The following is a 144,179-nucleotide window of genomic DNA, read 5'->3' as shown; positions in this document are numbered from 1 at the left end:
CATGCTCTCGCCCCAGGCTGGGGGTTAAATATATATCTTATCTTTGCTTCACAGCCAGTTTAGGCCTTTTCATCACCTGACCGACCTTGTGCTATTTGAGCTTGTTCTCCTTCTGCTAAACTTCCGAACCGCAAAAAAGTGTTAACACCTGTCGCTTGCTTCTGATTCCTGGAAAACTGACAGGATGTTACAATAGATGAGGTCTCATAATGGCACTGAGAGATACGCAGTAGTGGAAATACACACACACACACACACACACACACACATACGCATATAATAAAGAGAAACATGACCGCAGTAGTGGATGTGATACATACTGAGAGTGTGTGCGGTGTTTAGTACAGTGTGCGTTGAGGGTCTTTTTTGTTCTACAGACTGAGTCAAAAAGAATGTGAAACCACAAAACAGGGTCTGTAAAGACCACTCGAGGTTCGTCTCTGATCTGGTTTTCCATGAGAGGAAATCTGAACGTTTAGTTACTGTAAAGCTTTGACAAGTGTGAGAAAAAGTATAAAAAAAAGATGTTACTCAGATGAATGTGTGTTCACGACTCTGTGTGGTTGTATGCGTCTTACGATAATGCAAGTGGAAACATTGTGTTGCTGATTAGCTAATGTAGATGACAGTAATTGTTTATCTAGCTCACCATGAATTACCAGACTGAAAAAAAATAGGTGTAGAAACTATTTTCTCTGTAGAAATTACTAGTACATGTCACAAACGATGGCAAAGAATCAGCAAGTGACCTATTTATGAAACATGACATTTTGGTTCCACTTTATTTCGATAGTCCACTTTAGACATTCTACTAACTATAAGTAACTTTTCAACTACATGTCAACTATGTCTCATTAGAGTATTAGTAGAGTGTAATAGACTGTCAGTAGGGTTCGGGTTAGGAGAATAAGTTGATTTGTAGTTGCCAAGTTACTCATAGTCCGTAGAATATCTGTTGGGAGACCAACAAAATAAAGTCATAATCCTCTAATCACTGATAGTTGACGTGTAGCTGCAAAGTTACATATGTCTAAAGTGGACTTTCAAAATAAAGTGTTACCGACATTTTGAACTATAAAAAACACTGAAATAGTATTTTCTTACTTTCTAAACATACTCCAATTATCTTTGTTTTACAACTGTAGACCTTTAGGATTTTTTTTTTTTTTTTACTATTGTCTAACACAAACCCCATTGTAACCAAGTGCACTGTAAAATAACGGTAATCGACTGGCAGCGGTGGTTGCCACCAATGTACTGTTAATTTACAGCCCTTTACCGTTAATTTACAGCTCTTCTTTTTACAGTATGTAACCGTAAAAATACCATGGAATCAGGGACATGCAGTCAGGGTAGGCAGTTCCTCATCAAAGGAAATGTTGACATTACATTCATTAATTCCAAGAGCTTTATTAATTCACCACATTTTTAACACCGCATTTATTTTGTTCTAAATAAATGTTTGTAACAAAAAAAAATCAGGAATACACATTTAATATACTCCTTTTGCCATTGTTTGTTTCAAAAAACCATTGTTTCATGCAGGAAATTCAAGGCCATGGCCATTGAGGCAGAGGTTAGCAGTGCCTCTTTGGTCCACTCAAGGAGGGAAATCCATCAGCCGGAAACTGAAGCCTCGCGGGAGCCGCCATTGTGGCAGAACTTCATCTGTTAGCATTCCATTGACTCCCATTCATTTTGGCGTCACTTTGACAGCGAAAAACTTTACATCTGAGGCGTCCAAAGACTTAATTTGTCCATTATTTATTTCTAAAGAAACACGACAATGTATAAAATGCTCCACTGCCTTGTATCTTATGTTATGGCCCCATAGAAACAGTTTTTGTAAAAAAAAAAAAAAAAAAGGCTAACGATTGCGTCATAACGAAGTGACTCTCCATCGCACAGTACAGAAATTACCATATAGACAGGAGGAGAAGCTTGCGCACAACGTGGAGGAATAAAGTCTGATAAAGTCGAGGGAGAAGCCCATAGAGGGCCCTATCTTGCACCCGGCGCAAATAACTTCATACACAAACGCATGTGTCATTCCTATTTTGCACTTGAGCAAAACGGGATTTTCCCCTCCACAGATGCACGTCAGTAAACTAGGAACTGAACTTGCGCTCCCTGGGCGGATCGGCGCAAAAAGAAAAATCGGCGTTTCCAGAAAAAAATTGCGCCACTGAGCAGAAAAAACCTGGTCTAAAGTCAGTGGCGCGTTGCGCGTTGTTCATAATGCTATTTTAAGTGCGCATGCTTGGTCATAATGCAGCGGGTGCACAGCGCGCATACACTGAATCTCTCATCAACACAGATGGAGCAGTTTTTATTTTTGCAAATCATACATTATAACAAGGAAAAATATTAACACATTAGGGAAATCATTGTGCTTTACATGAAGATGAAAAAACCGAATTACCCATTTTTTAAGGCTAATTGTAGTACTGAAGGATCAGACCTGTTTGCCCAATAGTGGCAAGAAACATACGTATATAATGTTTAACCGACGCTGATGTGCGAGGGTTTCTCCCATCCCCATACAACGTCACCTCTCTGTCTTTCACTGTCCTGACGAGAGCGTCGGTCTCATCGGCTGTGAACGCTCCTGGTGCGCGCCTGGTAAACCCGCCGTTATAATAACAATCCATCATGCAACATGCGCACTTGCTCTTAAAGGGTATGTTGGATGGTGCTCTGATTGGTTTATTTCACGTTACGCCCAAACCACACCTATGAATAATGAAGCTACTTCAGACCAACCTCTTTTAGATTTGCGCCAGGCGCAAGAGGCATTTTTCCCGCCGGGAAAATAGCAACAGACCCGCCCACAAAGTTACTTGCGCCATGCGCTTTGACACTTGCGTTTCAGATCGTTAAAACAGGGCCCATAGAGTCATAAAGTTGATCCTGCTGCCAGCCCATGGACAGCTAATACTCACTCTCTCCGTCTCTGTGAGATTCAGAAGGAAATTATTCAGATTTCACTCGGTATAGCTACTAGAAGACACACAGGTTGCTCCCGTGAGAGGCTCAGTTTGAGCTTGCGCAACACGCCTGGCTATCAGCTTTTAACGGACTTCAATTATCTCGGTTGAAATCAATGGGTTTGCTGTGTCCATTTCTTTTACTGTCTATGATAGCATTTACGTAGATTTGCGCATGCGCAGTCAGTTAAATGACTAAATAAATGACTCTTGCGCCCGACACAAGTTTAAAAGGGGTTGGTCTGGAGTAGCTTCATTATTCATAGGTGTGGTTTGGCCATAACGGAAATAAACCAATAAGAGCGTCATATCACATTCCCTTTAAGAGCATGATGAACGAGGTGCGCTTGTTTCATGGCACAATACGGCACATTTACCAGACGCGCTTCACAATCGGTTCACAGCCGAGGAGATCGATGTTCTCGTCAAAAGAAAGAGAAGTGAAACGTGTAACTTTATGCTTATTTTTTCCCATCGTCATGGACACAACAATGATTTCCCTCGTGTTTAAATATTTTTCCTAATTATAATGTATCATTTGCAAAAAGTCAAATAGATGAGAGAATCATCTACAGTGTATGCGCGTTGTTCACACTCTGTATTATGGCCAAGCATGAGCGCATCTGAATGCACGCGCAACTGACTTTAGACCAGGTTTTTTCTGGTCAGTGGCGCAATTGTTTTCGCCGAAACACCCCTCCTTTTTGCGCCGAAACACCCAGGGAGCGCAAGTTCAATCCCTAGTTTACCGACGTGCGTCTGTGGAGGGAAAAGTCTGCTTTGCGCGGGTGCAAAATAGGAATGACACATGCGTCAGTGTACAAAGTCATTTGCACCGGGTGCAAGATAGAGCCCTAAGGCTATTTGTAAACTGTGTAGACCACGTCAAGGGTTAAAGGCTCATTCACTGTCAAATCAACCAAATTTCAGAAGCTCACATTTTTCCATTATTATTGACATTTCAATATCTCTTGCTATTGGAAAAGTAATATATATGGCACTCAGACAGGTCAATTCTATGCAATTGTGTTGATAGAAACAAAACAAAAAAACAAGATGCATTGCTAGTTTAAACATAATTTGTTGTTCAGATATTCCTCAGATATTAAAAAAAATGATCAGCTGTATTCAAAGTGATCCACGTTTGGTTTTCAACCACTAAAAAAGTGTACAAATGACCAATTTATTCATGGAACCGCATTAAGATCTCCATATCTCTGGGATTGAAACATATAGGGCCTTTTAAAACATCAATCTAAGAGGATATTAAGATATCTTTAATACATCTTGAGCATGTAAAGCGGAAGTGCTTTTTGCAGTTTTTGAACTTCAGCGTTGGCATATAATAGAACAAAAAAAAGTCAACAGCTTTAACTAATCGACCTACCGATCTCTGACTAAAAATAAAATACTGTTGCTGCCATCTTTCTAAAGCCATTTTTACTCCTCTGTAATTTGACCAAATCTCTGGTGAAATATAGTCATGAATTACTCAGTAAATATACATTCATGACATTTAATACTTTCTTCGGTAACACTTTAGAGTATGGTTCCTTCGTTGATGAGTAACTACACAAGAACTAATGAGTAACACAATATTAACAATCTAGTAACTATTATTAACTAACAAGAAACTCTGATTAACGAACTAGTAAGTAATAGCGCACAGACGAAAGTGGTAGTTCACTATTAAGTAATCAGTAACTACTATTTTTTTTTAATACTTCCCAGAGAACTACTGAAAAATGTATTAACAATCTAGTAACTACTATTAACTAAAAGAAACTCTTATTAACGAATTAGTAAGTAATAGCTCACAGATGAAAGTGTTACTAGATACTTCTGTGGGAATTACTAATTATTTGGATTCGTATTATAAAGTGAAGATCATTGGAACTAACTAGTAATTACTCAAGTGTTACTAAAGACATTTTCTAAAAGTTACTAAAGTTCACCAAAAATCTCAAACGGTTGCACAAATCATGATAGATCATGTAGTAACACTTGAGTAATTACTAGTTAATTCCAATGATCTTCACTTTATATTACGAATCCAAATAATTAGTAATTCCCACAGAAGTATCTAGTAACACTTTCATCTGTGAGCTATTACTTACTAATTCGTTAATAAGAGTTTCTTTTAGTGAATAGTAGTTACTAGATTATTAATCAACTTTTTCAGTAGTTCTCTGGGAAGTATTAAAAAAATAGTAGTTATTGATTACTTAATAGTGAACTACCACTTTCGTCTGTGCGCTATTACTTACTAGTTCGTTAATCAGAGTTTCTTGTTAGTTAATAATAGTTACAAGATTTTTAACATTGTGTTACTCATTAGTTCTTGTGTAGTTATTCATTAACGAAGGAACCGTATTCTAAAGTGTTAGCCTTTCTTCTTTATTTATGTATTTCTTTCACACAAAGAAGCATGAACCAGGGACCCTTTTATAGCCAGGGACCTCAGGTTGAGTTGACACAGAATAATGCTAGATTTTTTATCAGGCCGAACAAACATCTAACCTTTGGGGTCTAGATGAGGTGTGAGTTTCTGTAGACACTGGGAGAGCTGTGAAAGGCGGCGTGCGATCTTGCCCACCTCTGTGGCGTAAAGATAGCATGCATCATGTACATAACTTCTGAGAAAGAGGAAGTGCCTGGCTGTTGACACAGCAGCTGAAGTGTGAGAACCACGGCTTGTTACCTGGAACTTGCATTTCAGCACAGCAATCGTGTTGCTTAATTCTTTAATTGAGAAAGCAGCAAGAAATGACATCAAACCGCTCATCTTCTGCTGATTGTGAAACATTGTTAAAACCCAGCATCTGATTTACTAATTTACTAATTTTCTTTTTGATGTTGGTGTTATTTTATTCAAAATGTATTAATGACTTAAATCTGGATTGTTTATATTCTAATTGTGCAATTGTGAAAATCCAGAAAATGCTGGTTGTGAAATAACGATTGTGAAAAACTGATCATGTTAAAACACAACACCATCAGATCACCTTTTTTATATGTTCATCTTCCTGTTATAACTCACATACAGCAGCCAAACAAAATCTAAAGTTAATGATTTAAGGGTCAAGAGCCCAACTAAAGCAAACACTGATCTCCATAATGGTGACTTAAAATGACAGTTTTTTTCCTTCAGAGATTCTGCTTGTTATCATCAGGTGTCTTCAATAATGCTCAATCATCACTCAAGTATTCACTTAATTATCTCATTAACTTTAACACTGCTTCAGTGTTTATATGAGTCCAACTCAAAGTGTTAATTTAACACTGGAGGTTTTGCTGTGGACACACAAACACACACATAGTCCATAGAAAAACATGGACAATGTTCAGAGTCACTGGCAAGAGTTGAAAAGTACAGCTTTCTGTCTTTCCAGTAAGTCTCTTATAACTTTTATCAGTTCTATTGCACTGTAGATTGATCAATGACACTCTGGTGTGACACAATATCTTCACACGCAATGGAAGCCAGCATCTTACTCTTTTTTGTAATATTGGCCAACGTTCAGCGTATTCCACTGTTACGAGAGAGCATCTCGGCACAATGCCTTTACTGTGTTGTGTTTCTGGCAGTGTGACAAATCTTTTTTAATGTGTAAACCAACTAAAGCACAGTGATCCACTGCGTTGGCATCCTCCACTGTTTTGTGACGAAATGGTCCTATTTATATGACAGGCTGAGGAGGTACTTCACCGCTGGCAAAATGGGCTTTAGATAAAACACGGTTGATTATACAGTTGAAAACGGGCTACCCGATTAGAGAAAACAGAGCAAAAAAAAAGGATGTTGTCTTCCCTTTTTCTAAATAGCCATGTGCCCTGGCTTTTAATTAAACACCATTTTTTCTGGTAAAGCAAGTTTAGTTGATGTGGCCCGTTACATTTTTTTTTTCTGCATATGGGCCCAGGGCTGTTTTGTTAAACGCCTCAGCGAGTCAAATATCGCCTTACTTTAGTAGGAAATACTTCTTAGTAAACTTTTAGTCACAATGGTGTTGACTTGCATTGTTCCCATTTCAAGAATTCCAAGAGTAAACGTTACGAGGTAGTGAGTTTACTTTGGGTTTCCAGTGTCATGTGCATTGTAAAGCAAACAAATAATTTTAAATACAGAGATAACGACACAGCAGAACATCTGAAATTTGATTTCAAATTATTATTATTTTTTTTTTTAGGCCAAAATACAGTCCCTCCAGGATTTCACAATTTTTTTGTGTGATTTTTGCGATCAAAATGAATTTTGTGGTGGTAATTTCCAAAAATTTGGAAATTACAATATACAACATTTACCATAATAGTATTCGGTCCTTCCAGAAAAACGTTTTTTTGTGATTGTTGTGGGCAAAAATTGATTGATTACGCATCCCGTTTTCTTTAAAAATGCGATGGAATATGCGGGATATTTATGCAATTTTATGCGATGAATTTACAGGAATTTGCAAAAATTGAGGGAACTTGCAAAAATTGCGGTTTGATGAAAAAGAGAAAAAAAGTGATTCCCCCAACATCCTGTTCTCACTAGGCTAATGTAAGAGTCATTTCTTATTACTTCCTTTGATAAGCAAGCATACTACATCATAGAAAGTGCTGGGAATATTAAATAGTAAATAAGGTGTGGCCCCTTTAAGAGCTGCGCACTCCCTGTTGAACTCTCTGCAGTGTTATATGTACGCCTCGAAAACCCCATGTGTGCGGTTAATTTCTGTTTGATGCTACTTGTTTTATCTTATGTTGTTTATTAAGTAACGATGTGACGGTAGAACATGTGACAGACAGTTATACGATTTCGATTTGTGAGATCAATCACCTCCGTGAGTATGTCTGGCGTCGCGTAATTGCATCACTTCATAACGTTCCCATGGAAACAGGGCGAAATGGCTGCTCTTGTGTGAAGCAAACGCAGCATTTTTCAACTTTCTGCGAAGATACATGTGACTTTTTTGCAACGAAAATGCGAGGATTATGAAATTATGCAAACCCTGCATATTTTGCACGGAAATCGGCAATTTATGCGGCGAAAGTGCGGCGTATTTGAAAAAATGCGGCCCCCGCATAAATATGCGGACTTTGGCTGATTTTGCATTGAATTCAGCGATCGCATAATCCCGTTTTTCTGGAGGTACTGAAAATAGGTGGAAAACGGAAAGAAACCACGATTATCTCAGTTCCCAACAAAATTGATCTTTGGAAATGACTTGGAATATGTAACACAAGTTATATGGGCTATTACAACCCGATCTCACAGGAATTCGTACAAATTTTACGAGGTGGCTAATTCGTACGACCTCACTTGTACGAATTAGTACGATTTTGCTAAATCGTACATATTTTACGAATTAGCCAATTCGTATGAATTCGTACGAATGACCTACCCCTGACCCCGCCCCTAAACATAACCGTCACGTGGGTTTAGACAAATCGTACAAATTCGTACGAGTGAGGTCGTATGAATTAGTACGAATTAGCCACTTTTGAATCACTCGTATGAATTCGTACGAATTGGTCGTGAGATTATGTGGTACTGTAAACTGTTGTGATATGGAAAGATTAGGGTTTGTGATGACATGAGGGCGAGTAAATAATCCTGTGCTTCTTTGTACGTGTCATGTCACGGACTTCAGGTTGAGTTTCAACATAATTTCTTTGGAAACGTATTTCTTTAAAGTTTCCTCTTTTCTTTGTGGGCTCTATGGCAACAGCAACGGTACAATAATATCATATTTATTTCAGGTGGGCAGCTTGTTTCCATGGATTCACCAAGGGCTGTGTTTGTGCTGGGCTTTGTGCTGCGAGGTTTCCATTGACGTAAGAGTCTCTGGCTGTAATCTGGAGTGGTCACCATGGTTGCAGTGGTTTTCTCTCTCTCTCTCTCTCTGGGAGTTGTTCCAAACAACCGCTTGTCTTTTCCAGTTGAAACGAGCATGCACATTGCTTTCTCTCTCTTTCTCTTGCCCGTTTTTTTGGGATCAGTGATATTGTAGGTACTTGTTTTGGAGAAAACTTACTTAGACTTAGGCTTTGGCACTGGAGACAGTCTTGAATGCAAATATGAATGCATATCCTCTTTTGTTTTATTGTGTTCCAGCAAACCGTGCTGTAGGTAAAAAGAGAGCAGAACGGTGAATGACGGAGGTCCGGTGTGATTCATGCTGTGACCTGTTATGATAAGTGCCACTGAAGATCACGGAGAGACGGCTTTCTCCATCGTTCTCCCGCTTAATCTCAGACAGACCTTTATCTCACACTGCAAAAATGCAGGAGGCATTATGATGTTGTCATTTCTTCTTTGCTCTTCAGTGTTTGGACTGTGCTGAGAGATTGGTTGTGTTTCATCAGATTTATATGGAAAAACGTTTTTGGTTCCACTTGATTTCAATAGTCCACTTTAGACATTCTAACTGTATGAAACTTTGCAACTACACGTCAATTAACTCTTATTAGAGTATCAGTAGAGTAGGCTGTTAGGTTAGGGTTAGGTGTTAGGGTTCGGTTTAGGAGAATAAGTTGACTAGTAGTTGCCAAGTTACTTATAGCCCGTAGAATATCTGTTGGGGGACCAACAAAATAAAAGTGTTAGCAGATTTAAATGAGTAGTTCACTTTAAAAAAAAAAAAACCTTTGCTGATAATTTACTCACCACCATGTCATCCAAGATGTCCATGTCTTTCTTTCTTCAGTCGAAAATGTTTGATGAAAACATTCCAGGATTTTTATCCATATAATGGACTTCATTGGGAAACGAACGATTCAAGGTCCAAAAGACAGTTTCAGTGCAAACTGTTCAAAGGGCTTTAAACGATTCCAGACGATGAATAAGGGTCTTATCAAGCGAAACGATTAAAGAATGTTTAAGTTTTATAAGCTCAAATGGTCGCTTTGCTCTGTTCTGTGATGCGCGTTCGTGACTCTCCTGTTCGAACTCGTTTATCAAAATGAACAAATCTTTTTTCGTGTCATTTGGTTAATTCAACGAACGAAATGATTGAATTGACTCGGAAAAAGATTCGTTCATTTTAATGAAGGAGTTTGAACAAAGCAAGCATTTGAGCTTATAAAACTGAAACTTTTGTTTTTTAAATGAGCGATCGTTTCGCTTGATAAGACCCTTATTCATCGCCTGGTGTCGTTTAAAGCCCTTTGCACAGTTTGCAGTTTTCACTGAAAGTCTCATTTGAACCTTGAACCGTTTGGTTCCCATTGAAGTCCATTATATGGAGAAAAATCCTGGAATGTTTTCATCAAAAAACCTTTATTTCTTTTCGACTGAAGAAAGAAAGACATGGACATCTTGGATGACATGGGGGTGAGTAAATTATCAGCAAAAGTTGTTTTAAAAGTGAACTACTCCTTTAAGAAGACAGTCTACTAATATTTAGTTACTTGTTAGTTAGTTGACATGTACAGTATTTGACTTATGACCTATCACTTATAATCGAGGGAGCGAGGGTCTGTCCATTTAAACTTCCCTCGCCCACTTAAGTGGTACGCACTTGAAAATGGCGGCAGGGATTCCCCTGAGGGGAAGTGCTTAGGGAAGTTCGCAAGTGTGTGTCTAAAAGTGGACTGGACGCAGCGCTGTTTGCCACAGTGGAGTATCGAAATAAAGTGTTACCAAGTTTTTCATTTTGGGAAAATGATGGGTTTTTTTTTTAAACATCTGTATATTGCATTACATTGCGTTATGATTAAAACATTGTTAATATATTTGAATAAAGGGAGAAGATAGATTAACATTAACATTTGGGTAAGTACTAGAGGGGAAGTTATTATGTGTGAAACTTACAAGACTAATATGCTCTTTTTATATGTCTTTACATGTTCAGCTGTTTTGTTTTACTTTATATTGGTCGGATTTGAAGCACAACCTTCCATGGGGCAAAATCAAATATTAATGCTTATTTCGAGGAAAAGCTAAAAGGCTGTTTAATTATTCCATGTTTTTATTGAGCTGTGTTGATAGAGCCACCTGAAATGACATAATAGTTCTCATACTATACACCCTTTACATGAGAAACATCACCGCTGAATGATCATACAAAGAAAAGATATTCAATAAAGCTTTAAACTTTGAGAATTGCAATGAATCACCTTTTAACTCTTTTAACTTTCCTTTTCTACTTTCTTTGCTTTGCTTTAAGCACTTTTACAGTAATAAGAAACTGTCCAGGGATGAAAATGAAACAAAGGACATACAAATTTTTGACCTTTTCTTTGTTTCGTTTGGTTTTGGCATTCATTGTAGAGTCACACGTGAGCATTTAGCCTTTTCTGTGTAACTATAGGGCATGGAAACACCAATCCATTCAAACTAAATCATCTATTTATTCATCGTGACATTTTAAATTGGTTCCCTTTCTGTTCAATGAAACTCATAGCTAATCATATGACAATACATGTTATGTCAACAGAGATGTGGGAGGACCAAAGGGCATTTGGAAAAATTAAAAATGTCATCGTTGTAAATGCCAAATTAATGAAGCAACTGGTATTTTAAAGAAAGACAGAACAATCACACATTTCAAAGATCACTAGTTTAGAAATGCTAAAAAAAAAAATTTGATTTAGAGGTCAAAGTGAAGAAAGTATTGAGACAGCACTTTATTTCAATAGTCACTCGACTAACTATAAGTAACTTTGCAACTACACGTTAACTTATTCTACTAACCCCAACCTGACAGTCTCCTAACAGTCTACTAAGTCTACTAACATTTTCAACTAAAAACGTTTTGGTGGCCTAAAAACAGGTTTCAAAGTGCAAGTTTTTGAAAACGACATGTTTATTATCTCCATCTAAACTACAAAAACGTGAATTTGTGAAAATGGTGATGCCATGTGCGTACGTGTTATGTGTTCAGTCTATAGGCACGTAGTGTTTCTTTACAAAGTGACATTGCCACCTACTGGGTGGGAACTCCGCATGCATATGGTGAAGCAAAAGTGTGTGAAATTCGATGTAGTATGTACTCCAGGCGGCTAGGTGGCGATGTAAACCACAGTCCGTGCGCCTGAATACAACCTTCCCTGTCTAGCAGACTTTTGCGTTTTTACCCTTTACGCGACAGTGGAGCATTTTTAAGATTTCCACTCTAGAGGGTGGTTTCACTTTTTGCGTTTTTAAGCCTCAAAAACGCTGTCGTCGTGTAAACGAAAGGCAAATCCGATATTTTTTTTTATTACATTTTCACCCGTGAGTGTTCTCATGTAAACAGGGCCTAAAACTAACCATAACACAGTCACTATGTTTACAAGGACAGCAGTAATCCAACAAATTCTGAAGCCATGCCCTCTTGTTTGCCGTCAAACGAAACCGTAGACCACAGTTGTGTGTGTATAGTCCCTTTCACACAGTGTGTTTATCCCGGGAAATTGTTGGGAAATTGCCAGAACTTCTGTGTGAACACAAACACGACCCGGGATTGATGCCGGGTTGGGGACCAAGAAACATTGCCTTGTTCAGTCCCGGAACGCGCGCTGTGTGAACAAAAGCCGTAACCAATGCCGTGTCGTAATGAAGATGGGATTGTTCGCCAGCTAGGGAAATGCTACATAATGCGCTAGTTGATTGGGTCAGAGAAAAAAATGCACAAGTGTGGTTTCTCGAGAGAAATCGCAGCTTAGAAGCAAACTTAAGACGCCGCTGAGACATTATGTCACATTCAGTGTTGGGAAAGTTCACTTTCTACGTGAACTAGTTCAAAGTTCAGTTCACACATTTTAAAATGAAGTAGTTCAGTTCCAGTCCGTTCTCATCCCAAGGCGTCATATAGGACGCTTTTGCCAAAGCATATACATCCAACCCACATGGCACTCTTTAGCGTCAATATGAGACGCAGTTATATATGGGGCAGAAGGCGCCTCCTAGTGGTCTAACCCTAATTCTACCCCAGACCTAAACCTACCCATAACCGAAGCGTGTTATATTGACGCTAAAGCAGGGGTGCCCAATCCTGCTCCTGCCGATCAACTGTCCTGCACAGTTTATCTCAAACCCTAATCAAACACACCTGAATAGAGCCAATTAAGGTCTTTAGGATCACATTCAGGTGTGTTTGATTAGGGTTGGAGATGAACTGTGCAGGACAGTCAATCGCCAGGAGCAGGATTGGGCACCCCTGGGCTAAAGGGTGCCATGTGCGTTGGATGTCTACGCTTTGGCAAAAGCGTCGTATATGACGCCTTGGTATGAGAATTAGAGATTATTAGAATTAGATTATTATTATTTTTTTTTTAAACTGGACATGATAGTCACAAATTTTGTCATGCTTATTTGAGTTAAGAGAACTGATGGGGACGTTCTTTTAATTGTTATTCAAGCGATGTATGTCTCGTGACCAACTCAACGTGTGTTGCCAACAGGGACGGTGTAGAGTGCCCTCTGGTGGACAAACTATACAACTCCAACACTCATGACATGGTTCAAGCGTGTTTCGTCCATTTTTATTTTATTTTTGAAATATTCATTTATCGGCCATTATAACTGCCGATACCGATAGTTTGGAAAATACCTAATATCGGCCGATAATATCGGTCTGCCGATATATTGGTCTGGCTCTAATGAGAATGCTATGTCAGGTTTATAATTCATACTTAAAAAAATGAACTAGTTCATTAATAGTTCTTTTTTTCCATATGTTGTGAGCTTTTTTCTTTTCTTTTTTTGCCACTGCCCATTTACAACCACAGACAACAATTATTTTATCGACAGGAAAAGTTTGCACAGAAATGTACGATTTTTCCCATCCTCACCGACCTCGTCATAAAATCCGTTTAAATGATCATCCGACGCCTAGCTCGCTGCTTTGTCGACGGTGGCCGCGTTACGACACTGGTGCCTTGTGTTGCCAGATTGGGTGTTTTTTCGCTACATATTAAGGCCTGTTTAATGTTTGTTTTCACCTGGTTTTCACCTGGAAGGCTCTATAGAAATCTGGCATCCTATTGTACGAAGCTAAACTGAGAGAGTGTGCGTTCACAGACACCAGAATGAACGCGTTCACAGTAACGTTCATCAGGCAGTAATACAGTACGTTCAGTTCACATTCGCCCAAAATATGAACGCGTTCAGGCACAACACTGGTCACATTGAGTCACATGTCTTTACATGATTTTTGCGGGTTGTGTGTGAACGCACTCTCCGATTCCGGAAAATCACAAACAGTGTGAATGAACCAAAATCGAACAAAACCGGGTCACTTTATCCGTATATTTTCCGTAATATCCAACACTATCTCACGACCAATTCGTACGAATTCGACGCATGATTAAAAAGTGTCTAATTCGTACGACCTCACTCGTACTAATTCGTACGATTTGTCTAAACCCACGTGATGGTTAAGTTTAGGGGCGGGGTAAGGGGTAGGTCATTCGTACGAATTCATAGTAATTGGCCAATTCGTAAAATATGTACGATTTAGCAAAATCGTATTAATTCGTACGAGTGAGGTCGTATGAATTGTTACGAATTAGCCACTTTTTAATCATCCGTCGAATTCGTACGACTTGGTCGTGAGATCGGGTTGTAATATCTGTGTGAAAGGCGCTTATGTGTCCTGTCGCAAAACACGGCGAAAACTCCAACACGGCATTAGTGTGATCAAGGTGTGTACGTCTTACATGTGTTCATTCAATTTGTGTTTATTTCGAGTATGAATTTAGCTGGATTAAGGTAATCAGAAATCACTATTTACATAGTACTTTCTTAATCAGAGTATTGTTTTAATACGCTTTATATCAGAATATTGTTGTCCATGTAAACATACTGACTGTCTTATGCTGAATCCGTACTAGCATACTTACTATTTCTGTCATGGAAATATATTGTAAACATAGTAAAAGTAGTATACTAGTATGCGGTTCCCAATTCAGCAACAGTTACTATCTTTATTAATATAAATTACTATATAATTACAAAAATGTGTTGTGTAATGAGGTAATACATTTGTTTTCATGGTTAAAACTCAAATGCCATGTAAATGCTCACCTCAGCAGTCGTGAGGTGTGGTTCACTCATTACGTAATAGCAACGCATGACATACTTCTAAAATGGCACTGAATGTCCTCACTGCTAATTCTGTATTTCTCTGAAACACCAATCCAAACCAGCTGATGCGGTTGTCTGCCCGAAGCTATCATTATCGCTTCTGGCATTAAAAATAGAAATATGCGCTCAGAAGAGTGAGAACTCTATTGTCACAGTTCCACTGGAGCGCCCGGGGATTCCTGCGAGCTCTTTATCTCTGTTCCACATCAAAACAGCAGAACTCCAGAGAAAAACTAGATCGCCTCAGGGCTTCTGACTGGTCCGTCTGGTATTTTTTACCCTCGTTCCCCCTGAATTCGTCTGAATCAGGGAACACTCTGCTCAGGCTTTAGAGCGAAAACACCTTTTAAATGTTTTAGATACAAAGTGGTAACATATGTTATTTTAAGTTGTATGGAAACTTGAAACACAAACCACCTATTGAAATGTAACATGCTAATCCACCTGTTCTGAAGTATAAATAGTTTTTCCATAGTTATGCAAATTGTTCCTCATTTAGGATAAGAATACGCATGACATCATCTGCTTTTCGCTGTTTCCATGAACTCTGTTGCTCTGCAATTTTAGCATGCTGTTGTGAGAAGGATGTCGCAGTGCTCGTTTTAACTTTATATTGAGCAATGCTGACAGATATGCACAGGGCTGTAATGTTAGTAATCAAGATTAGTAACATCCTGTATGAGAGCATTTTAGCCATTTCAGAGAAGTGCTCTTTGAGAAAGATTAGCTTACTCGGAGGAATGCAATACTCATGCTTAACTGCTCATGCTTATAAGGTGAGCGAAAGAAAATCTTTGGCATGTAACTTGTCCCAAATAGTGCTGAGGATTGTGATTCTTACCATTTTGCCTATTGCTTCGAAAATCTCAACAGACTGGAGGAGCGACCCAAGTCATGTAGAGACATAAAGCTCATGGACTCTTTTGAAATGTGACAGTATAAGGGCCAATCCCAATTCTACCCCTTACCCCTTCACTTTCCCCTAGCCCTACCCCTTCGCCTTCCCCTTGACCCTTGAAACAGAGTGGCAATGCGTAGGGGTGAAAATATTCCCCTAAGAAATGGGACAGCACTACGCCTCCGTTAAACGTCATTATAAGTCGTCGCTAGCGCCTACGTCACAGGAGATGCGTCGATGTTTATCACAACTTCCAAGATGCCGTCGACAGGTGCAGTTATCTCAGTCGCGTGGGTTACAGCTATTTTCTTGCATTTATCTTGTGAAGTTCGCAGGAAACAACGGAGACGACGAAAATATGTTGCGGGACTATCGTTAGCAAACTACAGTAATTTTAGCGTTTTTTTTTTTCAAACGTTTCTGTGAAGAAACTGACCGTAAATATGAACACAATATTGAATGTAACATAAAGCAAATCATTATTTGTCGTTACAATACTTATTAAAGCCACAAATACTTAAATTTATGGGTCTCCTTTTTTGCTTGGGCAGCCATTTTGCGTCTGTAGCCGTGACACTTCTCATACCCCTTCGTTTGAAGTGTGCTCCCGAAAAATCTTCGTTTGAAGGGCTATCTGGCCCTTTCCCCTAGCCCTCCCCCTCCAACCAAAAGAGAATTGGGACAGCCCTACCCCTTCACGTGGACGCGCAAAACGAAGGTGGAAGGGGAAAGTGAAGGGGTAAGGGGTCTTCTATTAAATACTGAAAACTTTTTGTGCGTCAATTCAATGTTGTCATTAGAAGATCTTAACCAAAATTTATGCGGCTCTTGATAGAAATCAATGTTGATTTCCATCAAGAGGTGCATCAATTTTTGGTCAAGATCTTGTATTGACAATGCAAGAGTCCAAGTCTCCTTCAGCACATCCCAAACACTTTCAATGAATTGAAGATCTGGACTCAGAGGAGCCGATTCATGTCTGAAAATGATTCTTCAACCATTCTTTCACAATCTGAGCCTGATGAATCTGGACATTGTCGTCTTGGAATATGATCATGATGACATGGTTGTTTAAGAAATGAAAAGCTACACACTCCATCAATTAGGATTAGAAAACTGTTGCCTAACATGACATTATAATCACTACAAAAAGGATCCAGTCATAGACTCTTAAGCATTTGCCTAAATCCAAACAGGGACTTTTTTGTCCGGGAAGTGTGTAAGAATAGTTCACCCAAAATGTAATATTTCCTGATCCTATATGTATATGAATTTATTTCCTCAGCCGAATGGAAATTTTGGTTTTGGAGGAAAACTTTCCAGGATTTTTCTCCATCTAATGCAAATGAATGTTGCTCAACGTAGATCATTTTTAACAGTTCGAAATCCATTTTTTGGTGGCTTCAAAGGGCTCCACACAACCAGAGCTGGCGCATTTTTAAGCGAAACGATCAGACTCTTTCAGAATTATTATTATTTATTTTTTTTACTTTTAATCAACAGATGCTCACCTTTGTCCAGCTCTCTGAATCGTGTTTACAAGATGGTTGGGTTCACGACCTCTCGCGTGACATTTACACCAAGAACTGTTTACAAATGAGGAGAAGGAGTGCTGCCCGAAAACAAATATTCATTGCTGGAAATAAGTGTTTGTTTCAGTTCATTGTTAGAAATGGCCCGTTTGTGTGTGTATCCTGGATGTATAATCCTCTAGTAAACAATGGGATGATTCATCCGTGACCTTCCCAACCATAGATACACATACCATAGATATAGATAAGCGGCTGTTTCTATGAGCCGCTATAAGTTAGCCGTCAGCCATATTGGAACAGTCAAAGCTGGTACGTCAACCCTCAAGAGCGTCTGAAACCGTAGTTGTGCCCATGTATGAATATCTATATTTGCAATAGACTTCAGCAGATGATTTAGTTTATCATTAACACAAAACAAGATGGAGTTAGCAAACAAATATAAACAAGTTACTACATATAACAAGTTAACAAGTTAATACATGTAAAAAACACAACCCAACACATTCTAACCTGTGAAAGGTTATCCCACTTCTTCAGAAATTTAAATATTTACAGTGTCTAAAACCAAAAATGCTGTGGCATCTTGGAAAAAGCATAGCATTTTACTGTGAGTGATGACAGCGTCTGATATGTTGACTGTTCCAAGATGGCGAACGCGTCGTTGTGTCTGGAACACTTGAGTGCAACATCTATATGTCACGTGTGAGTTTGTGAAGTCATTTTCTTTATCAAGAAAAGTTTATCTTGAAGACACCTGATGTTAACAAGCAGAATCACTAATGGAGAAAATCTAATTTTAAGTCGCCATTATGATGATAAGTGTTTGCTTTAGTTGGGCTCTTGACCCTTAAATTATTAACTTTAGATTTTGTTTGGCTGTTATATTTGAGTTGTAACTCCCACATGAACAAAGAGAATGGTGTTCAGGTGGTGATGGTTATGTTTAGCCGTAATCATCATTTTACTTGAATCACTAAACATCATTCACATTTAGCAGATGCGTTTAACTAAAGTGACTTACAACAGAGGATAATAATTTAGATAATTAGGTTTACCGTGTTGATTACAGCAGCCTGGGGGTTCTATACCATACAAGTTGTAGCATTTTCTACAAAATCCTAAATACTATTAATATTTCTGTTCAAAAGATTTAGATTTTTTTATTAAGTCACATCAAGGTTCGACCTGTGAATCTCAACAATGGTGACAACAATAAACCATGTTGCAGTCCATTCTGTGTGCCACCAATCAAAACTCATTCATGGCTCCCATCATGCCATGCAGTATGAATAAATTATGATCTGAACTGTCCTTTTCCTAATTAAATATTTCTTTTGTCACCAATATAAGTCAGAGATTATGCTCTAAATTAGTTTTGTGATTCAGGTAAAGTTATGATTATGTCAAAACAACCAACAACTTGAGATCACCTTTTCTCTTTGTTCATCTGGCAGTTATAACTCAGTTACAACATTCAAACAAAATCTAAAGTAAAAAAAGAAAGGGTCAAGGGCCCAACTAAAGCACACACTGATTACCATAATGGTGACTTAAAATGGTGATTTTCTCCTTCAGTGATTCTGCTTGTTAACATCAGGTGTCTTCAATAATGCTCAATCATCACTCAATTAATCACTTAATTATCTCATTAACTTTTATCACTGGAGTTTTTGCTGTGTTCCTTTAAGGAGAGCATTCTGGGAACCAAAATAAAACTACCCGCTGGAAACATTATTAAAACTTTGTGGTAATGTTCCCAGAACGTTTTTAGAATAAAACATTTGTAGCTGGGCTTTTCAAGGCCCTCCAGTGAGTCTTTAAGAATTTGGATGCACCTCTAGTTTTATTATTCTGTAGTATAACACTTTACAATACGGGTGCGGTAATATGCATTAATTCATGCTTAACTAATGCACAGATAATACTGAGTTAAAGTATAACTCATGAATAACTAAACCATTAATTAATAATTACTGCATCAGCAACTAATAAAGAGTCTATATTATTAATGGATTAAGTATTACATGAATTGCTATTAATTCAATGTGGCATTGTGTATTAATTCCTTAATAACATATTTTATTAACTAACAGTGTAAATTAATGTGTTAATTACCTCAATCAGTCAAAGCTATGCACTTCAACTTCCAGTTGTCAGCTTTAATTAATCATTAGCTAATGATTTGCAAAGGTATCATTATGTTATGACTTTACTTGTTGGGGCACATCATCATTAACTAGTCATTTAGTAATTGTAGTAATTTGCACATGAATTTGCTCTAACAATGAAGTAATTAATCATGTATTAATGCATATTAGTGTACCTGTCATATTATCTGGAAGTTGAAATACAAGGCTTTGGCTCATTCTGGTAATTAACATATTAATTGACACTATCAGTTACAAAAATTTAGTTATTATGGAATTAATCCACAATTACATATTTAATTAATAACAATTCATGTATGAACTAATACATTAACCTTACATACTCTTAATTATTTCCTAATGTGGTAATCATTAATGAATAGCTTAAATAATCATTAGTTACACATTAATTCAGTATTATCTGTGCATTAGTTAAGCATGAATTAATGCTTATTAGTGCACACGTATTGTAAAGTGTTACCGCTTTATTTTAATAAAAAGTTGGAATTGTTTGGTACCCTGGAAACGCATTAAAAAGAAAGTCTTAAAATGTCATTGCGTCACTGAGAGTGTTATATACCCTGGGTGGGTGTTATATAATTCAGCAACATGTCCTCACATGGCTAAAGTAGACATAGTCCTAGCGTGATTATGTATATGAAGGTGTGTTTACATACTGCACTTGTAAGAGTGAGACATGACGTGACTCACTCGTATCCACTGTTTATCACAGAAACATGCCAAACAAGCATTAATGAGATTTCTTGGATTATGAGTTCATCTGGAACAGTGTGTTTTAATCTCTACACGTACAGACAGAGCACAAGCCTTTCGAAATATTGACGCCAACCCTCGCACAGCCACTTCTCTGCACGGAGATTACATCATTTCCCTTTCGTCATACGGAAAAGCGCAGCGCCACAGCTGCAAATGAGAAAAAAACAAAACAAAAAAAAAACAATGAGGTGCTTGTAAGGGGACGTCCCTCTGATCGCGGTCTTCTCATTTTACTACAGCCCTTCATGTCGTCAGCATCGGTTATCGCCCGAGGTGTCCATAAAGGTGCCGCTTTATTTTCATAGAGTTCTGAGATAAGTTTTCTGGGAAGTTGTAAAGTTGGGTTGGAAGTTGATAACAAAAAAATAATAATTCATGAGAATATGAAAAGAGGGTTGCACTTTATTTCACCTACTCAAGTAATATTAATGCACTTTTGTTACAGTCAGAGTTTGGTTTAGGGTTATAGTTATCATTACAGTAATGTGTCACTACGTCACCTTAAAAGGAAGTGTTACGGAAAATGCTGCACTACTACAACAAGCTCAGTAGTTTTTGGTAAATTCTTTAATATTTGACTTCAGTGTTGTTGATTAATCATTTTATCCTCATACTTCCACTTAGCTGGGGAGAAATTCAACTTTGATATTTTAGTCTGATTAGATTTAGTGTCATATGTACTTCCTTGAATGGGTTCTCTTTAAATCCACAACTTCCTTAATTCCTAAGAAAAGAGCCCTGTCAAGCCAGCATACGTTGAGCTCAGGAAAGACAATAGCAGGGTGGCAACACGGCTTGTGAAAGAGAAATGAGACATGAGGCATGAGACGTCGTGAAGGGTTTACGACAGCTCGCTGTTTTGTGTGATTACAAAAGAAGTTCTGTGGAATCACATGATCAATTAAGCGGGCTACTAGAGAATTTCACATTTGATTACGAGTACACTGGAAAGTCTGGCAGCTGGCATTGAACTGAAAAATAATCACCTCATGAAAGGATCTTTTGTGTTTTTTTTTTCTTATCACAGCAACTGAAAATAAAAACCGTTTGTAGTGCTATCTAACTAATCCTTTGATCCTCGGTGTTAAACCTCTGTTCCAAACTCATTTTGCTCTTTTAGAGAGAGAGGCGTGCTCTAATTTTCCTAAGTCGACAATAAAATGGGAAAATTGTATTATAGACTTCCACTGAAAGAGGAAACTGATCCACATGTAGATATGAGAAAAGAGCCCTGAGGGCGAAACAACTCAACGAGAACATCGTAGCAACATGTTGCCAAAATTAGTGCTTTTAGAGACTTTTCACATCCTGTAAGAGTGCTGGTCATTATATCATTCTCGTTCACTCATCTGACAGAAAATATCTAAATGAGAACAACTGTATTGGCTATATATTGTATTAAAATACAGTAAGCACGGATTAAAGGAGTAGTTCACTTTTAGAAAAACCTTTGCTGATAATTTCCTCACCCCCATGTCATCCAAGATGTCCATGTCTTTCTTTCTTCAGTCGAAAAGAAATTAAGGTTTTTGATGAAAACATTCCAGGATTTTTCTCCATATAATGGACTTCATTGGCAACCAAATGGTTCAAGGTCCAAAAGACAGTTTCAGTGCAAACTGTTCAAAGGGCTTTAAACGATTCCAGACGATGAATAAGGGTCTTATCAAGCGAAACGATCGCTATTTAATAAATAAATAACAAAGTTTAAGTTTTATAAACTCAAATGCTCGCCTTGCTCTGTTCTGTGATGCGCGTTCGTGACTCTCATTCGAACACGTTCATCAAAATGAACAAATCTTTCGTTCGTTTCGAGTCAATTTGTTCGTTTTGTTCGTTGAATGAACCAAATGACACGGAAAAAGATTTGTTCATTTTGATGAACGAGTTTGAATGGGAGAGTCACGAACGCGCATCATTAAAGCCCTTTGAACAGTTTGTAGTTTGCACTGAAACTGTCTTTTGGACCTTGAACCGTTTGGTTCCCAATGAAGTCCATTATATGGAGAAAAATCCTGGAATGTTTTCATCAAAAACCTTAATTTCTTTTCGGCTGAAGAAAGAAAGACATGGACATCTTGGATGACATGGGGGTGAGTAAATTATCAGCAAAAGTTTTTTTTAAAACTGAACTACCCCTTTAAAGGGATACTCCACTTTTTTTGGGAAATAGGCTCATTTTATCACTTCCCCAGAGTTAAACAGTTGGGTTTTACCGTTTTCGAATGTATTCAGACGATTTTCAGATATTTAGAAGAATATCAGTAACCAGACAGTTTCTGGTCTCATTGACTTCCATAGTATATTTTTTTCCTACTATGGAAGTCAATGAGACCAGAAACTGTCTGGTTACTGATATTCTCCTAAATATCTGAACATCGGCTGAATGGATTCAAAAACGGTAAAACTCAACTGTTTAACTCTGGGGAGTTGTAAAATGAGCCTATTTCCATAAAAAGTGGAGTATCCCTTTAAGAGACAGATGTAAAGATCCAAAAAGGTGATGCCTTACTTCATCTAGTGACATTTGGGCCGTATTTACACTGCAGGTCTTGATGTCCAATTCCAATTTGTTGACCATATTAATTTTTTTTTATTTGGACAATCCAGCTTACGTCTTTTATTTTATTTTTTTTTTAAACTGACCCATATCCCATATCTACATTAACACTATGCACTTGCCGAAATAACCCAAGGTACAGTAGACGTACTGACCCAGAAAAGCTTAGGCCAAAAAGGAAGTAAAACAGTGTAATTTGTATTGGACGCAGACAAAATGATAATACAAGCTTTTGCTTTCCTCGGGATCTCTAAAGGTCAGCAAAACATTGATGTCAAACAGGAGAGCAGCCTGAGTTTTGAATAGGGTCATGTGATCGCGGTTGGTGTTGACGTCATTCGCCACCTTCGCTTTTTCAATGACGTACGACTCGCATTGAATTGTTGTTTGCATATTGTGACATGATAGGTGCAAATGCATATATCTGATTCATATCAGATTTACTTCCACAAATGAACGAGGCCTTAAACCGATCTGAGAATATCGGATTCCATGTGCTTTTTTTTCTGCTTACAAGTTCATGGGTCATATCCGATCTGTGCCACGTGGGAGGAAAACAATCAAAATTGGGTCACTTGAGCCATTGGGTACATGCAGCCATAGAGACTTTCTGAGCAAGCTTTAGCTAATTTCCATTGAAAATAAATGCTTAGAAACAGCATAGCTGTTCCCTGGAAACCACCCGTAACCCCTTGACATCAGTTGCAAGTACTTGCAACGCTTTCTCCCAATAATGTAAAACTTTCAGTTTCAAATCTGAAATCAAGGTCACCGGGAGGGTGGACCATGACTTGACAAGTACTCATTTTGTAGTTTGTTCATTCTTGTCTTTCATGGTATTTCTTTTTTATTTTACTATCAATGAGGGTGCAGTAAACACACTGTCGACAGCACAATAAGCAGTATTGGGAGTAACGCATTACAAGTAACACAAGTTACGTAATCAGATTACTTTTTTTTAAGTAACTAGTAAAGTAACGCATTACTTTTAAACAGAGCTGATTACTTACAAACTGTAATCGGTTACAAATTACATGACAAAAATTGTAGTTAGTAACGTAATCCGTTACAATACACATTTAAGGCAATATAATCTGACTACTTTTGGATTACTTTTAGATTACTTTTGACCTAATTTGTTTATTACATTGATCTGAGTATAATAATCGTTTACCATATTGATATAAAAATACAAAGAGAAAAAAAATATAATCCTTTCTTTGTCATCAACAACATGAAGTGCATTCAATATTAAATTACGTCAAGGTTTCCAGACTGGAGTTCGTGATGCACTGCAGAGGAATTTTGAGTTTAATGAAAAGCTATCAGGTAATTAAATCATATTTTAAATTTAAAATAAATAATTAAAATAAATAAAAAGATAATTTATTTATTTGTTTGCCTGCATGTCTTGTGACCTTTAAATTTAATTAATTTTCATTTTATTATTATTATTATTATTATTAACTGAATTTTATGATTGACCTAACTTACAAATTAAAATCTATGGGGAGTTTTCAAGTAAATATATGAAGTTTCAGCTGACATAAAAAGTTCCTTGCATTGCAAGGACCGAAGCGCCCTCGCCCTCAAAGTACTTGGACGTGGCTGTGGTTACAAGAGGTAAAAAACTATATAAATACTTTTCGTTTTCTCACACAAACCGCTCGTTTCGTGTCTTAGGCCATCAACGTGTACTTACATTTACGAGTGATTAAATCATGTTTAATTTGGACTTCTCTGTGCATGCTCTTTGAGGTGGACCCCCTATTTATGGCATTATATGACTGACAGACAACAACGGTTTGACCTAAAAATATCAAAATTTAAAATATTGTGGAAACAAATACACCTACATCTTGGATGCCCTTGAGATAAGCTAAAACACATCAAAAATAAAATTTCAAACTCAACTATCCCTTTAAAGTTACTTTTTCAAATAAATGTAGCAAGTTTAAAAAATAGAACTTTTAATCGTGTTATTAAAAATAAAACAAAGACGCCCAACCAAGGTGAGAAAATGGAACGCAAAAGTAATCTATCACTACTTTATAAAAGTCACTTTCCCCAACACTGCACATTTACAGCTGAGAGAACGTGCCCACAAACAGCTGACTATCAGTGAGTTCTGGTAAAGGTCTGATCTGCACATGCGTGTCTGGTTGCCTTTGTGTGGCTGCTATGAAACTGTTTCCTGGGTACAGCTCTCATGTGTTGCGAGACAGGCGTGTATTTTTCTCGTTTTACTGTAAACGTCAGTATAGCAGGAAGAAGAAAAAGGCAAAGGGTACTGAATACAAAACGTACGAAAGCACCTCACCTCTCTGTGGTGGCTTTTTTTTTCTCTTTCAACTATTAGTCAAGATTTGAAATTTTGTCTGATAATTCCATGACCTTAAAGCATTTGGTTTGTGTTTTATTGCAAAAGGGGATAATTTAGCACAGCATGAAACCAAAACACAAGTTTGTGTTTGAACATGAATGAATCACCGTATGCAGTTTTCAATGAAAAGGTGTGTACTGTATGTCAGCGTAAAGCACTTCATCAAGGTCTGAACTCTGATACCAATGGATTCATATTTATTCTAATGTATTGATTGTCGCATGCACATTGTCTTACTCACACAAATACAAGAGGTCTCTATCACACTCGCATTCTCAGACGAATCCTCACACACACTCCCCAGCTGTCTGAGTACACTATAAGCACATTGCGTGACTACAAATCTGACTGGTTTCCCAGCAGACTTCAAGTGCAAAAGAGTTCGAAACAGTCACACCTCTTCCCTTTCGTCACAATCTGTACCGAGTAAAGACTCAGAGATAAAGAGATCAGCTGTTACTACACACACACACTAGTCAAAGATGTGGACACTTGACTGAATTAGTTATTCTTATTATAAAGGTTTTGATCAAAAGGCTTCGGCTTGCATGCTTGAAATTAGTTTTCAAAACAAATATAAATGGGCTGTAAGCTAGATTTTAATACAAGTTTCATTTTGCTATAGAATACACTTTTAGAAAAAATGGTTCTATTTAGAACCAGAAATGGTTCCATCCCCCGCTTCATATATGGAACTCCAAAATGGTTCTATATAGAACCTTTTTTTTTGGTAAAAGGTTCTATTGGCCAAGTATGGAAGCACAGGGTTCAATATAGAACCCAGAGAAACCCTTTTTTTAAGAGTGTATAGAACCTTTTAGGGGTTCCAAATACGTAGCGCTAATAGAACCTTTTAAGGTTCTATATAGAACCTTTTCTTCTACGAGTGTTAGTAATAATAAAGGAACGAGTAGGTGTTTTCAAGCTATTGACTGTTCACACCTTATTGGGCTTAAAATGTGGATAGAATTATGTACTTTATACAAAAAGAAAATAAGGTTGAATAAGTTACTTATAGTCAGTAGAGTGTCTGAAGTGGACAATCGAACTTAAGTGTAACTCGGAAATAAAATGGGTAACACTTCATTTTAGTATCTTTGTTGCATGTACTTACAAATTATGCACACACACAACTAACACTACTAAACCAAACCCATGTACTAAGTAAATATTACTCAGTACTTAAATGTTTGGTTACAGTGTAAGAAAGGTACCTTAAAATAAAGTGTAACCATAAAATGTTATCATTTGTAATTCCATTTTAATGGCTATATAACTGCTTATCTCTCCTCACATATTATATCTACTGACTTGTCCAAGGTTGCTCCTTTAAATACTGAGTAAAGTATTACTGGAACGGCCTTGTTGGGGAGAGCGAGGGGAGGATCATTCCCGCTCGCTTAAGTGAGTATCTCTGAATCAACTTTAACCCTTCCAGCTGCGGGAATCTGAATCACAGGCGCCGGCAGCTCTGATTCATCAACGTTTGAGAAATGAAAAAGCCAAGACATGGAATTCATTTGTACAAAAATACTGCTTTTTAATAAATTATTGAAATGTTCTTTGTCATATAAATATAAATACGTAACATCAAGAGATGTCTTTACAAAAGATAACCGATCTTCATATATGTAAACAGTGTCTTGTATGACAAGGTGAAACTCATGTAATGTTAATACATTCAATAACAAGCAGTGCCGTTTAAACTGCTCCCGGCACTGACACAAACACACGTCGACTCTACAAAACACAGACATTTTGTTTCAAAGTGTCGCTCTTTCAAGTACAAGTTATGTTTTTATACATGTTCAGTCCTGGTGTGTTTTAATCCGAACTGCTTTGACTCTTTTGTTCCCGGCCAGAAGTCGTTTCTCAACAGCTTGTGCCTCAGTGCTGTTACTCACTTCTTCCCTTTTCCCTTGAAATGCACAAATATTTACTTGGAAGAAGGCGGTGGCGGCTGGTTTCGGTTAAATGGCTTGCAGTCTCCCTGCAGATTCGGGGCAGTGCAGAGGCAGAGATTGGTCTGGCAATGGTACAAGCGAAGGGACAGTACAAATGTCCATTCACTGGCAAGAACGAGGCTTTGCGATCAGTCACGTTAGTACCCACCAACTCCATGTACTCATGGACAGTTCAATACTTCTTTGGCCCATCAAGCCTTAGAGAACCTTTGGGGCTTTGACTAGCCTCATCGCTCCCCGTTTCTTCCTTCGACGTAGCTCACAGATCAGTGCATCTCCATCGGCTAGCAGTTGTTTAAATGGGAGCATCATACTCTTGTAGGAAGTCTTTAAGCTGTTGGGGCAGCTGCTCTTTCTTGTCAGAAACGTCTATATGTCCGTTCACGGTCTTCCTGCAGAGGTGTTGCAAGGAGGACATTATGCAAGGTAGGGGTCTTAAAAGTTCCAGAGGGATTTTCTCCCCCCCAGTGTAGATGTAGTAGGCGCTCCTTGAGTTCCCAATGGACAGGGCGCTTCTGGGCGAGGGCATGTAGTGATGGACGAGCTTCAGCACGCAGTCGAAGCGAGGCACGGACTGCACGCTCTTGGAGTCCGTCTGCAGGAAAAAGGACTTGCTGTCGCACTGAACCCGCAAGTTCTTGGTGCCCGACTCGGTCTTAACGCTAAGCGTGAAGAAGTGCCGGTTGTCCGAACTGTCCCTGACCAGAAAGGTCCCGCTAGTCTCCGAGCTCAACAGGTGGTTGGCCTCTTTTCCGCTGATGGACCCCCAGTAGAAGCCGCTCTCCTGGAGCATTCGGATGGCGTGTTGCACCATCTGGTATTGCAGCCTTGAGCTGAAGGTTTTGTAACGGTGAGTCGGCAGCCGCATGCTTGCGTCAAAAAGGCTGCTGCTCATTGCGGAGTCAAACTTGCTGTGGGTTACCATGGCGTGCTGGAAGCAGGAGCCTGTGGAGAAAGACTTCGATGAGTACCACAGGAAACACACGTTCAATGAGACAATGGGGTAGGGGTTTGAAGCCAGTTTTCGAACAAAGACATTTTAACTGTTCTATCACTGCAGATTGAAGTACATGAGGAAAAGATACCCAACTTAGTCAAGTACATTATTATTGGTTGACAAAATGTAAAAATAATTAGCTAATAGGCTCTTACTCCGTATATTGGCTGAACATAAGTGTCGGTAAAACTTTATTTTGCAGTGTATTTGTTACATACTGTAGTAATAACTATAAATTGTGTATAATTACGTGCAACTAACTCTAAACCTAACCCTATAGTAAGTACATGCAGTTAATTATTATTACTATGTATTTTAGTCTGTAAGACGAACACCTTAAAATAAAGGTTTACACTTTACACTATAAGTATTCATTCAAGTACTGAGTAATATTACAAACTACATGTATAGGGTTTAGTTTATGGTTTTTTGAATGTAATAATGCACAACTTATTGTTATTAGCCTACATGCAACATAGCAATCACAAGATAAAATGAAGTGCGACAAATAAAGTGCAATTGTGTATTGTATGTAGGTATTAAGGAGTAAGAAGTATTAAGTTAAGCCAATAAAAAGATGGAGCTGGCACTCTGATTAGTTTACCAAGAATATATTCTGAAAACCTCTCTTACCTTTGAGTCTCTTTAGATAGATGAGAACTGTAATATCCACAGTAGTAGGCTACTAGTCTCCTCAACTCGTGTCTTGTTAAGAGAAGTTAGTGTTTCTCTTCGCTGGTCGTGCTGAACTTCTGTGTTATTTGTAGTGCCTCCTCGTCGTCATGTTCTAGTTTGGCTCCGCCCAGGGTTCTTCCAGTAAGGGTAGGTTGTCAGTAATACTATTCCTGGTACTTCACATGCTCTCCCCTCCCCCTCTCTCTCCCTCTCTCTCTTTCTCTCCTCGTCCAGATCTGCCGTCTTACTGTAAACGTATCCCTGACACAACACCTCCCCATTGTTGATGTACAGAGACCGTTTCCTAGTAACAGTGATATTTCGAATTTCGAATTCTACACGAGTCCTTGGGCACAATTCCCGCCATGTGTGCATTCTCGCGTGTTAAAGAATCTGTTTATATCATATAGTAGTTTACAAAGTGTATGGTATTTACCACATTTGAGAACAACAACATACTAACACGACTCGTGAGCTCTCTCTCTGACACACAAATACGATAATCTGACTGATCATCTGTCCACAAGAGGACGCTAATGTTGTCGGCTTGATTTTCTAATAAAAGATAAACATATAGCACAAAGCATACGTTTTATTTTATCTAGAAACGTTAATTAGCTACTTATAATAAAATTGTGCAAAGCATGTATTTTAAACAATGCAGGCATAGCCTAATAATCATGTTTGTAGCCTACATAAAGATGTATTTACATGATACATAGGCTTTCTGAAAGACTATGAAATACATTTTAAAAATACAATAAATAAACCTTATTATAGGTAATGACACAAAATACAATTAAAAAATCAGGAAATTCCAATTTCTGAGGGAAAAAAAATCAATTGTAGCCTAGCCTACTTTTCATTCAAATTTATGGTAACACTTAAAAATAAGGTTCATTACTTAAGATTAATTAACTAACATGAACTAACATTGGGCAATACATTTGTTACTGTATTTATTGTTAGTTAATAATACAGATGTTTATTGTTTGTTCATTCACAGTGCATTAACTAATGTTAACAAATATGACATTTGATTTTACTAATGTATTAGTACATGTTAAAATTACTATTAATAAGGTTAATAAATGCTTTAGAAGTATTGTTCATTCCTAGTTCATGTTAGGTTAACTAAGACAGTTAACTAATGTTAAATAACAAACTGTCTTGTAAAGTTTTACCAAATCTATTTGAACACTTTCCAAACCAAGATATAAGTACTCATTATTTAAAAAAAAAAAAAAAAAAAAAAAAAACAAATCATCAAATAAGTCACCTTGACTAATCTGGTTTCACATAAACAATACAGTCAACAGCATGGGAGCGATGAAGCTCATTTACTGAGAATGCTGAACCTCCTCAGGCAGAAACACAAGCTAAAATTACCATGAAAATATGGGCAGTCTGGCCGAGAAAAAGGAACAGAAAGACACGCGTCTTATTAGAAACTGGACAAAATATAGCATAGTTTATAAGAGTGTGTGTAGGCTACGGGTCGGTTTTCCATTCGTCCTCACAGGGAAAACTGCACTGGACTTTCCAGAGCGTTTTCAAGTACAGTTTTTCATAGAAAGGAATTAAAACACGACTGATGTCACAGTTCTTATTTAAAGTGAATTAATACAACAGAAAAACAGTATCAGTATCATCATCGTTATCATCTTCAGCGATCAAGAAGATTTCCTGGTGTCAGTTTTCCTGCTAACACAGAACCAGACTTATGCGGGAACAGTACGGTAATAAGAAGTCAGTGCACTTGCCAGATAGCATTTGCTCAGAGCAAATATGTAATGTTGATAATTGGTATATGAGATCCAGGAAGGGTTTTATGATATTTAAACAAAGCTAGTTTACCAGAGGACCGCTTATCAAGCTTATCTCGTAAAAGCACTCGGACTATTGCAGAGTAAAGGAGGGATGTGGGTCAGGGAAGATAAGAGTTGAGTAAAAGGTTGGATTTTTGCCGGATTGGACAAGATGACGTTACTGTAAGACATTTCACAGTTTTAGTGAAGAAATGAGTTGGTGGTAATTCGCGTGAATGCAGAAATGTCCTCGAAATGTCCAGTATTTTCTGTTCTGCTTCCAGCTCTCATTCTCTCTGACATTGTAAAGGGAAGGTGATATCATTTATTACACATATTACACAAATAGCACGTTCACATAAAAATAGCCATTTTCCAAGAAACACATACAGTAAGTGCATATATACAGGAAGAAAAAGGTGATTCAAGGAAGTATTTCCACGTATATCACACTTTGGTAAAGCTTTATTATTTTATGTATTTGTATTATTTCCGGATGTATTTGTTGTTTTGATTAATATGCTAATATGTTTGAAATGAAACTTTGCAGTTGGTTATGGCAAAACAAATATTTCGAACACATACATTTGATTACCACAATTATTTACTTCAGTTGCAAATAAGAAGAGAAAACAAATTATACTGTAAAAAATAAATCCGTAATTTTTACGGAGAAAAAAAACGGCAGCTGTGGTTGCCAGAACTTCACCGTTAAAAATACGGTAGGAACGTTAATGGTTTTACAGACTTAACTTAAAATTTACAGCAATAAATCGTGTCTTATTTTCTGATGAAATGTTGATTTAGCAACCTTTTGATAAATTGATATCTGTTTTGTACCATTGTAATACACTGACAACCAACAATCATCACAGCAATGATGAGAATTACATGAGCGATCAAAGCTCATCAAAAGTAGACTTCCATTAGAAGATTAATACTTATATAAAGAAGCTGCACAGTATCATTCACACAAACATTAATTACCATCAAGGTAACGCACATGAAATTTAAAAAAAATGCAAAAATAAAAAAAATTAACTTAATTAAATGTAACGTAAAACCCTAATCTACATATTTGATTAGAAAAAAAAAATAAACAAAAAAAAACTACTAGTAACCATAGTTATTTCAATAAAAATACATAAAATGTGAAGTGTAACACAGAGAATTGTGGGAATGTCAATTTACGTTTTTTTCACTGTAAATTATACAATGAGTTGTTCTTTTTCACTTTCAAAAACTGTAAATTTAACGGTATTTTACGGTAAAATCGTATCACAGTTATTAACCGTATATAGTACGGAAAGTTTCTGTTAAGCAATTAACAGTTTTGCACTGTAGCATTTTTACAGCGTCTTTTACCGTTAAAATCATGATTATTTTTTACAATGTATGCCGTTTTAACCGTTAAAAAGTGGAATTGATTATTTTATCCAACATATTGGAAACATATTACTCATACTATTATCCAAAGTGTAAATGACTGAATTTGTGTTTCATTTAAGAAAATCATGCAATTAACATTTTATTCATTCACAGTGTGCAGGAAAACTTAATAATTTGAATATGGAAGGATTGCTGTTTTTGCAGATCCATAATTATATGACATCATTTACAGTTTAGTATGTCATTTTAATCAAATAAAGTCGCTTATTTCCTTGTTTCAGTGTAGAACTGCTCTCTGCATGCAAATTAAAATCTACAGCAAACGTTGTTTCCTCAACGCATTGGGAACACTTCTCTATCGATGATATTATTAGAATCCAGATAGGTCAAATATTTTGCAAGCGAACTTGATAAGCATGTTGGCTTGTGTGTGATACGATCTGAGGTTTCCTGTGCCATCTGTGTTTCATCATGATTCATGTGCGGGGAAAACCTGGTAGTGAGATCGTGAGCCGCTTATTAAAAGAAACCTGTCGGATTCACTGAAGCCATGTGATGTCTGCTGATACTACAATGCTTTCAGACAAGGTATTGTTGTGTTAAACAAACATACAGACAAAAAAAGCTTGTGGCAGGAGCTCATTGGCATAATGGGATGGAAAAGAAAACACGCCTACATGAGAAGCTCCTAATTTTACTAATTATTTGTACATGATAATGCTTGTCTTTACAGTAAGGAAGTGTCCTGACAGCATGTTGGGAATCAGTTTTCCTCATTTCCTTTTGGAAAATAGGAAACCGTTTAAAGTTACTGTAAAGAAAGAACCGTAAAAAGAAAATATTTGTTTAGCAAATGATTTCCACCCCCCCCCCCCCCTCCCCGAATATATATCAGCAATATAACATTAATAATTTACTATCAATGGAATGTCAACATTGTATTCCTATCAAGTTGAAATCACCTGTGTGTGTGTGTATGTTCCTGCTAAATTGTGGGAACAAAATACCCGTATAATACCAGCTGGGGACATTTTTTTTGGACAATTTTCTGTGAGGGAAAATAAATCCTGTTTGTTTACATGAACTGAGCGAACAAAATAATGAAGTCATTTTCCAACCTGTAAGACAGGCTCAATCCCGACTGGCACACTTCGCTCACAGAGTCTGAAGTTTTCCACTAATGATCTCATTGAGGGAACAGTGATCTTGAGGCTAACCCGAACCCTTCAGGAGTCCTGACCAGGCAGAGTGGACCTGCTGTGGGCGAGTGTCTTCAACCCTCTGGAGAGTTCAGCTCACTCCTGATCCAGCACAGATCCAACTCTTCAGGATCAAGTCAGTTTCAGTTATACAGCGCTTTTACCAATATAGCTTGTTTCAAAGTGGCTTTACCGTGACAATAGGAGATTACGGTAACAGAGATTGTTTGGCTTTACAGCAGCTGTAGAATAAAGCTATTGTCCAGCTAAAGTTAGTTTTGATTGATTCATTTCCGTTGCAAAGATCATTCGTTAATGGGTTGCTTACGCAACACCGCTCTAACAGAAAACTTTTAATGTGTTTTTGAAGCAGGTTGGAAAGATTGCAGGGTAGCAGGTCTCGGGGGCAGGACAGAAGATCAGGGGCCTCATTCAGAAAATGTCGAATTGACCGTTCGCAAAGACCCGCCCTCCTTAGTTACGATAAGGAGTCGATATGTCCATCAAGCTACACCGCTCTCAAACGCCACACCATGTTCTCATAACACAGTCTCATCCCAAGAAGTCATATAACTGACGTCTTGGGATGTGTTTTGACCATACGTCAACATCCGCCTTTTTAGGGCCCCCTTAAACGTCGGTTACATGATGATCCCGGGCCGTCATACAACTGACGCTTTACCTTTAATGTCGGTTAGGTGACGGTCTGGGGTAGGGTTAGGATCCAATAACGTCATATAACCGACGTTTAAGGGTACCCTAAAAAGGCGGATGTTGACGTATGGTCACAAAACGTCCCAAGACATCGGTTATATGACGTCTTGGGATGAGACTGCGCTGGTTCTCACGCAGTTAAAAATACATCGCGGAGCAGAGAGTACACTGACAACACACTGACAGACAGGACAGATCAGGGGTGCGTTTCCCGAAAGCATCGTTAGCCAACTATGGTCGTAAGTTCCGTCGTTATCAGTATAGTTCAACGAGTCGGTGTTTCCCGAAACCATCATTCCAACGAACATTCGCAAACAGCATTGCAAAGTTGTGGGTTTGAACGACAGATCTCAACCTGTGGTTAGAGGCATCGTTTCTATATTGCAGCACATTTATCTTGAGCAAAATACGCAAGCTGGCATTCAGTACAACCGGTGCCTTTTATTTAGAATACATACAAATGTAATTTACGTTAATGTAATTTACGCACATGTAATTAACTAAATTAATTTAGTTTTTCAAAAGATTTAAAGTACCATGCTTGAAGTACGCATGTGTGAACGTGCTCTATCCTGTAAGAACGAGCCAAATATTAAGGCTATGTTTACACGGAAACGATTCTGAAGAGAAAACGCAAAAGTGGCGTTGCGTCATCTTTTTTTAAGACGAGCGTTTTTTGTGGGAAATCTGCGTGCAAATGGAGACGCAAAAGTGTATGAAATTCAATGTACTGTAGTATGCACTTCAGGCGGCTAGGAGTGCATACTACAACAACACCAAGTCCACGCGCCTGCGAACAACCTTCACTGTCAAGCAGACTTTTGCGTTTTTACCGTTTACACGGGAACACTCCGGTGGAGCGTTTTTAAGATTTCCACTCTGGAGGGTGGTTTCACTTTTTTACGTATTTGAGCCACAAACACGCCGTCGCCGTGTAAACGAAAGGCACATCCGATAAAATGTTTTTACGTTTTCACCCGCGAGCGTTCTCGTGTAAACAGGGCCTGAGTCTGATAATAAAGCAAAATAACTGAGAACAATTAGAAATAGCCGTCAGATGACTTGTCTATAATTTATATACAAACATTTTAGTGTTAATTGGATCTCAAACAGTTTCATTAAAAGTAGTTATTACTCCACCACGTGCGAAACCAACGTGGTTGAACGATACTTTGCGACAGTGGGTTTCGGGAAACAGTCGCGACTAGCTAGTGAGCTACATTATTGTACAGGAAGCACACCCCAGGTTACTAGTCAGTTACTTTTGATATTAAACAAAGTCTCAACTTTTAAATGTGGTAATTTAAAAAAAATTTTTTTTAACAATAAATACCGTTTTGTGGCCCTTTAATGTGTTTTGACAGATCACTGTAGAGCATCAGTTAAAGCTACTCGTGATCCGATCATCTCTTCCTTCTAGTTCATTTATAGCATCAAATAAACATGAATATTACATCAGAAGGAATGTTGTTTTATCCGCGGAAAGGCGTCAGTACACGTTCACGTTCTCAAGTTCAAATCCTCCCATGTTAATCTACTATCTCTCCTGACTCCTTTGTCGTACAAAATGGCGGATGGCGAAGTATGATTGGTCAGATCACCTGTCAATCAAGCTCCCTGCGAAGGGTCAATTGAAACCGTCCTACTTTTGATCTTACCATCCAGCCCGTTGTCATCCCAAGGCGTCCTATACTGACGCTTTTGACAATACGTACATCCAACGCACATGGCACCCTTTAGCGTCAATATAAGACGCAGATATATGGGCCAGAAGGCGCCCCCTAGTGGTCTAACCCTAACCCTACTCCAGACCTAAATCTACCCATAATCGAAGTGTGTTATATTGAGGCTAAAGGGTGCCATGTCCGTTGGATGTATACGCATTGTCAAAAGCGTCACTATATGACTATAAGCGTCACTATAGTGTGTAGGTTTGCTCAGACACTAACACTGTTGAGCTCTTTTCCACATCAAAAACTGGTTTTATAAAAATGAACATTGATGTGGAGTTTAGCAATCTCTATGTAATCTCTAGCGTTGTGAACTCTGTTCAAATCAGTGTGTTCGCGTGTTAAAACGTGCTTAATAAGGTCCCTATAGGTTAGTGCACTATACAGATGTGTGAAAGTCAAGTCAAGTCAACTGTGTTTATTTATAAAGCGCTTTATACAATAGAGTTTCAAAGCCGCTTTACAGAGATAATGCCATCCAGGTGTTGTTAAGCTGTTCAGTGTGAAGTCGTTCTGTGTTGATTCAGACTTTCTGCTGTAAAGATGAAGGACGAAGAATGCAAAGGCCATAATTTGGATTGTGTGATTTAGGACAGAGCACGTCACCTAGAAAGAATCTGTAGTGTTTAAACATCTGAAAACTGAAGACGTATTTCGGATTTCCTCTTCCTTACGAAAACAGTAGAGTCCTTGCTGTAAACATGTTTGCACAATACAATGTGACAGAGACAGATGGAGAGATATAAATAAAGCGCAGAAGAAACTACGAGCATTCAACGTCATTGTTCTGTCGTTAATTAAGTCGTGAAATAAGCAAGAAGGCGATTAAAGCGGATGTAATACATGCGTCACATGTAAGAATGTCTCTATGGACTGAAATATCACGCAATGTGAGATCACAATATAAGGGACAAGCTGTAAATAAATTATATTTAATTGCACAAAATAACTAATTTTACATTGACTTCGGCCCTTATTCACATTCTTGCACATTTTTCCCTCACGTTGCGATAAAGTTTGCAGTGGCTTCATATATTAATTAAAAACATTAAAAAAGTACACCGAATGCACATTTCTTTGTTCTTCATTTTTTAGAACTAAAGTTTAAGATATGTTCGTGTAAAATAAACACGACTCCCCACTTCGTGAGTACGAACTTCCCAGGACGACTTGAACACACCAAATCATGCAGATGAGATTTGCTACATAGTTAGCTTATTAACATGCTAATGCTAAACAATCAATTGTGAGACTTAAGACTTATGGGCAAAATTTTCATATGCGTTTTTTCGTATTTGTGATTCGGTGGCTCGGAATTGTCAAAACACCATTTAACTGCGTATCTACTAATTGCGTATCTACACCATTTAACTGCGTAGCTGCTTGCTACGGATGCGGAAATGCAGGAAATCAAACCCGATCCGATTTCTTTTTCTTTTTTACCACGGACGAAAGTTTCGAAGGCAGTGTGCAAGCGTGATTGACATAATGTGGTCGTGTACATTTTTTAACGTGCAAAAATTTTCTACGCGAATTTCGAAATCGGTGTGCAAGGGCCTTTAGGATACATTTACACGACAACAATGTGCTTAAAACGGAGAAGTGTTTCCTTTGAGTTTTCCGCGACACCATCGACACCATCGTCAAAACGATCCCGATTCACACGGATCCGCGAAAAGGCTAAAAGCGCTGTATTCTGCTCCAGGCCAGTAGATGATGATGAAACACTACAGTTAAACACGTAATACGCATGATGTCATCGTCTTCAGAGATTCGCGTTTTTTTTGTTTACACAGAGACCGTTGTCAAAACTTTGCATTTTCAGGCGCCCAAAATGCCGTTGTCGTGTAAACGAATGGCCAAAACGCATACAATTTTTCACGTTTTTATGTGGAAACGGTGTGGCGTGACAGGCCCTTGGGGAGCAGTATTAGGTTTCGGCAGATGCCCTGGTGGTCTGAGACTCTCAGAGGTGCGACTGTTCCCTGCTGGACTCTGAACTACTTCTCATCCCATGGTTTCTGTTTGCACTTCCTCCAGCATGCTTCTCTTCTCAGCCAGTGAGAGTTAACAGTACTACAGTGTTCAACAAAAAGGAATCTGATTGTTACCCCGCTCACTCTTACTGCCCTGCCTGGCCCTTTTATTTTCTGAAGATATTTTTAGCCCAAATACCAGAGAACTGAAGCAGGCTGAGGCCTGCTATCTCGGGACACTTCCCTGTTCCCTTCACATGAAAGAGTTTTCCGGCTGGAAACACGCCAAGTCTCTCAGTTGTGAAAAACAGAACAATCTGTTCCAGCGATACCAGCTCTGCTTGGCCTTTTCTCTTGGTCACCTTTGTTGGAGTTGAGAGAAAGTATTTACTTTTACAGTCCTAAAAGAAGCATTCAATTCTCATTTTGCCACTTTTTTTTTTTTGCTAAATAAAGGGGACTTGACTTTTAATCAGTTTTTATTTTATTTTTTATTTTACAATATTAACAAAAACTCATACCTTTATTCAGAGACAGAAGTAAGTATAGGTAGGTTAATTGTCCCTCAATATAATAGAGGAATTTCACTTGTGTTTCAGGCCTTACAGGTGTGCACTCTAAAAAATGCTGGGTTGTTTTAACCCAATTTTGGGTAAAAAATGGACAAAACCAAACTTTGGGTTAAAAATGTCATTTAAAATGTTAACCCAATTACTGGGTTTGTCAAAAATTGATCAAAATTTCGGTTGAAATCCGACTTCAGACCTTCTTCCGTGCGTGACGTCTGAGGCTGAGACTATGTGATAACTGCAAAGATACTGTATCCCTGTATCTCTCAATAAAACATTTGTTTACATATTTTTACCATGTTTACAGGATTTAAAGTTTGATCATAGAATGAGGATCTGAGATATATCAATATCAAATAGCTCTCAGTAAACCTGGAAAAGTTGTGCATGATGCAACTAAAACAATTTTATCTATTACTTGTAAACAAAAGCAGCAACAACAACAAAACATCTTTCTGGACCATTAGCCTACTATTGTATTTAATCCACAAAATATCCACACGTGTTTCTTCACATATTTTTACTGCTGAATGATCTCAACTGTTTTTATTGGTTTTATAAGTCGTTACTTAGATGTTCAAGTATAGCCTATATTTTGGATTCATTGGGCTTTAATGGCTCCACGCTAACTTCCGATTATAGGTTTATGTTGCTCAAAACTAGGGCTGCAACAACTAATCGATAAAATCGATTATAATCGATTATGAAAATCGTTGTCAACGAATGTCATTATCGATTAGTTGGTCTGATTACGTCACGGGGATTGTTTACATGCTACATGCGCTTCTTACATGCGCTTCATGAGGCACACACGCAGTCTCTCTCCCTCGCCGGTCTGTGCGCAACACGGACGGTTTGGAGCACATTATCTTCTGTCTCGCATGCGCACTCTTGATTCCGTGAGTTTGAACAAATTTGCGGGCATCAGGAAACCGCTATCAATATGCAGCATACACGAAAATCATTCACCTTTCGGCAAATTCGCCGTTTTGAAACCAAAATAGGTGACCTACGTTAATCGTGTATACTTTATGAAGCCATACTGTAGTATAATGTGAGATAGAAATGTATATTTAAGTCATTAAATTCAAGTTAACGTAAGCTTTTCCCTCCACTGCGGCTGTCAGTCATTCTCTATTCGGTGTTCAAACAGCTCGTCGCGTTACAACAGTTAACATGATGAAACTCTTTCCAAGATGATTCAATGTTATTATTATAATTGAGCCGTAGATAAAGGTCTATGGTTTCGTAATATAATGACTATCTTGCTAGACTTTTATTGCTGTAACTTAATCACTTTCTACTGAGTGTCTAGAGAACACTAGAGTAGACTCGGCGCACTATAATTGTTCTTCACGTGCACAGTAGCCTAACTGAAATTTAAAACTGCTAAAAGAAAAGGCTTAATAAACTATTGCAAAGATACTGTATAATACACAGTCAATTTTACGATGTTTTTCATGAATGTATAACAACAATACAAAGAGCAGTGTGTAACGTTTTACCAGAGTTAGTGCTACACTTATTGTCTCTTATTTTTTCCCCACTAAGGAATGTTTTTTTCACTGAATGTTCAGATTTTATAAAATTATTGTGCACTTGTGATTTTTCTAGGCTAAGTTTTTCTGAGTTATCCACTAATCTAGTTTACAATAGCATTTTTGTCATAGGTTATGGTCATATATATTTTTTTTATTTGTTGTTTTTCTATATAATGAAGTTGTCTGTATTAAGAAGATTGTTTAACACACAAAAGAGTGTGGTTTTTAGGGTTTTAGGGTTTTATTTAGTTATAATAAACAAAAAAAAGAAATAAAATTTTTATCCGAATAATCGATTAATCGAAAAAATAATCGTCCGATTAATCGATTATCAAAATAATCGTTAGTTGCAGCCCTACTCAAAACAGAGCAATAATTCTTGCCATGAAGTCATTTCTCATTATAAACATGAAGTAGGTGCATTAAGGATGCAATAAAGATATCAACTTTTACATTTAACTCCAAAAAGTATTTTTGCTGATACCATTAAAAAGAAATATGCAGTGCACACACAAATAACATATACATATCAAATACTTTATTACATTGTATTAGATGTTTTTCAAGTTATGTGAGTTCCTGCCATGTGGTGAGTTAGCATGAGCAGCATTGAGATGAATGTTAATGCTAACGGCTAACGGCTAACGCTCTCGCCAGGTATCGTAAACCTCCTCACAGCGAACTTTTATGTCCTGGGTTTCCAAGAAACTCTGGCTGTGGCTGCCTGCATCTTTATTGTTATTCACACAATGCATCCAGTGTATAATGACACACGATCTTTCTTGTGAGTTCAGCCTACTATCTCTACAGTCTCTCTCTCTCTCTCTCTGGTATGATCGGCTGTTCCTGAATCAGGCAGGAGTGTGTGTGTGAGAGTGTGTGAGAGCGCGAGGCAGGGAGGAGCTCTCTATTCTGGGAAACGGGCTGTTTAACTGGCAGTCTGTGAGTTTACACATGGATCTGTTTAGGAGAGGGGACGAGGAATCCCGCAAGCTCACAGATATCTGTCTTCACTCTAAACTCACGCTAGTGTAGCTAAGTGACTGCCCGGTGTTTCCAGTATGCTGGCACACGTGTAATAATGTGTGCTGGATGCAGCCCAGTTTCCCATCCAGGACAAGGAAACCCTCACACTGAGTTCGGGCACTGATGATGCATATTTAAGTGAGCTGGATATACCGCATGTACTTGTTTTACACCACCCTCCATTAGTGCTGCTTGTTCAATATGCTAACTTTACTGTAAAGTCTCATTTATTAATTAACGCAGGCTATATAAATATTAGCCTATACAATGTGTGTAGTGTGTGTATTTATCCATTGTAAAACTTTTTGTTGATATTATAGACATAAAAATTGCACGTATGTTAAAAATAATGATATGCAATAATTATGCATACAGTTTTTTCTTTTTCTGTGTTGTTTTCGTAAACATGCATGGTCGGTAGGCTACATATATTTAAAAAAAAAAATCATATTAACTTGGTTTAGTATACAAATATTGAGTTCTGTTCCCGAAACAGGTACAATGAACTCACCGATGAACTCACAAGATCATTATACACTGGATGCATTGTGGGAACAGTCCTGTTCCCGATACGGTTCGTACTTTACAGTAATTACACTAATAAGGTAATAACCAGTTACTGAACCTATTTACCCATTTAGTTACCTTAAATGTTACCCTGCACTTTCTAAGGTAAGTGCACAATGTAAAATATAGTGCAACCCGTGTGCATTTTAATTGTTATATGAATATACACTCACCGGCCACTTTATCAGGTACCCCATGCTAGTAACGGGTTGGACCCCCTTTTGCCTTCAGAACTGCCTCAATTCTTCGTGGCATAGATTCAACAAGGTGCTGGAAGCATTCCTCAGGGAGTTTGGTCCATATTGACATGATGGCATCACACAGTTGCCGCAGATTTGTCGGCTGCACATCCATGATGCGAATCTCCCGTTCCACCACATCCCAAAGATGCTCTATTGGATTGAGATCTGGTGACTGTGGAGGCCATTTGAGTACAGCGAACTCATTGTCATGTTCAAGAAACCAGTCTGAGATGATTCCAGCTTTATGACATGGCGCATTATCCTGCTGAAAGTAGCCATCAGAAGTTGGGTACATTGTGGTCATAAAGGGATGGACATGGTCAGCAACAATACTCAGGTAGGCTGTGGCGTTGCAGCGATGCTCAATTGGTACCAAGGGGCCCAAAGAGTGCCAAGAAAATATTCCCCACACCATGACACCACCACCACCAGCCTGAACCGTTGATACAAGGCAGGATGGATCCATGCTTTCATGTTGTAGACGCCAAATTCTGACCCTACCATCCGAATGTCGCAGCAGAAATCGAGACTCATCAGACCAGGCAACGTTTTTCCAATCTTCTATTGTCCAATTTCGATGAGCTTGTGCAAATTGTAGCCTCAGTTTCCTGTTCTTAGCTGAAAGGAGTGGCACCCGGTGTGGTCTTCTGCTGCTGTAGCCCATCTGCCTCAAAGTTCGACGTACTGTGCGTTCAGAGATGCTCTTCTGCCCACCTTGGTTGTAACGGGTGGTTATTTGAGTCACTGTTGCCCTTCTATCAGCTCGAACCAGTCTGGCCATTCTCCTCTGACCTCTGGCATCAACAAGGCATTTCCGCCCACAGAACTGCCGCTCACTGGATGTTTTTTTCTTTTTCGGACCATTCTCTGTAAACCCTAGAGATGGTTGTGCGTGAAAATCCCAGTAGATTAGCAGTTTCTGAAATACTCAGACCAGCCCTTCTGGCACCAACAATCATGCCACGTTCAAAGTCACTCAAATCACCTTTCTTCCCCATACTGATGCTCGGTTTGAACTGCAGGAGATTGTCTTGACCATGTCTACATGCCTAAATGCACTGAGTTGCCGCCATGTGATTGGCTGCTTAGAAATTAAGTGTTAACGAGCAGTTGGACAGGTGTACCTAATAAAGTGGCCGGTGAGTGAATCTTCATAATATTACCAGAGAATAGGTAAGACATACAGCAGTCACTATGGAATATGTTTCTGAATGGGATTAGTCATTAAATCCTCAGTAAACACTGATGATGACAGCTTGAATTTATTTCCTGAGCTTTTAATCCATGAAATTCAAGTCATTTCTATTTGGAAGTGACCATAAGTGATTGTCAGAGGGTCAGATGTTTCTTTATGCTAGTCTGACCTGTCAGGATGCTGCAAACCTGATCATAGACAGCGATTACATATAGTAAGCTACCACTGACAGAGTGATCATCCAATCACAGCCCAGTGAAGGCCCTGTAACCTATCATGTGACTCTTTACCTGAGGCTCAGGTTCAGCTCAGTGAGAACACAATGTTCTGAAGGGAAGCAAGAGCTGAATTAAGAAACACATACTACTCATACTCCATGATTTGTTTTCCCGCAGAGTTTAGTAGTATGTGGTTTCAAATTCAGCAAATGATCTCATGGGAAGCAAAAGAAAAGTATTAGCCTACTGTTAACTATTTCTGCCATAGAAAATATGGCATAAGAATAGTAAGTTTCTGAATTCAGCAACTGCCTTCCTTTGAAGCTTAAAAAAAGTCATTATTGTGTACATTAATAGAACTCCCCTTTCATACGACTAGTGTTTTTTTTAAGAATGAACTTTTGCCTTAACATAATATGAGATGATGTCCAATGATCCAGTTTCACAACAGAAAAACGAGCCAGTGTCCCAGCACATCTAGGCTATTGTTCACTTGTCCGGTTTGATAAAAGGCCCTTGGCTGAAGACACAGTGTTCTCATGTGTTCACGCTTCCCAAAACTAGGCGTAAAATTACCAAAACAAATAGCATTCCTTCTGGTTTCATTGCATTGCCATGTTGTGCTTTCTCTCGTTTCTGGAAAATGTCAGATTTCAACAAAGCACATCAAACACCCCACTGTTCCTCGAGTGTGTTATCAGGAAAGCTGACAGAGAGTGTGTCTGTGTGTGTTTACAATAAGTGTGTCATGAGGAAATATCTCAGTTGGCTGACTGACCGTTGAGAGTATTGATAAGAAGAAGTCCATAAAAGTCTTTAAATATATATGACAGTTTTCTGTAAACTGAGTCACAACTGCTTTGAGCCCAGGAAGTAAGAGAAGACAAGGAAATATATAGCTCTTCCCAAACAACATTTCCCCCCATAACAGTAAATCTTTCATAATGTTATGCAACTAACAACATGTCCTAACAATAAGGTTAGGAAAAGGGTTTGGTTAATGGTTAATCAACATTACTCAGTACTTACCCAGATAGCAAACTGACATTGAATCAACGTGGAAATATGACATCGAAACAACGTTGATCTGCCATTGTTTTGCTCATCGAATTAACGTTGAACCAACGTCAGACGCGTCATTCTTTCAAAACTAACGGAAAATCAACTTGAAATCAACGCGTTGTTTCAACGTTATGAAAGCAAACCAATTTTCGATTTTCATTTAGCTTTGAAGAATGCCGCGTCTGACGTTGGTTCAACGTTAATTCGATGAGCAAAATCAACGTTGTTTCAATGTCATGAGAGACGTCGTTTCCACGTTGATTCAATAATACATGTAAAATAACACTGTAACAATTAAATCTTAAAATAGTCTAACCCTTCATCGTTGATGCAATGTGTAACAAGGACACTTTGTTACCAAATAAAGTGTAACAAAAACTCGCTGAATCCCCTAATCCAGTGGTTCTCAAAGTGGGGTCCGCGGACCCCTGGGGGTCCGCGAGCTAAAGCCAGGGGGTCCGCGAAATAATTTACAACCTAACGTTTTTTTCCATGCTATGAGTCATGTTTTCTTTATCATCTGAAAACATGCTGTTTATTCCTAAGTAACTTATATAAAGCATTTAACATAAAACAATACAAAGTAGACACTTAAAGTTTTCTATAGATAGATAATCTATGTCTTTGCGTCAAGTAGATTCGCTGCTGTTGATTTTGCGGGACGTGCGCCAGAAAGGAGACAGAGAGACGGCATGAACCCGCATCCGGTTCTTTTCTGTATTTTTAAAAGGCATGACATTTTGTAGTCATTTATAATGTAGCCTATACACAAATAAAAAATGGACACTTTACCGTTTCGGATGATGCACTCTTGTCTTATCTATGACCATAAATAAGAGTATTCCTGTTTCCACTGCTGAGGAAAAATTCCCATGTAATTGCGCGCCGGCGTCTCGCGTGCGCGCACAATAGTCAGTTCTAGCACTGCTACTGTAGATTTGACATTAGAAGTCTGATCATTATCAAAATAAAAGTGCATAGTGACAGGGCCGTACCCACAACTAAGGTTGCAAGGATGCACATCGCGATGATACTGACCTTCTCGTCTGAGGTGCTTCAGCAGACTAACAACGATAGCTCGTCAATGTCAAAATGTTTGAGTCGGAGTGAACTCAAAGTTCCCCGCACGACGTTTCAGTCAACGGTCATAAAGTGCGAGATAAGATGTAGGCCTTAATTAACATAAACTAAACAGCTGTTTTAGATAAAAGTTTTAAAAAACGACTGAAACAATCAGTTTGCAAAAGTATTAATCAAGCTCAACTTTAAAAAAGGAAAAAGCAGGTCAATAGAAACATACTGTGCCCATGAGATTAACATTATGGATTCATATATTTAACATATACTGTATGTTTTTTTTAGCTAATTACAGTAGCTCAAATTAACAACGCACGCACCTATTAAACATAATGCCATTATCATTGTATTTATAGGCTTATGGGCTTTATTTGTGTGCAGAATAGGCCTAATTATTGAAACATTTCTCTTTTAAGGCCATTCCTGATTGGAATATGTGATTGTGTTTCGTGACATCTTGACAAAAAAAAAAAAATGTATGCCACTGACTGACATGCTTCTACTAAATCTATAGTTATCCAATTGTGGGGCCTTAAAACACCTTAAAATGCACATGTGTAGATCAAGAACATCAAAAATTCCTAAGTGAGGGATCCTAACTAAGTGATTCCTAGCAAGATCACTTTCGTTACCTCAGTAGGCTATTTAGAAATTCCTGCATAGTACCCTGGGTGGAGACCATTCATTTTGTGCAAAAATATTTCATTTGCCGCTCACACATTAACTTTGTGCTCAATAACTGTTATAAATATGAGGGGGGTCCTTGGAATTTTTTTTCCCCTGAAAGGGGTCCCTGGCACCAAAATGTTTGAGAACCCCTGCCCTAATCTCTCCTTCTGAGACGGAACAGTAGCACAGATGTGTCATAATGCCGCCCCCTGCTGGTATTCATCATCCACTGCGTATGAATTGCGTTCATGTTTTCATTGAGCACCAGCGTGTGTGACTGAATCAGATGAAGACAAAAAAGGAAAACACAACCACATCTGCTATAATATCTTTATTTCAGCATGATCTGGCTACCACTACAATGGTATCGACCTCCAGAAAATCAAAAAAGAAAGAAAATGGCACTCGACTAGTACAATACTGCTACACACAGTACACATTTATAAAATGGAAACCAATATTCTCTATACACTAAAGTATGTACATCTTTGATAAATTAAACCAATACTGCTTAGATTGAATATTTAGCGTGTAGAATAATTGCTAGACTGATAAAGAAGGGGTGACTGGAGAAACGCGAGCAGGCACTGGAGCATCCCGAGGACTTTCAGCTGTTGTTAGGCACAGAAGCGTTTTATTGGAGACCTCATGGAAAATACAAACATTCCCATCTGTTGATTACCGTCCCGTCTGTCTGAGAGGTAGTACCATTGCGTGACATCCTTGTAATGACGATATCCCAGAATCCTTAGCTGGCCACCATTCATCCGTTCTGCTTATGTCTGTGAACGCTGCCAATATACAAGTCAGCTTCACACAACACACACGCTATACGCTGGCGTCTGCCAAAAAAAACCGAGCAAACGCCCGTGGAGCCGTTTTCTGTTGCAAATAATAGACGTGTCTTTTTTTGTACAATTAAATACACAAATAAACCTCTGAGGACTAAGCCGCTTTTGTGCACGATACAAAATGTAAAAATACACTTATTTCCTGTACATTTCATAGCACAAAGGAAATCTTCCTTTTTCTGGCGCACGAAGCAACTTTCGTTTGGTTTTCCACATTCTGTCAGACCTGCTGATTTCAGATAATGCAAGTGCGCGCCTGTGCAAAGAGACGAGAGGGATAGAGAGAGAGAGAGAGAGAGAAACAGAAAGAGCGTATTTTGGTTAAGCATGAGGAAAAATGTTCTCTTTGGGGGTTTCAAGGAAGCATTAGAGTTAAAAATCCCATTGACTTCCTTCTAACACACATGCACACACCCGCACACACACACACACACGCTTGAACTGAGCAAGAAGACGTTTAAAAAGAGTGGCGCAGGTCTTGGTGAAGTTGGGGTTGTGTTCGACTCTTCACAGCTCAACTGTCTCCAGTAGTCCTGAATGTGTAACACCTGAGCGTCTCTAGTGTCTCTTCACAGAGGACACCTTCTTCTTCCTCGCTGCCAGCATCTCGTAGAAAGGGTCTCTGCTGATGGCCGCTCTGGAGAGGAAGAGGACGATTATTATGAAAAACTGCTCAATTATGCTTTTTCCACATGTTCTCTTTCATGCAGTGTGTAATACAGCTGTTTGTGCAAGGTTTTAAAGTTCAAATTGTACGGCAAATAAAAATAGCGTCCTAAAAGAAAGAATCTATTCTGAACTGCTGAAAAGAGTCATCAGTAACTCCAGTCTTACTTACTGCATTGGCTTATGAGAAATTAGCATAAAGACAGTCTACGTTCTTCGTTGGATGCTGGTGAACAACATCTGCTTTAATTGTCAAAGACTGCATTTGTAGCTGAGGCCTGAATGACTTTGGTTCACACCAGGCCAATCACAACAGACTGATCCATCTGACCAATCAGAGCAGAGCAGAGTAGACCAATCCCAACAGACTGGGCCATCTGACCAATCAGAGTAGACCAATCACAACAGACTGGGTCATCTGACAAATCAGAGCAGAGTAGACCAATCCCAACAGACTGGGTCATCTGACCAATCAGAGCAGAGCAGAGTAGACCAATCCCAACAGACTGGGCCATCTGACCAATCAGAGTAGACCAATCACAACAGACTGGGTCATCTGACCAATCAGAGCAGAGTAGACCAATCACAACAGACTGGGTCATTTGACCAATCACAGCAGACCAATCCCAACAGACTGGGCCATTTGACCAATCAGAGCAGAGTAGACCAATCACAACAGACTGGGTCATCTGACAAATCAGAGCAGAGCAGACCAATCCCAACAGACTGGGTCATCTGACCAATCAGAGCAGAGTAGACCAATCCCAACAGACTGGGTCATCTGACCAATCAGAGCAGAGCAGAGTAGACCAATCCCAACAGACTGGGCCATCTGACCAATCAGAGTAGACCAATCACAACAGACTGGGTCATCTGACCAATCGGAGCAGAGTAGACCAATCACAACAGACTGGGTCATTTGACCAATCAGAGCAGAGTAGACCAATCCCAACAGACTGGGCATCTGACCAATCAGAGTAGACCAATCACAACAGACTGGGTCATCTGACCAATCAGAGCAGAGTAGACCAATCACAACAGACTGGGTCATTTGACCAATCACAGCAGACCAATCCCAACAGACTGGGCCATTTGACCAATCAGAGCAGAGTAGACCAATCACAACAGACTGGGTCATCTGACAAATCAGAGCAGAGCAGACCAATCCCAACAGACTGGGTCATCTGACCAATCAGAGCAGAGTAGACCAATCCCAACAGACTGGGTCATCTGACCAATCAGAGCAGAGCAGAGTAGACCAATCCCAACAGACTGGGCCATCTGACCAATCAGAGTAGACCAATCACAACAGACTGGGTCATCTGACCAATCAGAGCAGAGTAGACCAATCACAACAGACTGGGTCATTTGACCAATCAGAGCAGAGTAGACCAATCCCAACAGACTGGGTCATCTGACCAATCAGAGCAGAGTAGACCAATCACAACAGACTGGGTCATTTGACCAATCACAACAGACCAATCCCAACAGACTGGGCCATTTGACCAATCAGAGCAGAGTAGACCAATCACAACAGACTGGGTCATCTGACAAATCAGAGCAGAGCAGACCAATCCCAACAGACTGGGTCATCTGACCAATCAGAGCAGAGTAGACCAATCCCAACAGACTGGGTCATCTGACCAATCAGAGCAGAGCAGAGTAGACCAATCCCAACAGACTGGGCCATCTGACCAATCAGAGTAGACCAATCACAACAGACTGGGTCATCTGACCAATCAGAGCAGAGTAGACCAATCACAACAGACTGGGTCATCTGACCAATCAGAGCAGAGTAGACCAATCACAACAGACTGGGTCATTTGACCAATCAGAGCAGAGTGGACCAATCACAACAGACTGGGCATCTGACCAATCAGAGGAGAGTACTATCAATCATTACAAGTAAACCTCTTGTAGGAGACCTCCAAAACAAAATTAGGAACCTTGAAAATACATAATAAAAGGTTGGAGTTTAAAAGACACTTACTGTAAAATCCAATATTGTTATTGATTTAACTTCACTAACAGATTCAAACTAAACTGCTCTGTATTGTATGAAGCGCTATAGAAATAAATATGTCTTGAAATAAGGCATAATGTACAGTTCAACTCAGGAATAACGTACCGTCAGATGGTCATAGTTACAAAATAAACGTACTAGCACAGCCATGTAGGAAATCACTTGAATGGTACGCTGCTCAAATTATACAGTTCTGTGTCAATATGTGCCTCCACAATGTTGCAACTGACCAATCAGAAACAAGAGAGAGACTCCAGTGGAAACAGGGATATTTAACCATTATACGGACCCGACCCAAAATAACTGTCTGCATGTAGAGCTCACTATCACTGTTCAGACGAGCGACACTCACTTGATGCTGTTCATCCACTCGTCCTTCTCCTCGGTGGTGGGAGCAGAGATGCGGTAGAACGTGTGATTGCCCTCCACCACGCGTCCGTCCGCCTCCGTCTTGCACGCCTTGATCACCTGGTCCTTATTATCCGGGATGAAGAGCTCAAAGCAGTTCTGAGAAGCAAACACAAGCGGGCCGTCACATATCTGACCACAAGATGGAGACACTAGCTGAAGTGTAGAAGAGTGAGTAACACTTTACTTGAAGGGGTGTGCATAAGACAGGACACATTTTTCATGAGGGGTTATAAATGTTTATGAGAACTGTCATTTAAGGAGTAGTTCACTTTTAGAAAAACTTTTGATTAGAATTTACTCACCCCCATGTCATCCAAGATGTCCATGTCATTAAAAGAAATTAAGGTTTCTGATGAAAACATTCCAGGATTTTTCTCCATATAATGGACTTCATTGGGAACCAAACGGTTCAAGGTCCAAAAGACAGTTTCAGTGCAAACTACAAACTGTTCAAAGGGCTTTAAACGATTCCAGACGATGAAAAAGGGTCTTATCAAGTGAAACGATCGCTCATTTAATAAATAAATTACAAAGTTTAAGTTTTATAAGCTCAAATGCTCGCCTTGCTCTGTTCTGTGATGCGCGTTCGTGACTCTCCTGTTCGAACTCGTTCATCAAAATGAACAAATCTTTTTCTGAGTCAATTCGTTCATTTTGTTTGTTGAATGAACCAAACGACTCGGAAAAAGATTCGTTCATTTTGATAAACGAGTTCGAACAGGAGAGTCACAAACGCGCATCACAGAACAGAGCAAGACGAGCATTTGAGCTTATAAAACTTTTTATTTTTGAAATGAGCGATCGTTTCGCTTGATAAGACCCTTATTCATCATCTGGAATCGTTTAAAGCCCTTTTAACACTTTGCAGTTTGCACTGAAACTGTCTTTTGGACCTTGAACCGTTTGGTTCCCAATGAAGTCCATTATATGGAATGTTTTCATCAAAAACCTTAATTTCTTTTCGACTGAAGAAAGAAAGACATGGAGATCTTGGCTGACATGGGGGTGAGTAAATTATCAGCTCAAGTTTTTTTTAAAAGTGAACTACTCCTTTAAGTGTCATTCACTCAGTTGTGACATTTTTAATGCAAATATAGATATGTAGATATGAATAGATGTGTTTGTTATGACACCTTGACAAACCAATACATCATAACCTGTCAGTGTCTTTGTCATGATAACTTGACAACACAACCTGTCATAAACATGACATAGCAGACTAATTATCAAACTTAAGAAACCACCTTTATTGGTTAACATTACATTAAACTGTCATGTGGTTGGTTTTGACAATGTCAAAACCAACCACCTGTGTTAGAATCCAGCAAAATCCATTACTTTTTACAATGTCTGGACACCTTTGTGACCCTATTCCCAATATTATATGATTTGGGACGCACTATAGTATTGGGATGCAGCCAAAGTGCTGAATTCTCTCAAGGTAACGGATCATAATGTAAACATAGGGAGCGCTTCTGCATGTTTCCTCCACACACCGGATCAGAGGAAACATGAACTGTCTCCAGATAATCAGGAAAAGAGTCGGAGTTTACCGGTTTCTTGTCCTCCACTTCACGGATGCTGAGGTTTTCCAGAGGGATGATGCCTCTTGGTTCCTTATCCTACATGAAGAGAGACACTCTAGTTTATGTTTAGCATAATATATTAGACCAGCATGTTTCTGGATACATTAAGAAGTATGATCATTTTTGTTTCAAACACAGATCACAATTCTGAATAGACAACTGAACAAAATAACACGTCATTTTCTAGAGGTTCTGATAAAATGTTAATCGCTGCAATCAATTTCAAAACGATTAATTGGTTTGATTAAAAGATTATTCAATGTCTTATAAAAACGTGACTGGATGAACTGTAGTTTTAAAACAAATCTTTTGAATGAATGATTCAATGGTGAACACATTGTTTCAACGATCACTCGTCGCCACCAACTTGTGTAAAATTATAATCGATATAATCTTATTTTAATGCGTTATGTTACTTTCAAAAGGCGATTTGATCTATTTTGATCACTACTGTAGACATCAGCGTTTATAACCGAACTATAACTTTTACCCCAGTACTACTGTGATAATATTAATATTTGTAGAACAGAAATACTGATACTATGTGTTATTAAAGAGTGTTTATGAAGCGGTGTCATATCTATACAGGTTAGACAGGAGCATCACTGTCATTTAGGACTAAGATCACGTGGGTGTTAGAATTTGAATCGAGATCGTGATCTTTTAACAATTAATCATGCAGCTCTAATATGTCTAATATATATGTGTATGTATATATATAAATATATATATATTTATATTTATATATATATATATATATATATATATATATATATATTTATATATATATATTTATATATATATATATACTAATGTACACGCACTGCCATTGAAAAGTTTTGGGATCATTACAATTGTTAATGTTTTTAAAAAAAAAATCTCTTCTGCCATCCAAGGCTACATTTATTTGATAAAAAATAAATAAATAAATAATAATAATAATAATAATGCTGAAAATTCAGCTTTGATTACAGGAAATTACACTTCACTATATATTCACATAGAAAACCGCTGTTTTAAATTGTAATAATATTTAACAATATTACTGTTTTTACTGTATTTTTAATCAAATAAATACAGCCTTGGTCAGCAGAAGAGACTAAATAAATATAATTTATATATACAAATATATAATAATATTATTATTATAAAAAAATCATTATATATATATATATATATATATATATAATAATTTTTTTTTTTCTGAAGACTATATATATATATATATATATATACACACACACACACACACATATATATATATATATACATTCATATATATATATATACACACACACACACACGCACAAAATCTTCTTTATATATATATATATATATATTTATATTTATATTTATATATATATATATATATATATATATATATATTTGGGCTGTCAGTTAAGCGTGTTATTACCGGCGTTAACGCAAAACCCATTTTAACGTGATTAATTTTTTTATTGCGAGATTAAGGGTCTTTTTGGCCTAGCAAACTTTGTCGTTTTTTTGTGATTGGTCGTTTTTTTCCACTTTTGCAACAGGATGCGGGCGCGGCGTTGCGTTATGAAACCCATTAATTTCAATAGCTAAACCGTACACCGCGGTCTAAATTCGAAATAGTTCAAATTTTGCCGCTGTGACGATTACCAGCGTGGCCTATAGAAACTTTTTGGCATCCGAAAACTGGCGTAGCGCCGCGCATTCCGCGTCCTGTCTGAAAGCACCGAAACTAGCTAAACCGCAAACACACTTTTTGTGAGCCGGCCAAATAGTAGATTAACGTTACATTTTGAGTGGATGGCGAGCGCGAGACGCCGAAATGGATGTCAATAAGATTCTGAATTTAAAGTTAATCTTTTTAAAAAGTTGCCAAATTATTTTTTTCTTTGTCATTGTGAACTGAGCTATCATTGATGGCCAAGCACACACAAAGCTGACGCGAAGTTGTCAATGTTGTTTTCAATAAAAAAAAAAAACATTTGCACAAAGCAAGCCGATCCACTTTTTCATGTTGATAAGAGCATTATAATTAGAAAAAAATAACGGGACAAAAAGAAATCAAGAGACATTTAGAATAGATAAAAATGTGCATTTAATTGCGATTAATCGCGAGTTAACTATGTCATCAATGCGATTAATCGCGATTAAATATTTGAATCGTTTGACAGCACTAATATATATTAGGGCTGTTGGAACGAATTCCGAAATTCGAATATAATTCGAATATTAAAAAAAATCAATACTATTCGAATGCTTAAGTTACTATTCGAATGTTGCTTTTATATATATTTAAAAATAAATATATACTTCCGAAGTGACCAGGTGTAAACGGCCCCTTAGATCGCTTTCTTATTAACAAGAGGAGAGCGCGGGACTAGCTTTCGCGTGGCACATTCGCAAGGTCTCGTTCACTCCCTCTCTGCCATACACGCGCCGCGTGCTATGTATGTTATGCACGGATTCCGGGAGATTTTAACTAATTTGCGACTCCCAGAACTTCCGACGCGATATGACGATCACATCACCTCAGATCTGAGCCCCTATTCATCAAGCCAACGCGCCGCAATCTATCGCAAATCAAAGTAAAAGTAAGTCGCAGACGCTTAACACTACCATCTTCATTAAAGTAAAGGAATGAAATGATCTTACCAGGGCTGTTGCCGTTCTCCCTTATTGCTGTCTTTTCTGATTTTGAAATTAGCCGATGATCAACAAAATGCAGCTCAAATCTGTTGCTTTCGGTGACGTGCACTTCATTAAATCTGTTTATAGTGCGGGAATTGAAGATCGGATTTATATCCGTTTTGCAAAAACACATTTATGTGACCAGGTGTAAATGGAATCGTTTTGATAAATCAGAGCTATCCGATCTGAGAAAACGCATGAAGTGGCCAAAATGTTTATTGTAGTAATGTTAGATGTCCCTCTAGTGGGCCGAAAGTGTAACAACAACCACAGGCTATAGTGGCATTGACGATCCATAGGAATGTGTAAATGTCGTAAATATTAATAATAGGATCAATTTGAGCATTTAATATTCGAATAAATAAGGAATGGAATTCGAATAGTATTATAGAGGAAGATTGACAGCCCTAATATATATATATAATGTATATATATATATAAATCCCGTACAGCAGCATGCCATGTGTTGTCAGTACTTACAGTAGTGTACTCAAAGTAGTAAAGGCAGTTATCAGTGAGGATGAACCACCGCCTCTTCCAGGTTTTGACACGTCCTCCTGAGGAGCAACAGAGGAGCGTTAGTCTCCCGCACACGAGCGTCAGACGAGCAGCTGAAGAGTTGAGCGGCAGAGGAGCAGACAGACAGACGGACAGACAGACGGATGAACAGACATGAGCTCTTCTACAGCCACTCCACGTCGGTGAGCATTCCTTACCAGCAGCACACCATGCTCACACCAGTCCAGCAGTGACCCTCCACAACGATCACACACACCTGACCTCTGCTGGGAAACCTGAGGTCGCAGTGGCACAAGTGTACAACTATTGGACACTATAGTGCAACCAAATACACTTATCTAAGTGTGTGTCAGGGCAGTTGAGGCATAACATGCCCATAGGCATTTGTTTAATATTTAATATGAAACTTCAGTCACATTTTGCACATTTAAATTTCAGCAAAAAATATTCAAAATATTATTCTGAAGGATCATGTGACCGGCTGCTGAAAATTCAGCGTTGGCATTACAGGAATTAACTACATTTTAAAAGATATTAAAATAGAAAATACACCATTTTAAATTATAATAACATTTTATTATTTTGATTAAATAAATACAGCCTTCTTTCAAAAACATAAAAAGTTGATTATTTTAAAAGTTTATATTTATAGAAGTTATATTATATTTTGAGAAATCAGCAGTAAAGAAAATGATCTGTGCCTATTTAATGATGTGTTTCCAAGTAAGATATTTGAGCTCAAAACTGATGACCGGGACAGGCCTAATGTTATTAAAGTGATTAAAGGCATTGTCCACCCCCCTAAATCTTTCCTGATCCCGATCCTCCTGCACTGTATTCGAGTCCGGACACACGGACACGCATCTGAGTCTCTGAGCAAGCTGATTGGCTGAGACTGTGGAGGAGGGAGCGAGGACTGTCACGGATACAGGGCCTTCAGTCACATCTCTCACCGCACAACAGAAAATCACACATGTTTGGATTTTAACTGTGTTTATATTATAATCACACTTTACATTAGGGTGCAATTCTAACTATTAATCACAACTTTTGCCTCAATAACTCCCAATTACTGCTTATTAATAGTTAGTAATGTAGTTAAGTTCAGGTTTTGGGTGATTGAGGGATGTAGAATATGATCATGCAGGATAAGTGCTTTATAAGTACTAATACACAGCCAATATCCTAGTAAATATGCAACTAGTTAATAGGGAGAATTGGACCCTAAACTAAAGTGTGACTGGATTTATTACATGATTGCTGACGTAAATTAAACACTTTAGATTTGGTTTCAGCCTTTGTGATGTCAGTCTGATCCATCATTTGAAACCCACCCTCACCCAGCATCATAGTGGTGAGTCCGATCTGACAACACACACACACTTTCCTTAGCGCTGCAGTCCAGCATCACACACACACTTTACGTAGAGCATGACGAGTAGCGGTCTTTGGTCCAGGTGCAGTTTTCTGACTCAGTCTAAACGGATCAAACACATCTCGAAATGTTCACTCGTCCAGCCATTCAACCAATAGCAGTGTAACGACTGAACGCCATCTTCAAAGCGAGAGTTCACAGAGAAATGAAAACCCTGTCATCATTTTTCCCCGAGTACGAGTAAACTCAAAAGAAGAAGTTTTGAAGAAAGTCCGAGCTGCTCGTTTCCATATAAGTTGCGGTGGGCGATATGAGCACAAACCTGTGTAACGATATTATTTTATTTCACTATAACAATAAAATAAATAAAGATACAGTTATTGTGCCTGAAATAAGCTTGTGTCATCAAAACTTTAGACACAATTGAAATAGCATAATTATCGACAATTAATACTAAAACTAGTCTAATGTGAGTGAACACAAGTAAACAATGGTCAGTAAGAAAATATTAACAGAGCAGCTACACAGCAAAAACTCCACTGTTAATTAACTCTCCTGGGAGTTTATTTGGCTCCAGACTCAGGAGTGTTAAAGTGTTAAACTATTAACGTTAGATTTAGTTTGGATGTTGTAATTGAGTAGTAACTGCCAGATGAACTAAGAGAAAAGGTGATTAAGTGGTGTTGGTTATGGTTTGACTTAATCATCGTTTGACCAGAATCACAAAACTCATTTAGAGCATTAAGTTTACCTTGTTGATTACAGCAACACTATAATTCTATAGCAAACATTTTTCAGCACTTTCAATATAATCAAAAATATTATGTAAAATTAGTTCTGATCAAAAGAGTTTGAAAATTATTTTATTTAGACTCACTGACATCAATAATCAGCCTGTGAATCTCAACAATGGTGACAATAATAAAGCATGTTGATGTGCATTATGGGCTCCACCAATCAAAACTCATTCATAGCTCCCATCATGCATTGCAGTATGAATAAATTATGATCTGAATTGTCTTAGTAATTTTCTTTTCCAAATTGAATATTCTGTTTGTCACCATTGTTGAGATTCATACACTGATTCTTGATGTCTGTGAGTGTCTAAAAGAAAGATTTTTTTATCAGAACAAAGAAAGAATTTGAATTGTATCAAAAATTATGGTTCTTACATTGTAGAATCACTGTGAGGCTGTAATCAACAATATACATTTAAGTCAGATATTAAACTCTAAATTAGTTCAGTGATTCAGGTCAACTGATGATTTTGTTAAAACATAACCAACACCATCAGATCATCGTTTTTCTTTATTCATCTGGCAGTTATAACACTGTTACAACAGCCAGACAAAATCTAAAGTATAAAATGTAAGGGTTAACTGCCCAACCGAAGCAAACACTGATCTCCATAATGGTGACTTTAAATTGTGATTTTCCACCTTCAGTGATTCTACTTGTTGACATCAGGAGTCTTCAATGTTGGTCAATCATCACTCAATTATTCACTTAATTATCTCATTAACTTTAACACTGCTTCAGTGTTAATTTAACGCTCTTGAGTGTGGAGTCATATAAACTCCCAGGAGAGTTCATTTAACACTGGAGTTTTTGCTGTATAATTACGAAAAAAGAAAAAAAGATAGAGTTAAATAAATAGTGTTTGAAGTTTTTCAGGTCTACAAATCAAATGTAAAAAAAAAGAAAAAGTATTTTCTGTATGAATTAAAGCTAAAAATCATTCAGTCAAGAACAGTGGGTGATTTTCTCTTTGTATTATTATTTTGTGTTTAATTAACATAGACAGGCATGAGGTTTATTAGGCGGCTGTCACTTTAAGACCGAATGCACAGATCTAATGAATTGACACAGTATATATGTTTATGTTTATTCAAGAAATAACTGACTGTGTTTACAAGGACACTCGCCAAGATGGGCATTTTGTGTGTGTGTGTGTGTATCTGGCCGTTCAAGAACGATAAGACGCACACGAGCTGACAAGTGCCAAACTGAGCTCTCTGTCAAGGCTGATGGTTTAAAATCGCTTGAATATTTAAACCGGCGAGACTTAAAACCTTCAGGACGGCACATTAATCTGAATAAGGCCAGACGCTGTTCATCGGGAGAAAGTCGTATGAGTATGCTGAGGAAACAATGACAGGTTTTTCGTTTTTAGGTGAACTATCCTTCAATCTTATGCGTTTAAATTTCTCCAGTTGCTGTTTTCATTGGTGTTTGTAGGGCTCCGTTCAGACTGAGAGGAAGCAGAAAACACTGCAGCTCCCAAAGTGGAAATGACATAGAGAGAGAGAGACAGAGAGAGACAGAGAGAGAGAGAGAGAGAGAGAGAGAGAGAGAGAGAGAGAGAGAGAGAGAGAGAGAGAGAGAGAGAGCATTTCGAACACCACAGCAAACAGAGAGAGGTGCTGTTCAATACACTGGCCACAAAAATCAAACCCCAAGCACCCGCCACCATACAGAGACAGGGCGGCACGTGGACGAGTCGCTGATTCGATGGATAAAACGAGCCGTCAGACAAACAAATGAAGGAACATGTAAAAACTAGAGTAAACTCATGGAAATGATGACCCTACAGTGGCTGACAACAGAAACAGGGGACAGGAAGCAAGGCTTGATCACCAAAAGCACCTGAGAGCGGAGAGATGAGCGATTGTTTGGGAAGAACAGGTGTACATACCTCCTGAGGGAAAGACAACAGCCAAAATCATGGGAACAAACAAACAAATGAGGAAGAAAAGGAAACAAAAATAATTAAATTAAATCGGAAATCATCCTCCCCCACACACGCGCTTGCCTCTCTGATCAAAAGAAAAGTACTGTGGATCACAGAGGAACGCCGTTCCCAAAAATAAAACAGGGAATCAAAGTACAAGTGGAATCAGCAGACATTCAATTCACAATTACACTTTCCCTGTCCGTTTCTGCGGAGGTGAAGAAGCTATAATAATAATAATAAGCATGTAGTACATCAATAAATAATCTACTCAGTTATGATCCTTATTCAGTAAATCCTGAGAACTGCTGCTCTATATCGCGTTCATAAGACTACTTGAACAATCTCAATAAAGGTTATTCCAGCGATAAGGCTTTCCTCGTGATAACAATCAGTGTAGCAGATGCTAATCTTCAACCGATTATTACACGAACGAATCAAAATCATTCAAATAACTATGGCTGTGAAACGATTAATCGCGATGAATCGCATCCAAAATAAATATTTGTTACACGAACGAATCAGAATCATTCAAATAACTATGGCTGTGAAACGATTAATCGCGATTAATCGCATCCAAAATAAATATTGGTTACACGAACGAATCAGAATCATTCAAATAGTAGTGTGTATAATTATTTTGTATATATAAATACACACATATGCATGTATATATTTAAGAAAAATGTGTTAATATATCAAATATTTATATTTATGTATAATTTTAATTTTGTATATATATATATATATATATATATATATATATATATATATATAAAGTATACATGCAAATATTTCTTAAATATATACATGCATGTGTGTGTATTTATATACAAAATAATTATACACACTACACACACACATATTATGTAAACACAAACATTTATTTTGGATGCGATTAATCGTGATTAATCGTTTCACAGCCCTATAAATAACTACACTAAAACATGCTGGGTTGTTTTAACCCAAATCTGGGTGAATATGGACAAACCCAGATGTTGGGTTAAAAATGTAATTTAAACATTTAACCCAATGGCTGGGTTTGTCCATATTTGACCCAAAGATGGGTTAAAACAGCCCAGCATGTTTTAGAGTGTAGTATGTGTACGGTTGCTAAGCAACGCACCAACTTGGCACATGAACATAGAAAGATTGTGGCATTTTATGAGCATCATAATTCAAGACGTTAAAATATATACTCGTTAGCAGCGTAACCATAAACATTAAAGGGGTAGTTCACTTTTAGAAAAAACTTTTGCTGATAATTTACTCACCCCCATGTCATCCAAGATGTCCATGTCTTTCTTTCTTCAGTCGAAAAGAAATTAAGGTTTTTGATGAAAACATTCCAGGATTTTCTCCATATAATGGACTTTAATGGGAACCAAACGGTTCAAGGTCCAAAAGATTAATAAAGCGAAACGATCGCTCATTTAATAAATAAACAACAAAATTTAAGTTTTATAAGCTCAAATGCTCGTCTTGCTCTGTTCTGTGTGACTCTCCTGTTCGAACTCGTTCATCAAAATGAACGAATCTTTTCCCGAGTCATTTGGTTCATTCAACGAACAAAACGAACAAACTGACTCGGAAAAAGATTTGTTCATTTTGATAAACGAGTTCGAACAGGACAGTCACGAACACGCATCACAGAACAGAGCAAGGCGAGCATTTGAGCTTATAAAACTTGAGCGATCGTTTCGCTTGATAAGACCCTTATTCATCGTCTGGAATCGTTTAAAGCCCTTTGAACAGTTTGTAGTTTACACTGAAACTGTCTTTTAGACCTTGAACCGTTTGGTTCCCATTGAAATCCATTATATGGAGAAAAATCCTGGAATGTTTTCATCAAAAACCTTAATTTCTTTTCGACTGAAGAAAAGAAAGACACGGACATCTTGGATGACATGGGGGTGAGTAAATTATCAGCAAAAGTTTTTTTAAAAGTGAACTACTCCTTTAAGTATTATACAGAAATTCCTGAAACCTGTTTGTGACAATATTGCAGATTACAAAGGGGAACTGGAGTATTACGAACAAGTTTAGGAATAGACTTATAATGCTTCATCTCAGAGTGCAGTTTCTCCTTGAGAAATTGATTCCCAGCATCCAACTGTGAACTCGTGCGGCTGAATCACTGCGATCATGACGTATTACCTTCATATGATGGTAGAAGAGACACTGATCCATCAAGAGTGCAGATGTGCGACTGTATAATGTGTGAGGATCATCAGACGAGCTTATAGAAGTGTACAGTGTGTGTGTGACGGCCTTACATCTCACTCGTGTGTTTGTACCGGACACTTGTTACTCAGACGTACTCATGTAGTCCCACTCACCCAGTTTGAGCAGCCAGCCCTCTCTGTCCGGGTTGAAGAAAGTGTGTGTCAAGTCGTTGCCGTCATCCTCTGGGATTTTGAAGGGCTCGTTCTTGATGCTGTCATACAGGTTCTGTAGGAGTCAAAAGCATGACTATGAACGAACACACACACTCCACCTACAAAACGGCCTCGAATATCCTTACAAAGAGAGACACAAAACTATATAGTGCCTGCACTAGCTGGATAATATCATCTAGTCTAGAACGCGGTTTCCCACTTCCTGCCCATATATACACACACACACAGTCAAATTAATATGTTAATGTCACTATAGAAACATTCATCATTCACACAATTTATTGGACTATTCCTAAACAAAGTAATCAACGCTCTATTCTGAACATGTTTCATTTCGTGCTCATTCATTCACCATTTATTACTCTGTATTTTAGTAATTTAATCACGTAATGTATTTTCATACATTGAAAATGGTGGGCGAACAAAAACAGATGAGAGAAAGACAAATTAGAAAAAGTAGACCAACAATCCCTTTGAGCGTCAGACTGTTTTTCTTAAAGGTGTGTGTAACGCTTTACAACAGACATTTCTTGGTTTTTGGTTACATTATCAATTACATTATCCAATATTCCTTTAGCTAAATTGTGAGTTCAGACAAAAAACAAACATTTGACTAAATTAAATCTAAACGATTTTCCACAAGTGTCAATAATGTAAACTCTGAGCAGAGTGTTAAATGAACACTGAAGCAGTGTCAAAGTTAATGAGATAAAACCGCACGTATCATATTTGATACACGAGTTTCTAAGACATATATTGAATCGGTGAGAGCAATACTTTCTTTTAAAACCTGTTGTATCTATTTTGATACGTGTATTCTGCCATCTTGTGGAATTTCACTGTACTGCAGGCAGGTACTTTTAGCTTTTCAAAATGGCGGCTGCGATTGGATCAAGCCAGACGTTTTCGGCAGGAAAATAAAGGCTAATTTCAAGTTGATAAGTTAAAAAATAATATTGGATTGCGCCTGATATAATTAATTTAACACTTTCTGAATTGAAATAATGCATAATTACTTAATAATTTAATCGTGTATCGAATTTGATACTGCAGGTATTAATGGTGCTTTATGTCTAAACAGTAATGTCAAATTGTAGTAATGTTATCTACTTTATGACTACCACAAAGTAAAATAAAAGGACTGGAAAAAATATCTATGTAAAAAAAAAAAAAAAAAAGAGAGAGAGAAAAACTACCTAAAATGTTCTATGTTTTCAAACTGTTAAAGGCATAATAGATTTTTTGTATCTAAAATCTACACTGTTGTAAGCAAAACGTTCCCAAGAAGCCTGATGTATCAAATGTGATACAAAAAATATATCAAACACAATTTTATTTTTTTTGATTCAAGGCTTAATAAACATCTAATTTCCAAAAATATATAATTTTCTGCCATTTCTTTAATGTGTCAGGCTTTAAAGTGTTAAGTGAATAATTGAGTGATGATTGAGCATTATTGAAGACGCCTGATGTTAACAAGCAGAATCTCTGAAGGTGAAAAACGTAATTTTTAAGTCACCATTATGGTGATCAGTATTTGGTTTAGTTGGGCTCTTGACCCTTAAATCATTAACTTATAACAGCCTCTGCAGACTTAAGAGGAGACCCACCCTGAGCAGGTCCTCCGGCAGGTCTCCGCCCTCATTGATGCCTCTGTTCATGGAGATGAAGCGCTCCACTGGGGGCTTGTCCTTCACGTTTGGGTTGTGAAGGCTGGTGTTCAACATGATGATGGCGAATGACAAAATGTAGCATGTGTCTGCAAAAAAAACAAGCGTTACAACTAGGGATGAGCGAGTACAGCATTATCTGTATCTGTATCTGTATCTGTTAACCATATGAATTATCTGTATCTGTATCTGTACTCGGACTGGGCGGGGCCTAAACCCGGAAGTGGGTCGGGTAGTCTTGAAATGGGCGGGGCTTTAACCGGTATGTTATTTTAAGCATGCAATTGATATGGGTTGATCTGAAATTGCTATATTTTTTGCTGATAAGAAATAAAACTATTTACATGACAGCATCAGCATTGAGCTTCAGATGAACAAACGAACTACAGAACAAGTTTTGCAACAATGAATACAACACAAGTGGCTGCAATTATGAAGTAAAATGTAATGAACAAGAGTTTTCATCTCAACTACGGCTGGGTGATATGGACCAAAAGTCATATCCCGATATATTTAGGCTGAATTTCGATATACAAAATATATCCCGATATTTTTTCTGCAAAGTGAGAGCAAATGTTCAGTCAAAGCCAAATATGACATGTCACAAGTAGTTTTATTGAAACTTGAACATTTGCCAAACCAAATGAATAAATAATAATCAGGTTTCTTCACCTTAGGGCTGCATGATTAGCTATGACAAACATCTTCATTGCAGATTATTCCCTTGGAATTGTAATTGTGATTTATTAATTGGTTTATTTATTTTGTTAATACAACGTTGGTATGAGCCATTACAGTCATTTAAAAAAATATAAAAAATAACACAAAGAAAAATAGGGGCATTAAGGGGTTAATATAGAAACGACAGTTACTATGGTGAATAGTGAATACACAATACTAACAAGAACTGTTTATGAAACATGGAAACTGCTCTGGTGAATAGAATGAAAATCATAACTGCATTGCTTTTATTTCGTGTAATTTACAACGTAACAGTGTTGCATGCTCGTATAGTTTCTTTTGCACTTTATATACAGAGGCGGTCCAGCGCGCGCCGCCGCATTTGCGCGTGCAATTGAGTGTGCAATTGAGTGTGCGTTAAGACTAACGTTACAGTATAACGGGTGACAGGACAGAAAGTCCGTTTTGCTGAGGTGAAAGACTTTATTTCATAACATAACATGCTTTAATCAAGCACGCAAAGTGGAAAAGGAGTGGCTGTGGCGCGGGGAGCAGTGCAGAGAGCTCAGCACTCAGCAGCTTGCTTGGAAGGATCACAACGCAAACCTGAATAGCCTATATCGATATGCAATATGGTTTAATTACATATCACATTTAAAAATATATATATTCTTTATATTGACATATCGCTCAGCCTTAATCTCAACATAACTTTTTTTTTATTTATTTTTTTTTTATCCGAGCACAGATATTGACTCGTATTACTCGTATAATATTCGTACTCGACAAAAGTGCTTTATCCGTACCGGATACTCGTTTCAGCCGAGTATCCGGCTCAACTCTAGTTACAACCATCCACGCTGACATTGCTTCTGATTCAGCCTTTTCAGAGGCACACTGGCTACTTAAAAAAAGTCACGCTCATAACTCGATTTAATGTTAATGAGGACGACTGTAAAGATCTACAGCAAAAAGGCCAGTAAGAACTTAAAGAGTTGTGCGTGTGTGTGGGATTTTTTACACACTCCTAGCATTACACAATACAAGTTGATGCCATTAGCCAGGAAACTTTTATTTAACTATATTTACATGTGTTTTAAATCTCAGCTACTGGTAAATGGCATTTATTTTAAGATAAATGCATTGTTTGAGTGCGTCTAATTCGATATTTCCAGCTCTCAATTTGTGAGAATTGCTAGGGAAAGCAGTATTGGTGGAACACTGCTCATGTTTCTTGGATATATTATAAATGCAGGTTTAAAGGTGCAAGAATGACAGCTAGTGGTCGAAATAGGTACTGCAGTCGGATAAAAATATTGGAGATCGTCGTACTTTTGTTCCTCATGGTACGTTCACACCGGACGCGAATAGCACGTCAGGCGCATGCGTTACGCATGTAAAAAATTCCTGCGGCGCGGAAGACGCGAATACGGCTCGTTCGCGTGAATTTAGCGTCTGGCGCGTTAAGCACGAATGATTAAGTTAGTGGACACAAATACGGCGACGATGATCCCCACAACGCTGCTCTAGCTCTCCAGAGCAAATCCAGTGCGGTAAATCTCTCGATGAATGCTCGATTACCATAAACAAAGATGGCCGTCAACGGATTTCGATTCTGACGTGCGTAAATTTCGCTTCAAACTTTTTATTTTACCTGGGTCAGTTTCACTTTTGACACGCGAATTAACACAAAGTGGTCAAGCGTCAAACTAGGCGCGTCAGGCGCGAATTTGACGCGCTATTCGCACCCGGTGTGAACGCACAGTCAGACGGGACGGCGCTCATACGGGTCGCCAGTTTGAACACACGCAACAGGAACGAGTGCAACGGAAAATGGAAATCGGCAGGGCTCAGTATCACAGACCAAAACTAGCAAACATCCCAGCCTGGAAACGAACTTCACAGTAAAAGAACCGGAGAATCCAGTATGTGAACTTAGAATGTTTCCTAAATTTATCTAAACATATTAAGGTATTTTTAAGATTTAGTAAAGTGCCATACCACACCTTTAAACAGCGAACACAGACTACCGTGTACCGTAGACCCACCTGTGGACTGAAAGACTCCCGGGTTGCATTGGCAGTAGCGCTGGGCAAACGCCTCCATCATTCGGTCAATCTTCTGTGCCTCGCCAGGAAGCCTGAAACTCCAGAGGAACTGCCTGTGCAGAGACCAACATCAATGATATCAGTGAGACGGACATTTCAAATCACAGCTGAACATTGTGGAAAATGTATTAAACCATGTACATATTATTTACAGTTATAAACACAACTTTTACCTGAGAGCCTGAACCAGGTTCAAATCAGTGAACTCGTGCAGCTCCACAAAAGCATGAAGGACCTGGAGATTCAACTCATCCCTGTTGAACAATGTGGAAATGAGAGCAAGTGGTAAGTATTATTCAGACGACACTTTCATCCAGAGCATCTTAATGCCCGTTCACACCGAGAATGAGAACTACAACGATAATTATAATAGCATTCACACCAATGGACGAGGACGTTCTGTTTATTATAAGCGCAAGCTGAAGTTTTGGTGACTGTCGCTTTAAATGCTCGAGCCCTAGCAAGATGGATTCTGATTGGCTGTCAATGTGTTATTGTTCATCTGCTGGGGGGAAATCAATCTAAAGTGGTTCCAATGATATAGTTTCTCTGTCCCATTATGTGGTGTGGATGATCTATAGATTATTTATCTTCATCATTATCGCTAATGCTATCAATGGGCCTTTGTTGGAGTAACAGAAGTTTAAAGGGACAGTTCACTCAAAAAATGCTGCCATCAATTACTCAAGTCGTTCCAAACCCACAAGACTTTAGTGCATCATTTATTCACCATACTGATCTGCTCTATTTATATATGTATATATCTGTGTGTGTACAAATGCACAAGTTTTACATTAAACCACTCGATTAAGTTTTGAAAATGAAAAGTTTTAAAAGTTTTTTCAAAAATTAAAAGTTTTGGTAAAATTAACAGAAAGCTCTCGTATTTCATTAAAAATATCATCATTTGGGTTTTGAAGATAGGTTCGGAACGACATGAGGGTAACTACATTTTTTAGTGAACTGTCCCTTTAAGGAACAAATAACAAATAAATATTTGTCATTTTTTAACCACACTCATGTCATTGTATGGCTTTCTCTCGTCCAAGGAACACAAAAGGAGACATTTTTCATAATTACTGCACTTTTGCATGCAATAATGATAAGCAAATGTGTCACTAACGTGGTCTTTTGTCTATAGGTGCGTCCCAATTCGCATACTTATGCACTATTCTATGATGTTTAGGGTTGGGTATCGTTTGAATTTGAACGATTCTGATTCCGATTCCGATTTCTTGTTTCGATTCCGGTTCCTAACGATTCTCGATTCCGATTCTTTTAAGAGGCAGGGTCAAAAAAGTTTAGCTAACCTTGCTAACCAACGGCCTTTCTGAAGGAAATAATCCTTTCTGAAGGAAATACTCCTTCTGTAAAAATACTCCTTTTGTCACAAATTTGGCATTTTGCCGAAAATTCGTTATTTTTAGAAAAGTGAAGCCACACTTTGGACCGCCGACGTAAGGTACTCATGTTCGACTCGCGCGGTTATGCCAACACTTCCGGTAGACGCTTCTTCCTTGGTGTTGTTCAGCGGTTTCTTCTTCCGCTCGGCGGACTGTGAACATCGAAACTAGGAATCGAAATTTTAACTTTTGAACGATTCCGGGAAAAACGAAAAGTTAGTCCCGGTTCCAATCGATACTCGATTCTCGAAACCCAACCCTAATGATGTTGTTAGTATAAATAGTGTGAGAGCACTTTAGATATTCGGATGATGCACTAAATTAACAGAAAAAGCGAAGTGTGGAATATCGGACACTTCATGGACTCGACTTTAAGTACGTAGCGGAGGGGGAGGGGCATCAGACTCCAATGTTGAGTGACAATATAACCTTATAAAGTGAACACTACACAGATGAGTACATAGTGCAAACGTGTGTCATTTGGGACGCAGCTTAAGACTCGAGACAAAGTGGGTGTGAGATCATTCAGCACTGCATTATTATTATTCAAAAGCATGACATTTACTCTCAGCAAGCGGAGGATGTGATATCCCACATGGGGAATGAGGGCGATCTCGTCCTCTCTACACCCTTTCCCGGTGATCTGGTGACGGTCCACTCATGGGACACAGCACTGCAGACCCCCTCCCTAACAGACACAATCTGATCTGCTGTCATAGAAAGCTCTGCTCTGTCTCCTGAGCGTTTCAGCAGCCACACCCAGACCGAGGAGGAACAGAAAACAAGGAGGCGGAGGCAACCAAACCCAGGATGAGGTCGAGAGAAAGAGAGAAAAGAAGGAATTCTTGTGTAGACGCAACCATGTCACTACGTGTTGACCAGAATAACAAGCCTGAATTTCAGTCCTGTTTGAGTCAGCATTTCTTAAATATGAAGAGTCTAATGAGCTTGGAGTCCGGATAAAAGGGCAATCAGGGATTTACAGAACAACCCACATTATCCTGTCTCTCCGCAAATTACAGTGGGAAGATGACACTGGTTTCCAGGAATTAACCAGAAGGGCCAGTTGACAGATATTAGGTGGATTTAATGGTGTAGAAGGGATCTAATGCTGCTTTCATCCTCTGAAGTCACATTTTTACATGATATGCATTTCGGTGATTCCAACATAAATGGCCAATTTTTAATATTGTATTGATTCAGATTTTAATTAGCTAATATTTAGGATAGCAATGCAAATATACTGACAAATGAACTTCCCTTGGGAGACCCTTGGGTTTTAAAAGTACAGTTACACTAACCAATGAAAATCCAGTCATTTCAATAGAAATCTTTAAAAAGTTGGAATTTCCCGTAATGGCATTTCTCCACACATATTTCACATCCTGTTTGTGTTTTTCATGCAAACTTCTCTCGTTGACCAACAGAAAGGTGCTTGGTTTGAAAGTGACTTTGGTGTAAGTAGTGTTTTGTGCGTCACTCATCTATTGAAAGTAGATGATAGACCTTTTTATCCGTGATATTCACTGAAATTTCACTAATGTGACCACGCCTAGAACCAAAAGCACTTTGATATCCCTAAAACCTGAAACAATGTGCATGAATTTATCAAATTATGAAATATTTCACTTATTCCTGCAATACAACAATCACTATTTCTACTAGAGCCAAACCGATATATCGGTATCGGCAGTTATAATGGCCGAAAAATCTATATTTCAAAAATAAAATAAAAACGGACGAAACACGCTTTAATCATCTCTCCTTGGCATGTTATATTGAAAATGTATGTTTTACAATTTTCAGTATGACGTTTTCTATTGGTAAATTATGGCTCATCATAGACTAGCTAACCACAAAGCTAGCTAATGCCACTATCATCAGTTGGAAGACCGCTAACGTTAACATTAATGAGCTTGGAAACCACAATGAACTTTTTCTGCCTAAATAAAGTAATGATTACTGTATTTATAACTAGTTACAGTCCCTGCATTGTAAAATGTAAGTTAGACTTGTGAGGAGTGAACATTTAGACATAGAGAAAAAGTATCAAACGTAAGTGATGATTGAAAAGGGTTTGATGTAGCTTGATGGAAAGAATTTAAAAAGTGCAGGTAAAGGGATAAGCAAGCTGACATTGTAATTATAAGGTAGCTTATAAGGCAATGTACGGACTAATTATAATTTTATTTATCAGAACTTTAATATATTTTGATGTTCCTCTGTTCTGTTGTGACAATAAAAGAAACAAGTTTATTTTTAAAATGCTTTATCATACTATTTTAGTTAAAACTCATAAATAACTACGTTAGGGCAATCTGTAAATGTTTTGTTGCGCGTTTCTGAAAAAAATCCAAATAAATAAAATATCGGCCGATATATCGGATTTTAAAACCCAAAAATATTTGTATCGGTCTTCAAAATCCTTTATCGGTCGGGCTCTAATTTCTACTGTTTTCTGTCCGTTCATTTTCTATTTTAAAGGCTTGTGAACCCCATCACTGATAGTGGCGCCACTAAATCACCAAATGTTTATAACGGCCCATTATCTGGCCCAACCACACACACCTCTCTCCGAGGTAGTCTCCTATTGCCGTCTTGTTAAGACCTTCCCCCTTGTAGAGGAACCGTGCGATGTCTTCACTGGTGTTCTTCAGAAGGTCGTTTTCAATGAGGAACTGGATCCCCTGCAAACACACACGGTCAAGGTGTTCAGCCTCCAAGACGAATCACAAAAATCAAATTAATTCAGCTTTAATAGACCGCTTAATCACCTTTTTGGGGTCCATGTTGAATTTCTTACGCCCCATTGCCACTTGTTTGTTCCTTTGCATGTTTTTCCTGCAGGGACAATGATCAGTAGTTTATAAATTGAACTCGTGACATCACAAACAAAAGATGTCACAAGGTTTATTTAATTAACTTCATAATCTTGTGGAAACCACATGGGATTGGGAATCACAATTTGGTTCTCATTTTGAACAACACTTATTAAAAAGCACTGGCAGTGTTTGCTCAGCAAGATCTCTGAAACTTCCCAACTGTGACTTACATTTACTTGAATAGTTTAACAGATTCCACTAAAATAGGATGAGTTGACATTCAAGAAGATGGTGTAGCTATGATGCGAAGGCAGACTTGACCTCACGCATGACTCACTGAGTGACACATCAGTGTAATTGAAGTGTGAATGAGTAAGTGTGTGACGGGACGTCCACTCACCTCTCCTCGGTGGAGCCCAGGTTCTCAATCTCACTGGTCACTTCGGCTATCTCATCCTTCAGACGCTGTGGTGACAGGGCATGAGAGGGTTCAAATAATAACGCCACACCATCGTGGGCAATACAGATGAGAAATTAAACACACACACACACACGTGTCTGTGAGTGAAACAGTAAACCAAACAAGAAACATGGTGTCCTAAAATGGAATTTTCCATCAGCAAGGACTTTTAAGCAAATCTGTAAATAGAGCAAAGTAGATCCGGCTACTTTTACGCGTGTGGGAGTGTCAAAAAGAGAGAAAGTTTGAGCTACTTAATCTCGAACCTCCAGGAATCACCCGTTTAAAAAGAAAGAAACGCTGAACAGAGGAGAGTCTGCTGCGAAAAAAAGATCGACAGAGCTCGTAATAAAACAAGAACCAACATAAGCTTGGCTTTTCAGAGATGGCGAGAGTAGCGCGGACGCAAGGAAGTGCAATGTTAGGGCCCTATGAAATCTGTTTCACAAATACAGTTTTTTCCATTTAAATTCCATTTAAATTTTAACACAAATTGTGTGTGTGTGTGAGTGACAGAGCGGGGAAAGGAAATACAACTGAAATAATACGCTGCAAGTGTTAAAGAAATGAACGAAATGCAATATGTGGCGGCGAATTAGTCTGTGTGGGAAACACTGACCCCTAAAATCCACTGGATCTATCAACGGCGCGGAATGTCAGCGTCGCGGATGCCGGAGCTATTTGCGGCCATTATAGTCAATCCTCTTAAGTCCACCAGCTGCGAACGCAGCGCGTCTCAGAAGCGTCTCTTCGCTCCGCAGAGAATAGGTAGCAGGTCTATTTTCGCTTTTTAAACAAATTTGTAATTTTTAAAATAATTTTCTATTTCAAACAGCACAGAGCACATCCGGGCAGGAAGTCAGACACAGAACGGCATAGAGGATCAGAGACTTCCTTAGATTTCCACGACGCATGCGCGAGAATTGCGATCTGCTTACACCAGCTTACACTACTTCAGATCGCAATTCTCGCGCATGCGTCGTGGAAATCTAAGGAAGTCTCGTTTCTGGCCTACAAGGAAGAAAAGAAATAGTCGAATAAACTCGTTATTTTTGTTTGTTTTTTCGCACAAAAAGTATTCGCGTCGCTTGATAAACATATAGTTGAGCCACGGTAGTCACTTGGGATATTTAAACATTTTCTTCATTGACTTTCTGGGCCGTCAAGAGACAGTCCCTTAGGAGCCAATGTGGTAGTTATACAGCTCTCAAATTTAATCAAAAATATCTTCATTTGTGTTCCGAAGACGAACTAAGGTCTTACGGGGTTGGTACAGCATGGGGGTGAGTAATTAATGACTTAATTTTCATTTTTGGGTGAACTAACCCTTTAACCTTTTGCCGACGAAACCAGAGCCGTGGAGAGCCGCTTCGCTAGCTTTCATTGTTTTGATTTCGTCATTGGAGCTGAAATGACAGGGTGGGGGGGTTGGGGAGGGGTCGTGTCGCCCAGATTTGCTTCCCCCGATCTGTATTTTCACCAGACATACGTTCTTCTCCCACACAAAAACAGAATTTCAAACCAAATATATAAAATTCCATGAAATTCCGTGTTAATTTGCCAATTCCACAATTCCGTCCATAATTCCGTGATCGCGGAAATCATAGGGTCTTTGATGGGTTTAGCTAAAGTAAATCTTCAGCTAGTCAGTTTGAGATCCATCTAAACTGGTTATATCTTTTAAACCTAGTAGTGGATGAAGTCCTTTCAGGCAAGTCATGCCACTCGGCCGCCATCTTGGCAACGCCTCCGGGCAGCTATTTCGGACTTAACAAGACCAGGCTCCTATCTAAATGAATGGGCAGAGAGTCAGAACTGCACTTTCACTGGTCACTGAGACATAAAAACTGCATGTATAGACACAGCAGTAAAATATGATAAAAATCGCTGAAAAAGTTTGATGACTTTGCACTAAAATGAGGTTTAAAACGCCGTTTTCCCACAGGTTATACTTTTACTGTGCATGCGCAAGGGTTCTCTCGCTCTCTCTCTCGCGCGCTGCACGGTTTGAAATGCGCACTCTTGCTCGCTCGCTCTAGATTCCGGGAGATTTGAACTAATTTGCGGGCATAAGCGAGCCTCTATCAATCTGCGGGAGACACCCGGAACTTCTGAGAGACTTGGTATGTCTGATATTTACACAACTGCATATCTAAACTGCCGCCTTTTCAAACAGTAACGTATTTAAACGTTTCCCGGCTTGACCGTTAAAAGCAGACGATTGGCTGTCCAGTGGGAGGGGCGGGGCATTTACATACAACCGCCATCTTTGGTGTTACGGGTTTTCCCTATACATTTGTATTAAGGATTGAGGAAGTGGCATGTCTCTATATAAATTGTCTCTGGAAAGAAGCAAGAGAGAGTAAGTTGGCCCTCTCTGCATGCGTCCTGTCCCACCCCACGAGGCCTGACATTAACGGCTCAAATCTAATTCCAGCGGATGAATCGTTTGCTCTAGACTGCTCTGCTTGATACATGACATTACAGGAGGACAACTGGAGAATGGCCCCGAAGTAAAGACTACAGACATCAAAATTGGATTATTTGACCATGTCTTTGGAAAGATTAATGGTTTTAGGACACAGGCCTGTCTCTTCTGCCAAGAGTTGATGATGGTGCTGAAATCCGCTCTCAAGTGTTTGTCAAGCTCAAGTTATTTTTCCTGTTTGTAAATCACTAGCAAAGAAAAGCCTGTTTTTGTTTTCCCAAAACCAGAGAAACCCCACATTCCTCAGACGTTTGTCCTCCCAAAGGAAAACTGCCTCAAGAACAGAACCACTTTTGTCAGAAGACCTCAAGATGTAGAAATTCGGTTTGCAAAGGGGAGGGAAGTTGTCTTAGTTTTGTTAACAATATAAACGGAGTGTGCTAGGAAACTATAGTCCCATGGATATTGTGAGTAAGTATATAGTATAGTGGAGGTGTTGTAGTAGTAAATCTGAAAGTGATCAGTGTGTGGCTCATGTATGAGAGTCCTTTTCTAAACATTTCCACCCTGTTCCTGTCCGCTTGAGTCATTTCCTATGTGTTCATACTTCACACTTATTTGAATTACAAGTCAAATTCTTATTCCACAAATACTGTCAGATTCCTGAAGTTACTATTCACCCTAAACAATGGTGGGTTGTTTTAACCCAAATTTGGGTCAAATATGGACCAACCCAAATGTTGGGTTTAAAATTTCATTTAACCCAACTTCAACTGTAATTTTTTTAATTACATTGTAGCCCTCAAACCGTATTCACTTTAAAGCCCTTAATCCTGTAATTGTGGACAAATGTGGGCACAGAGGACTCAGGTGTGATGCTAATTTTTATTTATTATAAATGCTACATCACTGTCTTCGATAAAGTTTTGTCTATCCATTTATGGTGATTTTTTTTATTTTGAGGGTATTTTTGAATTTATTTACTTCAAAAAGTACCATATTTTCTATGTAAATTATGCTTATTTTTATGTTTTCTTTTTTCTTTTTTTAACTACATTAAAATATCATTCCAATAAGTTCTTAGAGCTAAAACCTAAAGATGAAGTGACTTTTCTGTCACCTGGCGTCTTATTTTGGCTTATTTTAGAATGCTCAAAATTACAGTTTTTCCCATTCATTTCTATGGGTGCCCATTTTTGACCCAAATACAAGATTAAGGAGTTTTTTTTCACCCACTTAACATTGTAGAATTGAGTCAAAAAAATAGTGTGTGTTCAGGAGGCAAACTTAGGAAAAGTAGCCAAGTCTTGTACCGCTCAGATCAAGGGAAGTATTTTTTAAAAATAAATCAAAACTATTTGTCCAGAATACGGTTTTAGGGTTAACCCAACATTTGGGTTTGTCCATATTTGACCCAAATTTGGGTTTAAACAACCCAGCATTTTTAGAGTGCTATTTCAGAATAAAACATTTTCACATCTTATAGCAGCTGTGGGATAAGATAAAATAATAATATAAACTAATTATTTATTTTATTATTATTTTATATATTTCTTTGTTACTGGATATTTGTTTTATCTACAAATGTGCTTTGCACAAAGTGATTAAATACACAGATTAAATATAGACTTAATACTTGTTTGTTTGGAAATTTGAAAGTAAAGCACTTAAACTTAACTATCATTAATATTAACAACAGAAAATACTCCACTCTTATTAAATGTGCCATTGTTCTTTAATAGCATCACCCCGAACTGGACCGACAGCTTCAGTGATTATAAAATGAATGTAAAATGAGATAAAATTAGTAAATAAGTCACAAATTGACAAAAAAAGTTTTTGTTTTTCTTGAGACTCATTACCTTCTAACAGTGAGTGGAAATGGTGCTCTGCCGCCATATACTGGTCATAGTGGTAATTTCATGTTTTTCTTTTTCAAAATAAAAGTGTTTCATAGCCATGAAAAACTTAAAACTTTAAGTTTTATGAATCAATCACACTACAAAATAATATTAAAATTGGATCATATTTTGAGCTTTGAAGTGTTGGGAAAAAAATGGTAAACCACTTGAAAGTGCTTACATTTCACTCTTTAAAGGTTGTACGAACCCTGAGATTATGTAAAAAAAAAAACCATTCTGCCACAATACCGTGGATCCAGTTAGCATCGCTACATTGCTGGATGATGAATGTTGATGATTTGTGGATTGAAAAGCCTTGTTCACTCATCACACAATGTCTCTTCAGGTCTCCACATCAGTGCCGTTTCATCGGATATCTATGGTTTACAACATAATTGTGCCGAATTTAAATGTTTCCCACTAGATCTCGATGTTATTTATTCTTCGGTGAATTCAAACAGTGTGTAGTTACGGTTGGCCCGCAAGTGAACCTGTTCTAAGCTTGTGCTGCTCTCTCTAATATTGATCCAAACTGATAAACTGTCAGTGCTGTTTATCTCAAACAAGAAGGTTTCCATTTATTTTCTTGCACCAATTCGACCTCTAACAAAATTTAGTCGCACCGGCGGGAAAAAAAGGTAGTGAAATGCTCAATTTGGTCGAAGTCTGGAGCCCTGAACTGTAGATTATTAAATGAATAAGCCAGTCATATCCATGCGTGAAATTGTGATAATATTCAGAAGTCAGTCACGCCTTATATTAGAAGTTAAGAGTTGAAGTTCATTACCTGAATGTCGTCCAGCAGCTCCTGCTTTCGACGGCGGATGTTTTCCAGTTCCTTCTGCTCCTCAGGCGTAAGGTCGTCAGGCACTGAGAATGAAATTAAAAAAAGTTTGTTTTTTATAGCCAGTGACCTAGGCTTACATTGGTCTGATAATATTTTAGTGATGATATAAGAGATGAAATGAAGACAGAATAGTGAACGAAAAGACTGTGAACAGAATCGATAGGACACAATATTACCCAGCAGCATCTTTACAAGCACACAAGCATCAATACCCAACAAATGACTGAAAAGAAACAACCAGGCCAGTTTTCCTTGACACAAATATAGTGAAGCACAATGACATCGGATGATAAAACTACTCCAAATGTGCAAGAGACACCAAGCACGGTGGCACAAGGAAATAAAGAGATTTGAAATACTTGCAGATGTCCTCAAACTGATCCAAAAGATAAAGCACAAATCAATCAAAACCCTTTCGAGTCGCGGTAGACCGACCAACCAGCCTGAACGACGCCTCCAGCATCACACAAATGGGCTTTAGTGCTCTCTAGACAGACGCCTCAATCACAGGCACAAACTTTTATTCACCATGTGACTGTGAGATCTCACTCACAGCATCCTCCAGTAACCATGGCAACCCATCACTGTTTCAAACCCCATCTGTGAGGGTGCCGGGAACAAACGGTCATCACCTCACAGCACAGAATCCCTATGAAAGATGTACACATGCACGCCAAATCAAAGTGAGATTGAATTTTCCTATTGTAACATTCAAAACTCAGTTTTATTAAAGGAGTAGTTCACTTTAAAAAAAAAAAAAAAAAAAAAAAAACTTTTGCTGATAATTTACTCACCCCCATGTCATCCAAGATGTCCATGTCTTTCTTTCTTCAGTCGAAAAGAAATTAAGGTTTTTGATGAAAACATTCCAGTATTTTCTCCATATAATGGACTTCATTGGGAACCAAACGGTTCAAGGTCCAAAAGACAGTTTCAGTGCAGCTTCAAAGGGCTTTAAACGATTCCAGACGATGAATAAGGGTCTCATCTAAGACCTTTCGAGTCATGACTCGAAAAAAGATTTGTTCATTTCGATGAACGAGTTTGAACAGGAGAGTCACGAACGCTCCTCACAGAACAGAGAAAGGCGACCATTTGAGCTTATAAAACTTAAACTTTTTTATTTATCTTTGAAATGAGTGATCGTTTCGTTAGATAAGACCCTTATTCATCGTCTGGAATCGTTTAAAGCCCTTTGAAGCTGCACTGAAACTGTCTTTTGGACAGTTTTAAAAGTTTGGTTCCCAATGAAGTCCATTATAACTTTTAATTTCATTTATTATTTCATTACATGTTAACAATAATCATCAAAAACCTTAATTTCTTTTCGACTGAAGAAAGAAAGACATTGACATCTTGGATGACATGGGGGTGAGTAAATTATCAGCAAAAGTTTTTTTTTTTTAAGTGAACTACTCCTTTAAGTCCCCAGTCAAACCAAAATCTTTGAAAAAAACCTAAACAATAAATTTAACAATTTATCACCACTTATTTACCCCTTTTCCACCTAGTTTCAAATCGGTCACCAAAGCACCAGCTCCGAACCAGTAAAAGTGGTTCTTAAGTAGCACCAAATCATTGCTGGTCTAGAAGTAAGAACCGCTTACATCAGCGGCAGGGGGCGGGGTCACCGTGACCAACAAGACGAACAGAAACTTGTGACCGCCATTTTTTAAATAGCAGCTAATCATGCTAATAACAGCTCGATTGTATGCAAGTTACGGCGAGCTGCACGAATGTGCTGGATTCTCCGTGTTTGGATACCGATGTAGGTTTGCGACGCCATGAGCATTATAGTAACGCAACGACCGCCATTGTTGATGGAAGGCTTGTTCGAGATGCATCGGAGCGGCGTGGACTGATCGGAGCTGCGGGAGTGTTTGGAGAGCATACGACTCTTGCGTTTGGATCGCTCTCGCAGTTCGAGATTCGCAGTGCCAAACCATCTCGAACAAGCCTGGTGCGTTTGTGTGTGTCGCGCTAGCGTTGCTGGGCAACATGAGATGTATACAGTGATGTAAGATCTGTCTCTGTGATGGCTCTCTAGCCTGTGGAAAGGCAAACCGGTTCTTTGAAAGCTCGTCAGTCGAACCAACTCCGAACCGGCAATAGCTCTAGCCCAGAACCAGCACCTGGTTCTTGTTGGTGGAAAGGGGTAATTGAGTATACATTCAGCAGCTTACCCTCCTAGATACATTACAGTGTGTGAACGATGCCAATATGTGGAGGTCAGGGACTCATAACAGGTATTTAGGCCTACAAACATTTCTCTAAACAGTGGTTCTCAACCCTGGTCCTGTTTAACACTTTACAACAAGTGGATTTCAGGGAAAAACTTATAGATTCAAAAATGACTGAAACAGGGACAAAACACCCAGATTTATGGGAACCAAATATTTCCATGAGAAAAATTCCAACCCACATTGGCATTATGCCTATTTTCTCAACATCAGAAGGGAAGTTTATGACCTAAAAAACAATTTAGTCACCGATTATGTAGCAAAACGTAATACTGCACAAAATGAATAAAAGAAACTCTTTATTTACCGCTGTAAAATCCCTTGTAAGTTCTGAGAGTCCGAGGGAGATATGGTGAACTACCTGACGTTTGCTGGAGTTGGGTGATGGAAAACCCCTCGAACACACAGTTCTGCTTCCTCCAGCAGTGAACAATGAAGTGAGGTGAAGAGAGAGAGCTCAGTGTTCACTTTTCTCGAGAAACCCACATGAAGAAAATGAATTCACTGCAATGCCAGAGTAGGATGGCCTCCCCACACAGGTTCTTTCCCGGCACTGCCTAAACATCTTATGGAGTTTTTTCCTTGCCAAAGACTAGCTCTTATGCCGCATTCTAGCGCTGTCAATCTTCCTCTATAATACTATTCGAATTCCATTCCTTATTTTATGTAATATTCGAATAATATTCGAATATTAAATGCTCAAATTTATCCTATTATTAATATTTACGACATTACACATTCTTATGGATCGTCAATGCCACTATAGCCTGTGGTTGTTGTTACACGTTCGGCCCACTAGAGGGACATCTAACATTACTACAATAAACATTTAGGGGCTGTTTACACCTGGCCACTTCATGCGTTCTCTCAGATCGAATAGCTGTCTTATAATATTAAAATGATTCCATTTACACCTGGTCACATAAATGTGTTTTTGCAAAAACACATTTTCCGATTTTCAATTTTCGCGCTATACAGATGTGATGAAGTGCACGTCACTGAAAGCAACAGATTTGAGCTGCATTTTATTGATCATAGGCTAATTTCAAAATCAGCAAAGACAGCAATAAGGGAGAACGGCAACAGCCCTGGTAATATCATTTCATTCCTTTACTTTTAATAAAGATGGTAGTGTTAAGCGTCTGCAACTTACTTTTGACGACTTGCGATAGATTGCGGCGCGTTGGCTTGATGAATAGGGCTCAGATCTGAGGTGATGTGATCGTCATATCGCGTCGGAAGTTCCGCGAGTCTCCCGCATATTGATAGAGTCTCCCTGATGGCCGCAAATTAGTTAAAATCTCCCGGAATCCATGCAACATATAGCGCGCGGCGCGTGTATGGCAGAGGGAGTGAACGAGACCTTGCGAATGTGCCACGCGAAAGCTAGTCCCGCGCTCTCCTATTGTTAATAAGAAAGCGACAAGGGGCCGTTTACACCTGGTCACTTCGGAAGTATTTTTATTTTTAAATACATATAAAAGCAATATTCGAATAGTAACTTTAGCATTCGAATAGTATTGAGTTTTTTAATATTCGAATTATATTCGAATTTCGGAATTCGTTCCAACAGCCCTACCGCATTCAGACTACACAATATTTGTGTCTGCTCATCACTGTGACAGATTTTGACTCCTAAAAAATTGTGATTTGTGGACATAAAAAAAGATGTACGAAACACCTTCCATTTTAGAAAATTGAAGCCACCAATGTCCCAATATGGCGCTGGAATCTTGCCTATTTAATACTAAATCCAGTACTTTCTGGGTTGCTTAAGCGTGTCTGCTATCGTTCTCCAATATTTATCTCGAGGTCGTCCCTCGAGGAAACATATTAAATGCAGAAGTATTGCTTCCATTTCATAATTCCACCCAGCAGATCCAATACCATCGTCTCTCTTTGGTTTCGAATGTTTGAAAGTTGTTTCTGGAGGAGCTTCTGTGCTCCTATTGGTCAACTTCACAGATGAGGACCGATAATGAAACAAGCTAGTATATCGTTCATCATGACGTCGTAGGCTTCACCGTCGGTTGTTGTCCACTATGCCACACTATATAAGATAAAACTACTGATTCCGGCATCCCAATGCCATTGTCCAATTACCAATCATTAATGCATGCCTAGTTAGACAATATAAAAAGTGCTATGCATTCAAATCACTTGACTTGAATTAAGACCGAAGTAGCACAACCTATCCAGAGCTTTCTGCTGCAGCTCGAACTAAATGGGTCAATCTCAAAATGTTTTGGCTGCAGGATCAGATCAGGTCTGAATTTGAGTAATGTCAGTGCAACAGTCAGTCAGTGGGCTGCTAATCAGAATCACCCACACATGCTAATGCTACAACATCCCACACATGAGCCCACACACACAGCTAGAGAGACCACTCACAAACAAAACCCTTCTTTCTGTCCCTGTCCAACCTGGAAGTAAGCTGTCTTCTGTGAACATGCAAGACGTCTGATTGAGTATCCGTTTAAGGTGAATCACTAGAAGAATAACAGTGCAGTAAACAACTATTTGTGCTACAAACCAGTATGTCTATGATTGTCATAAATTAAAATACTCAGGTATGCACTAGGCGTATACCAAGCAGCATAGAGGACAGTTTTGTAAAATATCTAGACAGACTGGAAGCATTACAGTCATGTATTTTTGAGTGTTGAAGATTTACCGACAAAGGGTCGTCTTGTGGCACCCTATCTAATTGGCATTGGGAAGTTTTTCTTTATAATGAAGTAGTCTGTATTTAATAAATTGTTTTTAACACATAAATGTCATTTTCACTTCCACACATTGACTGAAAAAAACGTCGATTATGTACGAAAACGAAACGAAATTTTCGTAATTCCAAGAAAACCAACAAGTCTCTGACTAATAACAGAAACTAGAGATTCAAAGAGTCGAAACCAGCATCTTTCGACTTGCGTCTTGCACACCCATGTTCTGGATTTGTAAAACACAGCTCAGCTGGTTTGATCAGGGTATTATCCAGAACAAGCTTATTCATTGACCTCGTTTATCATGTGCTTTTTTTGCTGACATATTTAGTGGGCATGCTCACATCTCTCCACTGACAGCAGCAGGAGTTCTTCCTGACCCATTTCTGTGGTCCTCATTTAAGAGTGTTTTGCTCTGATCAGTCACAAAAGCAGCTCTATAATCGCTCGGATTGAATGGAGGGGTGAAGGCCTTCCTAATGGCAGAGGCTCTGCAACCCGGCAAAGAAAAACCACAATTACAGAGATCCTCTTGAGTAAACCTTTGAAGACCTATCCCAAGCTCCATGTTGTCAGGATTGGCACACTCTTATTTTCCGTCCAGAACCTTTGGACAACTCTCCTCGCAAAGTCAGGACTTTAATAGTTGAGGAGGATCTACGCCTTCAGATTTGTGCCTATGGGAGCAATCTCGAGCTCTTTAACAACTGAGCTGCATCTATTGCAGAGAAATGCATCAGCTCCAACAGAGCCTGAGCTCTGATTTCATTCCTGATTATTGTAGGAATATGACCATCAGTAATGGTAACAAAATTACATTGCTAAGGCAACAGACAACTGGAGACAGCGCTGCTAGATATGGAAAGTATGTGCTGACTAGGGTTGGGTATCAAGAATCGAGTATCGATTGGAACCGAGACTAACTTTTCGTTTTTCCCGGAATCGTTCAAAAGTTCAAATTTCGATTCCTAGTTTCGATGTTCACAGTCCGCTGAGCGGAAGAAGAAACCGCTGAACAACACCAATGAAGAAGCGTCTACCAGAAGTGTTGGCATAACCACGCGAGTCGAACATGCTTACGTCAGCGATCCAAAGTGTGGCTTCACTTTTCTAAAAATAACGAAATCTTGGTAAAATGCAAAATTTTTGACAAAAGGAGTATTTTTACAGAAGGAGTATTTCCTTCAGAAAGGATTATTTCCTTCAGAAAGGCCGTTGGTTAGCAAGGTTAGCTAAACTTTTTTGACCCTGCCTCTTAAAAGAATCGGAATCGAGAATCGTTAGGAACCGGAATCGAAACAAGGAATCGGAATCAGAATCGTTCAAATTCAAACGATACCCAACCCTAGTGCTGACAGACATTTATCTCAGGGACTGGAGCAAGGGAAAGTGTCACCATTAAAACACCACTATGGGCATGGTGTGCACAAATATTCGATCTGTAATTTTTATTCGAAAAAATAAAAATTACCGGCCGTAATTACCGTGAATCCATAATAAATCCCAATCACTAACTCGAAATTATAATTAAATGCACTGGGTGGCGCTGTGGAACATGTTAACAAGTTGTTTGTATTTGATCACATAATGTTGTGGACTGCCTCACGAAGTTTGCAATTACTTGAAAATTATCTTACTACATGATCTTGCAGAATGGAATTAATTTAGATCAAATTAATTAATTAATCCGAGTTATAATATCCAAAGATATCATACTGAACGTGAAGTTAGCATGTTTTCGCTGGGTTGTCACGAGTTTCCTTCGGGCACTCAGACTTTTCCCAAAATCCAAAGATGTTAGCCCTGTGATGGACTAGACATTCATCCAAGCTGATCCTCACAATCCTACAAGAGTTTGAATGGATGCAATGTGGTAAATGGCTACTTACTTGCAGGCTAGGCTAATGGGATTGTTCAAATAGTGGCTAATGGATCACTCTTTGTGGGGAGCAGAAACCCACCAGTGCTGAACCTTAACCACTACACCTCAACGTGCTCCTTTGTTGTTCCATTGTCTCTGCTTTTATCCACCTTTATGTCCTTCTCATGACACAATCTTATCTTTCAAATACAGCTGATTCACCTCAGTAGGGTTTGCAAACCACAAAGCCTCTGTAAAGGAGCCACATCTGTCCTGTCAGCCTGACAGTAAACATTTACTCATTGAAACAAGTCTGGTTACAGTCAAAGACACTTCTCTTAGGCGGTCTCACCATGTGTGCTTTAGCCGAATCATAGTTCCACTTCAATCTAGGACAGGACGATTAATCGAAAAGTAATAAAAATTCAGAACCTCTAAGTGACGTCATTTTCGCAATCTCGGTTATTTCGTGGGGTTTTAACGCCATTCCAAACTAATGTGCTTATTGTAACGCACACAGACAGTAACATTAAACTGTGAAACACTTGCATCATCAATGCGAGTACCACAGTGAGTACTAGCGGCAGCGGTTTACTATGGTAAGAATGTAACACCTCGGGATTTAAAATGCGGCAAATTTGTATCTTCTTTGGATATTTATTTCTAAAATGTAACGCATTGCACATTCCTTACCTCCGGAAGGTTGACCCCACGACGGAAATACTGAGAAACTGCATTCTCTTGGATGTATTGTGCCATTGTTCAAAGTACTTGACTCACTTTAATGTACTGGGCACCAGGTCTGACCTGCTGAAAAAGACAGCATTTCCAAGGCCAGCGTGGGACTTCTTGGCGAATGAACACTGATATGATAGTGGGCAGAAAATTGATGACTGAACTCCATAAATCAATCCAACTATGCTCTGGATAAAAAGAGACAATGCCTTTCTTCATGGGGCTTTTCTGCCTGAGTTTGGCTTCAACTAAATATTGCTTCAGAAATCCCTTATAATAAACATTCCTGTAGTGCCTGGAATCAAGAATCACTCTAGGCTCAAGCCAACCACCTATTTTCTGTCCTTCTGAACACGAACCAGTCAAATTAAAGCCCCTCCTATACATGTAATATCTCTCAAGCTGATGATCAGCCAGTGAGTGCTAGATATAGCAGAAAATGAACAAATGACTGCGTGAAGGAAGGCAGAAGCCATGTGCCACTAACCTCACATGTCCTGTGAACGCTCAACACTGCAGAGAGTTTTTAAGTCCACAAATAATCTATTTTAACCACTCAATATGTAGGACAGTTCACATTCCAGGCACTTGAATTCATTCCACAGCAAAGAAAATATAACTTGGCGCACTAAAATGGAAACGTCACAAAAGTATCAACACCCTGCCAAGTAGCCATTTCAGTATTAAAGCGAACTGACCTGATTCCCGCAATCTTCAGTGAAATGTATATGTCCACTTCTGCTCACTCATCAAAACTCTCTCATTCATTATCCAAAGGTAAACTCAAAGCAAACACCCGATCCAGGTGAGAATTGGCAGTCGAGTATGACAAGGACAGATGTTGGCTACATCAGATCAAGAAAGAGGAAGACACATTTCACACACTGCTGACGGTCCTTTCCATCCCACACTCCGTCTCTCTCTCTTCCCTTCTCTCTCAGACGTCATCATAAACAAGGATTGCCCCATCTAGTGGTCATTCTCTGCTCTTTCTTGCAGACATCCACTTCTAATTTCTTCAAGGAGATACACTGGCCACAAGAGGGATCTTGTTACTTGGCCCAAGTTGCAGTACCAACCAACAGGACAATGAGAATTTTTTTTGTCTCTTTACAGTCGCAAATTTAGTCTAGTATAGCCAGAATCTTTACCATCAACAATAAATCTGGTCCACAACGCACATTTAATGTTATTCTGTAAAAACCTCTCAGGAAGAGACCATCCCACTGACATACAAACTAACCTGCAGTTTGCTTATTTAAGGCATGTACTTTCTATTATAGGGACAGTAAACCCAAACAAATAAAAATTCTGTCATCGCCTGTTTGACTCTTTCTTCTGTGAAACATAAAATAAGGTATTTGGAGACTATGGAAGTCAATGGTCACCAAAACTGTTTAATTCCCAACATTCTTCAAAATATTTCCCTTTGTCTTCCCCAGAAGAAGGATTCCTGGTGTGGAATGACATGAGTGCAAGGAAATTAATAGTTGAAATGAAGTCGTTATTTTTTGCCACAAAAAGTGTTCTCATCGTTTGATAAACTTAAGATTGAGCCACTGTAGTCACTTGGACTATTTTAACGGCGTCTTTAATAACTTTTCGAGGCCGGCAAGTTTCAACCCCTCAAGAAGCCTATGGACTAGTATACAGGAGTGATCCAGCTCTCAGATTTAATCAAAAATATCTTAATTTGTGTTCCGAAGATGAACGAAGGTCTTAAGGGGTTGGAACAACAGGGTGAGTAAATACTGACAGCATTTTCATTTTTGGGTGAACTATCCCTTTAAGATTGCAAGTCAAAGTAAAGTCAAGTCATTCTGTTGTAACGGTCAAGTCAAGTCATACTCTGTCAAGTCAAGTCGCAACTTAGTCAGACATACCAAGTCGCACACAGGCTAGTTTTACACATGTTTTAACTCTGGGGCTTTTACTTTATTTAGACACAGAGGGCTGATGGGTTACAAATAAATAAATAAAATATCATTAAGAAGCACTTTAAATGCTCTAAAATAAAAAATAAATTAAATGAACACAAGTAAACAAGAATTAATGAAACTTTTCCCATCTTGTAAAAAAAAAAAAAAACTAAATTAGTAAATTCTAAATTAGTACTGTGTGCCAAAGTTTGTATGTTCTTACTCTAAATATCCAGGTGATTTGATCCCATAAAACAAAATATTATATGGAAATTTTAAGAAAACAAATCTAATAATTTTAATGATTTAAACCCGGCTATTTTTTAATACGTGGGTCGTTACAACTGACGTTCTCAACTGCTTTCTATATTACTTTCTCCCGCCCGCAACATTTATGTTTCGTTCCGCTCCCGCCCGCAAAGACTTTTTCTGTACCTCCAAATACTTTCAAGTTAGCCTAAGTGTCACCACCATACACATCAGCATAAATGCTCCAGATAAATTATTTCTTAAGCATTAACACACAAACCATTGTTAAAACATAAAAGCAAGTGTGCATGGTTTGGCATGACTGTGTGAGTGCTCCCTTAATAATGCCTAAAAAGCTGACAGTTCATCGCGGTCTCACACATCTGTTATTATCAATGAACTTTGTCTGTTATAATTAGGGGATTTGCCAACATACAGGATTCAGCACTGAACAAAAAGTCTGTTTTGACTTGAGCGGTGAGGGGAGTCTATCGTAAATGCTTCTGATTGGCCATTGCGTTCAAGAAAACAACACACATGTCTGTGATTGGCTACATCGCTCAATGCTTTATTCTAGGGCTGGGTAATAAATATCGATTTCTCGATATTAATCGATTCTTGAGATTTAAGAATCGATATCGGTTCGTAAAAATCAGAATCGATTAATATCGAGAAATCGATATTTATTACCCAGCCCTAGAATAAAGCATTGAGCGATGATTAGTCATCCTGTTTCATTTGAATGAATGGATCATTGTATCGCGGCTGCGCGCATTCAAAAAAATCGCAATAATCTTTGTCCTTTGTTACTATTGATATGAAACAAAGTCTCAATTTTCAAATTACGTCCATTTTCTTTAGAAATTCAAAAACATAAATAGCGTTTTGTCGCTGTGGCGTGAGATCGCTCTGGAGAAGCAGCAGCGCTGATCTCTCTTCCGGCTTAATAATACCAGTCACAGCTCGAAATAAACAAGAATGAGCATCTGAAAGTGTGTTAAAAGACTTATCGAAATCCGGATCATGTCACATTGATTCGCTCAATCAGCGTTTCAACCGTGGAAAGACGTCAGTTAAACAGCTTGTAATCAATGTCATCATCATATTTACCTCAGAAAACCCACATAAACTCGTTAGTCAGCTAGAAAAAAATAACTCCAGAGAGGAGCATTTTGCTAAATATATACACCATATTACATGCATTATAATCTTAATGTTCTTCAATATTTAATGCATATTTGAATAAATCTGGCAAGTTTTTATGACAGCCACCATTTAAATGTTTGTATTTGATATAATCTTCTTATTATAAAAATAAATAAAAGTGTAATTTAAGTGATTCATTCATTATTACCTTCATATTAGGCTAATGAAGCCTAGTAGGCGACAACTAGTCTCCCATAGTTTACAGCATTAGTTAAGAGATTTAATTCCCTTATTTAAAAAAAATTGCCATTTATTGTAACTGATATCCAAAATAATCGATATTGGATCGAAATCGAATCGAAATTGAATCGAATTGTGAAATTTGTCTCAATACCCAGCCCTACTTTATTCTCCCTCAACCCGCACACACAGAGTGCATTCCCGTCTGAGCTCCCTCTTATGACAACAATTGAAATTTTTTTTTTCCACAAGTCATTTCAAGTAAATAGGTACAAGTCCGAGTCAAGTCTAAAGTCACAAGGAGCAAGTCTAAAGTCAAGTCGAGTCTTTTCAGAGATCTAGTCAAGTAATTCCAGTCCAGTCCAAGTCCAGAAAATTGCGACTCGAGTTAAGTCATATGACTCGAGTCTCCCAACTCTGGCAAGTAGCCTAAATCATGATATAATTGCATTTTTCTTTGTAACCTAGGCTATCATTTCGGTCTTAAATCAATCGTAACTCATAAATCCACTCGAAGAGCAACACATCATGGTTTATGAAGGGTTGTGTTCATATGACAAAGGAAACGTCATCAGAGTCACAGTGTCATCACTATTTCAGTAGTATAACGGGAATATAACCATGACGTAGGTCAAACAGTAAAGTAATTTTTGAGCCCACTGTATAAAGCTCCTCTAATCCGAGAGACTTGTAATAGCATAGTGATCAAGGCCTGAGATCATCATTGAAATGCTTTTCCTGGAATCGGCCAGCCTCGGCGTGTCCTGAGAGGCCCTTAAATCAGATCTCTGAGGTGGTGGCACAGTTCTGTGTCACGCACATGCTTTCATTATCACACAACTCACGAGTCTGAGCGAAAGCCAGGGGATCGAGGCGGCCGGTATCAGCCAAAAATAACACGAGCAACAATTAGAGATGTTTCAAGGCTTGTGTGTGGAATGCGGACCGGTTTATTTTCATCGTCGGCCCAGCTAAAGGATCATGAGGCACCGGAGGATTTCTCAGCAGATCTGTGAGGGGAAGGCCCAAACTCATGGCCGATGTGCTGAGCAAACATCCTGAAGCTCTGCAGAGTAAACATCCTGCCGTTCATGTGCGCAAACCAAAGCGTACAGGAGAAATCTGATGAGTAAACACCACATATGACTACAAATCCTGACTGAGGCCGAGACACGCCACATAAAGTTAGGCCAACCTGTGATGACACATACTGGGGGGAAATGTAAAAATACTACTTTCCGGTAGACTAACGATGTTAGTCGATGAGATAAAACTTAGTCTACCAAATTATATTTGGTCAGTTATTGCAGAAAGAAACTCCATAGGAAGTTGTGAAATCACAAAGGTTTAATTTTATTTAATTTATTTATTCTGAAGCAATACTTTCATCAGTGTTCAGTCAGCTTTGACATTTAAATCTGCATATTTATGATATTTGAACCTTTATAAAGGGTATTTGTCCCCAAATCGTTTTAATAATATACTTCCTCTTTATTAAAATCACAACTCATGTAAAAGCTTCAGAGACTAAACTTTGTTGTTGTTTTTTTTTTTTGTCAGGGCTAGGCCTACATGTCGTGACTATTTGCACAATAAGGTGCAAATTATTTGTTCTTAGTGCAAGTAGTATTTATTGCATTAAGTGAAATTAACCTGTCATGTTATGTCTGGTTTTCAACGCTTATTATCTTATATAACAGTCTTATTGAGATCCGAAAAAGAAAAATCACTTTGAAACTCAAATGAAGAAACCCTGGAGTGAACCGGTGGATTATTCAGAAGACAAGTCTTCGTTTTCAAGTAGACGTCGAGCTTTAAATTCCATGTATTTCTCATGTGTTCTCGTGTATGTCACGTCTTTAAACAAGCTACAATAATTTACTCTGCGATTTTTCAAAGTGTTGATTTTTACACGAAAATCAATGGCCGTCTATTTTTGACCCCAACGCATTCGATGTAACCAACATTTGTTTCCGTAACATGATGTGACGTCAGCTTATAAAAACAAGCTAATTGTGTAGTAATTTAGGGCTGGGTAAAAAAAATATTGATTTCTCGATATTAATCGATTCTCATTTTTACGAACCTATATCGATTCTTAAATCTCAAGAATCGCGCATCCCATCCAATAAATAGCAATAATCGTTGTGCTTTGTTACTATTTATACTAAAGAAAGTCTTAAATTTCAAATTACGTAAATTTTCTTACGAAATTCAGAAACATAAATACCTCTTCTGCCTTAATAATACCAGTTATGGCGCGATATATACATGAATGAGCATCTGAAAGGGTGTTAAAAGATAGAGTACAACTTATCGAAATCCGCATCATGTCACATGGAATCGATTATAATTAGGGCTGTGAAACGATTAATCGCGATTAATCCTATCCAAAATAAAAGTTCGTGTGTGTAGTGTGTATAATTATTTTGTATAAATACACACACATGCATGTATATTTAAGAAATATATTTGACTTATATATTTATACAAAATTAATATTATACATAAATATTTGATATATTAATAACACATTTTTCTTAAATATACATGCATGTGTGAGTATTTATATACACAAAATAATTATACACACTACACACACATATTATAAACACAAATTTTTATTTTGGATGCAATTAATCGCGATTAATCGCGATTAATCGTTTCACAGCCCTAATTATAATTGTTCAACATGGCATCATGACATTGCGTAAACATACACGCTACTTTCAAGTCAAGTGTCGTGTTATCTATACGCATTTTGAGCTATCCGCGTGTATGTCAACGCCAAAACGAACCGTCATTTTTTGCGTGTATGTCTACGCCGTTAAATGTCCGAGCGAAACAAAGCAAAATGTCGATCTACATCTGGGAAGCGATATTTTTTTCCTAGGATGGTAGGGGAAGACTCATAAACGGTATTAACCCCAGTGATGGGTAGGTTTAGGGACGGGCTTGGGGTCGCTGAAAAGCGATTATGCGTGTTGTAGCCACAATTGAAATGTTTACATTTCATTTAACTTTCTTATTATATAAATAAATAAAAGTGTAGGCTAATTTAAGTATCTGTAAAGCGACAAATCAGTTATTTTTCCCTTTAATAATATAGTTTACAGTATTAGTTAAGAGATTTGTTTTCCTTGAGAAAATTTGCAATGTATTGTACCTATTATGCAAAAATATTCTCTAATCGGAATCGGATCGAATTGCAAACTTGTGAATCGAAATCAAATCGAATTGTGAAATTTGTGTCAATACCCAGCCCTAGTAGTAATGCACTTACAATGGAAGTCTATGGGGCATAAAACTTGTAGATTTGTTAAATGGACTCTAGATCATAAAGTCAATGAAATCATCAAGTGGATGAACCTGTAATCCTGCATTACAGGTGTAATTCCAGTGGGTGTACTTTGCTTAATTCTGATGCAATGTCTCGACTTCTGTAAATGTAAACAACTTTTACTTGATTATATAAACCGAAGGATGAAGGCTTGATATTATGTTTTGTGATCGTAAACAGCATGTCAGATGTATTAGAAAAAAACATCTGTGTCCTCAATCTCTCCATCATCTACTGATGGTGTGAACAGGCACACGGCCAACGTCCCACATGCCCTTCTTCACCTGATGAACACAGCGCTCAAGAACGCAAGACGGGAAGTCACGTGACCACGGCGGTCACAAACACAACCAACAGACAGGAAACTGAGCAGAGCTGAGAGAGAAATAAATCAATAACATCCTATTTGCTCAACTCAAACGTCAGGTCACAGACACGTTAATGATATTAAACTGCACTGCGTTTCCCAAGATCCTCAGCTGAGATGAATGCTTCTTCAGGGTTCAATGTGAGGTGACATTTCCTGCCGAGTCTCTTTCTCAGAAGGCCGTTATACGGTCCACACCCTCACTATGGGTGTCTTAACATCCGTTCAAATAGGTTATCAAACATTTGTGTTAACCAAATTGTGAAATTTGAAAAATCTGATGATTTATTTCAAACAGATTAATATAAATACCAATCAATATTGGTGCAGTCAGTGCTGATTTGAAATTTACAATGCTCAAGCTTATTGTCACATCTTCAGTACACAATACACTACAGTGTTGGATGGTTGGAGATAGATAGAAAAGGGTGTTGCTATGTGGTTGGTTGCTAGTGTAAATTTAATTGTTAAACCCAACGGTTGGATTTGTCCATAATTGACCCAAATCTATTGAAATACTCCAGCATTTTTTGGAGTGCAAGAAATGCGCAAGCACAAATGTAGACTATTGTGCTTCGTTTTGTGTTTGGTGTCCAAAATGGCTTCTGTTCAAATTGGTTTCTTTTGTAGGTGGCTCTTGGCCAAAATAAGTCGTCGTACACTTACTGTATATAGTCAAAAGTCTGTCACATTGAGATCTCAGCATTCCCACAGAAAACATCCCAACCCCCTCACTGAACCCAGACAGCTGAACCACATTCCTCAGCGACAGACAACAAGTGTTACAAACACACACTACTACAGCATGTTACTGCTAAATATCCAACTTCAGAAACTCAGTTCACTGTGTGTAGTGACGTCAAGTCGTGGATTCTTGCTCTGAAATGAAGAGTTGGTTCAGACAAGTCGAAGCCTGTTTGAGTCACACTAGTAAGCAGACGAATGAAACAGGCAGAAATGTGAGGACAAAGCCAGGGATTTCTTTGCAGCTCAAATATCAGAAAGCATTAACTGAGATGTTTGCACATAGGAGGATCATGAAACGATAAAAGGCATTCATCTCTCTTTAAAACCAGAGGCCTTTCATTCGCCATGATGAATAATTCAAAACTGCATACACTACAAAGAAGAGATGATGGACAGCTCACATATGAGGGAGTATTGTTGTTGTCAGCATAATACCACACTCATTCTCAAGAACAGCTTACAAATAAGTATCTGAATATCCTCAAAGTAAGGTAACTAACATGTAGAAATAAGACAATAGTTTATTTATTTATATAAAGGTAGTTTGTGTCACTAAATCTAAATAAATAACGTTACACCGTTAAAAAAATTAGAAGTTATACGGGAAAAACACGTTGCTATCAACTTCTATCTGAGTCAAACGCTGAATGGTGAATGTCAATATAATGTTTAATGTATCTCAGATATCACACATAATATAAACAAGCGCTTGTTGTTTATGAAGAATAAGTTACGTTAGGTAAAAGTAACATCTGTCGATGTTCGTCACTCACCGACTCCGTCTTCAGATTTCAACACCATCGCGCGCTCTTTAGTCGCTCGATACCGTAAAATAAATCAACGGACAGTTCGATTAACAACTACAACTCAACTTTAGAGCCAACTTTCGAGAACAGAGTCAGGTATTTCACATAACACTAGAGACCGGAAGGCTTGCGGTTGAGGAAGGGTGTACGTACGTCCGTGATTGGGGGAGTGTCTCTAACGGTAACGGGCCAATCCCGAGACCGAGAGCACAGTGATTCTAGCCCGCTTCTGACACGGGCCGTGTCTCAAAACACAGATCACACACTCACTCGATCACTCGATCACTGCCTTCTGTGCCTGTTGATGGCCGAGTCAATAATAAAGCGCGCTAACACACAGGGTGCAGTTTTATTTACATAACCAAAATCTGACTAACCCGTTAATGGAAACGTCTGAAATAATTTAGAAGCTTTTATTTGTAGCCTAGGGGAGCGCGGCGCACTAACGCTGGGCTAGTTAACACACTTGTTTTAAATGCACACGCTAGCATGACGAGACTTGGTGTATTTACTATTTGTCTGTTTCAACACTATATAGATAAAACATTCAAAAATCTTTGTAAGATATCACTGAACATTTATTTAACCATAGCAAAAGTAAATTTCTTGTTAATTTTTCTTCTCTATTCTTTGTTTATTTAAAATGAGACAAATCTGATATTATTTTAATCTCCAATCTTTTGTTTAACAGTTGACTAGCAGAAGACACTAGGGTTTAAACCCCAGTTGTGCAGGTGGGGCATGTTGTAAAATGTGCCCTATTAGAAATATGCTATTATATTCTTTATTAATTGTATTGAGAAAACATGAGAAACATGTAAATAAAGACTGAGAGTCAATGTTCAGAAATTATTAATAATTATTTTGTTCTGAACTATGCTGTATAGCTGTGTTTTTCGGTATGTTTGTTGTCAAACTCAAAAATTTGTTTATTTTTAATTATAAAAAAATGCTATTATTTTATATGAAAAGGTTAATATTTTATTAAGACAATATTTTGGTTTGACTTGCATAATATATATATTTTTTATTAGATCAGATAGCATTTTAAACTGTCATATGGTGATGTTACAATGCGCCCCTCACATGTTACAATGTATGGGGCATGTTGTCAGAAATGCTTGATATAAAGTCGAAATTGCGTGTTGTAAAGTCATAATTGTGAGATATATAAACTATTCTGATGGGGGGAAAAATTCTTCTTTTTTTCCCCTTAGAACTGGCCTGATTCTCACAATTCTGACTAAAGATGTCAGAATTTCGAGATATAAACTCGCAATTATGTGTTGTAAAGTCAGAATTGCGAGATGTAAACTCGCAATTGTGAGGAAAAAAGTCAGAATTGTGAGATAAAGTCTAAATTCTTCTTCGTTTTTTTCTCAAAATTGCGACTTTATTTCTCAGAATTGCGACTTTATATCTCGCAATTGCGACTTTATTTCTCAGAATTGCGACTTTATATCTCGCAATTGCAACTTTATTTCTCAGCATTGCGACTTTATATCTCGCAATTGTGACTTTATTTCTCAGAATTACGACTTTATTTCTCAGAATTGCGACTTTATATCTCGCAATTGCGACTTTATTTCTCAGAATTGCGACTTTATATCTCGCAATTGCGACTTTATTTCTCAGAATTACGACTTTATATCTCGCAATTGCGACTTTATTTCTCAGAATTACGACTTTATATCTCGCAATTGTGACTTTATTTCTCAGAATTGCGACCTTATATCTCGCAATTGTGACTTTATTTCTCAGAATTGCGACTTTATATCTCGCAATTGTGACTTTATTTCTCAGAATTACGACTTTATTTCTCAGAATTGCGACTTTATATCTCACAATTGTGACTTTATTTCTTAGAATTGCGACTTTATTTCTCAGAATTGCGACTTTATATCTCGCAATTGTGACTTTATTTCTCAGAATTGCGACTTTATATTTTGCAATTGTGACTTTATTTCTCAGAATTGCGACTTTACATCTTGCAATTGTAACTTTATTTCTCAGATTTGCGACTTTATTTCTCAGAATTGCGACTTTATATCTGGCGATTGCGACTTTATTTCTCAGAATTGCGACTTTATTTCTCACAATTGCGACTTTATTTCTCAGAATTGCGACTTTATTTCTCACAATTGTAAGATAAAAAGTCGCAATAATTGTTTTATTTTTTTTTTATTCAGTGGCGGAAACAAGCTTCCATAAATAACACTGACCTCATATTCTTTTGAAAAATAATCAACTTAACATGAACTGAATAAGTTCATATAGCTTACTCTGACAACTTTTTGTAACACCATAAATTATTATTTTTCTTTTTAACTCCCATCATGTACACTTAAAGTTGATTATAAAACACTTGATCTCATTACAGGAGGACATATCCGTTCCTCTTACATCACTGATAATGTGTTTACTGGTGCGAGGGCGGAGCAACCTGTCACTCACGTGTGATCGACCAATAGCAAACCTCAACAATCCAACCAATCTATCAAATCAAGCCCCAGCTTATTGCTCTGGTTCCAGAAGCCGTTTCACTTATGTCATAACAGGGAAGAAAAGACTAACTAGACAGCAACATAATGTCGGCCCACATCCGGGCCACAGCCGGATCTGGGCCGACGCTATGTTGCTATCTTCATGCTGACTTTGTCAGCCACTCATTTACATCATACATCACAGTCATAAACTCTTCCAGACAGACAACTGTTTACGAATATATAAGTTTATGGCTTATGATTCTGACTTCAGCTACTCATAATGTCTTACTGTAATGAGTCCACACATTTGAAGGGATTTAAAATGGCCAGTATACGATCACATTGGGATCATGCAGTGTCCTACTAAGGGAGGAAGCTCAGTGGGGTTTGAGACAAAGCCGCATGATTGAGTTTCTCCTTCCACACCCTGTGCTGTGAGTGTGAGAGTGTGTGTGTCGGTGGGGGCAGGGAGAGCGAATGACGAACACCGACAGAGAACGTGTGTGAGTATGTGTGTGTGTGTGGCCCTGAGCCGATATAGAGAGACATAAGAGAGATAACAGCCATTAAAACAAGTGTACGAGGCGAGGGTAATGTGCAGAAGACACATTTGTATCTCATGTAGTGTAACAGATTTGCACTATTGCACTAGTACATTTATACTTAGGCTATATTAGCTAAATACAACAAAGATATCATTAAAATTGAGTCATGCCAATTTAAGAAGGGTGTTAAAACAAGAATGTTCAGTCTAGAAGTTTTTTAATTATCATATATTTCAGTCACAAACACCAAATGTTGTGAGTCAACACACCACACCTGTTGTGTTATTTGTTTTTAGGTTAACACATTTTATTATTTTGAGTACATATTCAATAATTATATGAGTACACACTAAATAACCATGTCGGTATGAGCCATTTGAGATCAAATCAAAAGTCTTGTTTGTCGACAGACACTCATGCATGAAGAAATGAGAGAAGGATTGCGTTTCTAAATAAACAAAGAGGAAGCGGAGTGATGAAGGGGAACTCTATCCCTGTAAAGTGCTTTCAGGACCGTTTCTGTAGGACTGTGAGTTGGTTTGCCTCTGTCATTGTTCATTGTTTGAGTTGTTATCCTGCTAGTTAAGTAGTTTCACTGTTTCCAGATCAGTTTCCCTTGCCTGTGTTCATTTGTTTCCATGGTGACTCGTGGATTCGCCGCTTTGTTGAGAACATCTGGTGTGTTAACCATGAACATACTATGAGTTGAGTGAACTTACCCCAGACATCAACATAGTGTCGGCCTAGATCCGGCCCTCGTCTGGGCCGTGTGGAATCCATGTGTACCAGATGTGGGCCGACACTATGTTGCTCTCTGGGACTCCCATACGATCTCCATCCGCATTTCCACGAAAATGCTGTATTATTCATGCCAGGCCAGTAAGGGGCGATGTCACCCCGTCAAAAAACACCATGTGCCTATAGACTTAACCCATAATACGCATAAATATCCATATAAAGGCTATAGGTGTTTCTCAATGTCAAGGATACTTCCTTGGCAGGACGGGTCCTTCCAAGTCATTTCCTTCAGAGGCTAGGCAAGGGTCCTCTTTAGCGTTCGGAGAACATGTAAATGGAACATGCTAGCAAGTGCACGTCATTGCGTCATTACATCAGTGAAAGGTCCGCTTCGGCGCTGCAAAAATCATTGTGCTGGTGTACTGCACTGTTTAAATACACTTGACAGTCCTTATTTTGTCTTGTCAGTCCTCATAGAAATAAATAAATAAAGGGATAATGTATAACCAGGCGGTTGTTATAGTGAATACAACCCCGCAAACTCTAAAGCAGAGGTCTTGATCAGCCGGTTGTATTCGCTGTAACAACCGCCTCGCTATACATTTTCCCACTTATAACATGGCTACCTACCAAATAAATCAATAATTTGACACAAAATATTGATTTAAAAAGGAGTTTATTCATTCAAAAACGATTATATTACCGGAGTTAACAGAACTACGTCCATATAGCAACATGATCTAACGTTAGCTGTTAAAACATGCAATTGTAAAATATGTGACCAACAAAAAAGGCTATGAAGTAAAAATTAAAAAGTTAATCACCAGTAAAAGGGAACAGCTTTAAATCCCCTCAGCAAATTTGAGCCGATATGTTAAATAGTTTAACAAACATTAAATAAATGGCTAAACTGAAATTATACTTGCTTACATTTGAAAGCATATTGCCGTTATCACTCCGACTCCGCTAACGGTCGACATTTTTTTATTTTTTGAACAAGATAGCAAAGCTGCGCATAGGATTGTGGGTGATTTAAGAGCGCGAAGGCTACACATATGCATCCTTTCCTGTGTATGGGATATTTTCCGAACGAAGGACTCAGTCCTTGGTTGAAATTCTGAGGATCCTCGACATTGGAACAGTCCTTCGACTGACGTCGATGACGTAGCATCCTCGAAATTCCGGCTTCCGAGGATCCTTCCTTGACATTGAGAAACGCCTTATGTCTCATCCACGAGGTCATCGTCCGCACCTGGCGGCCATCTTGTCACAGGCAGCTTGCTCACTGGTAACTTTGTGTTTAATGGTGCATGTACTTTTTAAATAACCATAACTTGCTCAATTTTCTACCGATTTTCAAACGGTTTGGTTTGTTATAAACGTCAGAGATGTAGTTATGACACTGCATGGGCTACTTATGAATAATTAGTGTATAAATAAATAATCATCCAGAATTATAGCCATGTTAATAACGTTTGTAAGAAACCAAACCGTTTGTAAATCCGTCAAGATTTCACCGAGATAAGAGTGTTTGTGTTCGTGCTGATCACTCATCTTACATCAGGAACCTCAGAGCCCGCCATAAAGCTTGCCTGTGACAAGATGGCCACCGGTGATACTGATAGAGACTTCGCCGTAAGGCATCTTTATATAGCCTTTATATGGTTATCTATGGTAATACGCATGTACATTTTTGTAGTTACTGAATATCGTATCATTTTCAAAAGCTAGTTTCACCCTGTTTTCAAAGGTTTGCAGTTTCAGGCCCCCGAAACGCTTTTGTTGTGTAAATGAACAGCCAAAACGGTTTCCGTCTTAGCTGAAAATGGTGACGTTTTTTGAATGTGAAGTACAGTACAAGTGCACATTTAAGCACTTTTCTTTTTCACAAGAGCTAGAGCGCATTCCTGCCTAGTTTAACAGATTTCAGTGTCCTAGTCGAACAATGTGTCCTCTGTTGAGCTGCATCCGTGACCGTACCAGCTGACCTGCATACGTCAATTATACCGAGACAAGAAATCCTTGTGTTTGGACGGCAGGTCAGTCTTACAATCAGCCAAACTTTCAGGATATTCAATTCTGTGATGAATTATGCAATCCATGCGACATGCAAATTATATGCCTGGATGTGTGGGCTGGAAATCAGATTTTTATGTAAATATTATGTAAATGTCAATGTGGCATGATTTGTTGCAAAGTGCCTTTTGCCATGTGTAAAAGGCATGTACTGTACAGTAAATATTCCAGATTATGCTACACATATTTTACAAGAAAATGTGAGTTGTGCTTGGTCGTAGTTTGTTGGGTTTTCTGTGTAATACTAAGTGTACATCCCATAAATCCACATTTAAAGGGTATTTATAGAAACTCGGGTATATGAAACCAGCCACCAGGACAGTTCTCTGGGAGTTAAAGTATAGGAACCATCATTTAAAGGGGTGGTTCAAGATTTTGGACATCGGGCCTCATTTTAAAGTTAGCCATAGTGTTATAAATCAAAGATTTTCATCCAGTCGTTCCAGTTGCTTAGCTCGCCGGTGCTAGGCTAGCGTGAGTCAATGGTAACTGCTAGCCTGCCATTAAAAACAGTTTTACCAACGCATTCTCATCCTTTATCGTCATATAGAACGCTATTTGACAAAACTGCGCTATACTACGCACATGGCACCCGTTATCGTTAATATAACACGCACTGTGATGGGTAGGTTTAGGTGTGGGGTAGTCTCATATTATGCTAAAGGATTTATTACGACTTGAATTTGCGTGTTATATTAACGATAAAGGGTGCCATGTGCGTAGTATAGCGCCGTTTTGTCATGTAGCGTTCTATGTGACGCTAAACTAATAAGTAACTATTTGCGTTAAGGCCCGTACACACCGAGACGAATATCAGCGCGCGTTATTCGTCAGCGTTTTTCAACGCATTTTTTGTGTTCACACCCAAGCGATTTTTGCTGACGATGAGCCGAGTGAACATGCAAATTCATTCCCTGACATTGGTTGGAGCCAATTTGCTCTGCAATACCACTCCATATCAGTTTTCTTTTATCAAGATGTTTGTAGTCGCTGGCGCATATGTCATATAGTTCTTTATGTTCTAACACCAACGAGAACAGCAGATCTACATTCATCTTGCCTTGCATCTTCCTCATCTTATTTCTTCCTGGCTATGTTGACGGCGACGCTACTTGGCGTAGATCTTCTTCACCATATGTGTGCTCGGCAAGACTGTTTTGTGTTTGAGCGCCCCCAAGTTGTGTTTTACTGTAACTTCAGAAGCTCCAAACACGTGAGCAAAAGCGCCAATCTCATTGGTCGAATAGTTTTTGATGCGGCGGGTCAAACTAAAAAAATGAACCAGATGCGTTTTTAAAAAATGACGCTTTTACGCGTGGCGTTTTACGCGTCGGTGTGAACACTCACATTGGCGCCCTTTGTTTAGTCACGAGGCGTTAAACGTTGGCGAATAATGTGCGCGAAATTCGTCCCGGTGTGAACAGGCTTTACTCAGTTACTTTTTATGGAAAGCAATGAATTACATTACTTTTTTGTTACTTTTTCGTTACTTTTTCTCAGCTGGCTTGTTTCTTTTTGAATAAAAAAAAAGTCATTACATTTTTGGCAAATGTACACGTCAAACCGACATTTATTCAGACACCATCAACATTTCTCACATTATCACAGTTTATTCGCTATAGTTTCGAAAATACTAAGAACTTGACAAGAACTCAGAGTTAAACTGTGTCAGAACAAACTCATCTTGGTAATGTCAGGTAACATTCATATGTAATGGATTACAATCAGACAACTGTTAGTATGACAATATTTACACAACTATCAATACTTTGTTGGTCCTCAGTGACAGGCTTTAGTCTCCTGGACATGTGCTCAACCAGGTTCATGCAAACCTGAACTTCAACATTTCCCCTGGTTCTTCAGTTCCTGTTGGTTTTGTAGCACTTCATCCAGGCGAAGACGTTCCCTCACCTCCCAGAGATGCTCAATCAGGTTTTGATCTGGACTTTGTGGTGGCCAGTTTAGTACTTTAATCCTCTGCTACTTAAAGAAAGCACTAAACTTCTTGGCAGTGTGTTTTTGGAGCGTTATCATGCTTTAAAAAAAAATGTAACGTCGGCCCAGGCTCATTGGCTCACCTCACAGTTCATACTTCCATCAATATAACATAGTTTAGCTAGTTCACTCGCTGCCACACACCCTACACCATAACCTTGCTTTAGGAGTCAGACACTTCAAGGTTTCTCCTTTGGTTCTCCACACTTTAGTTTTGCCATCACGGCCAAACACGTTATGTTTGCTCTCACCACTTGCAAAGGATTGAATTCCCAAATCCCGCAGACTTGTTGATATGTTCTTCAGCAAACTGGTGGCGTTGTGTTTGATTTGTCCTGCTGATCAGGGGTTTCTCCCGGGGAACACAGCCCGGTGTCGTTCTTCAGTCTGTTGCGAATGGTTTGAGCACACAGCTCTGTGTCACAAGCCTTTTTGACTTCAGCAGCGATCTCTTTAGCAGAAAATGTTCTGAGACTCATAAGACAGTTAGCAATGAAAAATCTATCTATCTATCTATCTATCTAGATGGATGAGGATGAGGGTGGGGCAACCTGTCACTCACATGAGATCCACCAATAGCAAACGACAACCATCCAATTAATTCCCCACAGACAAAATCAAGCCCCGCCCACATTTGTTCTTGTTCCAGATGCCGCTTCCCTCTGATATACGTCACAATCGGGAATATATCGTTCAAACTGTGCACAGGATGTGTTTCGCATCAACGTAATACTTGAGGTTAAAGGTTTGTTCAAATCCTGCATTAGCAAACACAAATAAAAAGAACGAAACCGGTCTGCGTGTTACGAGGGCTCTCGAACTGCCTTGTGAATGTGATTGTTGCCTTGTTATCATAGCGGCTATTTGTGGAATGTTGTTTTTCCTTGTATTGTTTGTCAAGGCAGTGCCGGGAACACTGGAATGGGGCTGTGGGAGCGAGGACACGCTCTGTCATGAACGCCCTCACACACACCGAATCTAGATCTACCGCATCTGCCACACAGCTCAACATAACCACGCAGATAAACAGATGAAGGTTAGCCTGGTGTGTCAGGCTTACGAAAGGGTTTAAAGTTTGTGCCACAGCAAATAGATCTGTTTTGGGCTGCACTTTCGATATATACTGTTGCTCACACCATTTACTTCTCTTAAGATATTTGATTTTATTATATTGGAAGAGAGATAGGGTATGTTTACCTGACAACGATGTACTTAAAATCAGGAAGGTTTTTCATTTGTGTCTTTGAAAATTTTCACGTATAGACGACAACTTTGTCAAAACACTCCCCGTTCACATGGATCGGCAAAAACTATTAAAAAAAAACACCGTATTATGCCAGGCCAGTAGTTGGCGATGTTAGAATTCGGCAAATGTAAATAATGCATCTCCGCTGATTTTAGGAAATCTACACTTTACTGGAGAAGCATTAATAAACTAATAAAGTTTCTTGAGCAGCAAAATCACAGTCCTGTAGTCCGCCATTGCAGTTTTCGTCGTCAAGTACTTGCACATGAAATGCACAAGACGTCACCATTTTTACAAATGCATGTTTTTGTAGTTTACACAGAGACAATAATTGTATTGTTTCAAAAACTTGAAAAAAATGTGCATTTTGAGGCCACAAAAACGCAGTTGTCATGTAAATTAACAGCCAAAACGCATTAAAAGTTTTACGTTTTTAGTTGGAAATGGTGTTGAGTCGACGGCCTCTAACCCCTTATTTACACTGCGGAGCGTTGCGGCTGCGACACGGCTACCGGAGTTGATCGCGGCCACTCTCTAGTCTAGTCAATGCTTGTGTTTACACCAGCCGCGACGCGGCACGTTTCAGAAGCGTCCCAGATGCCGCGCCGCTTCGCTAAAGATAGGCGCCTAGACTATTTTTGACGGACGCCGCGCCCAAGCCGTACCGTAAATACAAAATAAAAGTCAATATACACTGTCAATTTCAAAATAAAAAAACCTGTACAATTGTATTGCACACCAATCCTTGGTACGAGACCAGAAATGGACGACGAGAGGTTCATCTTGGTAGTTGAAAAACACACAATGTTATATGACACCACAAATCCTTTTTACAAGGACAGTTTCAAAAAGGACATGGAGTTTGATTACAAGAGTTGTAGGACAGTCAAATCACGTGGTCTCGCGCATCCAGCCGCTTCGCTTCTGAAACGCTCCTGGTGTGACGGTGCGGATCCACTTGTCCGTGCGGCACTTCTGTCGCGCCGTGCTCCCCTTTATTCCAATGGGTGACGTCACACGACTTTAACGCGCCCGTAAAGCATCCCGGGAAGGCGGCGCTTCATTTGGAAAAATGCTGCGCGTCAAAAAAGCTGGCCGATGCCTATCTTTATGCAAATGAATTCCGTTGAACGCGCCGCGACTATCCAATAGAAGTAGAGCATATGAAGACGGGGGGAAGTCTCTCGCAGGTCCTCTGTTCTAGACTGGCCGCTGGCTCAAAACCACGCTCATAGCGGTAAACTCGAGGAACGCCCATCAAAGTACAAATGTGGGGAGGCGTCGCGACAACACGCGAATGTTGTGTCGGACTAGTGGATCTCTACCGTAAATGTGGGGAGGCGTCGCCAGTTGATTCATCACAGTACACTAAAGGGCCTTTCACACAGGACGCGGAATGCGCTTGCCGCTCTGTTCAGCGTTGCCCTTCAGATACAACGTGATTTGCGCGTGACTTGATATGAATATTATATATATATATATAAACATCGAAATCAACACACAAATCATGAGCTCAGTTCTTTTTAGAATAAAACATTTAATTCAAACACTAAAGCTGACACAAAGGAACAAATTATATTTTAAACACACTTGACATGCCAACTTGAATGGCGATATGTCTCCATGACAGCTTTTCTGATGATGTCCCTATACGATCTCAAACTTCTATCATAATTAAAGGTCGGGAAATTCCGACACACAGTACTAGCCGTTCGTCCATTTTGATTTCCGTGTTTGTTTGGATGTCCCGTTTCTATTGGCCGCGCTGGTAGTCGTCACAGAGCGCAGCGGCAAAAGTTAAACTATTTTGAACTTTGACCGCGGCATGCGCGCTAAGACGTCAATGGTGCGCACCACTGCGCTTGCGCTCAGGTCGACGCAGAAACAAAACGCCTTCGCGCGGCGCAAGCCATTGAAATGAATGGGTTTCATGGGTTTCGCGCATACCGCGTCCTGTGTGAAAGGCCCTTAAGACATTTGTTGTGTATTACAAGTTTTTTTTATTTTTAAATACACATTAGTTTGCATTTCTTGAACATAAATCTGAACATTGGTTAAAGCCAGGTTCTAAATGGTTTTATGTTGTTGACATATTGCATTTAAATGTTATTATAAATCAGAAAATACTGTCAACAGGAGAGTGTTTTAGGATAAAATGTTATCAGAGTGGATGAAAATGAACAAACATCTTGGTAAAAAATTGAGAGTATTGATAGGAATAGAAATGTAAAGTTCGGTGCCTGTAAATGTAAAGCTCAGAATCTGGAGATTTAAGAAACAAAAACTAGTTTTAAAAACATAATCTTTAATATCTGCATTGTAATTGAACCCTACATATTCAGATAAAGTATATTCATATAAACACTTAAGTGTGCATTTGGGATATTTTCTTTTCAACAGTCTGAAAAAAAAAAGATGTTATGAATTTTATGATGTCGAATTCGCCAAAATTCTTAAAATTGAAGGGGCAAAAAATCATTAAAAAAAAAAACTTGGTTTGCCATATTCACTTGCCTTAAAGTCATTGGTGCTGAATTTGATTTTCAGTACTTCATTGAACACCATTACTAAAGCTTGTAAAGGCACATGATCACAGTTGAAAATCTGAGAGTAAGTCAGTGAGTGACCTCTGCTGGCTCAGCACAGGATAACAGAAGCATGACACAAGGGTCATTATGAGCTGGTTTCCTGAAGTAAGAGCTACAAGATAACTTTCTATAAAAATGTCCTTTTGATAAAAATTTTTTTTTAAATGTCATAGAAAATTTACAGGTTTGGAAAGGAAGTGATGACAGAAATATATCCTCAATGTGTTACAATTACTTTGTGGTAGTTCATTTAATATTGTGCATTTATATGGGACATAATTGAATATGGGCCAGTGTTACGGAGGAATGTGTGTTGTGTATGTGTGGTAGTGTGTGTGTTTCTGATCCCATTAGCACAGCCAAGATACACTAAGTTTTATCATGGTCCAAAGAAGCGTTTTGGTTGATCAGATGACAAGTGGACGAGGCTAAATACAGGTGTAAATGGGGTAAAATATTTTATTTGTTGCGTTTGTCCACTTTTGACCACTTCCAAAGGGAGTTGAAAACACATTTGACCACATTTATTAAGTAGTGTAAGCGCTCATGTGTTCAAACAGACACAAAAGAGGTCTCTTCTCCATGACATCATGCGTGAAGATCATGAGAAGATCTCTAGACAGGCGGGGTTAACTTTGACAGATGAAAAACGTGCCAAACACAATGTTTTTCACCATTCCTGATTTCTCACACACTCATTTAGTCTATTAGATCAAAAGATCTAAAAAAAATCACACATTTACCCGTCCATAGACCCTCCGCTCGAAGAAATCAGGACAGAAGTGTTTGAAAGTGGACAAAAGAGACGGATTAAAACACCACGTGTGAACGGGGTCTACTTCTGATCCGATCCACCAAAACACATCTTAACACCTTAAGGTGCGCCTTAATTAAAGGGCCTCGAGAGAGACCTGTATTGTTATTTTCGTCACTACCTCTCTGTATCCAAAGAAAGAAACTTTAAATATGCAGACTCCAGACAAAACCAACTAACCAAATTACAAGAGAACGAGTAACGAAGACAATAACAGTTAGCATGAAGTCAATCTCATATCTCATGTTCGAGGGCCGTTGGGAATCAATGGGAATGGAGGTTATTCTGTGGCCGTAAGAGCCTGAGTAATCCACTAAGTCCTGGATTTGGCTCTCCAGTGGCTTCTACCACGTTCCTGACCTTGCTGGAGAGATTAAAGCGGTGGACATTTCCTGGCAAACGTCTCAGAGCAGAGAGACACAATAACCCACTATTAGGACAAAGAGCCTTACATCTACTGTCAAAGAGTTTCCTGCATGTCTGACCTGAACGCATAAAGCATTCAGGACACATTCTTCACTGTTCTTGTCTTTATTTGCAGACATGTAGCATCTTGTAAAACACCTTCTCATAAGTACTATAAGCAAAGGGAGAGGTTAATGCTATTTACAAATGTCTGAAATGAATCAGTTAGCGAGACGGCAAGAGGATCTGGTGTTAATTGTTGTTGATGGGGTCTGGATCACTGCTCCAGTTCATCTCAAAGGTGTTTAGTGGGGCAGATCTTTAAGATGTGTACTGGACTCTGTAACATGAGGAAACTAAAGGGAACAGGCTCATGACTCAAGCCAAATTACTTTAAGAGTGCCTATTTGTAATTTATCCTATGAAAAAGAAGTGTGCTTGTATTGAATGTGCACTTGTAGTTGTTGTAAATTCACTGTAAACCCCCTTCATAAGGGCTTATTGCTTGTATAAAATGGTTAGTCCATAAAAAAAATATATTTATTTTAATATTAATTGCAGTGGCGCAACAAAATTAATTGAAGAGTTACCTACATTCGCTTTGAACACAACTCTAGGACCGGAAATATCCATATTTGCAGATAATGTAAATTTAATAAAATAAAATGCCACTTGACTTCACACTTAAGTACACATTTATAAAGTGAATCTTGTAATGATGTCAAATTAAACGTTTTGGTAACACTTTATTTCAGTGTCCTTGTTACACCTTACATTTAGTTATTATAGTAATAACTATTTTTGTGGGTAAAAAAATACTAATTTAATTAGTTAATTTTATTTTAATATTTAATTGAATGGAGTTTAATTATAATACATTTTAAATTATAAAAGTGTCATGACATGAGAAATCGAATTTCATCTTTTGACATATAAAAATTCTTTATACCATTCTACAAGTTTCAGAGCTTAAAATCTCCTCCTCATTACAAACTGAACTTTTATTTTGATCAAGATTCACATTATATATATATATATATATATATATATATATAGTGTGAATCATCACACCATAGGCCCTGCCCACTAGCATTTAGTCGCTTAACGGCAGACATTTGTCAAAAGTGAATAGAAGTCATTATAATCACTGACGCTGTCTACACTGATACAGTATACTGTCGACAACAGGACAAATGGAAGAATGAAAGCACGTTCACTTTGACGGATCCAGTTTAAACAGCTGGTTTGCATCTCTATACAGACTTCAGAAGTGGATGGTTTATTTTAATAGCATCCCAAATCATGTTGGAAGATTATATGTTTGTTCAGAGCATTTGACTGAAGATAGTTTTGTCCAAGAGGGACAGGGAGACTGTATTGGATCTGACCGCAGCCGATTCAAAAAAGTAAGTAAAAGCTTTCATAATGCTTTGTCTGTAAATACGATTTTCCACATAGATATTTGTAAAACATTATAAGTGAACCTCAAGGATCATATAAAAAAATACATGTCTTGACCCCTTTAAAAGCCATGCGATTCCACATGCTCATTGCGAAATGTTGCCCGAGCGTTTCCCCATGGTATATCCCCATATATATATATATTCCCCAACATGTCTTGCCTCATGTTATGATCTTCTGCTTGTTTATTGGATTGACATTTCTGGATGATCATTTCTGCCTTGATTGCCCGCACTCGTAACCGACCCTGTTTGTGCCCATTGTTCACATTTGTTCATGAAAATACATTTTGACTCAACCTTGAGTCTGAGTTGATCAGAGTTCACAAACATGCTGAGTCTCTCATGTGTCAACTTGTGTGTCAACTGGTACCCAAATTTAGTGAGAACAGACAAAACGTGAAGCAAATACAGCAATGAAGTATTGAATCTCATGTCTCTTGTGATTTTCCAGCAGTCAGAGTAATGAACCCTTGTCTTGATCTGTTCCCCTTCGCTGCCTCCAGCTGTAGCCAAACGAAAGTCAAATAGGGAACAATTTCCATGTCACACAGAGGACGGCAGCTATAATTTCAAAGCACCTGCTCTGAACTGACATACACAGGGATATAGTTCAGACTCCTAATTATCATCAAGAGCATTTAAAGCAACATTATCTTGGGATTTGTTACATATTTCCATTGTGCTTATTAGCTGGAGATTATTATGTTCTTTGGGGGACACATTCAAGGAATACCATTGGACTAGACAAGAGATGAAATTAAGACCCTGCCGATGGCCATGCCATAAAAGTTGAAGATAAAAACTTTTAAACTGATTAGTGTGTTCGGTTTGGCCATGATTAGGAAGACGCACTTTATATCAAACCATCAAATCGGCAGTTTAGCTATGATTGAGTGTCTGAAATTGTGAGCCTTTAGATGAGTCATGCGAGACTCTCCGACGGCATTCATGCATTAGTTCAAACGCATGCAGGCTTAAGAAGCTGAGGGAGGCACTGAGTTCAGCAACATGAACTCAAATGAACTCTAACAACATTGCATGACGGCATTTATGAACAAAGCTCCATTGCTCAACACAACAGGAGCAAATTCCCTATTGTCACCAACTTAATCTACAAACCGGAAATTTTCAGGTTTTGAAATTCCTGTCCCCATAAGCACCCTCGCTCAACATGCTGATTCAACATGGTGACAAATCCCTAAAACACTTCCTCAATCTGGCAGTCCAGTGAATGTGCTAACTGAAAGTGATAGGGCAATGCCTGCCGACTAAATACATCTTGCATGCAATAGATTTGCACTAGAGATGCACGGTTGGCGGTTACAGCCGCGGACTCCGCGGATGAACCGCAGATCGGGCGGATGACGTGACTAAAAAAATATTTTAATTAAATTCGGGTGGGTGGCGGGCGGTTGAACCAAATAATGTGCTAAAATGCGTTTTCTATTAGGCTACAATGAAAATATTGTACAGTAGCCTATCAGATAAGGTCAGTGTGAAGAGGTCAGTGTGAAGAGGTTCAGTGTGTGTGGAAGGAAGAAGACTCGCATGAAGACTCGCATTTATTCAGAAAAACAAAAAGAAACGTGGCACATAGTAGCGCATTAGTCACCATAAACAAAACTCGCGATCCAACACTTCTCAGTCTCGGTTGCAGTAGCCGTGTGCGAAGTCCCAGTCCAACTCGCTCTCTCGCTCTATCATTCCCGCCAGTTATATGCGGTCTCTCCATGCCAGTTACTGCAATCAGACACAGGTGTTCATCATCAGCACTTGACCTACTAACCGCGCGGCTCCGTCCTTTCTCTTCCGCTACAGACTTCGCAAAATCACGCCCCCCGCGCCACAGTCAGGTTTGCCGAAGTGTGTTTAATTTATTTATTTTTGTCCCTGCGTGCCGATCCGAGGCGGAGTTCACTGGATATTCTGAGAGCTTTCTAGTCTCGCCCAATCAGCGGATGGCGTGTGGGTTCGGTTTTGAAAATTGGTCAAAAATGTTGGTGCGGATGGATGGCGGACGGATTATGAGTTTTGTGTTGCGGTTGCGGATGAAGTAATAGCCCATCCGCGCATCTCTAATTTGCACACTTTGAAGAACACCGAAGAACACTCACAAACCGCTCGTTTCGTGTCTTAGACCATCAATGTGTACTTACATTTACGAGTCATTAAATCATGTTTAATTTTGACTTCTCTGTCCATGCTTTTTGGTGGACCCCCTTTGCCTCCAGTGTATGACTGACAGACAACAACGGTTTGACTGAAAAATGTCAAAATTGAAAATACTGCGGAAACAAAGACACCTACATCTTGGATGCCCCTGAGGTAAGCTAAAACATATCAAAAAATAATTTCAAAGTGAACTATCCCTTTAAGGCTTCACCAGTACACGCTTACATATTTATCATTATATGCTTTTTAATGCTGTGATTTGAAGAAAATTAGTCGAAAACTATATTTTCAGAATCAAGACCACCTATAAAGCGGGTTATTTAAAAACAGAAGTTAAAAACACACTGACTTGTGGATTCTACAGGAAATTAAAGCATTGCTTATTATTTTCGAAGCTTGGTGCGTCTATCTTGTTGACTAGCATTAGCATTGGTATTGGTGAGCTTGAGGCCGCTGAAGACCAGAATCGGCGCAAACGCAATGCAGAATTCGGACCGAATGCAATGATAGGATGTTCTGCCTGTCAGTGTATGTATTTCCATCCCTCCGTGCACCTTCTTGCGTTGACATCACTCTCAAAACTTCCTTGTTAGTCCCAAAACAGCTTATTGAACAACATGACATCTTTTGCGTAAACATACACATCACTTTCAAGTCAAGTGGCGAGTTATCTATATGCATTTTGAGCTATCCGCGTGTATGTCTACGCCGTTAAATGTCCAAGTGATTCCGCGTGTATGTACACGCCGTTAAATGTCTGCGCGAAAGTAAGCAAAATGTAGATCTACAGCTGGGGAGCGATATTTTTTTTTCCTAGGATGGTAGGGGAACACTAATAAATGCTATTAACCCCAGTGATGGGGTCGGGGTAGGTCATATACAGTATTTATATATATACAGTCATGTAACGTTAAGTCAACGGCGTTCATTAACATGCTGAAAAGCGATTAAGCGTGAAAAGCGATTAAGCGTTCCAAAAATGGAAAGACGAATTGTCGTGTCATACATACGCCATTTCATGAGGTCAGTCTGTATTGAATCTAAACTCCGAAAACCACTTGTTTCGGATTTTGTCACATTATGGCTTAGTAGTGTGATGAAAAACCGCCTCTGCAGTCCTTACAACGCCCACTTCTACATCATTGCGTCTTTGGCCCTGCCCACTGCTGCGTTAGTGAGATACAGGACCACTGGATTAAAAATAACATTACCTTCCAAATGATCCTAATGCTAGAAAAGTGCTTCATTATTTCAACTATGTGAATATTTCAGTCGGGCAGTAATAGTTTGGTTCGGTAGCCTACATTTCACTGCAGGTTCTTTGGTAAATCAGTCGCGATTTCGGCGCAGGCTTGGTAGACTTTTAATGTAAGATATGGACCTGACAGTAATCCCACAACATGTAAGTAACCGTACAAATCACCATCAGTGATGTCTGATACGATTCATGTACAGTAAGCATTCTTCTTTCGTTGCTGCTTTTCTGCCTTCAGTGCCCGGGTCATGCAACACATGCCAAAACCAGCGTGCCTCAGTATCTCACAGCGCTCTGTGATCCATGGGACTCGTCCTCATGCTTGTGAGTGTGTTGTGCCTTGCTTGATAATCCCGACGTCTCTGTGACATCCACTCTCAGTACCTCACAATTTCATTTGTGTGTTTGTTTCCTCTTTCTTAACCTGGCGCAAGAAACTGCAACACTTCCCCTCTCGCTGCTAATAATGTCTCGCTCCACTTCTACTCTCCTAATCTGCCTCTTTCTCTCACGCACACACACACTTACTATGAGATATTGTGAAGTCAGCATACACAACAGCAAACAGATTAAACACCACAGAAAATTTTGTCTGTTAAAAAATCAACATGAATTTGACCCATGTTCCAGTCTTCCTAAGTGAACAACATACTGTATTAAAGGGTTAGTTCACCCAAAAATGACAATTGTGTCAGTATTTACTCACCCTCATGTTGTTCCAAACCTCTATGTGTTCATTTGTTCTGCTGAACACAAAGGACGATATTTGGAAGAATGTTTTAATCAAACAGATCTCATTCCCCATTGACTACCATAGTATGTATTTTTTCCTACTATGGTAGTCAATGGGGATTGAGATCTGTTTGGAAATAGTGGGGGTTTTATTTAAACATTGGAGCAAATGGTAATGTAATTTTGGGGTTTGAGTGTCAGTTTTTTGTTTAACTTTGTAGCAGTAATTTATTAGCAAAAATGTAGGTGTGTTACAACACAGTGTGTATACAGATAGGTGCATGCATTTATCTATATAAATCATGGTTAGACGTTAAGTCTCATGTGTAAGTAAATTAGTCATTTAATTGTTTGAATAAAAAGTTGTAAAAATGGGATTTTAAAGTTTAAATATATTGTATTCTGAATCAACATCAATTTACTGTCTTGTTATATATGTATTTGTTGTTTGTTTTGTAGAACATAAAATGTATGACTATGTAATAGAAGTTCTTTTGTGTGTGTGTGTGTTTTATTTTGTTAGGTTAAAGGGGGGTTGACTGTGATTTCACTTTTTTCATTTTAAATAGTGTGTAATGTTGCTGTTGGTGCATGAACAGTATCTGCAAAGTTGCAGCGCTGAAAGTTCAGTGTAAGCAGAGATAGCGTCTTTTAAAAATCAGGAAGTATATTGCCTACAAAAACGACTCAATTGTGACTACAGCTGGGTTATGGTACGTCACTAACCCATAGATTTGCATCAACCACTCCCTCCGGAATATGCAGAAAAGGGCATGCGCATATTTCAGCAGCTCCAGCAGCTCGTCGAGTGAGTTGTTCACGCAGCTGTCAGGTCTTCTGTGTTTCGAGTTTCCCACGGACGCTATACTTCCTCAACAATGGATACAATTTATGTTTGATTATGTTCCTGAAACTGACGATGGTAATCTAGCTCTCTGTGCTGCTCATTTACGGAAGACTGCTTCCAGAATCTCCACGGATTCAACACCGGATTCAACAAGAAACTGTTACTAAAACATGACACAGTTTCAACTTTAAAACCAGAGGCAGCAGTTGTTGGGCCACAAACTGTAAGTAGCCTAAGACTTAATCATTTTAAATGTATTTTCATGTATAATTCCAGACGTAGCCTTGTGTTTTATTTTTTTCAAATGCCAGCGCTGGCTTTATTGCCACTAGGCTATTAGTTATGCTATTTTTTGTCTACAACAAACGTGTACAGACATGAATTTTGTATAAGTACTAATGTTGTAAACGTATTTTTCATGTATATATGCTTTATGACGTTATTTTCGATTTGATCAAGAACGTAAACTTGCCAACGCTGTTTGAGTATACCATTAGTAGCCAGTCAGTTAATTGTTGCCAGTCAGATGCTATTGTGTAAAACAAACGTGTGTAAAGTTAAAAAATGTAGCAAATTATCATTCAGAAACGTTTATTAAGCGCCGTGTGTGGTGAGGTTCTGCTTGACCCGCTTCATCGCGGCTTACTCGGTCTGATTCTACCTCAAACTGATACTGCAGTTCGACACATATTTACATCTGGACCGGAGCTCATGACGTGCCCGTTTCGCCCGTAAAGGTAAAGTTAAAGTTGGCAGTTTAGCCAATCACAACACACCGGGCCAAGCTAACCAATCTGAGCCCATGACGTGTTTCTGAGGGAGTGGTTTCATAGACTCAGGAAGTCAACCGCTCGTTCAGGGGACAGAGGAGAGCGCGGCTGACAATAAAAGTGAAGTTTATGAAAAATAAGACTTTTAAAAAAAGAAAAAACACGAATACATGTTATATTGCACCCCATAAACACAATCATACAAAGAAAAAAAGCAGTCAACCCCCCCTTTAATACAAATATTTTCTGTTTAGGTTTCTGCAGTCAAAGTGAAGGTGGTTCATGTCAGTCCGGCGACTAAAATGGTGGAAATGAATGGTCTGTTTGTAGAGATGCAAACTTGTCATATAGCCGATGACACGGATCACATAAAGATTCAGTTGTGGGGGAAGCAACTGGGAGCATTGATCAATAGTCGGTCGTATGACATCACCAATTTGTATATATATGTATATGCGCCTACATATGTGTATATTTTTTGTATATATTTATGTCTGTTTCTTGTAGTGTTTTTCACTTATTCACTTTGTGGAGTTAGGGTTGATCACCTAAAAAACTACAACTCCCACCATTGGACTACAACTGGTCCTACCTGGCCTCTGCAGGTGTGGGTTATCACTGTTGATTTACCTGATGTGTTTGAACACAGTTAAATGGAATGTGACATTGAGTTTGAGGATGGTTTTGTGAACGAAAGCTTGGCTATTAAATTTGCTTAAAGGACTCGTTTATTTATTTTTTGAATCACCAATTTGTCTACCGGGGAGTTTGGTGGTGATCTGTTCCTGACTGCGACTCGCAGTACTGAGATGAACGAGGTGGCAGCTTTGTCTGGTGTGAGTGTGGACGCTTCATTTGCAGTTGACGAAGAACATTGACCGGTCATGTCACTGCAGAGGTCATTGTACGGCGATGCTGTACGAAGTGCTCTGCCTGGCAGGCTGAGGTCGAAGGAAAACGCAAGTTTCACCGCTGTGGAAAGTGTGGCATGCTGCAGAGGTTGGAAAGTTTTCAGGCCAATGTAACCGCCAACGTCTCCTTGTCAGGAGATTTTGGTGAAGAAGAATTAAAAGTGCCCAATTCAGTGCTTAGAAAGCACTTGGAGAAAGAGGAGCTCCTTAGACAGACAGGACGTAGAGAAGCATTTGTTTGACATGGGCTTGTGTAGCTTTAAAATGCTGGACAACACTGGGGTTGCAGTCATGAAGGTGGGGAATGTTGTAAAGCCTGCGGTGGAAAAGGAGACTGTGACTGAAGCTGAAGCCATTGAAATGGACAGTTGGTTTGCTGACGAGGAGCTTGTGCCGACTACAAGCAAGTAAAACTCAGGGAGGAGGTTGATGCGGAGTATGTCGCTTAACTATTTTTTTTATATTAGTGAAGTCAACAATATTGTTCATATATTTATATACATATATTCAGGGGTGTAAAGTAACGAATTACAAATACTCACGTTACTGTAATTAAGTAGTTTTTTTCAGAAATTGTACTTTTTTGAGTAAGTTTAAAATTGTGTAATTTTACTTTTACTTGAGTACATTTTAAGTGATGTATCGGTACTTTTTCTCCGCTATTTTCCTTCTGTTTGTGGCCGTTACTCGTTACATGCTTGTTTTAATTTTATTTTTATCCATCAACGTGATTGGATCGAGTAATCGGTCTCGTGACTGTCATCAATTCAAATTAAGCATATAAAACTTACCGCCTATTCCTGCTGTTACTCGTGACTGCGGTGGAAGTGCATTCATCACGCATCAATTCAATCCAGATATCAGCGTCTCCCTCTAATATGCTAAGGTACATTTCACATTTCTTCTTAATATGATATTTATAAAGGCTGGCCTGTCTACATGGCCTAACATTTGGTCTGAGGTTGGGGGAATTGCGAGACGAGTTCATAATGCGGTGAATTCCCGCTCCCATTTACTTCACAATCACAGGAGAGACGCGCGTCACGATCTGCCACGTCTCGCGCTCGCCATGCCGCCAGATTCAGAATCAGTGCACCATGTCGTTAACTTGAACTGCATTACTAATAAGAAATTAGCACAGCTCGTTAATAAACAGCGTTTTTTGATTGATCCATTATGTGATCCGTCTTCATTTGGCAAGTGCACTTGCGCAAAAACATTTTTTCATGCTGAACTTTTTTTTGTGTGGATATCATGCTGCTGATAAAACGGCTTCGCCGAGACTTCAGAGACAAAGTGTGTTTGTTTCTTTTGTAAAAGTTTCCTGGATATAACTTCCCTATTTAATGCACAATTGTCCTTTCAAATTATATTATCAGCATTACAATGTGAGTAAATGTAGCCGTGTAAAATGTAAGGGATGATGCCACCCTTCTAGAACAATGCATTTACGTTTAAATTGTAACATATTTAATAGCATGGAATAAAAGTGTGTAATTAGTGTTAGCTCACTATCTTAGCCTTTTTCAGTGCATTAGTTGAGGTAATATGATAATATTAGTGATTCTCATTTATCAAAACACTAACATTGGTACCGTTTTGGAGAGAAATTGGGTATTTTTTTATTCAACCCATCTCTTGGTGTGTGATGCTGAACTATCATATGAGTTTCTAAAGGTTTTTGAATTATTTGCACAGTTATGAATATTGATATTTTATGTGCAACAATAACATGCTCAGGCCCAGTGGCTTTTCGCCTAATTTTAAATGCTTTCCCCCCCAAATAATATGATTTAAATGGTGATGAGTGTACTGATTTGATGCATTTTAAAAAGATGGATGATAGATATTCTTCAATCTTTCTTACAAAGAACAAAATATAATGTGAATTCTATTATGTGCATTTTTAAACTTATAAGTTGTAGTGCACAGTGTTTATTATAAGGGTTAGAATCCGCACCTCAGTACTCACTACTCACTACTCTTGAGTACTTTTAAATAAGCTACTTTTTTACTTTTACTCAAGTAGTTTTTTGGACAAGTACTTTTTACTCTACTCACACTACATTTTTTGGAATGTAATGGTACTTTTACTTGAGTATGTTTTTTCAGTACTCTTTCCACCACTGCATATATTGTGGTTTTAAAAAAATATTGTGTAACAGTTGACGTTTTTATGTTGTACTTCTAATTTTATTTTATTTGAAGTGGTAATTGCAATGCCTGGATTTTATCTATTTTTTAAACTGTTTGCACTTTTTGTTTACATTTGTTCTGAAATGTCTATAAAGATTTTTATTTTGTTTATGCAAGACAAGTGATGTACTTGGTACAGTTTTAAATAGACATACTTGAAAATTTAACTTGTAGTGTAATATTTTTTTGTTTTTGTTGTTGGCTTTGTCATGTTATAGGTTTTTTAAATTTTTTAATTAAAGAATTCTTTAAACAAATCGAATCTGTTTATCTACACTACAAATCTACACTTTTTTTTACTTGCAGCAGTTTACAATTTATTGACGACACCACAGTTTTTTTTTTCCAAATGGGAGCGGCTGACTCATTAACACTTACATGCAATACAGAGAGCTTTTCACTCACCACGTTTTAGCAAGATTCCGTGAAAAAGTTTCAACTTTTATTTTCCTTTTACAACCCGAAGAAGATATCATGGGTTTATCTAGTTTGCTGAAATCCATCCTCGATCACTTTTAGTCAGCTTTGACGAAACTCCTCTCAGCCAGCGCGTCTTTTCAAAGTGACAAGCAGCCTTGTCACCTGACCTGAATACTGCGCATTGATTTGCTAAAACAGACTTTTCGGGGCTTGTCGTTTCTGCTGTAAAACAAACTTGCGATGCCTTAACAGTGGAAAATACCAGCTTTTGTGAAAAAGGGTTCAGTCAATCTTGTCAGGCGTCTATTTCAGCGGAGAAAAGTTATTTGAGGATGTGGAGTGTGTCAAAATAAAGGTACCGTATATCGATATTTTGTGTGGTATCGATGCATCGTATCGTTAGACTTTTGATCGATGCATCGATCCATATCGATGTATTGTTACACCCCTATTTACAATAAGCATATTTTCAGGGATATATTCTATTTGCACTAAAAATAGCAGTTCTTTGCAATAAGTGTCAATAGTTGTTAGGTGTATTTTCTTTCTTTCTTTTCTTTTTTGAAAATCATATTTCATGTTACAAAAACAGCCTTTTTCCACCTTAGATGTTTTAGAATACAAAAAAAAAAAAAAAAAAAAAAAAAAACAGGTTGACCAAAAGAGGATGTAATATGACACCAGTTATAATAACACTTGTCTGCGTTGTGTGTAGCGTTGTAGAAGAGAAAGACACTGGACCAAAGGCAGCGGTTTCACTGGATTTACTGATACACAAAACACATAGGACAGAGACGCTCCTATATATCACTCCTCAGTGCATTAACCCTAAAACCGTATTCTGGACAAATTTGGGCAAAATAGTTTTGATTCTTTTTTAAAAAATACTTCCCTTGATCTGAGCGGTACAAGACTTGGCTACTTTTCCTAAGTTTGCCTCCAGAACACACACACATTTTTTTGCCTTAATTCTACAATGTTAAGTGGGTGGAAAAAAAAAAAAAAACTCCTTAATCCCGTATTTGCCCAAAAATGGGCACCCATAGAAATGAATGGGAAAAACTGTAATTTAGAGCATTCTTCTTGTTTTTTTGTAAAAATAAATTAATAGATCAATACAATGCATATATAACATACACACAAATGAAGGGCTGATCCTGTACAACATTCTCAGCATGGCAAAAAAAAACTCACACACGCACACAAACAATGCATTCAATGAGCCTATGACAGAGCTGGGCTAATGTCTGACCATGTTTTTTGGTATGATCCAATCAATCCACGTGGCTCATCACCCCCTCTCTCGAGGCGTTTCTCAATGTCAAGGAAGGATCCTCGGAAGCCGGAATTTCGAGGATGCTACGTCATCGACGTCCGTCGAAGGACTGTTCCAATGTCGAGGATCCTCAGAATTTCAACCAAGGACTGAGTCCTTCGTTTGGAAAATATCCCATACACAGGAAAGGATGCATATGTGTAGCCTTCGCGGTCTTAAATCACCCACAATCCTATGCGCAGCTTTGCTATCTTGTTCAAAAACTAAAAAATGTCGACCGTTAGCGGAGTCGGAGTGATAACGGCAATATGCTTTCAAATGTAAGAAAGTATAATTTCAGTTTAGCCCTTTATTTAATGTTTGTTAAACTATTTAACATATCGGCTCAAATTTGCTGAGGGGATTTAAAGCTGTTCCCTTTAACTGGTGATTATAACTTTTTAATTTTTACTTCATATAACGTTATAGCCTTTTTTGTTGGTCACATATTTTACAATTGCATGTTTTAACAGCTAGATCATGTTGCTATGGAGGTAGTTCTGTTCACTCCGGTAATAATCGTTTTTGAATGAATAAACTCGTTTTTAAATAAATATTTTGTGTTAAATTATTGATTTATTTGGTAGGTATATGTTATAAGTGGGAAAATAGCGAGGCGGTTGTTACAGCGAATAACCCCTTCAGGCTGATCAAGACCCCTCTGCTTTAGAGTTTGCGGGGTTGTATTCACTAAAACAACCGCCTGGTTATACATTATCCCTTATACTTTATTTATTTATTTCTATGAGGACTGACAAGAAAAAAATAAGGACTGTCAAGTGTATTTAAACAGTGCAGTACACGAGCAGTATGATTTTTGCAGCGCCGAAGCGGACCTTTCACTGATGTAATGACGCAATGACGTGCAATGATGGTCATATTTATCTAAGCATATTTTGGCATCTTTGTATAGTCTCACCTAACACAGATATACATTTTTTTAAATTACAATTTTAACTTGTGATAGTCAAAAACTTAAGAGGTCAAATTCATTTTATACAGTGGTTCATAGAGTTAAGCCTATATATGCAGCCATTAAGTACTATGGCCATTTCACGAGTTCACACTTACATATAATTTTGAGTGAGTAAGATTCAATGCGTATTTGGCGTGCTGTCCGGAGGGAGGGCTCCGTGCTCGGAATTCTGCCCGAACCCAGAGTACTCCCCCCGTATGCAAGTGATTTTTTAGAAAGAGGAGTGTGCAGGACTAGGAGTGTGGAGAAGGGGTGGAGGAGGGATGCTGCAAACTGCCAATGGATCGAGGTAAGACTGCTGAGTCTATATATACCCTCTTATCATTGGTTGCTGATTGCTGATTGCCGTCCACTCGTGTTAATTATCTGAACGTGCTCCTCCCGAACTTAGTTATTAACAAAACTTCATTTAGTGGCTATTGATATTATTGTTTTTTTTGTTAATTTAATACTAAAATAAGACACCAGGTGACCGCAAAGTCACTTCATATTTAGGTTTCAGCTCTAAGAACTTATTGGAATAATATTTTAATGTAGTTAAAAATTAAAAAATATGGTACTTTTTGAAGTAAATAAATTCAAAAATACCCCCAAAATAAAAAAAACCACAATAAATGGATAGACAAAACTTTATCGAAGACAGTGATATAACATTTATAATACATAAAAATTAGGATCACACCTGAGTCCTCTGTGCCCACATTTGTCCACAATTACGGGATTAAGGGCTATAAAATGAATACGGTTTGAATGCTCAAGAGCAACATTAAACTGGGAAAACATACCTGATACACAAAACATATAGGACAGTCTTGAGTGAGACGCTCCTATATAACACTATAAAACAAATGTGACGTACATTTAGGCCTCGTTTACACTGCATGGTTCAAGTGACCCAAATCCGATTTTTTCCTCTCATGTGGCACAGATCGGATATGACCGGTGAACGTGTAAGCAGGAAAAAAACGCATGGATTCCGATTTTCTCAGATCGGATTCAGGCCTCATTCATATGTGGTATAAATCGGATATGAATCAAATACGTGCATTTGCGTGTGCCATGTAAGCAGACAAATCGGATATTCCCCAGTAAATGCGAGTCATGCGTCATTAAAAACTGCGCGATTATAGGCGCGAGCCGCGCGATGGAAGAAAGGATACACACAGTGGAGCAATGCGGAGGTTTCATGTCTTTTGTTTTGAGTGTTTGGGGTGAAGAGTGCAGGCAAAAATGCAGGGTTGTTACAGAAATAAATCCGTTTTTGAAGACATTTCACAAGATATGAGGCATCGTTTTAAGTGCTCATGGCCAGAGCCTCTCCTCTTTTTCTCCGCCGTACGAGACCAATGTTTTGATGACTTATATTGTGGAAAGAAAAAAAAAATATTCGCATCTGCATCCATTGAATTTCGTGCTGTTTTGCTGGATTTCCCGGTTCAGAACCATCAGAACGTCTGCATTTGGTAGTTTCAGCAGTGCATAGTGTGAATGCAAAAATCGGATATGGGTCACTTTTAAAAGATGATGTAAGCAGGTCGTCAAAAAAATCGGATATAGTCAGAAAATCGGATTTGGGTATCAAGACCTGCAGTGTAAATGCAGCCTTAGTCACCATGTGCTTTCATCTCCACATATATGGATCAAAGTCAAAAATATAACTCAATCAGGACAAAATCACCAAAATAACCATACAGATATGTAAAGTAACACAGTATTCATACATTGTAGTGAAAATATAAACATAAAACCAATTATTAAAGTACGGATTAATTAAGATTAAGAAGAGCCAAAAATAACTCACCTCCTCAGTGCATTAACAATGCTCAAGAGGAAGAGGTGGAGACAAAACAGGAAATTTAAAGACTCATGGTGACGTCACAGCAATTAAAGGGAAAACACCCTCATTCTAAGACAAGTATATATCAGATATATGTGAAAGTAAACCTTTTTTGTGTAAATTATAACAAACAATACATACATTTTAACTGAACACATTCTGTCCCTGTTACACTTGCCGAGGTTTATTAAATTACAACAACTCGCAATACAATGCGTCAACATTAAATTAGTTTATCCCCAAAATTAAGAAAATTATAGTTAGAAATAGTCAGACCCAAAAGAGAATAATTACGTCAATTGCAAGTGAATTTTTTTTTAACATAATATGACTGTTAAATTGACTTTTGAAACAGAATAACTTCTTTCTTGTATGTAAGGAAATATTGTATCGTTTTTGGCAACATTTGATTCATTAATTTTAATGTTTTCTTTCTCTTCTTTTTTTATTTGGTATGTAGTTATAAAATATATACACACTTCGTACTTCTGTTAGTTTAACTTCCTGTATTGCTCTTTTGATTTGTAAGTCGCTTATTGTCCGCTAAATGATTAAATGTAAATGTTTCTTAAATTGAATCAGTCTGAAATTCACTTGTTCGAAACACAATAACCCATAAATAGACTAATTTAAATCAAAATAACGTATGCAAAGACTGGCTTGTAGACTGAAATGTCTTTGTATGGAATCAAATTACTGTTAAATTGACTTGTTCGAAACAAAATGACTCTGAAATTGAGTCATTTGAAACTGATTCACTTGTGACCAAAAGACTCTAATGTCCTTGTTTGGAATCAAATGACTGTATTTTATTTGCGTTTTGAACGGAAGGGAAAAGAAGAAGCAGAAGAAGAAGCGTCTGCGGTATCCACAAGTTTCCGAGGGGCGCTCCTGTAAAAAATAAAATGGTGAAACTTCCGGTGAGGCGGCGGAAGTAGCATTCCAATGGTATTTTGTGTGTTAGTTAGCGAAGAGGCTAGCTGTTTTTCGGAGAATTATTTTACTATTTAAAGACGCAAATCTTTATGAGAGATGTCGTTACGGAGCTCAGGGACAACATGTGCTGTTCGCGGTTGTATGTATAACCTGACTAAACTAATTTAGTGGCTTAAACGTAATTTTTTTTAACATAAGCTGAAAACGAAATCGGAGTGATCCTGCCAGAGCCCGTCTCTGATCCTGCCAACGACTGTAGTTTCCATCACCTCCCAAAAGACGACGAATCTTCCTGTGTACATTTGTTTAAATTCTTAATATTCTATAAACTCTACCAGCATGTGATTGGCTGTTCGCTACTGATGTTACACCTAAACTCAGGATCACAGCCTGTGTTGACAGAATACCAAATGTGCCAGTTAATGTATTCAAGCAGCACATTCATTTATAATTTTGAATAAACTCCAAAGCACAATGACTAAGTGTGTATTTTTTATTTTAATTGTTTGTCAGCTCGCACAACTGTCTGTCACCATGCCTTAATGAGTATTGATTATTAATAATGTTATTATAATACTCCCAATCAACTACTGCGGAGGGTAAAGGCACTGTTATTTCACCCTTTTTAATTTCATTGAGGTTGTGTTCCCACATCGTTAGCTAGTTTGGATCGCTATAACTTGAATGACTGTCAACTGTTGAATGAACGAGTGTCAAGTATGTCAAGTCGCGCTTTGTTTACTTCGAACCGGAAGTCACGCCCACTTTTGACGCAAGGCCTCATGGGGCGTAGGAAACTTGTGGATAGCTAACCGTGTAAAATGGCTTCTCCCGTCAAAAAACTTAAGGTTGAGGAAATTAAAGATGAAATTTGTGGATATCTTCACAACCTTACCCCTGTGAAAAAAAGCGGTAAGGAGCGGCAAATTTTTTTTAATGCCGTTCTTCAAACAAGTCGCGATGAGTTTCATCATGTAGTCGTGTTTGCAGCAGAGAAAAGGACCTCGTTTTTGCAGGCCAACAAGAATAAAAGTCCTGTGAAATTGAAATTAATCAAACGCTTCGTCAGTGAGTATTTATTCGGTTATGTAAATATGTATGCTGTTATGTAATGTTACTGGTTATTAATATGTGTATTAATTTGCTTGTTTTCTTAGGCAGAGATGGCGTAGAATTTGATATTCAGTGTGGGGCTTCCACCGACATTTCCGTGGTCAACCTATTAAAGCGCCACCGGTGGAGTACAAGACGATCGCCGCGGTGAAATTAATGGCTCCGAAGCAGAACATAAGAAGTTTGTTTTACTATTAATTTAGTAGTAATTTGGTTTAGTAGCGCTAGGATATAATTTATTAAGAGCGTGGTGTGTTTGGTCAAGAACTAACAGGTATTGGATTAATTTTTGTAAAAGAAGGCTATATAAACAGCTTTTTCTAGATGGTTACCCAGATAGCAAACTGACATTGAATCAACGTGGAAATATGACATAGAAACAACGTTGATCTGACATTGTTTTGCTCATCGAATTAACGTTGAACCAACGTCAGACGCGTCATTCTTTCAAAACTAACGGAAAATCAACTTGAAATCAACGCGTTGTTTCAACGTTATGAAAGCAAACCAATTTTCGATTTTCATTTAGCTTTGAAGAATGCCGCGTCTGACGTTGGTTCAACATTAATTTGATGAGCAAAATCAACGTTGTTTCAATGTCATGAGAGACGTCATTTCCACGTTGATTCAATGTCAGTTTGCTGTCTGGGTAAGCACGTTAAAGATGTGTATTTATATGTTAGGGTTTATCAGATGAATGGAGAATGTAATGTGAGATTAATATATTTTTTTATGGTGCGTGCCATAGACGTGCTTAGAACATGGGTGGAGTCACATACTTGAAGCGTTCTCAGTGAAAGTTTTCTGTCTGTGTTCGAGCGTTTAAAGTCTGTTATTTTTAATTGAACTTATGGTGAGGCATGGAAGTTTGATAAAATGTCAACAATATAAATTAAACCAACAATTACATTTTTGCTACTAGCAGGTTGTGATTTGAATTAGATCAGACAGAACAGAAGATTAAAATATTTCTTGTTGGTTTCAAGTACCACTACAGGGGAATATTTCTTTCCACAATTTGTAGCACAGTGAGTGTAGATAAGTTTTGACGCTCAAAGAAATCCTGTTAAAGCCTAGTTCACACTACGTGATTTTAAGCCCGATTTAAGCCCGATTTGCAAATCGTTGAGTCGCCGACAAGTCAGGGTGTTATCGCGTGCAAATCGCGGGCGATTAGCGGACGATTAACGCTCGCCAATCCGATAGTGTGAAAGAGCCAACAACGCATCAAAGACAGCTCGCAGACACCTCGCAGACAGGTCACCGAGCTCAGAAAAATATCTAGCATGCTAGATATCTCGAGCAGTCGCGCGACTCAATCTCAGTGATGTCATGAGTACAGCCAATCATAGCAACGCATGGGTTGAGGACACCAGGTAAATCTTACTTTTTCTTTTTTGCATTTTTTTTTTCTCAGAGCAGATCGTCGAGCAAACAGTGTGCAGCACTAGTTTCTGTCTGACGTCCATATTCGCGTGTTGTGTTCTTCTCTGCAGTTTCGCGTCATTTCTGGTTCGTTTTATTGCGTGGTTTTTCGTGACAAAACATGGTTTCTAGACCAGATAGAATCGTGTTCTTGTCAACTCGTTATTTGTTTGATTATTTTCAGGATTTAGACCGTACTATAGTACTGAAACAGCTCTCATTGAGTCACAAATGATATGCTCTTATCATCCGATCGTGGTTGTATCTCTGTGTAGTGCGTTGTTAACTCGTGTAGTGAGTTACCTCCTGTTGTGGATCTATCACGTTGTGTTGTGTGGTGTGAACAGCTAAACAACTTGAACACTCATGATTTCACTGAGAGCAAGTCATGTAGTGTGAACTGCACAGTTCAGCCCGACATTTTAAAATCATGTAGTGTGAACTAGGCATTAGTTGTTGATTTCTAATTGTCTTTATTTTTTGAAAATAAATTATTTATTGTTGTGACCGGTCAGGTGCCTTTAAACATACATCTCTTTGTGCACTGTGTCTTAAAAAAAGGCAATATATTTGGCAGATGTAAAGTATGTGATGTTTATTTAGTCCTTTAATGGACACTATCCCGAATAAACAAAGGCAAGATTGTACTTCATAACATTTTATCATAATGTAAAAACTTGTTTCTCCTCTGAAATGACTTCCTCAGATCAGGTGGGCTATTGCATAAACAAAACCCAACAGCAAAAAAAATCCCCATTTGCTTCAGCAGTCTACGCTATCTCACGACCAATGAGTTCGAATTCGTACGAGTGATTACAAAGTACGATTTGTCTAAACCCACGTGATGGGTAGGTTTAGGGGCGGGGTCTGAGGTCATTAGTACGACTTCATTCAAATTAGCCAATTCGTAAAATTTGTACGATTTAGCAAAAATCATACTAATTCGTACGAGAGAGGTCATACGAATTGTTACGAATTAGCCACCTCGTAAAATTCGTACGAATTCCCGTGATATTGGGTTTTTGCCATTCAATAGTGTTTCACTGTTTTTCCTTATTATCGGCATAGTGCAGGTTAATCTCTTATTTTTCTTTCTCCCTTTTTTATTGGTTTAAAGAAAGGTATATTTTTTATATATGTGTGCAAATCTTGAACAATTGTTCGATGTTATTTCCAGTTCATGTTGTAAAAGTTGTTATAAGATCCGACAGATGCTTTTTTACAATGCAATTAAACTATGGTGAAGTTCCATATGAAGTTCAATGAAGTTAGGAACCGTTCTGGCTCCGCCCACTTTTTCCATCCAATCGTTTCTCAGTATAAAAGTAAGGCCTGCCCCACATTCTTATTCATTTTGAATATCCTTGAAATACATCATATTGTCAAAGTGAAATGAGAGATGTATTGTGTTGACTTTTTTACATAATTTATATTTTATTTTTCTTACATAAAATCAACCTATGCCAAAGAATGTCCGAGCATAATAAAGGTCAGATCTTTATTTTACAAATATGTTCAATTCCTTTCTGTAAAAATCTATTAAAATGTACACATTGTTGTCAGTTCCAGTAATATCATGTCTGAGGTTGGCATTGTGATCTAATATGTTATGGTAACATTATAATTTGCAGAGTCCTTGTTTACACATATTACAATATTAATAACTGTAAATTATGCATAATAACATGCAACTAAACCAAACCAAATCCTACACTGTAACAATGACACCTTAAAATAAAGTGTGTCCAAAGATTGCTTTATGAAATGAAAGGGGAAGAGTAGTTCTGGCCCACAAGTTGTGAAAATAAAATGTCTTATTTTCACAACTTGTCTACCACAACTGTTCTTCCCCTTTCATTGAAGCAATATCCTGCATATGAAACTGAAATGCAGTGTGCAACTCTATACAGCTGGATCACTGATAGTTGTCCTTTAATGTCTTTCCCTTCAATGACTGCCATCAACTGTGCCTGCATTACTGCGAATCACCCGGCAGTCGCATAACTAACACGCTACACGCCTCGGCCAATTATCATTCAGACTGTCTTTCTGTCAATCACAGTCAAGAGAGTGAAAAATCACGAGTACAGCGAGGAAAAGAAAGAGGCTGAGGGACAAAAGTGTCACGTGTGAGCTGCAGAGTCAGGGAACTGAAACACAACACAGGACAACTCAGCAGCTCTGCTCACATCTGACCTTCACCTCCCTCTGAGACCTTCTGAAAGACCAAAGCAGTGAAGTACACACATCTGAGCAAGGAATTTACATGACAACAGTCCTTTAAGATTATTATTATTGTTCATATATGTATACGCCGTCTTGGAATTATATGCTATTTTGAGATACTGAGCTCCAACATGTTTGCCTTCCATTAGATTGCACCTTTTTGTTTTCTAAATGAAAAGTCCCAAAATGTACACAACATAAGAAAAATAATGTAAATAAGTTGTCACAGAATAGGAATATGGGAATAGCTTAATTTTGGCAAAAATGTCAGATAGAACCTTATATTTGATTACCCATTGTTATTTTAATTTCTCCAATTTTGGAAAGCTAGAAATATTTCACGTAAAAATCGTACACAAATGTTGGATTTTCCGTGTCGTAAAAGTAGTTATAAGATACAACAGATGTTTTCTTTGCAATTCAAATGAAACTATGATGAATTTACCAATACAGTGACCAAAAAATAAAAAATAAAAATCCCAGCTGAGCATAAATAGGGGGAAAAAAACTTTAGAAATGTTCATGGCTTTTGCATATGTGCTTTTATTATTATAAAGCTTTTATTCCATACCATGCAAATCACAATTTATGTTTCCAAATTAGTCAAGAGTTTGGGAACTTTAGATATACTTTAGATATTTTGTCTACCCCAGGTCATCTCAAATTTGTTACTAAATTACAACATTTATTTCATTTATTTATGTTTTATTTATATATTATTCCTATATTCCTTTCATTATTCTGAAAATGCTGATAAAAGGCAACAGAAGTCACTTAAATCAGGGGTTCTCAACTCCAGTCCTCGCGACCCACTGCTCTGTATATGTCTCCCTTATTTAACACACCTCGTTAGGATCCTAACAAGCTGAGGATCTGAATCAGGTGTGTTAAATAAGGGAGATATACACAATATGCAGAGCAGTGGTGGGTCGCTAGGACTGGAGTTGAGAACCCCTGACTTAAATTATCATACAACGCTGCCCCTCAGAGGCCATCAAGTGTCAAGACTACTGCTGAGAGTCATTCAATTGTTAGGGAATCTTCTTTGGTAATCTCATTCTCCTCAGCTAAATTTCACACCTTTCCTTGGAGGTCTAAAGCTGATACAGCAGAATTGTGATTTTAGTAACTATTTTAACCCAGGGGTCTTCATGATCTCGGTGACTCGCTTTCCTGAAGAGTGGAAGTGACATGTGAAGGGCAAGTATGGTAACCCATCCAATCGTGTGTGTGTGTGTGTGTGTGTGTGTGTGTAAAGAACAGTACAGGAAATTTGTTTTGATAAAAACAAGCATACAAAACATTTAGAGCTGCTCTCTCAATAATTTAAATAATTTATATCCCAAATACTATATTTCTATCACAAAATATGTGATAATTTCATGTATACTTCATGTAGCCACAGTGCTGTGATAAAATGGATAATTATGTAGCCCTCAATCGGGTCATGGGGTCTATACGACCCCAAACGACTTTTACTTAATAAAAAGGGTTCCCTTCATCTCGGTGGAATACGATTTTGAAACTTTTCTACATTATCTATCTATACATAGACAAAAAACTGGTTTGATTTGGTTGTTCTGAAGGTATGTAAAAAAAAAGTTTACACTTCTGTTCTTCAGGGTCAATATGACCCCACATTGAAATGAATGGGAAATGTGGGAAAAAAACTAAATATATTTTCTTCATGTGTCAAAAAAAATTAAATAAAAAATAACCCGGCATAAATCTGAACATTTTTACACAGAAATGAAGGCCTAGTACTAGAGCATAAATGCAATCATAAAAAAAAAATAATAATAATATTTCATATGCAAGCTAATGGTGTAGTGGAGGAATTGTGTGGTATATGGATACAAAAGTACTTTATATCTCCAAAAACACAGCATTAATGAATAGATGAGAAGTAAACAAAAAAAATGATATATAATTTGTATGATTAAAAATGTATATTTTTTGTACCATTACTCATTCAATTGTTGGGGTCGTATAGACCCCGAAGCCCAGAAGTGTAAATAGGAAACGAAGACCAGTTGAAGGTTAAAAAAAAGACACCTAATAAAGTTATTTCTGTCAAAAGAAAGCAATTCCGGGTACTGAACACAATATTGTTCCCTTTGTGTCACTCACTTGGGAGCCCCAAACATCTGACGTAAAAGCCCATTGGAATTGGTGTGTGGAGTTTGCATGGCCACGCCCCTGGACATACATAAGGCGGCCACCGTGCATCACACACTTCATCTTTGTTCTTTGGAGCCTATGCACAGTTTCTCTTCATGCAGCATGACATCATGACTTTTGCGTAAACATACACGCCACTTTGGAGTCAAGCATTTATCTCTACGCATTTTGAGCTAGCCGCGTGTATCCGCGTGTATGTCTACGCCATTAACGTCCGCGTCATTCCGCGTGTCTGTACACGCCGTCAAATGTCCAGTCATAAATGCCATTAACCCCAGTGACGGGTAGGTTTAGGGATGGGGTTGAGGTAAGTCATATATTTATATAACGTTAAGTCAACGGCGTTCATTAACACGCTGAAAAGCGATTATGCGTCTTGATAGCACGCCAAAAATGGAAATACGAATTGGCGTGTCATACACACGCTACTTCATGAGATCAGTCTGCTTCATGAGAAGCTATTTCCATTCATCTTGACACTACTGCTGTAAGCAGAGCACCATCAGCAGCCTCTCTCAGCGTTGGCACAGATACGCGCAGGGAGTTCCCCTGTGTACATCAGTGGCTTTCTCAAAGTGGCAGATTTCCTCAGAGGAGTGAATTCCTTTAAAAGAGATTCACAGCGGATACGTCTTTTTAAAGGCCAAGTCCTTCTCAATGTCCTTCTTTTTCCCTCAGACAGGGAATTGCCCTGTCTTCGGTGTATGGGCCGCACTCATGATGAAACAGAGTTTGTGGGTGTATCATACGGTGGCCGAGAGGTGCAAAACAAATCACAATTATGAAAACAAAAAACAAGTCAGAAAACACAACGACAATTCAGAAAACAAAATAACAATTCAGAAAACACAACAAATCTGAAAACAAATTAACAAATCAGAAAACACAAAAACAAATCTGAAAACAACTTAACAAGTCAGAAAACACAACGACAAATCTGAAAACAAATTAACAAGTCAGAAAACACAACGATAAGTCAGACAAAACGGAAAAGGTAGGTATATGTGGCGAATGGAATACTGATCGCTGATTGGACGAGACATCTGTCAATCAAGACATACAGAAAGTACAGCAGACTGCGCCTGCGGCAGAAGAAAGATTGATTCGCATGTGTATGTGTAAATATTAGCTGTCTATTTAGCCGGCTAATTTAGTGATATTATGGAGAACAAAACTTTTCAAATTAAAATCTTCCTACCACTATTAGTAAACGCAACTCCTTTAAGCTTGCGTTCGGTTATGCACTGGACCGCGCTGCCTAGTTCAAAGTAAACTAGTGAAACAACTGAACCCAGCGCTATTTTGTTCTCTATTTGTTCTTACTGACCGAGAAACCGCTTCAGATGATTCAGTGACAGAACGGTCCGAACGAATCCGAATCGTTTCCTACTGTTATGCACGCGCGTTTGGCCAATTCGTGAAAAGGAGATAGGAATCGAACCAACAAATGATTAATATCGCTGGTTCAGTCGACAGAAATACGGGACACACATATTAACTGCTGAAATATTCGGACTGAAAACGTTTTTCTCAGGTCAGTCGGAGCGCTCGTGGTACACACACAGTGCGTATACAGCTGCACGCGCCACTGCGGCCACGCGCATATCAAACCAAATTTAGCCGGCACCCGCACCCATAGATATCATATAGAGATGTCTATGGCCGCACCACCAGAAAATAGGAGGGGGAGGTTGGAGTGCTCTCGGGCCGGATGGAGATGATTGGCGGGCCGCACTTGGCCCGCGGGCCGCCAATTGAATAGCCCTAGCCTAGACGATACAGCTAATATTTACACATGCACAAGCGAATCGATCTTTCTTCTGCCTGTATGTCTTGATTGACAGATGTCTCGTCCAATCAGCGATCAGTATTCCATTCGCCACATATACCTACCTTTTCCGTTTTGTCTGACTTGTCGTTGTGTTTTCTGACTTGTTAATTTGTTTTCAGATTTGTTTTTGTTTTCTGATTTGTTAATTTGTTTTCAGATTTGTTTTTGTTTTCTGATTTGTTAATTTGTTTTCAGATTTGTTGTTGTGTTTTCTGACTTGTTTTTTTGTTTTTATAATTGTGATTTGTTTTGCACCTCTCGGCCACCGTAGTATCACGCTCTCGCTGCGAGAGCATACCCAAGGGAACATTGCGGTCGTGACTCTCTTATTCTCTTACTTTTTTTAAGTCTCCTCTGCTGCTTCCTGTCCTGGTCCTTCTCCCTCCATGTACGAGGCCTTGTGGCGAGCACTTAGGGTGATCTGGGGTTTCCAATCATTCACCATGAGTAACAAGGGATGAAAAGCCTCCCGACATGGCTTACCCTGCAACAAACTGCCAACTTCGGATACACTGGGTATCATTCCATCGGTGCCACTAGTACAGAGTCTGGACAAGCGCTTCCCAGTCCTTTATGCTGGCTCATCAGAAGTGTCTAGTTTTTGCAATGCGATTCAGTTTTTCAGGCGCCCGCCCAGGTCCAACAGAGTGCTTTCTACCTCACGAGCCGAGAAGCGAGAACAGAGCAGTCCTCTGGGCCGAGATCGCTGTCCCTCATAGTGATCCTTGTTTCGATCCTTCCTTGGCACAGACCGCTTCTGCAGTTGGCCTTTGAAGGACGAGTATATCATTACTAGGTCCTTCCTTTTGTTTTGTCCCTTTCTCCACGCATTTTCACAAAGGTCGCAGAGGCTGACCTTGCCCCACTTAGGGAGATGGGCATTCACATACTCAACTACCTTGTCTATTCCTAACCCACTCCTGAGATTTGTTATGTGCACAAAGGGACGTAGTCCTCGATTGGGACTTTGGGTCAACTGGGAAAAGAGTAGGCTCTTCCCAGTGGAAAGCATAGCTTTTCTTGGTGTGGAGTTAGACTGCTTTTATGGTGATCGTGCCACAGAACGTACCACTGAAATACCACGGTCACAAAGTTAGGGTTGATGCATATGAGACCTCTTAAGCATTGGCTTCTGGCTTCAGGCTTGAGTCCTGAAATAGGCACGGCACAGCGGCACACATATGGCCATCACTAGGGTTGTAACGGTATACCGGTATGACGGTTTATCGCGATATTGACATGTACGATTATCATATCGTGCACATTTGCTTATCCGCAGTAAAAAAAAAAAAAAAAAAAAGAATTCACCTGCACTGCCGCATGCAACTTCTTTCAGCTTGACTGCTTAGTGCTTACTCCATATCCGTACAGCGCTGAAAATGTCCGAGACAGAGGCTGCGAATCTCTATCTCCCGCCAAAAAAAATAAAATAAAATCTGCAGTATGGGAATATTTTGTAACTTATATCCGAAAAACGATCGTGATGTTGTCCTTGAAGATGGATATCCAGTTTGCAAGATATGTGGACGAAGAGTGGCTGCAAAAGGAGTAAACACGTCGAACATGTTCTCCCATATTCAGGAACACCATCCCTCCGTGAAGATAAAGGTTATTCATAACTTTTATAACTTAAGGCCATATTATTTCTGTCATGCTGAGGGAATCCCGGTCTGTCAAAAAGACGCACACATGCGTCTTTTTGCGTTACAAAACCGATGCCACGTAAAATGTGCGATTTAAAAAGATAGATGGATAAATAAAGCAAAATATAGCTATGCAGTAGCCTAAATCAAATCGCGATGTGCGTGTCTGTGAATATACAACGCAAAAAGACTGGTGTGCAAGCCCCTTCAGCGTGTCTCTGAATGAGCAGCGCCGTTTCGTCTAGTAGATCTAGTACACACTCAAGTACGCATGACGCTCATGGTTTTTAAAGCTGTCTCAGCCACTACGAAGACGTGAACACATGAACATATCTAGACAGAGAACACTTAATGTGCACTTTATAATTATTTTTTTTAAAGAATAATCATCAAATACACTGACTGAAACTCATAGGTGTTCAGTAGGTGTTAACGCGGGGTTAAATGTAACACGGACCGTTTACACAGTTCGTCAGGATCAAGCAGGCTGTCTTTCCGCTATTTTTCTCTTGCTGCCAGAAGACGGTCTCCCGCGAATTTGCGGAAAGTTTTGATTATATTTCGTGAAGATACTGGACAAAGAGTGTTTTGACACCATGAAAGTAATTTTTTTCATCATAGGTTTTTTTCGGTTTCTGAGTTGGGTGTATACGTTTCCAAATCTAACTTTATATTGCCTTAATCACCGTCTTGTTGGCTCAAACATAGCACCGTTTTGAAACATGTCAGCAATTCCTAGCGACTGTTAGGTATAAAATATGTAATACACAAATACACAGGGTTAATTCTAACAGAGTGGTACAACTAAGCCTCCAAGTGTACAATGATAATCAAATGAAAACGGAGCCACACAACTTTTCAGGTTTGAGTATACATTTAACTTTGTTAGACGTTCACAAACAATGTTGGGATTTAAAATGTTTAAAATTTAGTGTTCTATGAATGATAACTTGTTTATTTATTAAAAATATGGCCTGTTATTAATGCAATAAACCCTTTAAATTTTTATTTTAAGCTAATTTGTATTATCATAACTGTTATTAATAATAATAATAATAATTGTACATCATGCAGCTGCCACACACAAATCTAATTTAATTGCAATTACAATATTTATAATTGTATTTATTATTATTTATTGCAAAACTATGCAGCCCTTTTCTATGTCTCTATCCATGATATTGATCCATAATAGAAGGATGATTGGATGAGGGATATGTATGGATATCTGTCTATACAGATGCACAAACAATATCAAACTATACAAATAAAATAGTACTGAATTATGTGTGTTACACACAAGTGTTACAACTAACCCCTCTCTCTGTTACAATTAACCCCGCATATGGGGTAAGTTGTAACATTTGCACTTCTGTCACTTTCAGTCCAACTGTACGAAAATGGTAGGTCCTAGAAAAAAACTTTAAGTGTTCATTTGTAGCAGAGATGTGCATGTTGCTTGTGTAAAAAAAAGTATTAATCTAACCTAATTATTTTTTAATTAATTGAGCCAAAAGCAAAAAGCGTTAGGTTGTGCCCCGCTCTCCCCTACAACCTGGAAAAAAAAAAGTTTGGTTTAGCCTATGATTAAAATATATTACTATTGTGTATAGTTTTTTTGTCCATGTTTTAATTTATTAAACTTCTCTTAGACAAACTAAAGTTGTTGCATTTTATCTGATTGCATTCTCAAAAATACATTTTGTATTCAATCACAGAATCCAGATCAGTTATTTCAGACAACCCAGAATTTCTGAGGAAATAAATATACATTTCATAAAGACTCTATTGAAAAAACCTTTGTTACAATAAACCATGTTCAACCAAAAACAATATTTGTTTTTATTCATTTAAGGGCCATTGTAGCTGATGCTGATTATAATAATGATAGTTTTAATACCGTATACCGTGAAACCGTGAAACCGTGATATTTTCTGAGACGATTATCATACCGTGAAAATCTCATACCGTTGCAACCCTAGCCATCACACCAGTTTATCACTATTTATTCAGCCCTTTGTCGGACCTTGTGTTTCTACGGGCAGAAGTGCCCCAAGAACAAGTGTCCAGTCGTGTTGTTGACACAACAGATGCCTAAATGACAGGGTGGGGTGCTGCATGCATACCCTCTTGGGATCTTTCTCTGGTCTCACAGGTTTTACAGAAAAATACCTTTAAAATATACCCCTTACAATCAGTTGAGCTTAGTGGCCTCTCTTCGAAGACGGTCCTCCTGATTGCACTCACCTCTGTCAAGAGTGTGAGGAACCTACAAGCCAAGTCCCCTTGATTTACATAGAACTTTATACAATACAGTTCATTTCAAAGCACTGTTGATTTAGTTCCACTGTAAATATCAATTAATAAATTAGTTTATTTAATCTATTAAGCACTTCTGCAAAATTTTTTTAAAAAACTCTTAATTATCCAGCTCAGTTCAGTTCTCACAGCGTCAGTCCAGTCAGATCAATAATTTTGTTGAATATTAAGCGAGAGGGCACAAGCCTTCTCCACAAGTAAATCATGCCTGTAATTTAGCCAGCAAACTCTCATGTTGTCCTGAGACCCCGGCCTGGATATGTGTCCAAAGTTCTCACAACTCCCTACAGGGACCAAGTAGTGAACTTGCAAACAATCCCTCCTGATGAGGGATGTCCCTGTTGTGTCCGCTGCATGCCTTACGCATATACCTGGACCATACACAGAGCTTCAGGAATCCTGAGTAGCTCTCTGACTGCTTCAGAGGTCAGCAGAAGTGGAAGGCTGACTCCAAATAGAGACTGACCCACTCGATCGTGGACACCATTCCCTGGGCTTATCACACCTACCAAGGTGTACTGTGCCCATTGGGAGTGAGAGCTCACTCCACTAGGGGTTTCGAAGCCACGTCGTCTATCTCTGTCACCAGTTGCTGTGAAGCCGCTTATGCATACGAAACTGCTTCAGCATTGCCTTCAGGCTTGTCAGGTGGAGCCCACCACAGAGACTCTTCCCTATGTAGTACTCCCTACTGGTGAGTCCACAGGATGCATGTTCCACATAATGACTTCCCTCTTGGTGTAGGATGTGGTCTCGGTAGTGTTCCTTTCTCAATGAGGAGGCCCGAGTGACCTCTCCCTGGAGATGAGGAGGTCATTAACCCTGGGTGTCGGATGGTTGCGAGTTAGTATTGCTGCACTTGCTGTTAGCACGAGGAGGCTTGCCCGCATCTGCACCGTGACAGTTCAATACTAGTGACATTTAGGATATCGATCCCTAGTGTTTCTCATCCGACAAAACCTTGAAGTGACAACAGAAAGTTACGGGTATGATATGAAAGTTATCTCGCTTCCATTCCCTGATGGAGGGAATGAGACATTCTGTCTCTCCTGTCACAACTTGAAATGTCATTGCCAACTTGAAGTGTTGTGATGCCATCTCGGCGACTCAGAACAAACATGAAGTGTGTGACGCTCACTGGCTGCCTTGTATACCTGTGTTTGGGGCATGGCCAGGCATGCAAATTCCACACGCAAATCCCAATGGCATTTTCTGATCAGAAGTGTTTGAGGTTACCAGGTGTGTCTCTCATTCAACACAATATTTCCCTCCATCAGGGAATGGAGGTTAGACCAATAACTGAGACTTTCCATTTCCTTGAAATTTTTGATGAATAAAATATTTAAGTCAAATTAAAAATTTGTAAAATATTTTAAGACACATCATATTGAAATAAAGCTCCAGTGTTAAGAATGTCAACACACTTTCATAGCACTGTACTGTACATAAAAAAACTATTTTAAAATTAAATGTTAGATCAATCGTACAAGCAGCTGTTAATCATACAACATATTGGCTAATTCATATCAAATTAAATTAAATTATAAAAGCCATTAAATCTATACTTAGAGCAGTCACAGTTTTCTATTTTACATTGAAATTCTGTTTCTGTTTTCTACCTCAGTTCAAATTCAGGAACTTTATTGTTTTTTTTTAAGGCATTCTGAATGTATGGCACATAAAACTGGTAGGAAAAGAATCATCTCGAGTCTTTCCGTCAAAGGCAGAGATGTGAAATGCAGCGCTAAAGCACCTCCTACGCCTCCTGTCCTCCTCACCGCAGATCTGTGAACACAGAGAGAGCTGCGGAAAACTGCACACAAGCTGACATTCTGGCATGCCTGAAGACAATTATAGCCTACTTATAGAGTTGTATTGAACTTTCATATTTTCATAAATAAGCAGTAAGTGTATATATATCTGTTTGTCTGATCTCTGACCTGGCGTATCATGTGAGTTCAGAAACGTCACTGCAGAGGCACAAAATGAATGCAGGTTTAGAGCAACATGATGGTGAGTAAATAATAACAGAATGTGAATTGTTCATATAAGTGTGAGAATGGAAAGTGTTTTATGCAAATGTTGGTTTCAGGAGGTATTTCACATATCTGAAGAGTCTGACAGGATTTAAGTATAAATAAAAGCTGTGAAATGTGCCGTGTACTCGTTCTGCATGTGTTTGTGAGTTTATCGGGTGTCAAGTTGAACTGTTTGTGTGGGAGGAGAGAGCTCTCGGGTGGCCAGAGCTTCACGCTTTCGGCCCACAACAGTTAAAAAAACCTACAGAAGCAGCTCATATAAACTCTCAGTGATGCTGGTTTAGATGTAACATCTGGATCTGAAGCTCCAGCACCTTCAAGCAGGCTAGATCCAGCAGGTTTTGATGTTTTGAGTGTTTATGAAATGACACAGAATAACTTTTGTATGGCAAAAGAAGTTTTTCAACACGCAACATTTGGCATTAAGTGCACTGTTTAGCTCTACTGAGGTTCAGCTGATAGAAAGCATGATAATATTGAAGGTACTGGAAAAGTGGTTATTAACGGAAAACATCTCACAATCAATTGCATTTTCTGAGGAGGACTGAACAGACAGGCAAAGGTTGTTGCCAATCATTCTGGGTGGTTGCTTGGGGTTTTCTTGGTCTCCTTAAACATAAAACTGTAGGAGTTTTTGCTATTGTTTCATCAGCAAGATTCTCTCAGTTCACTGTCAATCAAGCTAACTGCAATAAACCATGTGATTCCCTTTACAGGAAATCATATCCTGTAACAGGCACTTGCCACACTTTTCTATTCTGGGATGAATTCTGCTCTCAGCAATCTGAACAATGAATAATTGAGAAGAGAAAGCCTTTCCATCTCACTGAACATAAAACAGCACACGCTATCCTGAAGAAGAGCATATTGAAGCTATATTTAGTTTCATCATTATCAAAATATTCCACAAATCTGCAAAGTCAATGTCTTTTTCCTTTGATTTGTGTGAATGTTTTTCAGAAGTTGTAAAACCACAATAAAGTAAATTGTATGATTTTTACTCAACAACGTTTCACTGTGAGTTTACTGATGGAAGATGAATGGAAGTGACGATCTAAACTGATCCAAACTGAGAGGATACAATCTAAGATGAACCAGACTGAAGATAGACATTTACACTTTTATAAGTGAAACCAAAGCTGTGTTTGAAATCACCCCCATACCCTCATTTACTATTCCCTACATTACTCCACTAATGTAGTGCACTTAAAGGAGTGAATGCAAATGTTTGGACACTGAGAGTGCACAAGGTGTGCTTGCTGTTCAATCGTCATTTGAAACTTAACAAACTGCCAGATCCAATAGTAATTAACAGATTTATATGGAATGGAAACTAGCATGTGTAAACTTAAATAGTCTTAATTAAAAATACCTGTATGATATAACGCTGCACCCACATTGGACCAGCGGTTTGGAAAATGGATGAATGATTCCGAATTCATTCGGCCCATGACAGTGCATTATGGGTATTCTCTAGCTGCTGAAAACTCGTTATTACAGTGCATTATGGGATTGAAAGGGTCCACTCGATTACGTCCACTATGGTTTTGTCCCCAGGGCACTTGTAAAGGGTGAATGTTTTTGTTTCCTTTGGATGTTCTTGTTTCCTTTGGGTGCCCCCCCAAAAAGTTTCAAAAGTAATTAAAAGTGCCCCCGTTTCAAAATTGATAAACAACATTGTGGTCAAAATGCATTTGAATTATAATTAAAATGAGAATGTGTACAAAACAGTAACGAATATTAAGACCTGGAAACAAAAATAGGATCATCCCTCTGTTTATGAATGCTGTTAGACAGTCTTGCACGTCATTGGCCAACAGTGTTAACGTGACGTCTAACGTTGCCATAAAATGTTAGTGTTGATATTGCCATAGTGTACGGTCTGAAAATAGCATGTAAGTGATTCATTACTGTTTTGTACAGTTAGGTATAACCCGTTTTATAGCGCCGTTGCTTCTTGTTTCCTACTTTTTTTTGCACACTCACCATCGGTAGATTTTTTAAATGAATCGAGAGGGCATGTGTTGGTAAGTAACCCACTCAAGAAAGTTAGTTACATGTCAAGACACGAGTTTGCACGCAAGCTCTAACTTTGTTATATAGTAAAGCCAAGATGCCAAACAAAGAGACGATAATATGACGTGAATAATCCAACGAAAGCACCTGGTTGACATCCTAAAGCACAATAGGTGGCGGGATTGCATCTTAACGCTGCCATTTGACAGCCCGGTCTGCAGGACTTGCCAAACAAATGTAAGTGCAAAAGGGGTCAAAACCACTAACCGGTTCACCCACCTCCCCCTCCCACCTCACCCACGCTCATTCGGATAAAAACGTGTTATTTACTTCAAACATATATTTAGAGAGGAATATTTTTTGTCATTTTTCCATCCAAAATAGGGCAATGTGAGCATTGGAATGCTAAAATGCTAAACGGGGGTGATGATGTTGCATGGATAAGACACATGCCTTTGGTGTGAGAGACCCGGGTTTAAATCCACTGTGAGACACTGTTGTGTCCCTGAGCAAGACACTTAACCCCTAGTTGCTCCAGAGGCATGCGACCTCTGACATATATAGCAATTGTAAATCGCTTAGGATAAAAGCGTCAGCTACATGAAAATGTAAATAACTCTCACACGTAGTTTGTTATAATAAACGCCTTGTGAAGTGCAGTTATGCGTTTATGTAAAAACAATATCAATATTTATAACTTTATGAACTGCAATCACAAGCTTCCGGTAACGTTCTTCCGCGCATCACGAAAGAGTTGAGTTTTGACGCACGACGTAGGATGTAGGGAGTAGCATAAGCTAGGTGAGAGTACACGCCTCACTAAATATATAGGCCTGCAAACTCAAACTCCTCCCACATTTCGCTTTAAAAATTCTCATATCTAATTCGTGAACGGGTTTTTGTGTATTCTCTGCGCTTCCACGCTCCTCAATATATCATCAAGCAGGGTTCACTCTTTGGCTGGAACTTCGGAAGCCAGTGATTTTAGTTTATAAAATCATAAATATGGATATGTTTTATTAATTCATGTTTATTAATCCCACTGGAGTTGTATGGATTACTTTTATGATGGATGAATGCGCTATTTTTGGGTTTTAAAATCTCTTTTCACTCCCATTATAAAGCTGAGAAGAGCCAGGCTGTTTTTTTAAATATAACTCTGAATGTGAATGATTGGCTGAAAGAAGAATATCACATACACATGACCTGAGGGTGAGTAGCCTACATTATGGGATATTCCTCATTTTTGGGTGAACTAACCTTTTGCATGTAAAACTAAGGCATGTCGCTCAACACCCTGCTGTTCACATTGAATATTACGCTTCACACTTTTATGCTAAGGAACACAAACTGATGCAGAATGATCTGACAGCTGCGCGCACACGGTTAGTCTAAAGGACCTGTTTGAGACATGCCCAAAACTCATAACATCCGAATCCTCCCAAGATGTCGGTGTTTACCACACAAACAATGCATGTGTTTCAACATCACAGGACTGCGTTTCAAGAAACACGCAACATGTAGACTACAGTATTTCCTCCATGATGTAAATCACAGCACATCACTTTAGGACATGATGAAGCAGATATTCAAGCGCATGTCCTACCGTAGCTCTCCTCATCCATCTTCAGCTGACAGACACTGACGCAGGAACAGTGAAGGAGCGTCAACAGTGATGTGGAGGGATCCAGCTACTCTCTTCTGTCTAGCCCATGCGGTCTCTCTCTCTCTCTCTCTCTCTCTCTCTCTCTCTCTGCTGCAGCTCTGCTGCTGTTCAGCCTCAGACCGACTCCTCCTCAACAGATGAGATGACATCACTCATAGCATGTGCGCGGGAGCACACTAGCATACATGTTGAATATTTCTGGTGGTGTTGGAATAACTATTTAGACAACACAATTAGGTGCAAACCAAAGCTTAAAAAAAATAAATGATTTGCACATTTACCTAATGGCAGTTCAAAATGTACAATTGACCTGAAAAGAACATGCAGAAGGAAAGAGCTTCAGGGAAACAAGTGAAAAAAAGTTGACGGGATGGTTGGCTGTTCAAAGGTTTTGGTTATAGTTTATTATCTCCAGTTCATGAGGATAGTTTTCTTGGCGATAGTTAGAGACAGAAGTAATTGACAATTTGTATTGTTTAGATTAATTATGGATACGTCAAGAGGGAAGGAGACATTGGGATGTGGCATTCCATAAGGTTGGACAGTTGGACAGAGTCAGTAACGTTTTCTCAAATTCGTTTAATAAAAAAATAAATAAAATAAATAAACACTGTAAAAATTGCTGAAAAAAAGCCAGATTTTGACAGTAACATGCTATTTTCCATTAAAACAGCAATATACCGTATAAAAACATTCTGGGTGATATTTATCGTTTTTGAGAAAGTATATACTGTGAATTAACAGCACTCAAAGTCAACACTCAGAGGTTGTGTTACAAATCACACCCTATACCCTCAGTCACTATTCCCTACATTAGTTCACCAATATAGTCCACTTGACTGAGTGAATCATTTCAATTACTTTCAATTAATTTCCAAAGTTAATTCAGACAATGATGAACACCTGCTGTTTACAAGAAGGATTAAACAACTCCACAAACGGCATTACTTATTAGCTTCACTTATTGCTATCCAGACTAACTTTATTTCTATCAGACTTTTACAGAAGTTCTTATTAAAAGGTGGCAGAGGTTTAAATGTCATTTTATTTTCATTTACCATGATGGTGATTAGCGTTTGCTTTAGTTGGGCTCTTGACCACTGACTTTTGAACATTATTTTTTCTTTGTAGCTGTGACTCTAAAATGTATTGCTTTTGCCAAAAAAAAAAAGAAAAAGCTAAATGAAAACAGGATCAGGTGACAGTGATTACTTGTTAATGGTCACCATCATCATCTGGGCTGTTTCATTAGGCTTGGTTGAGATGCGCCTTGCCTCCCCTGAAATGTAGTTGAGAGTAGGCTGCTGCAGTGAGAGGATGAGTGAAAAAAAGCTCAACTAGTCCAATGGAAAGAATGAACGTCACAGTGGGTGACGTCATGACCAGGAAGGGATAAAAGCACATCCGGTGCAACCCAGCATTAGCTTCGAAATATTGGTGAAGCAAGCCGATCACAGGGATGCAGGAAGTATGGCAGGGTGACGCATCGTCTCGTTCCCTTTCTCAGGGAACTATGGTTAGAGTCGTAACCTGAGACGTTCCCTATCGAGGGAACTCACGATGCATCAATCGCTTTGGGAACGAGAATACCCAAAATGCCAGAATTACAAGTACCAGTAGTGTTACAGTCTGTTGTAACTTAAGCACTAAGCACCTGAGAACCTGGGGCAGCATCCAGGTCTAGGCTGTAAAACCTAACGAATGTGAGCGGCGAGGACCATCCCGCCGCATCACAAACGTCTTGGAGAGAAATCCCAAATAATAAGGCCTTAGATACCGCCATACACCTGGTAGAGTGAGCCCTGACCGCCAAAGGACACGGTTGGTCAGAGTACTTGTATGCAAGTCCAATAGCCTCAACTATCCACTTACTAACCATCTGTTTAGCAGCAGGAAGACCTTTCTTAGGAGATCCAAAGCAAACAAATAACTGGTCGGACTTCCTCCATGACGATGTCCGATGAACATAAGTGTCCAGTGCTCGCACCGGACACAAGAGGTTCAGCCTTTCCTGGTCCGCAGATGTAAAAGGAGGAGTACAGAAAGCCTGCAGCACAATAGGCCTCGGAATCAAGGTCGTCCTTAGGGACGTACTCTTGTTTTGGATACAAAAATGCCTTGACCATCCCCGGTGCAAACTCAAGGCAAGTGGGGGAAACCGAAAGAGCCTGAAGATCTCCAACTCTCTTTAGGGATGAAATAGCTAGCAGAAAGATTGTCTTAAAATGTAAGAAACTTCTCTGAAACCGAATCTAAGGGCTCGAATGGAGCCCTAGACTGGCCTTCTAGTACTACAGCAAGATCCCAAGCTGGCACCCTAGTGCGAGTTGCAGGCCTGAGCCTCAGTGTGCCACGAAGAAAACGTGTAATCAGGGGGTCTCGACCCAATGATGTGCCCCCCACAAGGGCGTGGTAAGCCGCAATGGCCGCCACGTAGACTTTGAGTGTGGAAGGACAAAGACCTGACATAAAGCGCTCCTGCAGAAACTCGAGTACTGTGTTGATAGAACAGTTAACCGGATCCCACTGATGTTGGTGACACCATACGGAAAAAAACTCCATTTGAGCGCATATAATTTTCTTGTAGCTGGAGCTCTGGAGCTTAGAATGGTCTCCACAACCTCAGTTGAGAGACCACTCTCTATGAGCTGGGCCCCCTCAGGGGCCAAACCCACAGGTTCCAAATCTCTGGTCGGGGGTGGAATATCGTACCCCTCGCCTGAGACAGAAGGTCTCTCCTGATCGGGATCTCCAGGGGAGGACCGTCTAAGAGATGAATCAGGTCCGTAAACCAAATCCGACTCTGTCAGCGTGGTGTTACTAGCAGTAGGGTTATTCCGTACCGGCGGACTCGCTCCAGAACTACTGGAAGCAGAGCAACAGGGGGAAATGCGTACAGACGTAGCCTCGGCCACGTCTGCACCATAGCATCCAGTCCCAAGGGGGCTGGGTGAGTCAGTGAGAACCATAGTGGACAGTGCGTCATATGCTGAGACGCAAATAGATCCACCTCTGCCTGGCCATTAAACTTACAAATTTTCTCCACTGCCTCGGGGTGAAGTCTCCAGTCCCCTGGCCTCAGCTCCTGCCTCGACAGGATGTCTGCCCCAAAATTCTGGTCCCCAGGAATGTAAACTGCCCTCAGGGCAGACTGATCTCATGCAAGTAGCGTGTGTATGACACGCCAATTCGTATTTCCATTTTTAGCATGCTATCAAGACGCATAATCGCTTTTCAGCGTGTTTATGAACGCCGTTGACTTAACGTTATTAATGTATATATAAATATATGACTTACCTCAACCCCGTCCCTAAACCTAACTGTCACTGGGGTTAATGGCATTTATGGCTGTTTCCTTTCCATCCTAGGAAAAAAAAAAAGATATGACTTACCTCAACCCCGTCCCTAAACTTAATCATCACTGGGGTTAATGGTATTTATGACTGGACATTTGACGGCGTGTACAGACACGCGGAATCACTCGGACGTTAATGGCGTAGGCATACACGCATACATGCGGATACATGCGGATAGCTCAAAATGCGTAGAGATAACACGCCACTTGACTCGAAAGTGGCGTGTATGTTTACGCAAAAGTCATGATGTCATGTTGCTCAGGGAGAGAACCTTCCCCAGAGACCATAGGAGGATCTGGTGCGCCAATTTGCAAAGCGGACACGAGCGCAGACCCCCCTGGCGGTTCAGATAAGAGACCACCGACGTGTTGTCTGTACGGACCAGCACATGATGGCCCCTTAGGTCTGGGAGGAATTGCTTCAACGCATTGAAGACAGCCATCATCTACAGGCAATTTATGTGGCAGGAGAGTTGATGACTCCTCCACAGACCCTGAACCGAGTGGCCTTCCATTACTGCTCCCCAGCCGGTGAGGGAGGCATCTGTTGAGATAGTAACTCGATGGTACAGAGCTCCCAACACCGGACCTTGGGTTAAGAACCAGTTGGGTTAAGAACCAGTGTTTCCTCCATATAACCAAGGCGTGGAGACACCGTCGCGTGATCTTGATTATACGAAGTGGGTTTCCCCTCGGGGAGAACCCTCTGGTCCTGAGCCACCACTGTACAGGTCTCATGTACAACAGGCCAAAAGGTATCTCATTGGACGCTGCTGCCAAAAGACCCAACAGTCTCTCTAACTGTTTCACAGTGCGTGACTGGCCTAGCTTCAGCTCTTTTATGGCTGTAAGGATAGCAGCTACACGAACAGGCCATAGAGTGGCCCGCATCGTAACGGAATCCCATACCACACAAAGGAAAGTGGTTCTCTGTACTGGAGAAAGAACACTCTTCTTGGTATTGAGCCTCAACCCCAACATCTGCATATGAGCGAGAACGACACCTCGGTGCCGAACCGCCAACTGTTCTGATTCCACTAGAATTAGCCAGTCATCAATGTAGTTCAGAATACTTATGCCCTGAAGCCTGAGGGCTAATGCTATATCTACGCATTTCACATTTTTGGATCCTCCAGGTAAGGAAGGAGAAAAGGCCCTCGGACCCAACTCCAACCCCTCCGAAAGATCCTTTTGTGATCCCCAGGAATGCATTCTCCACGTTGCCTCGGCAAGCACAGGTCCTGCACCCTGAGGATCGCGAGCCTGCCCGCTCTCGTCAACGAGGGACAGGCGAGAGCGGAGCATGAAGGCTGCATGAAGGCCCCTCGAAGGCTGAGACCGCATACTCCATTCCCAAACAAATGACACAAAGATCGTGTGTGTCCCCATAACTCTTTCCAACAATCTTGCAACAGACAACAATAAATAGACAGAGACAGTATAACACAGATCGCTTGCTGAGGCAACAGAAGCTAATGCCGGGTTGCACCGGATGTGCTTTTATCCCTTCCTGGTGATGACATCACCCACCGTGACGTTCATTCTTTCCATTGGATTAGTTGACATAGATGCTTCAGACGGAATTCATGCCGGGGGCGTTCCCAAAGCGATTGAAGCATCGCGAGTTCCCTCGATAGGGAAATACAATAACATCATTAAACTGTAATACAACATGTGAATTAACAGAGAAATACTAGAGCTGACAGAAGATTCATATTCATTTACAGTTATCTCTATGATTATATAGATGAT

At 38.8% G+C, this 144,179-nt stretch overlaps 2 protein-coding genes across 5 annotated transcripts; both read right to left on the bottom strand.

Annotated features, from left to right (window-relative positions):
* Nucleotides 1-26,854: 26,854 nt before the first annotated feature.
* On the bottom strand, nucleotides 26,855-29,073 carry socs3a (suppressor of cytokine signaling 3a). The gene is made up of 2 exons (XM_039667166.2): nucleotides 28,934-29,073; nucleotides 26,855-28,248 (listed from the first exon to the last, which is right to left on the bottom strand). Exon 2 carries the CDS (start codon nucleotides 28,226-28,228, stop codon nucleotides 27,599-27,601), a length of 630 nt encoding a protein of 209 aa, XP_039523100.1. The 5' UTR covers nucleotides 28,229-28,248; nucleotides 28,934-29,073; the 3' UTR covers nucleotides 26,855-27,598.
* A 17,200-nt stretch (nucleotides 29,074-46,273) lies between these two features.
* On the bottom strand, nucleotides 46,274-139,129 carry cyth1a (cytohesin 1a). Of its 4 annotated transcripts, none has more exons than XM_089128906.1 (13): nucleotides 139,013-139,129; nucleotides 75,461-75,543; nucleotides 70,285-70,349; nucleotides 69,837-69,903; nucleotides 69,631-69,749; nucleotides 65,833-65,913; nucleotides 65,600-65,712; nucleotides 62,811-62,959; nucleotides 61,140-61,252; nucleotides 54,657-54,735; nucleotides 51,462-51,530; nucleotides 49,850-50,004; nucleotides 46,274-47,445 (listed from the first exon to the last, which is right to left on the bottom strand). In XM_089128906.1, the coding sequence occupies exons 1-13, from the start codon at nucleotides 139,029-139,031 to the stop codon at nucleotides 47,367-47,369; spliced, it is 1,191 nt and encodes a 396-aa protein (XP_088985032.1). In that variant the 5' UTR covers nucleotides 139,032-139,129; the 3' UTR covers nucleotides 46,274-47,366. The 4 variants fall into 4 exon arrangements, with proteins under 4 accessions (XP_088985032.1, XP_088985031.1, XP_088985034.1 ...); XM_089128905.1 differs by lacking the exon at nucleotides 139,013-139,129 and adding an exon at nucleotides 91,858-92,041 and having other exon boundaries at nucleotides 54,657-54,733; nucleotides 61,141-61,252; XM_089128908.1 differs by lacking the exon at nucleotides 139,013-139,129 and adding an exon at nucleotides 83,775-83,959.
* Nucleotides 139,130-144,179: the final 5,050 nt, after the last annotated feature.

This window comes from Pimephales promelas, chromosome 3, assembly GCF_988280905.1.
Source record: "Pimephales promelas chromosome 3, fPimPro1.hap1.1, whole genome shotgun sequence".
Lineage (NCBI taxonomy): Eukaryota > Metazoa > Chordata > Actinopteri > Cypriniformes > Leuciscidae > Pimephales > Pimephales promelas.
Note: the sequence above shows the minus strand (reverse complement) of the source record. Positions and strands in the feature narration are given on the sequence as shown.

Bases quoted from the DNA above. Each gene is read 5' to 3' on its own strand.
- socs3a (XM_039667166.2), bottom strand. From the start codon at position 28,228: ATGGTAACCCACAGCAAGTTTGACTCCGCAATGAGCAGCAGCCTTTTT.
- cyth1a (XM_089128905.1), bottom strand. From the start codon at position 91,885: ATGGTGTTGAAATCTGAAGACGGAGTCG. The intron at 65,914-69,630 runs GTGTGTGTGGTT...ATTGTTCAACAG, and splicing joins GGAGACTACCTCGGAGAGAG to GGATGAGTTGAATCTCCAGG. The intron at 50,005-51,461 runs GTAAACTCCGAC...TTTGCTTCTCAG, and splicing joins AAGTGGAGGACAAGAAACCG to AACTGCTTTGAGCTCTTCAT.